The 143,522-nt window shown below is 53.4% G+C and overlaps 1 protein-coding gene across 1 annotated transcript; it reads left to right on the top strand.

Moving 5' to 3' along the window:
• The first annotated feature begins 50,477 nt into the window (after positions 1-50,477).
• LOC105703071 (insulin-like growth factor-binding protein complex acid labile subunit) lies at positions 50,478-142,135 on the top strand. Its single transcript, XM_012431164.2, has 3 exons — positions 50,478-50,952; positions 112,064-112,123; positions 140,333-142,135. Exons 1-3 carry the CDS (start codon positions 50,896-50,898, stop codon positions 141,902-141,904), a joined length of 1,689 nt encoding a protein of 562 aa, XP_012286587.1. The 5' UTR covers positions 50,478-50,895; the 3' UTR covers positions 141,905-142,135.
• The last annotated feature ends 1,387 nt before the right edge of the window (positions 142,136-143,522 follow it).

Here is a 143,522-nt window from a genome sequence, read left to right as displayed (position 1 = left end):
GAGCGGTGTCGAGTTGGGGGTAGGTATTGGATGACAGGGGTGGAGGTGTCTTTTTATTGTCCTTTTATTGGCCCCCCCTACCGTACCCTCCTTAAGGAGCTCATGGAAGACTATGACAACCTTCCCTAAAAATGTTCACAAATTATGGACTTAAAAAAATCTCCTTTTTCAGTATTTTCAAAAACCTAAAGATTTCGTATCAACGGGACTCTTTAAAATTTAAACATGTTCACTTTCTTTTTAAATAACATCAGCGGTGTTAAGGGTGGTCTAAATAAATCCCGGGTGCCCCAAAATCAAGGACAGGCAACAGTTGCGCGATTTGCAATTCAATCCCCCCCGGTACCACTTTTCGCAACCAAACACACATCAAACACACCGGCGCTTCGCAGTCGGGGGTGCATGGCGTCGCGACGCGCACATCCTGCAGCAAATATACATTCGATCGGTACCCTGCGATGGGCGCGAACCACCCCGGTGGCGTGTTTGATTTCGAAATGATTTAACATCTGCGATCGCCCCGCGCGAGATCGTTGAAAAAAATCACCTCGATTAGGTAGATCAAGGAACCGGATCAATTTCCGGCGTCAGTTGACAGTGTCTTTGGTATCGGGAATGTCTATCAAAACCGGAAACAGGACCGAAATCCGAATTCCTCTCTGCGGCAGAGACGCGAAACGGTTCTCCAAGATGGCGGCCGGCGGCATCCTGGAGAACGCGGCGCGAGGGATAATATTTACGCGTAGGCGTGCCACCGGAAGGATCGTTTTACCCGAGGGTTCGGTTTCAATTGTAACGGTGGATCGATCCCTGCTTGGTTTTAAATTCGGGATCTTCCAGGCACGGGCTGGGCCCGTCTTCGGCTTCCTCCCAAGGGTCGCCGTCAAAGCCGGCGAGGGAGCCTTTGTTTGCACCCACTTATTCCTCCGATTCGAATCCGGCTTGGATTCAATTCGAAGGAAATTCTCGAGCGATCGGTCAAATGGTCGCCGATGCACGAAGGGGAGGTCTGTACCCTGTCGGGCCCCTGTCGATCTCAGGGCCCGACACCTGGCCCAATCGAAGACGCACCAGGCGGGGCCCACCTCGAGTGAGCGCATCCTGTGCACCTTCTGTAGACCGCAGGGAAATATTCGTAATTTAATTCCTGGCGACTTCTCGTTAATTTTAATGGTGGACAAACGTGGATTACGATTTATTAGGGTTGGTTGAAATAATGGGGGGAGTAATTCGGGATGAAAACCGCGCTCCGATTGTGTGTACCCGGGCCCTTTTGTTGGGGCCTCAAGGCCGGCTTTCTGGTTTTCTTCGCGCACACTTTGGGGGCCCACCGAGACGCCCGGCCCCCGTCCATTGTTTGGGCCCGTTCATGGGGCCGATTCGAGCCCAATTCGAGAGAGATTCCCAAGCGATCGGTCAAACGTTCGCCGATGCACGGGGCCTTCTTCTCGCGCGGCGTTTATGGGTCCGCCAGCTGGCCCGGGCGTGCAAACAAGCATCGAAGTCCCTCGGACGGACCCAGGGAGATCAGAAGTCACTGGTTCGCCTTGCAGGAGCCGGGGTTCGGGCCTTGGGCCCCGGACCCACAATGAGCGGACCCCTCCGGTGCGTAGGGCCCCGAGATGAATACGTAGACGAGCCGACAATGAGGCCCGTCGGCACGGACGAGCGCTCGCAGGCGGAGGGCCGATTCTTCCACGATTTCGGTTATTTTGGGCCAGTGCCCGGCACGGGGGATCATAATGGACCCAGAGGGGCCCGACTCGGGCCCCAGACCGAGAAACTGCCACGGGGCGTAAGGTGGACCCGGGACCAGGTGCAGTTTCGGCTCGCCTTCCTTACCTGCAGCCCGTGTAATCACTTTCTGGGCCCGATGGCTATCGGGCCCCGCAAAAAGACCCTGCCGAATCGTCGGCCGAATTGCATCCCGCCATTACGGCTACCCCGGTAATTGGGGACCGCTCGAGGAAGATGGTCTAGGGCCCAGAAATTCATTCTTAAATCTCTAAGGCCCGCGATAACAATTTCGCCGTAAACAGCGGAATATCTCGCTAAATCCCGCGACTCGTTACGACATGGAATGACAGAGAAATACGAATACGCCGGCGATAAGTTACCGTTGACACGAGTTGTCGGGCGTCATCCGGGATCTCGGATAAAAAAAAATAATAAAACACCCTCGAGGACCCACCCCATTTTTTACCCGCAATATTTCGTTGTTTATTCAGCACGAAATGCAGAGTTATACGAGCCAGCCGACAATCCGAATTACGCCTCCATTAAACGGGAGAATTATTCCTATTTACGGGTAGGGCTGTCTTTTCGGGTAAATCCACCCTACCAGGACTACCCCCGAACAATCCTAGGCACAAAATTTATTAAGACAAAGTATTTTGCAAAATTGGATCTCTTCTTTCTAGAGACAAATTTGCAATTTCCCGTTGCTGTTTACCCTTTTGAACCCTCCGGGATTGGGGGGTGCCGAGAAACGTCCGCGGAAATTCGTGGAGGGGTGCCAATTACCCTACCAGGGGTCGACCATTGTCCTTTGTAAGGACCGCTAAATTGTTCTTCAAAAATGTCCGGTCGACTCCCCTTTCGGCCGACCCCCTGGACCAACCCTTCCAGGGACCACCCCTAACTGCGAGACCGGTGATTAAATTCCCAGAACCCGCGAAGGGGGTAAACGCCAGATATGTCCTTGCCGAAATGGACGACGAGTTCCACTCAATGAGCATTAAAAAATCCGGAAAAGGAATCGCCTTTCTGCCGAATATTTACAACCTGTACCGTGGTTTAATAAAAAGGGAGTAACTCAGTTAAAAATGGCCGGTTTCCACCCCCGCGAAATACCATCTGCATACCTTCGCGCGTCGTATATTCGCCTCGTGAGAGCCGCGGAAGGAACAATGCCTGTAATCACAGGATTTACAGGATCGCTAAAAGTACGCGCGGCGAAATCTGCAAATTTTCATTTTTCCTTCTTTCCCCCATTTTTTTTTCTCTATTTCTACGCGTTTCTTTCTCTTCCCCGCGATTCTACGATCCCGCGGCATACACTCGCTCGTCGGAATATTCATAAGGTGACTGTTTCAAAAGGTGTTTCGGAATTCCGTTCTCTCGCGAATTCCCCCTACACGGGGAGGCGAAAAGAGCTCGCAGGAATTTAACAAATGTCCCTTTACGTCCGACACGTGGGGATCTATTTCGGAAACCGTGCCAGAAAGAGAGCACCTCGAGGAAATTAAAGTGAAACCTCCTCGGAAAGTGAAACACCCTTTTAGTTCCGGTCGACATCCCGCCCTGCACGGATACATATTTCTTTATAAAATTCCCCGGAATTCGGGGGGGAATTTTGGTTTTCCTAGGAGATGGCGTTCGGTCGTTGTCCCTTTTTTGCATTTGCCGAAGCCAGACACCCCTTCGCGAAAGATGTCCTCCCGACGAAGGAAACGTCGACAGGACTCCGCGATCGAACGTGCCGAGAAATCCGAAGATCCGAACTTTACGATCCTGGAGGGTCCGCCGTGGAACCGGTGCTTCTGAAATATTCCCGGAAAACTTTCAATTTCCGGCCGCCGAGTCCGAGTCTTCGACTGCGGAGTGCATCTCTACATATGCACCCGCGATGCACTCGGACTGCAACGTGACGGGTGCCCGTTAGTCGGCCAATGTGGCGCCATCGGGAGAGATATAAAAATATGGAAATGTCAAACGAGGGGGGCAAGACGCGGGGAAATAATTTGGCAGAATTTCGGAAGTCGGTGGGGCAGGGGGAGGGGTGAAAGGGAAATTACTCGTTGCGTATCCATTTGCAAGTACAAGTCTCGCTAATGGCCGAGTCAAGGGTAATAAACTGATTTGCTCTTAATGTAAGGGAAATGCTCCCGTCTGACGTATGCACCTCTCTCCATATTGGGATGCACCTGCGCGCCTCGGCCGGAGATATTATTCAAATTCGCCGAAAACGAGGTCAGTGACGTATTGTGCGGCATTTTCGGGCGCGACCCGGAGCACCGGCTGCGCACCTCGTTACTCCGTTCACGCCTTATTAAGGTGAAATGCAATTTGCCCTGCGATTTTGACTTCGCCGGCCGCAATTTGCGGGCCCTTGATGCAAGGCCCGCCAAAGGAATTCCGCGAGAATTTTCTTCGAACGCCCGGGCCCCCCGAAATTCCTCGACGAATTTCTTTTTACTTTTTCTCCAGTTGCCCCATGAAACCGACTTTACAAAGAAAACGTTACAATTAAATTTAACCCCTCGTGACGACCGACTATCCGCAATTACCGAAGAATCGAAATTAGGGCCACTTTAGATCCCCCTTTTACTTTCCTTCAAGTGTTTCTAATTAAACGATGACTAATCCCGCCGAAAGTCTCGAATTCTAGCATCGACGATAGACGAAACGAAGTGATATTCGAGTAATTAAAAATTTCCGAATACTTTTAGACTTGGAAAAAATTTTTTTTTTTAGAGAGCCCTTGATTTGCAAGTCCATCTTGTGATCGATTTTGACGGCACAATTTGCATAGGGAAGTGCGACTCGATACTTTCTTCGCCGTCGCGCAGACGGAAATTCCATTTCGAAACGAACCCGAAGAATACCACCCTGGACCGGAAGGGGAAGGAAGGAGTTTGCAACTTTCCACTTTGCATCTTTTAATTCCGCTGCCCTCCTCAAGCCGGTTCCGGGCCGTCGCTGTCGTTGTGTAATTAAAAAATGTCGGGCGGCACGCGAGAGGCAACCGCAAAGTGCAAAGTACGGCCCGAGTTTGGAGGAAACTTCTTCTTCCTCTTCGGGCCGGGAATGCCGTCTAGAAACTTTGCCAAGGAGGGATCCCCGATACAGTTCGATTTTACGGGAAGTCGAGTCGAGTTAGGCGCCACTCCCGAAGTGGGATCGTTCCGGGCTCCCCTTTCGATGTATCGATATTTTCTGTGCCCTTTCAGGGATCACTTCCAGGATGGATCTCGTTTCGACGGGATCCTTAGAGATCCAGAGGGGCCGAATCTATTCCATCCTGAAAGTGGCTCCTCTCCTCGAAATTTAAAAAAAATATTTGCAGGCAGGGACCGATAGCGCTCCTTGCCCAATTTTTCCCATTTGAAAAAAGTGGGAACGGAGTGGAAAGAAAAACGAGGTGCACCAGTTTTGGGATGCAGCTCCCCGAAAGTATGAAAATACGGATTTAATCGCTCGGATTCTCGGTTTTCTAAAACGGGGCCCATTTCGCCCTCGCCATTAAGGTAAGGAGTAGTTCCTCCATTTCGGACGATTTTGGAAACTTCCCGGAGGAGCTTCTCCCCTTTGAGCACGATCGCGGCTGCAGTTCGATTTTCGGGAAAGTCGAGCCGAGTTAGGCGGCCCTTGCTGCACTTTGCGAGAAGTGGAATCGCCCTCCCCCGAACTTCCTCGGGCATTTCGATATATACGTGCAGGCGGGTATATATTTTCGGCTCTCTTCGCGTATCACTTTCGGGGGAATAAATTTGGCGGGCTCTTTTATTTGGCCGCCATCCTCGGGGTCGCGAGAGCGCGAGAGAGCTCGAGCAGACTGCACGAAACTTCGGGCCAACTTTCCCCGGGGCTTATTATTATTATTTCCCCCTTTTCCCCTTTTTTTCTCCTTCGACTCCGCGGTTGCGCTTTTTTATTTATTGCACCCACGGGGGGTAGCAGTCGCTCGATCACGACCGTAACACGAGGTGCCACGAGCTACCCTCCTCTACAAGAGAAACGTTCACCCCTTCTGAACTTCGCCGAATTCCCTATCCCCCAGATTCTTCCCCCGCGACCAGAAAAATCATCTCCCAATTATTTTTTCTTAATTCTTCATATTTTTTTTCCTACTTTTTCGCCAAGTCACCAACATCGAATCTCGGCGTGTTCGAGAAAAAAATAAAAAAAAGTAGAAATAGGGCGAAATAAAATGTCGGATAAAATCAAGGAAAGGGAGGGGATAAATACGGAAGTGAGAAATCAGAAGTGGATCTCAGAATTTTAGGGCCGGAGAAATATTTTGCAGCTCGACTGGAGCCGGAAAACGGGGCTCGGTTATTTATCGCCAGGAGAGAGGTCCTCGAAATCGCAAGGAGCGATCGGTCCACGAGGGTCCTTTTAGGATATCCTCCTCGATGGGCTTGAATGTTCCTTCTCGCGTGTCTCAAACAAAAGCCAAAAGAGCCCCGCTGGTTCCTTTCCACGGCGCGGCCCGACAATGGCTCACAATTTGTGATGCATTCACGGTCCGGCTTGCATTGTCGAGGCTCACGCCAGGACGAGGAACCTGGCCTATCGGCTCTCCTGCTCCTGCGGTTCCTTAATTCGTGGTTTACCTCCCGGGAATCATCGGACTTCCCTCTTGTCGAGGCAGCCCCGCAGGATCTTTGTGGCTTTCGACAAAGGGACGAAAACGCGGCTGGCTCCGATCTGCGAGAATGGATTTTATCTTTTGGCCAGGACCTTTTTGCCTCCTGTTTATATTCCCACTGGAATTTTTTTTTTTCCCTAGAATTCACGATAATTCCAGAGAACTTTACGGGCGACGGGGAAGAAATATTTTTGGAAGCAGGAGGTGCGAACAGGGAGAGGTCGGAGCAACTTCTCGCCAGGACGAAAGTCGCGAGCCCCAGTTCCTTGATACACAGGCGATAAGTTGCGCACTTTCGCGAGGACATGCGAAATCCATTGACATCTCGAACAACAGATGTAAATTATACCTGGATGCTCGCAAACAATTTCGGGAGTGATTCCGTATATCACTTTGATCGCGGTTTCGCGGGACAGCTGGGCCAAGGATCGCCTCGTGGATGTCCTCGGCGGGAATGATTTGAAGTGGCAAATTAATTCGCGGTTTAATGGTGATTTTGGAAATTGGTCCCTGCAGTCGTCGAAGGAGCTCGTCGAGATGGATTCGTCCCTGTCCCGAAAAGTTGGCGGCATTGTCCCGGACCATCGTGCGCTAATGCGATACGGCTTTCAAGGCTCTGACATCTGTCCCGGAGTCAGACGCTCTCGCAAACTTAGAACACGAAGTTTACACCAGATAATATTACTCGCGTCGTCTCGATGCTCGAGGCAATTAGGAAGCAGAGCTCCACGCATAAATGAGGTCGACGGAAAGTCTAATGGCAAAGAAAATGGCACTTTCCCGGCGCCCATTGCGCGACCCTGAACGAGAACGACGTCCAAACTTCTGGTTTAGATTTCAAAAATTAAGCCCTGCAAATTGGACCTTTATTTCAAAGGTCCCGGGGTAATTTGACAAATCGAGTCGGGTAGTCGACAGATTTTTCGTGCCATAAGACCCCTCGAGCATCGGACCGAGATGTGACCGGCATATTTGATCCGCCATGAAACAATCGGGAACGAGTCTCATGGCGCTCTCGGAAACACGTCCCCTCGGTGTTTAACACGAGAAATTGATTCCCACCCAGACGCGCCGAGTCAACGAAATTGATGAATTAGTATCTGCACTTCTACCCCACCACCCCCAGGGACTTTCGACCAAACACGACTCCACCCCACCGTGGGGCATGGGGACGAAGTGACAGGAGTACACGCGATTTAGGGGCTGACAAGTAATACGAAATAATCAATGACACGTACCGTGTCCGAAATATCGTTTCCCCTGATTACCTCTGTCGGAGGAATTCCTGAAAGCCACCCCCGAGTCCTGGAAGGTGGGCACCCCAGGAAGGACCATAGGAAACACGCCTTCCATAAAAATAATACAAGGTGGCAGATGTACCCCAAAATGGCTCCAAACAGTCCCTGGGTATGTCAGGCTCGTCTAAGGCTCATTTTCGAGCCCCGAAGAGGACCAAAGGCGTTGATCCGTTTCGGGGGTGACAAAAGGACGCGGAAAATCCGTGGCCAGTCCCTTTTCCAAAATCGCCCGAAATCTCGCCACGGACGGAAACCGTGTAATAGGAATCGTGTCCCGATCCCTGGACCAGGGATGGAAGTTTCGCTCTAAAGGAACCCCGCCATCGATACCCCAAACAGCTCAGGGGCGCGGGAAATGGCGGGAATAAATACCCACAGAAATCCCAAACTCACCCCCAAAAATATTTCCACTTCCCGATACTCTGAATCATCAAACGGCGATTTATTGTCTCGGGCCGCTTTCAGAAGTTTTGTCGCTTTTGGGTCATTTGAAAGTTTTTACCTTTAAAAAATTCACGTCAATTTAAATTTATAAATTGTCGGACCCTCTTGTCGAGGGTGGAAAGCTATTATTTTGCGACGTTTCATTTTTCTTGCGTACTGGGGTTATTTCGGGCTTCTCTCAGCGATCCTAATCGAGTCCAAATGACGCGTCCCGTGTTTTTGAAAAATTGCTGCATATATATTTCGCCTCTTCCGAAAGCTATTACTATTCATGAGGCCGTAACAACGTTAGCGACATACAGGGGATAAAACGCGGACGTTACAGATGCACCCCCGTGCTCGTGGGGGTAGGAAAATGTGCGACAGCCGTAAATAGCGAGTTTACATGCAATCGTCATCCAAATGATGAGCCCGTTACCCCGGGTCGTTATTTGTTTCGCTAACATTTTGCCAAAGCAATTGATACACCCTCGCTGCAAAACGCGCTTCGTTCCTGCCGGAAGGACGTAACGTCGTCGCCTTTTTTTTTTTCAGCTGCAAGTCGATGCAATTTATGCAAGTGCCGCTGTAAATTTTACAGCCCTGACCCTGGCTCTCCAACTTCGTTCCCGATCGATCGAAAAACTGCATCGGCAGTTTAACGTCGTTTGACGCATTTCTTGTAAACGTCGTTCGTCATTCTACCCGTCACCGTAACACGCGACGATAAACGCGGTTTACCCCCCTCTAATATTTGCAGAAAATTATTTCCCGCACTTCCTGGAGGCGATAAAGTGGTTAGAATTTTTTCACGCTTTTTTTTTACTTTAAGGATTTCGACTAAATCCGGGTAATCCTTGCAACTAATTTTCGCCGGAAGGGTAGGGACTCATTATTTATCTTGCGCCCGTTGGCAGTACGTTATAAAGATTTATGTGATGAGGGAATCAAGATTTACCATCGAGATTTATGTGATGAGAAAATCGCGTGCAGCAACCGAGGCTGTGGATTTTTCTGTTATTGGGATTTTCGAAGTCCGCGCGGACTCCGAAATTCTGAGATTCATTTTTCCATGTTTATCGTTTTATCTTACCACGGGTGAGTTTATTTCGATCGCGAAAGTCTTTACCGTATCCGATCATTTCTGTCAATTTTAATTTGTCAATTGGAATGGCTAAGGATTATCGATTCACGTCAGTCGCTGCACCTCGGGGATGAAAAATTCCGTCATTTCGTCGCCGGGTTTACCGCCTCGAACAAGCTGGGGGAACGACAAGCTTTAATAAGCTCCGACAGAATTTTCTCTTCCTTCACTTTCGCTTTCCTTGCGGGAAATATTTTTCCAAGGTTTACCATCGCTTCGGGAACGAAAGTACTTAAGTTCCGGCCTTTAGCCCTGAAGATTCGGCTCCGGAGTCTCTCTCGGTTGGAAAGTCACTCCACAAATCTGTCCAGGAGATCAACGCCAAAATTGAAAAAGGAATCCGAAAAGTCCATTTTCAGTCATTGCCTTACGAAGTCAATTTTTATTAAGATTTTGATCAGCGTCCCGTTTTTATCTCCTCTTCCAGGTTTGGGACGAGTCCGGGGAGGAGGACCAGGACCTCGATACGTCTTCAGGGCGACAAGCAGAATTTTCACTGGGCTCACTTTCACTCCCAGGGACCCGTCGAGCAATATTCTCCCGAGTTTACCGGCACTTCGGGGTGGAAAAGTGCTTAGGTGCTCGGCCTTTAGCCGTAAGTACTCGGGCCTCGCGTCTTTCATGGCCGGGGGGCGAAATCGCCCTTTGTAAGTTACGGTTTACAGAGGGCTTACACGTCGCCCCCGTAGGCATTGTGAGGCTCGGGTGTATCCTGTTTTCCCGTGCCTTTGCGGTCTTTCAAAATGTAAAAGCTCGCGAGACTACCCCGCCGTCCGGGGGTGTCCTCGTCCGGGTAACAAACTTCGAATTGCTCCTAGCCCGGTGGCGTAAATTCAAACGAATGGTCCTTTCGTCTCTTGGAAACGAGTTCGAACGTTCGTCCTTCTCCTTACCTCGAGGTTCTTGGCCTAGGAGAAATTCCAGGACATTTTCGAAGACGGACCCCGAAGAAAAAATGGGATGCTGGATCGAGGCCGGAATACATTTTTAATATCCTTCTAATCGTGGAAAAAAAAATAATTTTATCGTACCCTGTATATTTCTTTCTACGGGAATAATTTTCTCGAGATGACTCGAAATGTTTTATCGATTTTCTAAGGTTCGACGTGGTCTCTACTTAGGACGGGCGCCGCTTTTGATCCCTTTCTTCAAAGGGATTTTTAAAAGAGATTTTTTGCAGGGATTTCGGGTTTTGGGATCTCATAGAATAAATAAATGGGGTCTCATTCACCCCCTTCCATCTCAGGAAACCCATCGAAGCGGCGCCTCGTCTACAAACATGTCGACTTTGAATGCAATCCCGTTTGTCTTCTTTCGCACCGAAAGTTCACATCCGATTTCCGTGGCAAGTGAGTCGGATGAAGCGAAACACTTCCGGGGAATCCGGGCAAAGGATTTCGCTTCGCTTGCGAACGCAGCCACCGCTTTTAGAATATTCTACGAGAATCAAACGAGGAGAAGGGCCGAGGGGAAAAGGTGGAATAACGATTTGCCAGTCCTTTATCCGGCTCGCTTTGCTCGTTATCCGCGACCTTTCCTCGTCAGATTCGCCCGTCAAGAGACGCGTAAAAATTCCGACGTGCAAGATTTTTCCCTCGTATCGAGCTAAAGAAAATTCGGGAAAATAGGGGAAACCTCGAAGTAGAATTTTCACTTTTTGGGGGGACCGAAGACAAACGCGAACCGCGCATTCGTGGAAGGACCCTAATAAGGTTCTTGTTGCCGCTGAAGAGGGTAATTGGGAGCCCTTTATTTGTCACCCCTGTTGCATCCCCTCTGAATATCCCACCCAACCCCAGTTCCTCCAGTGCCTCGACCCATGATTCCCAATTTCAAAAAACAAAATGTCCCTCTGCCTTTCGGAACGAATTTTAATTGTTCTTCCAATTGAAATTAATATCATTTTAAATATGGTCGAATAGAATCCTTCTTTCACAGGTTCGCTAGATTTCTCGAAAATGATCAAAAGGACGGACTCCGTAGCTGCGTTATCTGGGGTAGGTGCAATAATCGTAAATCTCGAATGCTCTCCGATTCCCCGAAACGTCGTATTTTTCGCCAAGCAGGAGACAAAGATCAAGGGGCGCGCAATTACGGGGACTTGTATCGGCTGAATGGCCCCAATTTTCCTTGGTCCATTTGCCGCAGGAATTCCTCATAAGAACGTCCGAACTTCCCGGGGAAGTTGACCCATCTTAACTTTCCATCGAATGGCAATCGGGGGCTATTTCGGAGCGGGGACAATTCGAGCGGACTGGTCGCGGATTTACTACGAAACTCAGGCCGGAAAAATTGAAGAAAGAATAATAATTTCGACCAGGTGTCGAGGATCGACGAGGTGGCGACCGAGGTGCGCAATTACGCCCATCGGCCGCCGAATGTCCCGAATTTTGCACGGTCCGTTCGGCGACGGAATTCCTTTGTAAAAGTCCCGGGGGCGACATTGACCCGTCTTAACTTCGCGTCGATCGGCGACAATTTCCCCCGCGCCCTGAAACAAGAGCCGAGAGGGGAGAAACGGATCCGGCTTACCCGAAGAAGAAGGTGAGGAGCCCAAAACAGCCGGCACGGCTGCAGATCGTGGACCGTCCCCTGCCAGATCGTCCGCAGGATCTCCAAATCCCTCCTCAGGGTTCCAAAATGCTCCAAAAGAGCGAAAACAAATCATCTGCCGGATGAAAATCACAAAAAAAAAATCCTACCGTCTCAATAAAAAATCGCACTAATTTTAACGAACATAAATCCTTCCAAAATGAGCAGGGAAATTTGGCCACCTGGACAACTTTGCAATTATCACTCGCAGCGAAAATGTCCTTTTTTTCATGAAACGGTCACACCTACGTCAGGATAAAAAAATCATGGGGCGAGTTTCTCCGGCCTCTTGGTTTCTCCCGGGACGAGGTTCGACCAGGGAAGAGCCATTACCAAGTTTATTGGTCCGGAGAATGATATGCAAACTGCATTTCTTCGTCCAGGGGAGGTAAACCCCTGCCGTCCCTCGAGACCCGGGGAGCCCCGAAGAGTCGGGGAGCCTCCCGTTAACGAGGGCACCGAAAAAAGGCCGAAGAATAGTCCTTGGGGTTGGGCCATCCGCTCTTATCAATCTGGCCGAATGCGAGCGATACGGCGCATCCCCCATTATCGAGCCGCAGAGTTTCTGCTGGAGGCGGCCGACGAAAAGCCGCGACAACGGGTCTTGAGCATTTACGTAAGTGTCCATTAACGAGTGTACAATGAAGCCGGAGAACAATGGCGGACGGGAGCATCGGCGATGGGGTAGGTCCGGGAGCAGAAACCACCTTGGCCGATAGCCAATAGCCGGGAGCTCGGGGCTCGGGCTTTTAACTCGGGGGTGCTCTAACCACCCCCGAACGTGTATTAACGGCGAGTCAACGGCGCTTTAACGGCCGCGATACTTTCGAGCAGCGCCGAGGGCGTCGCGACGCCGCCGAGCTGAGCCAGCTTCCAATGGCCCGAGTTAATCCTTTCCTCCGGGACCGGGATTGAATTTAAATCGGGGCATTTCCGATTATTTCGGACCACAAAGGCGACATCCTTAGCCGAGGTTACTTACACCTGGAGCGAGTCTCCGATTTCTTATCTAGAAGAATGTGATTCTTAATTTTTTTCCGCCCCACGAGAACGTGGCCCAGGAAATTGACAAGGATCTCGGAGAGATTTCTCGCCGTGAGGCTCCCCCTTCTAATTTTGTTATTTCTCGATTTTTTTCACTTCCGAGTGATTTCGAGTCTTGGAACATTTTAGTTCGCTATCGGGTAGAGCCCCCTGACCCTGTTTCCGAATTTTGGGAGAGGATCTGGGAGAGGCTGCGAAACGGCGGGTCCAGCGTTAACGAGGACTCGCCGGGGTAACAAGGGGTGCAAGGGGGCACAAAAGGGAGCTTTTGCGGGGGTCGACGCATTCGACGCCGCCGGACGTACTTTGGGCTCGTTTAGGCGCGCTTTTCCGGCGCGGAAAAGCGCGACCGGGCGGAGGACCGGGCTAAGTAACGCCACGGGGAGGTCTGTAAAATGGAACGCGTCGGTGTGCTCAAGCCGAAAGCGAGCACCTTCCCTCCCTGGTGTTTTTACCCCTCGTGCCGGGTTTAATACGGGACAATGGGTCGTATGAATAAAATGTGCGAGCGCGAGAGCCACGAGGGTAAAAGCCTTTATGGCGAGTTCCGCGCCGGGCCGGGAGTTACGTCTAAAAAATGTATGGCTAATAATTTTCCTTTGCTCCGCGGCGTTTGCTGAACTTTCCCAGAATGCCGACCTTCGACTCACGGGGCTGAGCCACCCGGTGACTGTATCACTTATCGCGGATATTATCCGAGAAATCTACGCTGGCATGTAATCCGCGGCCGTGGAAGGTCGGCCAAAACCGGAGATTATTAATAACAATTATTAAACTTGCCATTAACGACCCGCAAAAAATACGGAGCCCTTATTTTGGACTTCATTTAATTGTTGGCAAATTTATGAGGAAACCTGTCTCGTTCATTTTTATATTATTTCGTTGTCGCAACGTAAGAACTACACGAATCGCAGAAAACTCCGCCATGTCTCCCCTGGTGGTCGGAGCCCCTCGCCCCATAAAAAAGGGGATAAAGGAGCTCACCCCGAGTCCTTTTTTTTTTTTTCTACAGCCGAAGTTTTCCATCCCTTCGCGAACTTTCCCGTTTCGGAGGATTTCAAGAGCCACGTCAGGTTAGGTCTTCGGGAGAATCCGACGCGTCTCGGTGGGCAATGAATATCCGACAAGTACCCGCCGTTTTAATCATAGCCGATCGCGGTATCCTTTATCGCTCGGCATCCAAAATCCCCCCTCGCGAGCTTAACTTCCTTGTCACTCCTCGAGTTTCCTATTTTGCATAGGGACACCTAAGGCGTTTCTCCGGGAGCATTTTAAATACCGCGAGGATTTATTAGCTTCGGCTCGCCACTATATCTCCCCGACGTGGAGTGTTTTATCCAGCTCCTTCCTTTTTTCTTTTATACCCTTTTTGTTCCTCCTGGCGGATAATGCAGCTGGAGAGATTTTGCCTAGGGAAGGATTTTGCCTAGTGTCGCGACCATTTGTTTGGCGATCGGACGCGGTAATTTAAAAAAATGCTAAATTACGGGCCCCCTGAAATTTACTCCCTGCTCGAATAATGGTTTCGAATCCTTTTTTCCCCCCCGACCCCCCGCGTCTCGTTTCGTATTTAATCTTTTGATATTACACCGGGCGTTCGCGGCGTGCTCTCCTGTAATTGCTTCTCAAACGCGAGTCCGCCCTTTACAGCGGCCCGGCAATTTCGCGTCCCATTTTTCGTTGAATAACCATTAATTGTCGGCGCTCCCGGGGCCCGCGCTATTAACGCAAAGGCGATTAGCCTTTGAAATTGGTTTTAAATAATAAATATCGACCGTGTATTGGAGATTCATCTCCGCGCTCGGAGGAGGACTTAATACGCGGCCGGCGCCTCCTTCTGCGACTAATGCAAATTAATGGTGCCCGATATTGTTTGGAAATCACTGAGGCTCCAGGATTATCCCTCTGTGGGGGATTTATCGGCTAAAAAAATCCCGGGGAAAAACGGAACCGCCAGGGGCGAGATATCCTTTACTCGACTCGCTCCAGAAATGTCCCTTAGAAAAATGATACGAAACTCCATGCTCGTGTCAACTCGGAATCGTGTTTAAAAAAAATCATGGCGAGGCGGGCAGTCGGTTCTGGACATCATCTCTGGACCTCCCAGCATCCTTAGAGGATTCTCGAGGAAAAATAGACCTCATCGATTTCTGGAGTCATCGGACGAGGAAATCCTCGACGTGGAGGATCTTCGAGTTCTAAACGATTCCGGACACGCGGTCCTGGAATGTGTAACGTAACGACTGGTCGATGACGCGATCGATCGATCTCTCGAGACCTCGGGTCCGGTCCTGGACTCAGGTTTCGAGACGACGGAAATTAATGGCGTCCTTGGTAGAATCGCGGTACAGGCCGAGAGGAGTCATTTGTATTCATAAGCGACGCCGGGCTAATGTTCGCATCCGACAACTCTTAATACCGCACCCCCGACTCGATAAGCTTCGCCCTGGGCGCAGGGGTGCGTGCCTACCCTCCGGATAAAACAAACGTGCATGGAATGACAACAATGTACAATATTAATAAGCCGACTCCCCAGGCGCAAAAGTCGGAGGGTGGCGGTAAGAAACACCGAGGGTGGCGTGTATGCTCGAGCACAAGTGCGTACGTGCAATTTGGTCTATTGACCGAGTCTGAATGGAAGTAAGATTTTGAGTGCAGTCAGGGGGTGCATCGAATTCCCGGGATTTTTTTATAGTGGACATTTTTTGAATAAATAGAACTGGCTTTTGGGATTTTAACGAGTCGAATTGTCCGGAAGAAAAAATGGGGGAGCCTCGAGATTATGTGAAATATGAAGTTCGCGACTCGATAATCTTAGGGGAGGTCGAGGGGTTGCCTCGGGATAAAGCAAACGTGTAAGAAATGATAAGGGTTTGCAATATTAATACGGCCCTCCCCGACACGCGAATGTCGAGGTGGTTGGGTGGGCACAAGGGGTGGTGTATGTGTCATCCAGTGGCTAAAAAATTCACAAGACGTACATACATCACCGTGACGCGTTTGGATAACTTCATGTCAGTTATAATCCTTCTTTGGAGCTCTTAAAAATTCGGGGAGACCTCTTATCGAATTTTCTTTGGAAGTAGGGTTTCCTTTTCAACTTGAGGTGTAACACCGGGGACACGTTGCTCTCATTTCAGGTCTGTAGAGGGTGATGATTCTCGACAATGACGCAGCGTGGAAATCGTTCAATTAACCGCCGACATGATGTCGAGGCTCGCTCCAGCATCTGCTGCAATAATGCAGAATTCCGGCGCACTCACTGCATCTATCATCTTTCTCGTTGGCACTGAGCGCCATTTTTGATTAATGGCCTGGCACTGATTACACCCGGTGGACAAACGAGTGACCAGGTCATCGCGTCATGCAACTGTTGCAGCAGCGAATTATTGAACATTTCCGCCGATTATTTTATACCAGGACCTCCTTGCGGGGTCGTCTCGAATATTTTTTAATCGCCCTCAACGATGCCGCTGTAAATTGCGTTTCGTCATCCGAAACACACCGAACGTGTACAACACCCCCGATGAGCATTGCACACCCTCGGTGAGTATTGTATAGGGGTAACAAACTTACAGAACTTCGAAAATGGAACATAGAAAATCGATCAGGAATTTAATGGAAGTTCCTAGTTGAGGGGCACCATATAGTCATCAGGTATTTCAGGGGGGCAGATAGTTACTTAAGCCTTGACAATGCAAATTCCCTCGGATTAATACACCATTCGCATTAAAGCGTGAACAATCATCGCTGAAGAGGATCCTCTCCCTAATTATTAATTTTCGGTCATATTTTCCCTCACGAGTATGGGGAAAATACTCATTAAAAAATCACAATCGTACGAATACCGTAACTCCTCCCCATAAATTGATAGTATCAGTCATAGGTGAGTCATTTGTATCACGGCGGAAAATCTTTAGCTGTTATTTCCCTCCCCCGAGGAAAAGATATTCATCTACGCGTGTATCCGTCTGAGCTCTGAATCAACCGGACAGATATTGGCTGTTCCGAGCAATATGTCCCCTTCCTCCCGCCGTGATTGGCCGATTGAATTCATTTCTGTAACGACCGAGGTCCCTATAAATATCCCACGGCATGAGTTTTTGTTTAGCCGGGAAGAAGAAAAAAGAGAAGAGGAAATACGGCTGCGCGTTACAGAGATTCGCCTGCATCAGCATCCGGCCTGTCGAGTACCAAAAGTCGTTTCCCCGGTTTTCCTTTCCCCTCGACTGATTAATTCCTTACAAATTCCCCACATCTTCAATTTCATTTTTCTCGAATCAGCTACATTGGCCTTGACCCAGCACTAGATGCGACCGTCGATTTTTCTTCTCTCTCCAATTAATTAATTTTTTTAATTTTCTACTTTTTTTCCTTTGTCCGTATTTTTCAGTTTTATCTCATATCGCAACTTTCATCAAAGTCGGGTCGTTAAAATCTGTTCACTTTTTCGGCGCACGGCCATTCGGCGGGCTTCACTTTTACAGCGTCGTGTACTCACAATCAGTCCGAAACGCCGGCACTCTCGGGGGAATTTTCGAAATTAACGCGAGCCACATTATTCGCGGAGGGTTGACGATAATTCGCGGGGGTCGGTCCGATATGTCCGGTTCGGCCGCGTTAGTCGCGATTTTACGATTACGATCGGGCGTAAAAAAAGAAATCCGACGAGTCGGGCCTTTGGCCGCCAAGTGAAATCATCGCTTCCGCTTTTACAGTGTAATTTCGAGTCGCTCTGCAATCGATGGCGTTACGTCGATATTGCACATAGGTTCTTCCAATGCGTTTGACGTACTAGCTCGTATGCGTGAGTACTCTGCCTCGATTTCGATCAAAGGCATCTAATATCCCGGATTTTGCCCCAAATCGAGGCAATCCCGGCGGATCTTCCGAAACCGAAACCGATTTTTGCAAACTGCGGATTTTCGAGACGCGTTCTCGTCCTCGTCGGAATTATGGAGAGAAATTCCAAGCTATCCAAAAAATCCTGCTCCATTCGGAATAAATCTCTCCGTTCTATAAACGTAACGAATCAATTTCCTAGCAATTTAAAATTCATCCAAAGGGCCAGTTTTTCCAGGGCGGTCGCAACGGTGTCGTTTTCAAACCGCTCATGCAGGAAGGGGTGAAATTTTGCGGAAACGTGTCATCACGCATGCCCGTTTTTACGATGCAATTCCAAGCCGCTGCAATCGGCCGCATTATCCGGATATTGCGCATTCGGAGGGGTGCATAGTGCGTGCAGGGACCATCCGGGGGGTAATTTCGGCCGCGGATCTATAATAGTGGAGTTTTTAGCCAAACATATATAATCGGACTCTCATTACCCCGGAAAATCGGTTGGTTCACGAACGGTTAATTTCCTAGGGCAAACTCGATGCTCCGATTCCGCACCATCGAATGGAGGGTAAAAAATACCCTTTTTTCGTGAAAACCCCCAAAATTCCTCCCGGGGTAATTCCCCCCAGAAGGCAGTATCCACTTGGGGGTAATAAATGGCCTCCCCGAAAACGCGGCATATTAGTTCCGGGGGTGGGAAAACTGCGGGGGTTGCAATATCTATCCGTCCGGCGTCTTTCAGCGGGAGTTGCGGATTTATCGGCGAAACGCAAAGGCGCCTTCGCGGGGGGGGCGAAGGTGTACCGCGATTTATCACTGCCGGGGGGCGTGAATAATTTACGCGGTCCTCGTAAAAACTATAATCCTCGGACGAAGGTTCCCGGGGGGTGGCAGCCCCCCTACCCTTCGGGAATGACAAACGAAGCGGCACTCTCGCGGATCCGACAATGCGCGACAATTCCGAAACGCGTTCGGCAATCTCGCATATCTCGGGAAGGATCCCCCCTTTTTTTCCGTTGTTCCATTCCTCCCCCTCCCCTGGGATAAACGACAAGAAAGGAAAGAAACTCGCGGGGGGTGCCGCGTAATTTTTTTTCCGCGATTCCGAGTCCAAAGGAAAGGGGCGAAAGTGCCTATCTCCTAATGCGTTGATAACCCGGACTCCAGGGGTGGTTTCCACGATATCGGGGACATTAAAGTCACATCAGAGGCCCGGAGAAATCATCCTTGCAGGGGGGTAGGTCTTACCCCTCTCCCCTCCGGTCCGAGCTCCTGAGGGATCGGACAAGGATCCCGATTATTTATGGTCGGATCTAGCTACCAAAGGGGTGCCCGCCACGTGGAAACGAAAAGTGATGAAGAAACCATTAAGGGAGTAATCGTGTCTCGTACTCACTTTCGCAATTCCAGAAAATTTACGCTACAAAGTTGTATAAAGTCCGACATGATCATATAATGCCACAAATTAGTGGTAGAAAATGGAAGAGTCATCCTGGACCAATTTGCAAGGGCGGGACGAAGTCAAAACGGAGGCTGAAGAGGAAGCCGAAGACTCCTCTGCCGATCAAATCTGACCGTATCGATCCGCTCTTCCGGGCATGACGAGACCTTAATGACGATCCGAATCTTCGCGGGGATGAGTGTGGCCTCCCTTTAACGAGGTATCCCGAAATTACTTTTTGGAGCGGGCTTAGGGACTCGGATGGGGTCTCAGAAACGGGAACGAGGACGGACGGGCGACGGCTCGATCACTCGTGAAATTGGCTTTGGCATTATCTGTGTCATTTGCCGTTAAGCACTCCTGACGGAGATATTGAAGATGAATGCGCCGTTTCATCTCGGAGGTGCGAAAGTCGAGACCAGCCTCCGGCCTGATGGAGTCTCTCGAAGTGGGGGGGGAAATCCGAAGGTACTCGAAGGACTCCTTGAACTGACAAAATTACCTACAGAATGATATACACCCGTACATACTATTTTTCTTATTTCTTGTAGTTCCTCTTATACGGCGTAACGGGTGAAGGAGCGTCCGGGAAACGCGAGTTTTCCACAGGGGGTGGAAAATTCCGAGGGCGGCCGGAAAGTTCCGAAAGAGCGGCGGGGAGAATTTTTGTTCGCAAACTCCGTCCGCGGACTTTATAAACAATTCGAGAAATGCGAAACGCCCGAGAACTCGTTGTCTTAAGGGATTCCTCGAACGGGGTATGTATCCGGCGCGGATTATGGCGGGAATGAGATTGCGCGAATATTTCCCAGCGAGGGGGGAGAAAAGAGGAAAACGGGAAGGAAGGAAGGGAAAAAGCGAGTCTCGCGCTCCACTTTTCCGCCGCTTTCGCGAGTTCCACCCCCAAAGCCGCCGCGTAAGGGATGAACGATCGTCCCTCCCTCGTGCCCAGAAGTGCATCGCGTTAATTAACGAAGGGGAGCGGTTGGGCATCTAAGTTTTAAGAAAACCTCGTTGCACCCCGAAATCGGAAAGTCGGCCATTCGAGGAAACGTACCGGGGAGCGATAATCGGTCGGTCATCCGGGAATGATCGATGGCCCATTAGGAATCCAGGAAGGTGGTTCACCCCCTATTTACCGGGGCGCGTAACGAGGCGTCTAATGAGGTTCATTCCCGCCGGGTGGTTTTTCAAAACGAGGGAAGAATGACGGTTTCGAGGGAGCGATGAATCGCCGCAACCTCCCGCGAAGAAGACAAACGAGGGAAAGGGGAGGGAAGAGTCAATTTAAAAGGGAAGTACCGGTCCTCAAGGAGTGGTCCCGGTGAAAAAAGGAGGAACGGGGGTGCGAAATTAATCCACCACGCGCGGGGGTGGCTCGCGGAATTCTCGACCCTGATAACGCGAAAGGAATATTTACACCTCCTCGTGGAAATGAAAGGGTACGTTGCGTCCGGGGTTTTCTTCACCTCGGTCAGGCTGCTGGAAAAACGACCCCACTTTTTCCACCTCTCGCGATTTTCCCGCCCTCGAAGTCTCCCAAGGGGTGGCTCTTTCACGCGGCTTAACCGCGCCTTGGGGCGGCTCGTCAAAGGGTTCCGCGTCAATTGCCTGGTTTCTCCGACCTCTGGAAAAATCCACCCCCGATGCGACTCCACCCCCGGGGATTCGCACTTTGGACATAAGATAACTTACCGGGGGAAAAAAAAAAACGAGATACGAGAAATGCTTCGGAGGTCCTCTCCGTAGTTCAGCTCTCGGGACCAGGTACCGGAAGTACTTTACGCCGTGCACCAGGAATCGCACTCGGCACCAAAGATCCCTCCCCCGCGATGTCCACGAGGCTGCAACACGGTCTCCCTCTTTGTCCCCTCTTCAGGATTCGCGGAGAATTTCGTGTTCTGTTCTTCGAGAACTTTTTCTCGCGTCCGCCGATTTTCCGACTCGCAGGGGAGAGGTGAGAGAAATGCCGAGATCTCGGAAGGGAGCGTGGAGTGTTTCGGAAACTTTTAGCGCCCGCCCCCTGAAATTATTTATGTTTTCCTTTTTAAACGCTAGTTTCCCCCGAAATATTGACTTACGGCTCTATTTTTCGGCCTGTAAATATTTTTCGCCGAGAAGAATGACCCGCGTCGACGGGACGCTTCCCTCCCGGAAAAAGCTCACATATCCGGGAAGCTCCGCCTCGGGAAGTTCGAAAGCGGCGACAAATAAACCCGGCTCGTCCTGGCGTTCTTCTCGGTATCGATTAAACTTGCAGGGGCCTGAATACGTTAAGAAACTTCGCGTCTCGGTAAACGGAGGATTCACTTAGGGTCCTCGCCGCGCGTTTCCTGTTATTCCTGCAAAGTGGCATTCCCCAACACTCGTTCCGCCCCCGAGGGATATGTTTCGGAAGAATGTCGCCCCGTCGTCTGCAAGCCGTGTTTTATGAGATTCCATGGCCGAGACCCCCAGCGAGGCTCAAAAAACGCCGGACAAAAACCCCGGTGAACCTGTAAAAAACGTCCGACGACGAAGCCCTTGATTTTTATTTACTCCCTTTATTTCCCCCGAGTCCCAGAAATTCGGCAGCGAATTTTCGGATTTTTCCTCGCCGAGCCACGAACCCCGACGTCGAGGCCGAAATTGCGCCCTCTTTACGGTTTCCTTCCTCCCTGAATTTTGTTTTCCCGCATTTTCCTTACCTTTTTGGAACCTTCAATCAACGTTCCGAATTTTTTATTCGACTTCGGTCGCGAGAGAGGTTGGCGAAAACGTGAGATTTTTCAGGGATTTTTCATTTTTTTTCCGTTTTTACTTTCATTTTTTTTTTTCATCAAATCCTGGATGTGATCGATCGCGGAGGAGTTTTAAGGGGCTTCTCGATGTCGGGGGGCGATGAACAACAATTTGTTTAAGGCCGACGTCGAAGCGAGTCTCGTCACTTCGAGCTGCAAAAGCGTACCCCCTCTCTTCTGCAAATTCATTAACGAATTTCCCTCGACTGCATTTGTGCGAATGCACCACCTTTGGTGCGAGTAGGTCACGAAGCAAATTAATGTGTAAACATGACTCGGCTGTGAGCACCGGGTTCGCGGAAATGAAATTTTACAATTTAGCCCGCCGACCCTTTTGATGCTTACCACTCGATTATTTAATTCCCGTAATGGGTAGGGGGGTTGTTTTCCATCCCCCGCCTCACACTTTTGATAAACCGATGATTCGGGTCGCCAACGCGACGGAAGAGACGAGCTCGGGATTTCGGGGCCGCCAGTAATTCGGGTCAAGTTGGAATTGAAGAAAATTCGAGGCCCTCCGTGACAGGTTGTTGAATATGGCGCGCGGAAAGGAATTGAAGAAGACGGGCAAGTCGCATCGGCCGCGGCGGAAACGGGTTAAGTGCCGTTAACCGTAACGCTGCAAAGGGGACGAGCGCCAATTTGCCAGTAAAATTCGCGGTACTCTTCGCGCCACCGTAGCGGAGTCGTTTCTCGGGAATTTAATTCGTTTCCTCGGCGATCGGGCCGATCGATGGCGGAATGCATCGCGGAAAACGACCCATATTCATGGAGAAGTTCCAGGCACGCGAAGACACCGCCTCGCAGGGCCTTAGTTTAGGCCTTAAAGGACGAAAAACGCCTAAGCCAAATTTTTTTTATTACATCCGACGTGCCGGGAATTAAAAATAAAATAATTGGAAAGAAAATTTCGACCGTCGGAAAGTTGCCAGGAATTAATCGGCGTAAGGTACGTCCGTACGATGCTGGGCTAAACTCAGGCCATGGGGACGTAGGCCGTGACGGATAGATCTCGGGCTTCGGGCTTGATTTTACGAAAGGGGGAATTTTTCCTGAAAAAGTCGATACCCCTCGGACCGAAAATCGTATTTGGCGGACCCTTAACGATCGCCGGAGGTGGACACCCTCCCCGGGGGCGGCGGAAACTCGGGGTAGGCGATAAGGGTGGAAGCGGATGGGGTGGAAGCGGTAGAGATGAAGGAGGACGAAGGCGCGGTAATCACACGCGCAATCTCGCACGGAATGTCCCGCATATACCCGTAAAGCGTTCCGCGCGGCAAGGGATGCAACCCCTCGGCGACACCCTCGCGGAATGGGCCGCCATTAGGAACGCGCAAAGATCAGAGACAAACTTATCAATCCCACGCAAGATATTACATCCGGCTGCGTTTCTCACTCGAGGAGTATTAAGCCGGAGTTAATATCACCCCTGAACACCGGCGCGCTCGGCGTTGATAACTCCGACTCCGCCAAAACCCAAATAATTCCAAAACGAATCTCTGTCTCGGTTCGGAAAGCGTCCAATTTCGTTTTTCTCCCGACCTCGCATCCTCATCAGCGATTCGGCGTTTGACCGCCGATGTGACCGTAATTCCGCAAAGGGGGCGCCCAATTTTGCGCACCCTCCGGGCGTGGAGGGCGAACTTTTGATCCGGTCGCCGAGGGGGCTGCTCGGCTAAAGTAACATCGCGTTTGAGAAAAGCGGGGAGCATTCGAATGGATAACTCCTGGCGGTGCCTTCCCGGTGAATTAGCAAGCGGAAGTGGCGGCCTTTGTGGAAGGTGTACGCCCGTAAACGGCAAACGCGTTGTTAACGGCGTTGAGCCCAACGGGCGCGGCCGTAGCCCGTTGTTGCCGCTCCTCGGCTGGCTGCCCTGGAAATCGACCTGCAGACGTAACAACCCTTCGAATTGCAACGATCCCCCTCTGTACCCCGACTCGGCACTAATCGGGTTCGGGGCCAATCATCCTCTGTGCCGTTAGCGCCGAATCTGCTCCTCGATTCGGCTCGAAAAATTCTTCTTCTCTTGATAGTGCTTATGAATGCGTAAAAAGGAAGGAATCGTAAAGGAATCGTAAGAAGAAAAAAAAGTAAAATTCAGCGAGATCCAATTAAAAGAATTAAATTGCTCGCTATTAAATTCGCGACCCCCTTGACGACGAGGGCGAGTAGAAAAATTCAGGCAGCGCGTGGGCCGCTCGCGCTGGACCGGTCCAGGGGTTGTTTCTGTTCGTCGTTAATAACGGAGCTGGTACCAGAGGGGGAATCTTAACGAGCGAGCTGGTCCCCCTCCTTTCCCGGGACGTTGCTTAAATAATAACGAAAAAAAGCCGCGAGCGTCGCAAACAACGGACTCTGATGGGTTTGCGTTAGGGCGCTCTCGAGATGGCGCATACCCGCTCGAGCTGCAGAATTTAAATGGCTCCTTTTTCCGCGAGGAACGTCATTAGTCCCGATCGATTTCAATTTACATCGTAAACAAACTGTTAGGCCATATTCCGCGTATAATAAAAGGGCAGCCGGCCCGAGGGACCGTTCGATTAAGCAGGATAACCCGGCCCAGGCCAATCGGGATCGGCCAATAATCGGAGCCGGCAAAGGCAAATACCTGGTTGACCGGTCAATTAAAAAGAACGATGGTTCGTTAAACGGAATTGCTCGGTCGGGTTTGGCCGTTTCCAGCGTTGGCCTCGCGAGGGTCGGGCCCAAGAGCGGAATTTCGGGGTGGAAATTGAGGTCGATATCGAGGTTGGAATTAGGACCGAAGTTGGGTCGATATCCGGTCTTCGAATTAGCCGATCGAGGTGTTCTGCTTTAATATTTTCTCCGGATTGAAAAATTCAAAATCCGGGTAAAAAATCCCCTTTCGAGGTCTCCGCGAGCCCGGAGTTTGATACTTTTCCGGGACATGGAAAGCCTCCCCTGAAAAGAGGTCCCACCCCCCGCGTCTTCATAAGGTCCCCCTCTCACTTATTGGTATTCCTCGAAAAAGAAGGAACCGGAATGACATATATTTCCCCGCTCTGCGAGCCATTGGGAAAGCTTTCCTTGGTCACCCCTCGAAGCGCTTTCCCTCGTCCCCCGAGAGCTTTCCTGCCACCCCCCTTTCTATATCCCCGTCAGGGTGAGGCCGCTTGAAAAATTCTTTCTCGAAGAATTCTCTACGACTTTGCCGACCCCTTTGGGACCGACTTTTTCTGTTTCGCGGCACCCCGAGGATGAAGGGTCTCTAATGAAAATCGTCATGAAGGGTGGCCCAAAAATCAAGCATCCCCTCGTATCCGCTTCCAAATAGAGAGTCGCGTCTTATTAACATGGATAATTACGCGGACGAACGTCTCCAGCAATGAGGTATTACCTGCCGAGTGCAAAACATCCCCTAAGCATTCCTTCTCGCAGGGGTGAGCACGCGAGATGCCCAAAGTGGCAACAGTCACTCCTCCCCCGAGTGCATCATTCCAAAACACAAATTCCCTCCACCCGCGGGGGGGAAGAAAGCGCGTCGCGGCGCTTTATGCCGGGCATAAAATCTGTTGCAATTACACCGACCCCCCGCAACGATCCCTTCCGGGGGTGGCAGCCGCGAGTGCTCGAATAATTCCCGGGAAACCTCCGCCGCGGAACTTTTCCGCTCCCCCCGCGAGGCCCGAGACGTTTTCGAGACTCCCATTTCCCGCCGAAGGGGCGGTTTCTAATGGAAAATCTCGCGAAGGAAAAAAAGGGGTGGAACCGCCGGCATTCACCAGCTGGTTCTTCTATCGGGGATATTATACGCGAACCTTTTATAAGGACGCTGCGTTAGCGGGGAAAGCTTTGAAGACTTTCTCTCCCTCCCCTCGGGGCCCCTTCCACCCCCTCGGTCATTCTCTCTCTCTTTCTCTCTCTTTCTCGAGAAATTAAATAGCCCACTCGGTCGGCATAATCGTTCCCTCTCTCTACGGCCAAGGCGGGAACTCAATATCCCCGGCGTCGGAAACTTCCGCCATATTGTGGCATTGTCTCGTGATTGGCTTATGAATGTCACCTCGAGGTCCCCATTCACTACCCTTTTCCGAGCGAGCCATTTTCCTCCCGGCCCGAGTCTCACCCCCCTCGAAATTCCGATGATCGTTTCACCTTTGGCTTGCCTTTCGAATTAATTAAACGCCTGCGTCCGATTCGTCGAGTTCGAAGGGATCGCTAACCATGGATCCCCTAATTTTGTAATCGTTTCTGGCCGGCTTAGGCATTCATGGATCGTGTTGAGAGAAATCGGGAAATTCGAGAAATGGGGAATTCGAAGAAGTTGGCGAGGCGTTGGTGGAAATAAGGGGTGGGTTTTTTTTTCCTTTCGAAAGCTTTTGGGGGTTGCTTCCTCTAGGCGCGGCTTCTCGGATCCCTCGGCTTTGGAATTCCGCCAATTGATCCGTCCTCGGTTTACCTTTCGAATTGATTAACTCGTATACGTAACGAGAGCGGGCTTTAGCCCTCGGCGAAGGGCCTCATCGATCAGCACCCCCAAAAGGCGAACTTGAGCCGTATCTCAGGCAATGAGCTCTCATCCCCTGCTTGAACTTTGAAACTGTTCAATAGGGGCTATTTCCGCCCCCAGACGGGAAGACTCTTTCGAGTTCGTTCTGGCTCGCCTGCTACCTCTGGAAGTCCAGGAACGTCGAAATCGAGCCCCCAGGAGTAGATAAAAAAATTCTGGAATTAATGTACTCGCTGTCCCTAAAGAGCCACCTGAAATGGGAATGAATCCAACCGCGAGAAAAACAATTAGGGAATAAAATTACAAGGATATCGGAAGGTTAGGAGAACGGCTTCGGTCAATTCATCCGCTCCGCGAGGGCGTACAGCGATTCACCTGTCGGCCAAGTATGTTCTTTGATTCGTCCCCAAGAGCAATTACTTTAGTCCTGGCCCACCTTTCAAACTAATTAACGCGAATGCCTAACAAGCCAGCTTTGGTCGGCAACATCCGAAAGGCCTCATCGACCAGCACCCCCTGAAGAGAGAGTTTGGCCGCGGCCGCGATCCCCCAAACCTGGAGTTCCTGCCCATTGAATTCGCGCAGCGGAAAAGGTCCAAGGAAAAACGCCCCCGAAAATGGGGTAGATCGAGGTCGAGATCATGCCCTGTGGCAAATATCGAGGAAAAATCACGAAAAATTTGGAAAACTCGTGAAGAAATCAACGCGCGACTTCGTCGCTGACGCGCAAGTCCCAGTTTGAGTTTTCATCCCCTTCGAGCAACCCCTAGGAAACGGAAGAGCGCGCAGCCACCCCCGAGCGTTCCACCCTTGGAGCGCCGCCAATTGTTTCGTCTGCAGTTTACCTTTCGAATTAATTACGGCGTATATGTAACGAAGTGCCGACGCGGAACTTTCGACCCTTAATTGGCGACGGGTTTTTGGGATCGATGAGGATCGAGGAAAATGGGGTGCTTCTAGGATCCAGGAGTCGCGGTCAATGGGGAGACTCACGCGAGGAGACTTTTCGCACCCCCCGAGTTGCAGTCCTCGTTTTCGTGGAACCCGTAAAGAGCGAGCGGCGGGGCGGAAAGTAAACCGGCGGTTTTCTTTCGGTATTGATTCTCCTTAACCGCCCCCAGGGCCCCATCGATCCGAGCACCCCCGAAAGCCACCCCCGGGCGCCGTCCCAAAGCCCAAAGCGTCACGCGTACGGGGAAGTCAAACGAACTGTGTCGTCATCGAGCTTTGCTCCAGGCCGAATGGAGAAAGGCTCGAAGGGGATGAAGGGAGTGCATCCACCAGGACGCTTGAAGAAAGAGAAGTCGAAGGGGGTGATAAAGCGAGGTGGAAGAACCCCGACTAAGCGACCGATGCGACGAAACCTAGCGCGTTTCATTTTCAGAGATCGATCCACGAATCCCAGATCGATCGATAACCAGGAAATATTCTCGATCGATTCGGTTCCGATTTTGTTATTTTTTTCGACGGTTTAGATATTCCAGGGGTGTTCGAAATCGACGTTTCCCTGGACGGGGAGGAGGCCGAGGACGCGACTCGTGCCCGAAATTCGGCGCGAAAAAAAAGGGGGAAAAATGTATATACCCCTCTGCGGTGTCGCGGTGGAATTTTTCTCCCTTCCGGCCCTCGGCGTTATTCTCGGCGGCCGCGGCAAATAAGGGGAGCACATATTTGTTCAGCCTAAAATCACTTTTGCAGCGCGCCGATTTAATTAAGCCGCTTCCCGTCTCGCGCGAATCTTTCGGCCCGGCGGCGAAGCGGATTTTTCCATTTTTCTTTGGTTCCTTCACGAGAAATTATCTCCTCTGATTTTTCCGGGCTGGAAAAAGGATTCTGCGGAATTTTTGGGCCTGCTTCCGCGATAAATCTCCCGATCAAGGGAACCTCTAGGGTGGTTTTTCCACCTTTTGCGGGGGTGGCTTCGACGGGCATTGCTCGCGACGAGACGGTCCGCGCTCGCGGCCGAATTTATGGCCGCCGAGCCGCAAGAAATCCGCGCTCTCGCGGCGCGGCTATTCTGTAGCGGAGTCGATTCGAAAGGCGGCGCGCTCTTAAGCGATTTTCTTGCAGCTGCTCCTTCGGGGCGGATTTTTCGACCCCGGGGTGGATACGAGCATCCCTCGAGAATTTCTACCCCGAGCTCGCGTCGAACCGAAACCCTCTCGAGAGGCTTCGAGCGGCGGAAATTAATGGATCCTCCTCGTGCACCCTTCGAGGGAGCATAATTTTCCTTCCCACCTCCGCATGGTCTAACGAGGTTACGAAGTCTTGTCCGACGCCCCAAACGCGTGGATACCCCGGGGAAAAAAAATTACTCCATTTTGCAACTTCCAGGAATTTTGCACGGTTTTTTTCATCTCTCACCTCGTGCAAAATTCCAGGGAAATGCCTACCCCACGCGGAAGATTTCCACTTTTCACCGCGAAGCGGAAATATCCGCGAATTTCAGAAAGTACCCCTTAGGTCGACAATCGAAGGGATGAACTTCGGGCTCATCCTTTCTCATCCCGTAATTCACGAAACGTCACGGAACCCCCGGGACCCCGTCGAGCCTCCGCGGGGTGGAACGACTTGGCATGAGCCGCGAAGAGGGCGGCTTTTAAAATCTATGAATAATAAGCGCAGCCTCTTACAAAGGAGCCGCAAATAGCAGATTCAATTTATGTGTAAATTTTCGCTTGGTTTTACGGTGCCCGGTCCGGTCCCGGTTTATTGGCGGGACATTTGGGGATCCCGCTGGAAGAGGCGACGACAGGGAGAACTTAATTCCTCCTTGCAGGAAGTCGGTTGCCATCGCCCTTAAAGGAAGTTTCCCGGAATCGAACGTTTCTATCATCGAAATTCAGCAACTCTAAAAGCGACTAAACGTAGAAAGTCCCCTAAAATATCCTGACAATTTTTTGTACACCTCTCAAAAAAATTCCTGCCGAGTCTTTTAATTCTTGGCGATGCGTTGCTTTTCGCCCTGGGTTCTCGAATTTCTAAATTCAAGAATTTTCGACGTTTAACCAGGAAACCACTGCGGGGGCGGAAGTGGGAGCGGGCCCCTTAAATATCGCCGACTTTTCTTCGGCGCGGAACCGCCCCCCGCGAAAGGGCCGAGCCTTTGTTCCCCGAGGCTCCATTGAATAATTAAACATTAATTAAAAGTCCTTTATTTGAGCCCGCGGGAAAATAATTCATTCGGATTGTGCTAGTTCCACGGCGCAGCGATTCTTTGTTCCAGTACGCACTCGTGATTCCTCTTTGTTCGGGGAAATTTGTACCCGGACGAAATGGGTAATTTTTATCGGGAAAGTTTCTGATGCCGAATCGATAGAAGAATTCAAACAGTAATCGGGAAGAAATTAATCCGAATGCGCGACTCCGTGGTCAGGGAGACATTTCCATATTTTAATGAAACTCCATAAAACTCGGAACTTCTGATGTTCGGATGATCTCCACTTAGAATAAAATCAAAATCGAGTACTTAGCTGGAGTCCCTTATTACGAGATTTTTAGTTTGAGGTGGAAGTCTCAGATTTTATTAGGGCAAGCATGTTTCTTTTTTAATTGCCAAACGACAACAAAGCCCACCGCAATTTCCGGCCTTAACGGTATCGGAAATGAAAGGCCTTAAAAAATAACCGGACAAGAGTGGAGGGAAAGGATGCTTTAAAACTCGGCGCATCCACTTTACGACACGGCTCATATTTCGGATGCATTGTTAAGGGAACATAAGACTTACCGCAAAGTGGATTTTTCAAGGGAGTTTTAAAGCAACTCTTCTCGCATACTCCGGCGGGTTAAGGTTTACAAGAAACCCGACAGCACCTTTTTTCGGCTCGAAATACCGACCCGACCTACCCCAACGAGCAGATGAATATTTTACCGATCGTTTTCGGAAACTGGAAAAGCGGCGTTTATTTATTTTTTTTTTCCCCCAAGCTCCGTCAAAATCTGCACTCGGGCGAACATCTGCAGCGCCGCTGATAAATCGCCGAGCACTCATCCGGACTGTCGATGACAACCGCCGCGGTCGAATAAATTTGCAATATCGAGTATCGGCCGGGGCTTTTCTCGAATTCCGGAAATCGAGCCGCAATTCCTACGATCGCCGGCTCGTAGGCTGCAAAATGCATAATGCGCCTGCAAATCGCGGCCCGCTGCACTCCTCTCGATGGAAATCGCATTTTGCCCGTCCGAACGGATCGAGAGGAAAAAAAAATATATGTATCCACGTCGGTTTGTCAAAAAGGCAATTTATCCCGGTATTAAATCAACTAGATCCCCGTTAATTTTCTGATAAAAAATATATGCATAACGGACACAGAGACGGCTGAAATGGCCCGAGAAAAATGGATCGGAAGGATCGGAATTTCACGGGGCGTTTCGCCTCCTCTCTCTCTCTCTTTCTAGGGCGATAAAAAATGATAATTCGGGAGATATATTAATTATGAGGGGGGGGGGGGGAGGCAAAAAATTGCCTCGTCGAATTAACATTCCGTGGGCGAGACCGCGGGTCGCTTAAAAAATAATCACACCATTCCTCCCGGCGTATCCTCGCGGTTTATCCCGGGGAGATTATTTTTTCCGTCCAAAATCACGGCCTGGGCGACTTTCATTTTTTTCCCCGAAATATCTCCCTCTGTGAATGGGGTAGAAAAAGTGCAGTGGGGTGGGTGGAGGGTATTGGGTCTCGTCGGTATTCCGGGGGCGAAGCCGGCCTCCGAATCGGAAGAGCAAAGACCGAGGGGTTATTGCGGCTCGGGGATCGATCGGAAAGGGAAAGGAAAATCTGCAACCCTGATGGACACTTCAGGAATAATACGCGAGGGTGGAGCCCCGGTATTCTAATGAGAAGAAAACAAAGTGGCCCGCAATAAAAGGTTCAAGGACGGCACCCTCGAGGAGGGGAATCTCGATGGGAGGATACCTTAAAGAGGGACTCGAGAAGTCCCTCCCGACTCCTGGGGAAACATTCCGACCGGTTGCGCCCGATGCATTATACAAGGCTCCTGGAAAGACTAAGCTCAGGGCATAAAGTGCAAGACGTGCAATCGTTAATCTTAAAGGTCCCGTATAAAACGCCACCCTTGTTTATGGGGCTTTTTGGGCTGAGTTGCCTCAAAGGGGAGAATTTTTCCTCCAAGGTGGACGACCGATTGCCCTCCGGTCCTTCTCGATCTCTGCGCCGCAATTTCCTGTATAAAACATGGTATGATATTACAAGCGACTTAAAGGGCAATTTCACCCCCTCGGGGTAGCCGCCCCCGGGTAACCGCACTTTCATAGCCCGGCATATCGGAAAAAATATTTCCCGTGAACGATTGCCCCATCTTATAACGAACAAGGGTGGAATTTAATTGCCCGGGAAAACGGAAAACAAATTCCACCCCCGTTCAGTTTGAACCACCGGACGGGACTTTCGAAACCTTGTGGACACTTTCGGCGTAATGTCCTGGGGGTGGGAAATCCTCGAGAAAATCCAGGTTTAAGGGAGAGTCGACGACAGCCATCCCAAACCCGGAAAAATTCACTGAAAAGTGGAATCAGCTGATCGCTCCCATACAAATTCTCCCGAATTAATAAAATATTTACGAAACTTTCAAGAATCACGAAAGCCTAGCGTAACGTGGAGTTTAGTTTGGGAAACCGCGAGAACGGTATGGCACCCTTTCTTACGGAGAAAAATATCGCGTTGCTCAAAGAGAGGACCCAGGGGAGAAAAGGGAAGAACAACCCACCCTGGGGGGAAGAACAATCCATCCCTCTATCTCGTCTCCTCAAATAGCCCAATTTCTCCTCGGTAGTCAGATTAGCCAGACATTCGGCAGATACCTCCTCACCCTCCCGTCCCCAGCCCGAGGGTTGTATCTCGCGTGTGCTCTTATCGAATCGATCCGACGTAATCTCCCTCCCTTAAGGGACCTCCGGCTTCTGGTGTTACTCGATGACACGTCGCGGGCAATAAAGTAACAGCCGCCCCCTCGAAAGGCGAGCAAGGGCCATTAAGAGGAAGTGCCAGGCAAGTATCCGGCCGCCTTTCGCTCATTTCTCTTCAGAGTCCTGGGGGGATCGCGGGGGAACCCGGGAGACCCACAGGGGCAAGAACCCCCGAAGATGCACGGGGGTGCAGCGGCAGGAAAGGGGGTGGTCGGCGTCTGGTGCACTCGCGCACTCGAGAATAAACTTACTGCCTCGGCCTGGATACGGTTCGGCACTAAAAGTGGAAAGTAGCCCCGCTAAGGGAGGAAATCCCGACCCTCGACTCGCAACCCCCGACTCGGGGGTTTACTATTTAATCAAACACTCTCGGAGTGCCGCGGGAATTTTTTTACGGACCACAGAAGCTATCGAGAGGTCCCCCTTCCAAGGGGCGGGGCACCCCTAAAGAAGGACCCGAGAAAGAATTACATATCAGAGAAATCCGTCAATGTTTCAGATCACCCTGAATTAAATCCGCGTTTCTTCCGCGACGTGAAATGCCGAGGTATTTTCCTACCCCCTGGAAAATGTTCCGATTCCCTCTCCCCTTCGAGTCCAGGACTCGCCAAGAACGATAGGGGACGTTTTGCGCCAAGTTACCCCGATACAAAGAGGAATCTCAGGGTAGCCCCTAATAGCCCAGGAACTTTCCTCAGGGGGTGCGCGCTAATTACGCAGGACGAAACGGCGCCGCCATTGTGCGCAAATTAGCGCTCCCGGAAAGAAAAGGAAAAGCTGGAAAATCTCGATTTACAGGGGAGACACCCGCGAGTCGGGGGATGTTTTCCATTTCCCCGATTTCCATCTTCTGTGGGGGTATTCCGGCCTCGTGGCTGGCTCGCCAGGACGCCGGGGGTGTCGGTCGGCTGATTATTTTCGGGCCAGGGGTTGCCCTCCTCGACGAAGTTCCTGGAGAGGATCAACACGAAGTTGCGGACCGGCTCGCACTTATGCACGACAGAAGTCCAGAGTGCGGGGCGCCCTGGGATGAATGCAAGTTTCATATCGGAGGAACCCCCGGCTAGGTACAATATTCCGGATCACTTGGTGCAGAATGTGCGAGGTAAGTTACCGGTACAAGGTACCGCGGTACCGGGGTGTAGGCCCTACTTTGGCGAACTTGCCTTAGAATGGAGTTACACGCCCAAGAAAGTACCAAGTTCGGCCTGTTGAGCTAACAAGTGGCCTACTCGCGGGGAGCACGGTCACCCGACCACCCCGGTGCACCTACAGAGGGCCTCTGCAAGTTCCCGGGTCTGGATGCTGTTACCCCTGCATCTTAATCCACCCAGGATAGGGAAACGTGTCTTCGAGGTTGGAGCTGCACCGATAAAAATCGACGAAAACTTGCATACATTTCTACATACCTCATAAATTAAAATTTACATTGAAAACCGGAAAATGGAAAAATTACAAATTAGAAAAAGCATAAATACGCGTAACATTGTATAGTTCCCGTATTAGGGTGTTGTAAATTTACATGGGCAAGTGATTTCCGCCTTGCTGAAATCGAGAAAAACCATGAAAGTGACTTTACGACGGAGGAAAGAGATGCCAGGATGCGAGTCCAGGGTTCTTTAATTACACATCGCGGGTGCCCGTGGTGAAAATTGTTGCACCCCTCCACGGGGGTGGGGGTTGCGGTGAGCCCGAAACGAGGAAAATATGGATCCGGCGTTTCCCGCCGTGGAAATTTCTCCCCCGGGTGCACCACGGAAAACGCACTCGATGAAACGCAGTCCGCGAGGCTGTCCCGAAGAAAGGGTTAGGTTCGCGCCGTGGAGCTTTCAGCCCCCTCCGTGTTGCGGGGGATGAAAGCTCGGCAGGATTCGCGCATTAATTTTATTTACCCTCGTCTGGGGTGGCGACTCTCCCGACGCGTTTCCCGACAGAGAGATCCTCCCTGGAAATCGCGGATTCTTGCTCCACCTCGGGAGATAACCCCGTAAATTTCGGATTTTTAATGATTTCCACCTGTCAATACGCAGAAAAAAATCCACCCGATTTTTTTACACATTCCACCGGATAATTAATTTTTTTCCCGTAATTCTATCGACTCCTTAGAATGACGGCAGGGGGGAAGTGGCCAAAAATCGGGGAATAATTATGCGTCTCCACTTTGGGTCGTCGATATCGCTTTAAATCACGCGAAATCGCATTCTTCCGGGGGGGCCGACAAATCGGACCATTTTGCCGTGAATTTCGGCCACAAAGAAAATTAACAGGCCCCCTGTTGGCTTAACGGGTTCGTCCATATTCATCGATATTTCCGTATATCGGTCAAATAATCGGGCGAATAAATTGGTCGGCTCGCGCCGTCCGGTCCGCCGGCCATCCGGACGAATAACTCAGTCTTATTAATGCGCTCTTATTTTACGGTGTTTCGTTATTTCCATCGGAGTAATGATTCACGAGTGCGTCGCGTCCGGTAATCCAACACGCGGGGGCAGACACGCATAGGAAACGCGCCTGCACGTCGGATCGGAGGAAAAGTTATGGGAGCGAGGATCTGCAGTTCTGCGCGACGCCGATTAGTCAAGTGACCGATGGTCCCCGTGAAAACCTGCGCCAGGTGTCGACATTAAAAGCGGCGAATAAAAAACCGACCCCCCGAGCATTAATTTTTTTCCGATTTTTGCGCATTCGAAATCAGAGAATTTTTGATAAGCCTCGACGAGGTGGATGTATCGTCGGGAATGAACTTCGTTGCAAGCGATCGAGGCTGCGTTGCGACTTCCGGATGTCCATGGGGGTCGAATCGAGTCCGTCGACCATCTCGTCACGTCTCGGGGAGGAATCGGAAATTTTGAATCCAGTATCCGGGGGGAGCCCTGGACCCCCTCCGCCCGGAAGATCGGCCCACGGACCTTCCTGATAGTGTTTCTCCGGGACGACCCTCTGGGGTCCCCCTAGAATTGATCACGTATGGGAGCGACTCGGAAAGTGTAATTCTCGAGCTCGTGAACGTCTACGAGAACGACGTGCCCCCGGCCCCTCCCAAGAAATTCTTTATCGCCATGGCGTCGTTGAGCATTATCTCTGCCGCAACTGCAGGCAAAATTCCGTTAATTAGGATCTCGTCCGTCCCTCGTTCGCACTCGTTGTCGTTTCCACCAACTTAGACCCGTATTCCTCCCCCTTCTGTTTGCAATTACCCCGCGGTAAGACCCGCATTCTCGTTGCAATTTTCGCCCGTCAAAGCAGGGTGCACCCGGCCCTTTAAATGGATAAACAGGAGATCAAAGGCGATTTTGCCGCTAGACATCTCGCCGGATAAATAAGTGAACTACCGGGTGATGGTCCACTTCGAGGGGTCAGGAGAGATATTCCGGGATCGGGGGGTGATAGCCCACTTCGAGGTGCATCCTATCTCGTATCTCCGGTGGTTGTTGCGTTTGCTCCCCGACCCTGTTACGTGCGATCGAGACCGAGTCGAGCAGTGCCATTTGTAATTCACAACGTACCAGGGATTCTCGTGCCGACGAGCGACCTGCTCGATATGCGTCGCGTAATTAAACTACAATTATGCACCGCCGGATGCGCGATGCACATAAAGATGCGCCGCGGGGTTGCAAGAAGCCGCCTCAGCCAGAGAGGATGGACGGGTACATGCAATTTCCCATGGGATTTATTTACGATTACTCCGGTCGGCATAACCTCACAAAAAGAGGAGACTTGCAATAATTGCATAATTGTGATTTAAAATGGTTCGGGGATCTCCCTTTCCTTCTTCGGGAAAATCGGTTTGCGGAGGAAAAATGGGAATTGTGGAAAAATTTAAAATGCCGTTGAGGTAGGTCGGGGGTGGGTCGTCAGGGCGCGAGCGGGGTGCACCCTTCCTGGGAAGAACCTCGAGGAACATATAATTTACACGGCATTGTGGGTGGCACTACGTTCGTACGTACCACGACAGTTGGGAATTTGCCAAACCGAGGCTATATTCCATGTTTATTATGTTACTTGTCGTTATATCGCGCGCCCCGCAAGTTCTGCCCGAACTGCGTATTCAACAAACGTACGATGAATATTTATAGCAGCGCGCGCGCGTTGGAGGGACGAAGGGAGAACGCGCAGCGAGGCCTGCGGTGGGAGAGAGACGAGTCGACCCGGCGTAGGGATGGAGAGGGACGAAGCGGAGAAGTACAAGGAAGAACACTTAATGATAACATAATTTGGAAAGCAGGGTCGACAAGTGGAGTGCCCCTGCAGTCCTCCGCTATTTCGTAAACCCCATACCATTAAGAAGTCAACGTACCGACAGGAAGTCCCATAGTCCCCGAAACACGAGTAAAAAATATTAACTTTCGACTTGAGAATTTTTCCAGGTCGTATCTCATCTCCTCATTCGAGCGATTTTTCAACGAATCGGGGGGTTGGTCCTCGCGTCGGAAACGTTCAACCCCCCACCACCCCCTGACTTCGACTCGCTCGCGCAGTTCGCCCCGTCCGAGGCGATCGACGTTTCTCAAACATTTCCCAAATCGGCGCTCGCCGAGCAAATCGACTCTGCGATTGAAATCCCGCGAGAACATATTTTCAAGTTTTTAAACCGCCCCCCGGAGACTTTCCCGAGTTTACGGGTGGGGCGGGTCGGGTCAACGTGGACCGGAGGACGATTAATAAAAGTTGCGGACTCGCGACCGAGTCGGAAATAATTCGGCAAGGGGATGCACGTCGGAAACCACCCTCGGGGCGTGGGTGGCGAATTGCAGACAGACGTGTCCGCACATCTCGACACCCTGACGAGGAGCGGAGGAGACGACGTTCTTGTTAGGGGTGGTGGCCCAGTTGCGCCTCGAACTCGGGCATACAAACGAGGCCCGGTTTGGGGGTAATAAAGGCACCCCCCAGCAATTCTCGAAAGCCCTTCGTGACCGGTACTTAAACTAGGTTTAGGGTCGAGAGCCGAACAAATTCTCGGCTCAGCATTCGGCAAACGGATACGCGGCCACGACCGGATCTTCGTTGGGGGCAAGTTTAAGCGCCCCTTGAAAAATTGGCCCGCGGTCGCCGTCCTCGCCCCCCTATTAATAGATGTTACTTAAGCGCTAACCTGGGGCATTAATTACGCCTTCGGTGCAGCTTCGGTGGGCACCACCCTCCCGGCCGCCACTTGAGAGCTTTAGCGAAGCTTCCACCTATCCCGACTCTGCCCTCTAATGCGTGGCTCCGTAAACTGCTCCTAATTAATAATTACCCCGTACTTAGGGCCTTTTTACCGCGCGCTTTTAAATATTTACGAGCCCCTCTCCGTGCGGAGCTGCACTTCGCTTCTCTAATCCTCCTCCTTATCTAAACACGGAACGTGTGCCTTGACACCTGCACAGGTACAGATTTTCCTGCCCTTTTTTACAGGCGGACGAGTGATAACGATGTTAATATCCAGGTATTCTACGGGGCATTTAGCAATTTTCTTGCGGTTCCTGGTCGACGTCAAGCGAGAGGTCCCGGAGATGGCCTCCGTCGAGCGGATGCTGGGTCCATGCGGTACCTCGACCGCGCTGCATCTCGATACTTGAGCGGATAATACCTGGCTCTCCCTCCAAAGGGACCATCCTGCGGTGAATAAGGTACACCCCGGAATTGTGGAAGTCCCGGATCCGATAGACTACAATTTCGAGGCACGACCGAGTCCGAGTGGATGCGAGACGGTTGAATACCGGAAATCGGATCGAACCAAGTGCTCTCTCGCCTACGTCGCATTTCGACGTGTTTTGTCTTAACGGCTGAATCGGCGAATGCACATTTTCGAGAAATTAGATAAATTATTTAAATTTGCTCGGATCTTGAAATTTCACAAAGTAAAGTGGGTTCTTCGAGGGACGGGGCGCGGCTCTCGAGACCGACACTAGGGATCAGGAAATATTTCTCCATGTAATTTTTAATCACTGCAAAATCGCAGGGTGGAGGGAGATCGGGTCGATTCGCAATTTCCAGGGTTTCGCGGATTTGCCCGTTCGTAGCTGGCGCGCACGTCGAGTTGGTCAATTCTCAATTTAATCGGGAGTTTTCCCCGGTCAGTTTGATTCGAGAGGGAGAGAGAGAAAGACAGGGAGAGAGAGCGAGAAAGGGAGAGGCCAACTTCCTCGAGACGAGTTGGTCGAAGTTTAATTCGGACGCGGATAAATAATCAACTCGACGAACTTAATTGCGTTCCGTCCAAGGGGCGGGAATGAGCCGTAGTCGATGCTCTCGTTACCGCACATTGTGCCAGGGCTATTCAACTTAAGGAAGTCTCAAAAGCCGGGCCCAGAGCCTGGATTAATTAAAAGGCGAACTTGGGAAACGTGACGTGCCAGCCGAGGATTCCGATCACTTTTTCGCGGACGCGTGCGAAGGAGGGAAGAAGAAAACATTTTAATAATTCCTTATCAATATTTTACATTCAATTAGTCGGCCTACCTTCATGAATTACGTCCACGACGCTTCCGATTGGTCGTGATGTATACCCCACTGAATTACTCCTAATTATCTCGAAAAACAGGAAACATTCATGACGAATAAAAATTCAACCACTCGGAAATATTTTCTATTCCGACCTGCCCGGTTTTCCGGGACATGAGGGTGTCCTCGGGAAATGCAAAATAACTGCGAATAATAATAAGTAATACTAATGAATTATTTTAATGTACCGAGGTACACATCCCCAGGTGCACGCGTAACAAATGCACCGCCGATCCGCCTTTTATCTCGTGCCCGGCAAATGGCACCTCGGAATGGTACAATAAATCTCGAAGTTGATAAACGAATGTGCGAGTGCCGCGTGGAAATGGTATTTTCCTACGGGGTTGAAGAAAAAGGCCCTTGGAAATAATTCATCCGCCCGGAAATCACGGGGCATCCGTGGAAGCAACAATTGCGGCAGGATTATCGCCTCGGAATGTTTTTTCCCAGTCGTCCAAGGACTTTAATTAAATCCTGAATGGAGTAATCGGACCAGGTGATTTTTCTCGAGGGTGGAAAAATCAGAGATAATTTTCCAGACGCGGCTAATTTCCCTGGCCAGTGGGTGTCCCGTTCAGAGGGAAACTTCCCACGGGCGGGCTACATTGCGCCATAAATGTCCTCGCAGTCGGGGCTCGTCACTGCCCTATCCGGGTGCATCCGTCGTCTGGATGTGCGTTTGTAATTTCGTACTTCGAAGTGCCCACGTCTATCCGTGCTTACACGAATTCACGCCCACGCGGGATGAGAGGAGGTCGAGCGACCGCGAGAGGCTGGGTTGGACCAAATCTCAAGAGTCGAGAAAATGAAGTCTCTCAAAAATTTCGTGATAATTCAAAACCGACGTCCCTTCCAATTTTCTCTCGCAAGGATCTGAACCAGAAAAATGTTGAAAATTATCCCGAGTCGCTCGGAGCTTTCCCCGAAATTCTGAGCAGCCGGACCGGCATCCCTGCAGCAAGGGGGATGAAACAACCCGAAACAAAGACCGGCGATATGTTTACCGCGTGGCAAGGACTGCATCCGCGCCTCCACCCACCCCGCGGGGGTCTTTACCGCAAAGTGGATACACGTTGTTTCCCCGGGAATGCAGTCGGATCTATCTCGCGGCAGACAATGAATCTCGCTTTTAAATGTCCCCCGATAGGGGGTGCAGAGCTTCCTCGGCGATCCACCGACGGGAGCGAGACATTCCCACGATTAAACCACGGTAGACACTTCGTGAAAGTGGTGGTGCACCTCAATTCGGGAATTTCTTCCGCGGGGAGGTGCCGAACGGAACGAGTTTTTCCACAAAGGGGAGGTAGAAAAGGGTTGCGCAGAAAATCTGAAAAGTCGGATAGACTTGCCCCCTTTTGGGGGGTGACTTTTACCTAGAATCCCCCAAAGTGCGGGAACGATCGAACGGCGGTTCTGGCCAAGGGGCGGCAGCAATTACTCGGCAAGACCCGACGCTCGCATTGATCTTATTGATTTCCTGTCGGCACGTAGAGTTAATTTCGAGCCGCTGAAGGATTACCGGGTCCATCCGGCGCAATTTATCCTTTCGCATTCCTCGGCATTAAAACGCAATGCCGGAGCCCCAAGAGGAGTCGGACTGATAGATGCACCTGCTGATTGACGGAGCTCTCTGTACAGCCTCCGGTTTACATCGGTCTGGACCAAATTAACCTAACGATGCGATTGATGTTGCTCTGGGTCTTAGTCGGTGCGTTTTCGGGGGTAGTCCGATAAAGGGAGCTGATATCGTTTCCCCGACCAGGGGCAACCCTTTCCTGTCCCTCCGCCCGAAACAAACTCGCTTGAGTTTTCGGCTAAAAATCGGAGAGAAAATCCCCCAAAAATTCCAAAGACTCCGGAAAAATGTGAAATAAATCCAGGCTTACTCCTCGAACTTTTCGAAAGGTATACGCCTGGTCTCGAGGATGTCCGGGCGAAGGGGCGAGCGTAAAAATCCAGAGGAAAGAGTCTTCGAAAGGACAGAGGGAGAGAGACCCCGGGGGCCATAAATACGTATTTCTAATATTAAAGGTGAGCCCCTCCCGAGGAAAATCACGTATGAAGTTCGCGTCGTCGGAGATATCCTCCAGGACGTGGATAAATGACGAAGTTTTCTCGTGGTTTCAAAGACCGAGTCCATCGTCCGGCACGTTTGGCCCATCGAGCCCCGTGAATTATGTTACGGCCGGGAAGAGCGATGGCAGTGGGGCACCCTCCTCGAAAGTCTCTTATCGGGATTATTAGGCCATCGATTTATTAGGTTAATTTCATAAAAGTACTCTTGGCTCTCCGAGTACCGCCGGTCCCCTAAAAAATATTCCCACCCCCGTCAGAGCCTGAATTTCAACCCCAACCTCCCTACCCGCGTTAAAAATATGAATAAATCGATTTACATTGATAATTATTATCTCTCCCCGGAAGCCGGATTTAATGAATCGTCATTTTGGGCGAGCTCGTGGCGATCTACCGATCGCTAAAATTCGCCTCGTCGATGACGCCGGGATGAAAAAGTCGACATAACATTTACGACGGGCTAGTAAAACGCTACTATTGTCGAGGTATTCGCAGGCTCCATTTTAAGTATCGTTTAACGTGGCTCGTAAATGTAACGCGCATTGATTGTGCGTAAATTCATTGCGCCCGATGCACCGGGTGCAGATGCACCTCTTGGGGAAAAATCGAGCGGAGGAACCATCCGAAATGGCCGATCGGATGACAAGTCCGCCGTTAAACGATAAGTATTTATTTACTCGCTCCGTTTTACAGCAGCCCGGAGGAGAGGGGTTGATTTAACGCCGGATGAAATCCGTGTAACCAAACACACCCCTAAATTGGACGGCGGAGGGCGGCCCGATCAAAAGGATATCCGGTCAAAGCGGCGTCTCAATATTTTCATATCGCGGAGAAAGGGGGTGGAAATCTTTCGAATTTCCGGGCAATTTCGCGACGCGCGATCGAGCTCGCCGGATAACGCGTTTTCAAAGGAAAAATGCGGGGGCCTTTGTTCGCCCGGAGGAACATCCGGAAAATTGCAACAGAGTCGGACCCGGGGTCGATCACTCCCCCTGTGGAGGGGTGAAAGGGGGTGCGTCCCTTTCCGGACAATTTTCAATGAACGAGTAATTAAACCATGCAACGTCACGTTGGATAATTCCTTTGAGTCGGGGGTTGCTTCTCCCATGGGAGCCCCGAAAAGGGGTGCGGCGATACACCTGCTGCAATTACCTATTGCGTTGCGGGGGCGGGGGTGCGTTCGGTGGAGGGTCTCCCTGGACGTCGCGTCGCGACTCTGTAACTCGAATTTTCGGATCGAGAACCTAGAGTCGAGATTTCCATTCATACACTTGGTTGCTCCGCGCCAATTTGACAATTCTTCCCTTTTTTTTTTCAAGGATTTTTCCGCACCTCGAAAGGGTGCAATCGTGAGGCGGGGGTGGGGCAATCACCCCGGGGAGGATTTTTACGAAGTGTCGCGAATAAGGTAGAGCGATATGCACCCGCTCGTGCAAATGTTGTAAAACGAGGAGGACGATGCACCTGTTCCAATTACACGGCGCGCGCGCGAGGGAACGGGGGGACGGGGGCGAAAACTGCAGTTACCGATGCGTTTCATTTGCCAAACTGTCGGACTCGCGGCATAACTCCAGAATGTAATTTTCGGTTTATGCCCTGAAAAATGAGCAGATAAATATCCTCTTAACAGACAGCCCCGCGATCCACGGGCATCGAGTAAAATCCCGCGGAAGCATTTAAATGAATTAGCCGCGGCTCGTGCATATTTCCGGCGAGCTGCAGTTTGACTTCGCGCGTGCTACGGCACCGGATGCACCTGCAATCGGAGGACGATTCGCGATTCGTAGGAGCCGGAGGTGCGCGATAAGGACTGATAACCACTCGCTTCAGGAACCCCGACCGACGGTGTGGGTTCGTCGTCCCTCCTTTAAAAATTTCGCAATAAATATCAACTCCCCGAAAAGGATGGGAGGACGGAGGAGGCGGACCTAATCAAAAATTGATCAAGTCGGTAGATCATCGTTACCGCGATACGTCCCGGCCGAGGACATAAATTCCGCCGAACTAAGGCCGGCTTTCTTTAATAATTCAACCGCGACGGAAATATTTAAGCAGTGCTCGAATCCAAAATTCCGCCCCTCCGGATTTTCGGGATTTCGCTTAGGAAAGAATTTTTTGTTCAATCGAGAAAATCCCTCCATAGAGTGCGGCCTGTTTTAAAAATTTCGTGGAGGCGAATTCGTCATTCCAGCTTAAATGGTGCTCTATTTAGACCCCCGTGAAATTCGGCTGGCCGCGCGTAAAAAGCGACGCGGCGCATTTATTTACTTATTATTCATTTATTCATTTATTTAACTTCCTCCGGGAGAGGGGGTCCGTATCTCTCCCGTGGTGCGAAAACGCAGTCCGATCGGCTTGCACTTACGGCCGCGTGCGCGAGCAGGGCCGAACGGTGCAACGAAGCCAGGCTCTGATATTTCCGCTGGAGATTTATCGCCGGGCGTCACCGGGATCGTTACGGCCCTCCCTTTCCGCTCGTAACGGCGACTCCCCTAACGGTCCCAACGGCGTTGTACCGCAAAATTCGAAGGCGAAGGTTAACGCCGCGGGCCCAAGAAACGCCGCATCCGAGCGATCGATCCGCTCTGGCCGGCGTTTCCTCGAGCGGCGAGCGTGGGCGTGGGTCCACGTACCAAGTGAAAGCAGGAGCTCTAAAGAACCGCCTTATAAGAAACCGCGCTCTAAAAAATCGCGTTATATGATATTGCGTTAAAATAAATACACGTTGTAAAAAACCGCGAATTAAAATGCACCGCGTTATTAGGGGACGCGGGAGAGTAAAACTTCGCTTTTCCGCCGACCTCGCGGACACTTCATCGTTCTCTTCCGTGCTCTTTGGGATTCGCGCTGGCTAGAGTATCGCGCTCGGGAAATCTCCGATCAATCTTCCCGGGTCGTCCCGAATCTGACGGCTGACTCCGGGAGGTTTCCATCGGCCGATGAGGTTCCCGGGAAATATTTTCCATCCGGCTTGCGTCGGGCAGAGGCGACCTCCCGCGAAGCTCCCTTTGACAAACCGCCGACTCGCGGAAACGCTGCCCGCTTTTTCTACTCGTTTCCTCTTTCCTTTTTACACCTTCCAAGTCTCCGGCGATTGGGACTAATGGTCGCCCCGCTCAACGGAATCCGTTTATCCGTGCACCTTCCGTGATAACGACTTTACTTGCAGTTATTCCTTATTTAGTTTCTTATTTATTGACGCGAGTTCCTTTTCGAGCGTCGGGAGGAAGAGCGGAAAGAAAACGTTCGAGATAACCGGGTTAGGGTTGGGCGGAGAGAAGAGGGATTCTTGGGGTGGTTTGAGATAAGGCAGGATAATTTGATAAGGGGTTTTCTCCCGCAACTCGGAACGTGTCACCGGGATTGCCGGCGGCTCTCGATACCGTGTAACCCGTTTGTTACCTGCACTGCGTATTTGCGTTAAACGCGACGACGGGGCGTGTAAAGTGCGTCGAACGCGGCAACATTCGGCAAACAAATTATTCAAATTCCGCTCGAAAATGCGGACAATTTATGATAAAACGATCCGTGTAACCAGGTCGAAATCCAGTCGAAAATCCGGGGGCGAAAACGGGGGACGCGAAGGGTCGCGTTGCAAATGTACACGACTAAATCCTATCGACGACTGGAGTTTTTTATGACACTCGATTGAGCACTTTCTTATGGGGAATCAACACGTAAATTGGGCGTGCCAGGGTGCCAAGCCTCGAAACGTTATATACACTTTGTATCTCCATTATTATGACGTCTGGAAAAGCGCCAAGGGGGTACAATGGTCCCCGTCTTTCCAAGCGCGCTCTTGATACAGGACCTCGTCCTTTTTCCCGAATTTCCCCCACGACCCTCCCGAGACTCGTGGGAGTGACATTTTCGAGAAAGAAAATTTTTTCTATCCCTTTCTTTTACCAATTTTTAAGGGGATTTTCTACTTATTGCCGAAAGGGTGCGGAACCCGCCACCGGGCTCGAGCACTTAGGAGTATTAATTGAGAAGTCCAATTGACGGCCGGATATTCGTCCCGGGGAGAAACGGGTAAGCCCATTGAAATGCCGGGGAGAGAACTCTTTTACTTCGCAACATGCAATCTTGGAGCGATCGGGAAAAGTTACCGGAAAACTAGTCGATATCGATGAAGGAGGACCGGCGAGGAAGTTCCACCTCCGCGAAAACTTCCGAAAGAGGTCAGCGCCGGAGTTTTGCATTATTAACAATGAAATTAGCCTTTGGCGGGCGTATTTACCCCGCTCCCGAGGGACTTCCAGGAACCTCTCGGGGACGGCAATAAATGGGTACGAGTCGTCGTCGCTTCCGGATTTTTTCACCGATTCCCGAAAAGAATTTTTCCGACTAGTGAAACTTAGTCCGGTAAAAATCGAAATGTCTCAAGTGCATATTTTTAATCAACGCGTAAATTGTCGGTACGCGAAATCGCGGAGACAAGACTTGCGGGTTCCGACCGAGTCTCTCGGAGGGTTGGACTCAAAACTGAAGATCGCCGTCAGATTTTCAATATCGAATTTGACCGAAAGCGTAACATGGTGATCTCGAAGGGTTATTGCACGAGCAGGCGGTCAGGTGGACGGAAACGCGATATTGGTATTTTCGTGTTCCTTCTTTCGCAGGCAGTTCCATAAAAATGTTATCCTCCACCTACTCAACATCCCCGTCCGAGCATTCCCTGAAAAAGGCCCCCCCCTGGGGGAAATTGAACCGCCCCCGGGAACTCGTCTCAACGTTGCCATCTTTGGGTGAGAAATGAACCCCGCCTCGAGAACGACCGCAACAATTTTTTCAAAATGTTCTTCGCTCTCCCGATAACATCGATTATTTATTTTTAAACGCGTCTGTCTCAAAAATTACCAAAAAAGAAACGTTGGAAAAATTTTTTCCCACTCCTCGTGACATCGCCAATCGTTATTTATTTTTAATTCGCCGCGAGAACGGTCTCGAAAATTCGCGGATAATTTTGTTTACGTTCATAATGAAATCGCCAATTAATCCGCGGACCCTCTGGCAGATCCTTGACTCTCTGACTGACGTTTATATAATTTATGAGTCGAGTCATCGAACTTCCGGCGCCGGGGAATCGATACAGCGGGGAAGCGGCACGGTCCCCCGCGTTATGGAACGGCACATTTAAATGAAGCATCACGCGTAATCATTGCCAAACTTGGAGTAAATACTGGGCTTATAAATATTCATAGGCCCGTAACGAATTCCAACGGGTTTGCCGTAGCGCGTTCTGCTCGGCAGCGTCGGCGCTGTTGCGGGTTGGATATTGAAAAAGGGAAAAAAGGGGTAAGTATCCGTTTTGGACGAGAGAGGACAATCGGATACCTGGATTTCGCGGGCTCGCGATCGAAACGGGACACACCGGAAGCGTAGCACGAATATTCATGAGGAGGACCTAATAACTCGAAGGCGACTCACCCGAACGTCCGGATAAAAAATCCCAACAAAATTTCAAGTCAAATATTTTTTTCACAAAGAAACACAACCAAGGAAAATACACCCAATCCCTGTTGCGATGTCTCGAGAATAAACGTTAATATAAAAAAAATCACGGCATTCAATCCTCGGTTATGAGAGGTCCTTGCATTTTTTGGGAATTTTTCGCACACCTTTCTTTCCCAATCAGCAAGTGCATTCCTCGGCTTAAGGACCACACGGTATCGAAAAGATATCGCCGGGCAATATTTAGTTAACACCCACTAACCGGTAGAAGTGGGCTGCCGTAGATGCACCTTAGCAGGGCACTATAGCACCAGACCGTAGGGTGCAATCTCCCGTTATGGCGCATTACGGCTTCCCGAGTACGATGATTGGCAGCGAATACCCGGCCGGGACTTCCTCTTGGTGAAGAGAAGCATATCGTAGTTATATTCCTTTTGGAGCAGCTATATTCCCTCCGGGACGAGCAATCGAGTCGCCGCCTAATGTCTCCGCGGTACGTAACCGCGGATCCCCTTCGACGTCGATAGACTCCGATCGGTATCGACCGGTACCTCGGATTTCCTCGTACTCCGTAAATCCGACGTACCCCCGATCGCCAATTAGCCTGATTTTCTGTGCAGCCGAAACCCAGATGGTCCAGCATCCAGTCGACCTCGCAAGACCGCCAATAATCCCAAAAATTTCCCCCCTTGAACCATCCATGAATTTCTGCATCTCTTTTTAAATCGGAAAAAAAAATGAATTCGACGACTTCGAAAGGTTCAAACTGGGATTTTCGGCCGCAAAACGGAAGCCTGGTTTATCGGTTGGGTTTACAAGGGAGGTTTCGGGACGAATTTAAGGGATCCAGGTGGGGAGCCGTGTTTGTCGGGGCGGGCGTTAAAACATCGGCTTTAAGCCCTCTCGGAGGCTCCACTCCAATTACGGCAACTTCGGGACGACTCCCTCGCCCCATACGTAAGGTCCTAACCAGGTTACAGCGACTCCTTTGTTTCCAGGATACTTTCTCCGAGCCGGCGTCCTCATCCGGCGTCGTGACGACGTCCTCTGTCCGCGGAATGCTAACGACACGCCGTAAGGGAGTCTGGGCTCCCGGAGGAGGACCTTTTGGTTCGGCCGGGGAAGTTTCCGGTTTACGTGCCAACTCGGGCAGCCTCTCGGCATTTAAGACGCCGCTAAGCAGAGTATCCCGGGGTTGCGTTTCATAAATTAAGAGCTACGCCCCTCGAGGGATCCCCCGCGAAGGCGCGAGCTGGAGAGCACTCCGGAGACGCGGGAGACGCGGGAGACGCGCGTCCGACCGGCGAGAGTTACGAGCGCGCCGGGAATACGATTGTTTCGCGATCGGATGAAACGACCTCGAAGGGTGCGATCGGATAAGGTCTGCGAGCGACCGGAAGGGTCGAAGGTAAAGTCCCGACGCGCCTTAAATCGGATTCACCCTGAGCGCGTCGGGTGTCACAAGGACCGCGTCGAGGACGGCCAATCAATCGGAACCGCTTTTAACCCTCCGGTCTCCCCCTGCGCAGAAACCTCCTTTCCGTCTGTAATCCAATTCTCCAGAAATATGCAATCACTTAAGAGCTCCTGCAGAATTGGCATCCTCTTCAAGGGTCTATCCGAGATGACACCTAATCACGGGTCGCAGGATGGAAGGAATGGGACACCTCGAAGAACCCCTCGGCGACTGTTCCAGGATTTAAAGGTCCCTCCAAACCCCAGGATTCTTAAGTGCATTTAGGGCGTACCGAGTGTTTGCTCGGTACATGTCAGTACCGGCGGGAGGACGTCCCGGTAATGGTGCGGAAGTTTAACGGGGGAGGAGAGGAGGGTCAATAAGTGATACCGAGGCAGAGAAGGAAAACGATTCATCCCCCGGCTTTCCAGGATTAACTTCGGTACCGAGTCCTGTCGACCTTCGATTTCGCTTATAAATTTCTGTTAAAAAAAAATTAAGGGCGACGGTCCAGAGGTCGTCCTCGCTGGCGATTGCAAACGCGTCCTGGGAGAAGAGAATTCCCTCGCATGTAACGATCAGTTTTTGGGGGTGGAGGGGCGTCGGACACGAGGAGAAAATTTGGCGATCCCGCCGCAATTCGTCGGTACGTACGAGTCGAGCTCGAAGGGGATGGGCGACCCATTTATTTTTATGGAACCGTTCGGGACGCACGGGCTCTCTTCGGGTCCTCCTTCTCCCGCAGGACGTGCCGCATAGAGCCGCGCTCCTTCCATTCTCTTGGCAGCATTCAAATATTCCCTCTACGAATCGAAAACGAGCCCCTCGCCGTTCGCCCCCTTTGATCCGATCGGTAAGCACCGACTCGCGGGAACGACCGGCCAAGTAGGCGTTTCGATTCAATTTCCCGACTTCGCGAATTGCCGCGATACTTGCGAGCCACTTTCCAGGAGTCGAGTGCCTGTCGGTCCGCGAGATGCCTTTGTCCACTCCTCCACTCCCAAGGGACGCTTTAAATTCTTAATCTCCGCTCTCCCTAAATTCTCAGTTAACCGAGAAAGTGTAAACAAAATCGGCAATATACAATGGAACGTTCGAAAAGAGTCGAAACGTTCTTAGCTTCAATTGAAATATTCTTGTTACACCCTTCTGTACATTTTGCCCGGGCGACGCGCGGGTGCAGAAATTGACAACGAACCTGGGAATATATTCAGTACCACCAGAACGCGTTTCGCCAGCGGTGGACCGCGGAGACCCGGGAGATGCGCTCGACGTACCGCGGATGGCTATCTATCGGCCGGGTGAGCTTTAACCTCGGAAGGGGAGCTGTAAAATCGAACGACTGATTTCAGGGCGGGATTGCGGAGATTAGCCGCGTGGCCGGCGGGAATGCCTACTGCGACGAATATCGTTATCGGAGGCTTACCGGGGGGCCGGAAGTAATTCGGCAGGAGGAGAAGAGGAAACGCAACGATTCCGTTTATGCTTCCCCCGTTGCAAGAGATTTGGATTCCCCCCATTGAAATTCTAGGACGCCTCGAAATACCCTGAAAGAACCCCCTCTAAAAATCGTGAATTTTTACAAATTCGAGGAGGCATCGATCGGTGGATTTTTTTATTTTTAAATATTTACTGGAATTCCTTTCAACGTGGGTACGGAAAAGGGTTAAGGTATTAAAAAATGGATGGCGCACCTATCGGGGGAATCGCGATGCGAGGGACCAGGAAAACTCGAGTTAATTTCCAAGTTCGGCGTTATCGGCTAAGGCGCACCGCGGCCAGAGTAGAGAAGGGGTTTCGGATGACTTTCCGAGGTGTTTAATTCGGGTGTCTGACTGTATACCGAAGTTTTAATCGAAACGTTTCGACGCGAGCAGTTCCCCGGGTTGGCCGGGATGTTTCCTCGTAAACGGCGAACCGTATTTCTCGTTAGACCGCCATTAGTCCGGGAAGCGCTCGAGTTAGTCGGATGTCGAGTGCGTGCACGGAGGTTAGGTGGACCGATCGAGGGGGAGAGGGTTTATCAAGGCCTGATAAACTTACCAATGAATCTTCCCCCGCAAAGGCGGGCCACGTCGCCGGTCGCAATTAGTCCCCGTTGACATCCTCGTCCCCGTTTGATCGACTGTGTGGGACGCGTGAAGAAAAATAAATAAAGTCACGCTATTCGCGTTGATCGATTTTCCGCAAACGCGAAGCGCCAGTCGATTCTTCCTAGGGGCACGCCCCGGAACGAGTCGATTTACGACTGGATTTCTCGGGCGGAATGCGCGAGTTCGGCGTTCAAGGGCACCCGCACTTCCCAGGGGCTTTAATTAAACGATAAAAACCGGAATGGCCGGAGGGAAAGGCCGGGAGCGCCGAAAATCCCCCGAAACGGCGGCAGGGAGCGACCCTCGAAAATCCGGCGCGCTCCCAGGGTACGCGGCGCCAAGGGCTCGCCTAAGACGGGCCGCGTCCCCGAGGGTCTCCCCGGACTCCCCCTTTCCTTTGAGGGCACGCAGCGGGAGGGTCCGCGACGAGGTCGGCCTCGCGTCTTCCCCCTCCGTCGGTCGAGAGAGGAGGGAGCGGGGCGCCGGCATCCCGAGATTCCCGTGGCGGCCGCGAGCGGCGCGACGTGCACGGGCTACGCCGCCAACGAGCGCCGCGCGCCCGCCAGTCCGCTGTGCGCCGCCCACCCGCGCGGTTCTTGCGCGCTGAATTCGTCGAGACGCGTGCCGACACGACCCGAGTGCCCGACGCGCAGTAACCGAGTCCTACCGAGTCCAGTCGAGCCGAGCCGAGCCGTGTGCCGCGACCCTCGGAGTGAAGTTCGTGCCGCGTGCCGTACCGGGCCTCTACCGTTCCTCCCATGACGCGCGGAGAGTCGGACGTGGTGGGCCAGATCGCCCGGTAGGGACTGCGGGGAGTGAGCCCGGGATTGCCGCGAGAGTGCGAGGGTCCTCGCGCGGCGCGAGGACCTCACATGACGGGAGTCCCCTCCCGGCGGCCGGTTAGGCCGACTGGCCGCCGGCCACTCCGACCTCTCGGACCCAGCCTGCCAGGCACCCAGGGACCCAGCCGCTGAAGCCGAGCACGACCCGATCGCCCCCGACATGGCGCGGCCCCGAGGGACCGACCGGACCCCCGGCCCTGCGTCATCGAGAGCCCAGGTACGTCTCGGATCCCCGGATCTCTGACTTAACCTCGAAATCGTCAAAACAACGATTAATTCCAATACACCCATAAAACTCCCTTGAACTAACCTTGAACATTCCAAAGCCGATACTCAACTCTCCGTATCTTACTTCGAAACGAAGAAATATAAATTACGCAACGCGAAAATACCCGGCATTCGCTTCCTGGCATAACTCGGCAATTGATTTTCAATTCATACGCAAATTCCCTGGTCACGGGGGAGGGGGCCGACGTCGAGATGCCGCGCCGGAATTTTCTGGAAAAATCAGACGAGGCTCCAGGAGGATAAATTAATATACGTGACTCGCGAAAGTTGGAGTTTGTACAGTAGTTTCGAGGAATTCGTTTAAGGATGCACAGAGTTTTTACGTCGGCGAGGCGAGATCTCCCCCCCCCCTCCCTCCTCCGCGAGAACCGTAAGCGAGAAGTGGTTCTCAGCGGCGCCTTTTCCGCCTGCGGACGACGAGCCGCCGCCGGCTCCTTTACGCGTACATGTCCGCAGTGCGTGACCCGTTTTCCCCGCCCTTGGGGCGCCACGTCGCGTGACGCACTCGCGGCGGCGGTGGACCCGGCGCGGATCCGCCGTCCGAGCCGCGTTTAAATTTAATCGGAGTGCCCAAGATCGTCGGGCGGAGAGTCGCCGGGTTCTCGGGATCCGGCCGCTCGCGTTTTCCGCGCGCCGCGAACCGGTTCCGCCGCGGCCGGGGCACGGAGTCGCGGTGATTTTTGCTCGAATTCGCGGCCGGATTACGCACCTAATGGCGCCGCGGCGGAACGGCCGCCTGGCACGGGCGTGACCCAGAAAAACATTCGCTCGCGTCGATCGAGCGTCGTCGTCGCGGCCGCGATAACGCCGTATCGGCCGCTCCCGAAATCCGACCGGCCACGGGGGCTCGACTCGTTCCGGAGCTTGCCGAGGAAAGGGGGTGCCTGTATTCTTTATATTAAAGAAAAAATCTATTTTCTCTTTTCTACTTTCAAGGCCTGGTCTGCGACGCTTTGGTGGAGGATGGGGAACGTCGTACACGGGCGACGGAAAGGGGCGGATTCCGCGCGCGGAATCGGCCGACCGCGAGTTCCCGTCACTGGATGGGGAGGAGGGTTTACGAGGGAATAGAAATTTCGAATGAATGGAATTTACGACGCCAGGTGGGCCTCGGCCCTGGGTCCTGGCATTCGTCACCGGAGGCGGTAAAGACCGCCGAATGATTTTTGGGACCGACGGGAATATCCTGGAGCGAATGTCCTTCCGGGGGACGAGGGAGAGGGATGGAACCTCGATCGGGGGTCGTTTCGCCGAATTACGCGGAATTTATGCACGCCTCGTGGACCAAGGAGCACGATTTCACGGATTTTTCCGACTTTTCCGATTTATCGGTCGCGTTTTCGCGAAATTTTTACGGGGAGTATTTATTTTCCCGGCGTTCGGTATTTGTATATTTTTCCGCTCATCTTTTTTTTTCCCCCCCTTGCCCTCCGTCGTAATTTTTTAAACGGTCCCGCGTCCTCTCTTTATGGGCCCGGCGATGCCACGCGAGATCGCGCCATTTCGCGTCGTGAAATTCGTCCGAGTTTATTTCTTTCCCCTGTTTTTTCGTTTTTTTTAATTTTTTTACCTTCGGCTCGGATTATCCCCGGGGTCGCGCGACGCGGCTCGATTCTCCCTCTTATTTCGGACGACACGGATTTCCGTTCTTCTTTTTTTTTGTGCTCCCTCCCTCTGTTTTTCTTTTTCCCTTCCTCTTCCTTTTTTCTATCCCCATCTCCGGGTACGCGGGAAAATCTCTTCGTCCGAAATCGAAACGCGGAGGCCGGGCGCGGAAAATTCGGAAGCTGGGCACGAACGTGAGAAAAGAAAACACCAGGGCGAGAGGGTGGGAAAAGCATGAAATAGAGTGAGAAAAAGGGGTGGAGGGGGACAAAAAGGGAAAGCCGATAACGACTCCAACTTTATCGAAAGTTGCATACGGGTCGCACTTTCGCGGTTTAACGCGCTTTTTTTACCTTCCCTCCCCTTCTTCCCCCGTTTTCTTCTTTTTATCCGTATCGTGGTTTAACCTCGTTACCCGAGGAAACCCGTAGACGCGTTTGGACGCCTTTCGAGATGCCTCTTGTCCCGAGGGGTGGAAACCTCCCCCTGGTCGTCCCTCTACTTCAGGTTCTGATAATTACACTGGTTGATTAAAGATAAAGGAAAAAATAAATGGACCTAGATCGGGGGCCCCCGCTCGGAGAAATCCCATAAAAAATCCGCGGTTTCGAGATTCTGTCCGGACTTTCCTCAGGGGTGAGATCCCGCGCTTAACGGGGTGGAGATTGGCCGACGTTAATTCGCGCCACGAATATATAATCGGGGGCGGCGAAGGGTGGGACTCTCATACCTTGGCGACGTTACCATGCGCGATAAGGGGGGTGTCGGAAAGTAACGAGGGGGGCGAAGTTACCCCGCGATATACACGCGCTCGTGCCGCTAATTGGCGGAGTCGTCGACGGGGCGCTCCCGTCTCCGTCTCTCTCGCCCTCCGACGCCCTCTCTCGCGGCGGCGTCGCGCGGGTTCCGCGCCGCGCGACGTCGCCGACGTCTCCGCGCCGTCAAAGAAGGCGGCGTTAACGCCTTAGCGCGGAACCTAATTTGCCACGGAGAATAATTCCGTCTCGTCACGCGGCGTCGCCTACCGAGAGCACCTGTACGCGCGTTTACGCGCGGGCACGCGTTCCCGAGAACTCCGCGGAATTCCGCGACGTCCCGAGGGTCGTTCGGGAGACGTCCGATCGAAGCTTTTCGATTTCATTTTTTTTTCTTTGATTTTTTCCAATGCTCCGAACGGGACGGATGGATGCTGTCGGATCGTCGGGTGAGTCGCGGCCTTGCACTTCCGGGATAATATTTATCGATATCTCCCTATCGGAATCGGCGCGGAATCGAATTCCCCCCGTTGCCCCCCGCTGTCCGGGAATTCGAGACTTCCTTTCTTTCTCCCTTTCTTCTCTATCCGTAAGAAAATCACGAGGTTTCCCTCGCGAGCACGCGATTTCCCGGGTTCTCGGGTAACGGGGACCTCTCCGGGTATCGGGTCACCGTCGAGGACGTCGACGTTGACTCCCGACTTCGACGGAGGTTATTTATTTGTTATTTTAAACATTTCTACCTCGGTATAGATCTTCTTTTTTTTTTTCAAGAGGATATGGGGTTATGATTTATATATTTTTTGTTACTCAAATGTAAACTATGTATACTTTTTTGTTATTCAAGTCCGACGTAGTATTCGAGGCGACAGGTGAGGCCGCTCGGTTGGGAACACCTCGTTAACGGTGGTCGAGGACGAGCCTTGTCTAAGGACATCCCTATCGTCGAACGGGCCGTTAAACGGCGAGTCTAGGTCCGTCTCCGTCGAATCCGCCGCGGCTACCGTACGTCCACGTACGTCGGACCGACGGTACGTCGTTATACGGTGCATGTGCCACGTGTACGTGCTCTCGATTACGCACGGTCGATCGGCCAATTACCGAGCCCCACGGACTCTCCGACCGGCGGTGTGATTCCGCGCAACGAGACCCGATATGTGCGCGAACGAGCGCACATAGACTCGTCCATGCATATATTCATAGTTATATGTACGTACGTACATATGTGGAATCTTCGGATGAGCGGAGGATTACCTCCTCGGCCGATCGTCCGCGGCAAAAATCGCTACGGATGTGCGTACCCCCCTCTCCCCGCCCCACGGGACGGTAATCGCGCAATCTGTATGAAAATTGTACGTTTCCCCCATTTTCCGCGTTTCTTTTCCCTATTTTTTTTTTATCATTACTCTTCGGCGTACCGCGCTCTCCGGCGACGAGCCCCGACCGTCGTTTTCAGGGCTGGCGGCGAATCCGCGACGGAAGATTGGAAAATCGCGGCGGGAAGCGCGGATTTCGCGAAATTTTCGCTCTCGATGACCCAGGCCTGCGATTAAAGGGTTGAAAGTTGGAAATGGAGGAAACGGAGGGCGTCGAGGCGACGCCGATTAACGGCGGTCGTCTTTATTCGCCGGGCCGCAGCGGCGGAAAACCGTTATCGGCACCGCGAGAACTAATATCGCCCCGTGGTCGGCCGTTCCGCGGGGAACATTCCGCGGGTCGCCGCGTACGTGGTTTTTTCTCTTTTTTTTTTTTCTTCCTTTTTCCCTTCGTTCTTGTAACGCGGGAATCCGCGCTTCTTTTCGACGTGAGAACGCGATCGAGCGGAATCCGCGCGACCGCAGGTCGGATTCTCTCCTCGCTTTTTTTCCTCTCGGCCGTCGACGGAAAAGGCGATCGTCTCGTTAAACGCATTCCGCGGTTCGGCAGAAGTCCTCCGGTTTGCTCCCCCTTCTCCGCTTACCGCCGTTTAACCCCCCTCCTTTCTCGGGGAGCGAAAATTTCACTTTTCTATTTTCTACCTGCGGCGGATCCGAAAATTTCTGCACCGAATCCTGGGGCGATTTCCGCCCTGCGCCCGCGTTTCCTCGAGTCCTGGTCCGGGGGGGACGCAGAGGTCCTGTTTCGTCCTGGTTCTAAACCAGTCCCGGGGGTCGTCCCCCTTTTTCTTCTTTTGCCTCGGGTACCGGAGGTGGACAGGCGGATAGGAAGAGGGGAGGTGGACGAGAGCCCCGAAGGGATGCGCAGGTTAAGGACCTCCCGAGGACAGGTTGAGGTTCCCCGAAGAAACCGCCGGGGAAAAATGCACGGAATTACCTGCGAGTCTCGTCTCGACTTTCGTGTCGACGCCTCGAAATTGGTCCGTTCGAAAATATGAAATTCGACGTCGGCATTAATCAGGGCGCGGCTTTATTTACCCGGCTCGTGCTAGTCATTTGGCTAAATGGGAGGCAGCCGCGCTCGCAGCGCGAGCCTCAATTTCCCGGGGAATAAGACGCCCAGAGGCCCGCGCCCGCGACGACGGGCGTCTCGGCGCGGCTCGGCGGAATAATTAGCCAGCTCGGCGAAACTAACGCGCCAGGATTGCAATTTTCCTCGGGTGCGGTGGCGGTGCCGTTCGTTACCTGGGGAGAACGTTCGAAGGCGTCGAATCAAACCTGCCCCACCTGGGGGTGGGTCCCGAATCGCAGATTTCCCGAGGACGAAAAACAACGTCTACGAGCGTTCCTAAATACCCAACCTGGGTTCTCCCGAGTTCATTTCACCGAATTCCCCGAAAGACGGGTACAAACGAAAATCAACGTGAATGTAATTTTAAGTAATAGCGTACAATTGTAATCGACTTGTAATTAACCTGAGAATAATAAATAAATAAACATAAATTCGAGACGGTCGGCGGGACGGAAAAAGGAGTACAAAAATGGGCGACGACAATGGGACGCGGTCTCGGAGGGCCGACGCGGGGTACGGGGGGAACGCCGAGTTCCTGCCCCCGCCGCGATTCGTTTCGCTCGTTTGTGCTCGGGCGTTCCTCCCCTGGGGGGAATTTGTCGTCGGCGAGACGCGGACGTCGCGCGAGACAAAAGCGCGCGGCCGCGGCGAGACGACGCGCGGATCGGATTCTCGCGGACGACAATGAGGCCAGGTGCAAAGTGTCGCGGTCACGGGGGGGAGAGGGAAATTCGCGGGAACCGCCGAGGAGACGCGGGTAACTCGATTCCGACCGGCCTCGCGAAAATGAATCCTCGAGGGGGGCCCCCCTCGTGGAGAGAGAAAAAGAGGGGTGCAGGGGGCGAAAGTAGCTTTCGACGGCGCGTGATCGAAGGAAAACCGAGAGGGAGAGGGAGAGAGACGGCGAGAAGAAATTGCCGCACTCGCCGTGCGGACGGACCGGAGGATGGCACGCGGGGGGTCTGCGGGCATGTGGGGAACACGTACGTGGGTACACGTGGAAACCCTAGGGGAAAGATCCCCCCACCCTGTTACAGGTGCCCGTAAGTCATGAGCAACGGGCTCGGACGGAAGAGAGCTTTTCGTCCTTTTTCTACGAGGAAGGTGGTTTATAGCGAAACGCTCGAATAGGGAGGGGGTATCGAGATTAAAATGATCTGGGGGTGGAAACTCTTGGGGGGAAATACGTTTAATCGGCTTGGAAAATTTCTGGGGCCTCGTGTCGAGGAACGACCCTTTCGACAAAGGGAGAACCGCTCGGTCGAGGGCAGCGGAAGGCGCAACGCCGGCGACCGGTGCATCCGGCCGCGCAAAAAGTTACGACCGGGAGGCGGCTCCCCTCCCACCCACGAAGATTGGATCGTATCGGTTATCTCGGAGGCGAAATCGATCGCGAGTTATCGGCCGCCGCCGCCCCCCTTAGGTGCCGGTTCCGCGGTTCCTCCCGTCCTCGGCTCGCGACGTAAATCGCCGCGTCGGAATTCCGCGTCCGGCTTGCCCCGCCTCCCCCGCTAGGCGCCGGGCCGGCCGCGCTTTTATTTTCCCGCTCCTCCCGTTTATTTCTCCACTCCATGTTTTAATGGTTCCCCTGTTCCTTAATGACCCTATTCCGGCGCCCCTCCGGCCCGGTAAATAGGTTCCCGAGGGAGCGCCGAGCTTGATAATCGACGCTCGATCCGCGCCGCCCGGCGTCGGCCCCGTTTGCGGTTTTCGACTCGGTTCCTCCATTTTCCTCTCTTTTCTCCTCCTCCTTTTCTTCCTCGACGAGCATCGACAAGGGTTTCGGTTTGCCTCGAGAAATCGGCCGACGTCGCGGCGTACCCCCTGGGGGAGGAATACTTATCGTATACAGAGAGGTCCCTTCCAGAAATTAATTTCCAGGTCTTCGCGAAATTTCCTTTCCGAATCTAATCGAGGAGACGTCGATGAAGAACTTAGGGCCTCGATTAACCCGATTTAATCGAGGATCCCGGAAACGGGGGGAAATCGATGAGACTCGCCCCCGGAATTTCGGGATCGGTCGCTTTCGGCTATCCGCGGCCAGGGGGGGACGTGCCCCACGGGATATATTTCACGGTGCATTCCCCGGTGCATCGGGCTCCTCGTTATTGCCGAAGAGATGCCTTCGAGATTGCTCCTCCCCTCGCCGGGCGCTCCGACGTTCCCGGGCGACGTTTTGATAAGGATTACCTTGATAATTTCGTCGGGGCGGGAGGGAGAGGGACGAAAACGAAAAAAAAAAAAATGAAGGGAAAAAAGAAGCCGTGAATCACGGAACGAGGCCGTGAGAAACGCCTGTCGACGATAGCCGTGTAAATTCTGTCCCTCTCTTTTTACAACCTTTTTTTTCCTCTCCCCCCTTATTCCTCTCTCGTCTTTCTTCCCTCGCGAGAAAGAAGAGAAGGGAAGGAGAGAGAGGGGGAGACGGATACGTCTCGCTTCCGCCGCAAGGCCGTCTCGTCGAGACGCTTGTGTATATACGCGTGTATATGTATTATATATATATATTCTCCTCCCTCTCGAGACTTCGCGTAAATCGTGGGGCTTAAAAGTCGCGGTGCGAATTACACGGGAACGCCGAGGGTTGGGGGGTTGGCGGTTCCCCCGGGACGCCCCCGAAAACTACTCGTCACCGAGTCTCCTGGAAATGGAGATTGTCCTCCCTTCGGTTGCCTGTAAATTTAATAAGGTCCCGGGTGATATAAATTTACGTCACCTCTCTTATTATCCCCCTAATGCGACCCCCGACCGCGCCCCCCTCGCCCCTCGAGAATGGAAAACGTATTCCCACCTGAGGAAGAACCCCCGCGACGCGGGGAACGGATCGACTCGCGACGAGACCGCGTCTCTTGACCTCTTTTTCCGTCTCTCCCCTTTTGCTGGAACATCGACCACGGCCACGAGGATTCCTCTCGGGGGGTGCGGGAATTACGCCGAGGTCTTTCTTGGCCTCCCGAGCGCGGTTTTCGCCCGAATAATGGGATACACGAGTCCCTCCCCCCGGGAGGGGCGGGACGGGTGAGGCATTTCGAGCATCTCTTCCGGGATCTTAGCGGCGGCCACAGGGAAACCATTTCCCGTGGGAATTGGCCGTCGACGTTCTCGCAAGCCGATTCCTGCCCCTTCTCCTGGAGGGGGCGAGGAGCGCAGAGGGGAAAATTAATAACCTTTTAAAGAAGGGGTGCTTCGGTTACGAGCCCATTTTTTTCCCGGATTCCTAACGAAGCCACTCGCCCTCGGCGCTCTCTCCCGCACCCTTTACCGGATCCTCCGGAACGGGGGGAGTAATTCCCCTAATCCCGGTCGAAGGCGCTCTCGATCAGCTGGGATACCTCGTTCTTGGTCTCTACTTATTTCGGGAATTTTTCTTGAGCGACTAAGGCTTGTTTGAGGGCTACGTGGGGTGTTTTGAGAGAGGGGCGGAAAATTGGATTGGTAATTCATGCACGGGAGGAAGGTAAGAATTAATACGGAACTTGATAAGGGCGCGCGCACTGCGCGATGATAGCGGGCGGCTGTCACTTGTACGCCTTATCGTGGTCGGATTTGGCCCAATCGATCATGCCCTGTCGGTCGACCCGATATTTTCCCGGCCTCCCAGCCAGTCGACGCGAAACCTGTCGGAGGGATGTCGGAAGAGCCCCCGCGATTGACTTCCGCGTGACACCTTATCAGGGTTATCACCCGTTGACGATTCGCGAGCGGATCGTCGAGGAGACTATTCGAACTCCTTCTCTCCTCCGGGATCGACGACATCGCTCGCGGGTTCCTCGATTTAATGAAATCATCCGAAATTCGGGGAGGATTAAATTTATGGCTCGGTCGGGGGAGGTTATCGGGGGTTGGAATTAATTGCCCCCGATCGGAATTCCGTCTTTGGGGTGGACGCGTGTCCCTATCGGTTAGGGATGGGAAAGTGATATTTTCACGTGGCGGCGGGACCGTCCCCTGGGAGGGGGTTGCGCCCGGGGGCTGTTTCGGCCACCCCCGGGGTCGAGGCCTCCGGGCCGTTTGGGGGACAAAACGGGCGCCGGGGCGGAAACGGCTCGGTGTAATCTGCCGTCGCAAAACCAACAGGCCAGTGGCCCGTGTGCGGCTCGTCTATCCGTCCGCCACCCCCACAACCCCCGACGGCCATCTGCATCGAGCGGGAATCCGAGCGATTCCTGCCCACCCCTGAATCTAACCTCTAAGACTTCCCTGAAATCCGAATTTTGCAAACACCCCCGTCTCCGAGACTCACCCCCCGAATCTTAAGAAACGAGAGGCGGACCGTTTCCAGGGCTCGTCGAGAGGGAACGGGGGTGGGTTTCGCCCCTTTCCATTTTTCTCGGGGGGTGGAGGAAACTCGAGTCGCCCGGTACGTCCAATTCGACACGTTCGCGGTGCGCATCTTGGATCGTTAGTGAGCGCGGTAAGGACGGGGGTTGTTTCCACCCCCGGGGTGCAAGTTCGGCCTCCTCTAAGGCGCGGTTTCCGTCTCATCGATCGGAAATCAATCGTTGGAGGGTATCGCCGGTCGAGTCGCGGATCCCTGGGTGGTGGTTTCGGGGAGGCGCTGAGCCCCCCGTTTCGGGGGGTGCATCTCCGAGTCGGGGATCGCGCCCCACCCGATTCGTCCTCCCTCGGCGTCGCCCTGGGGCATTAACTCCGACACCCTCGAGGTGACCCGCGAGGTCGACCCTGCAACCCTCTCTCCACTCACCCCCGGTGGCTATTACGTGGCCCAGAGTGGCGGGCGAGCCAATAATAAATGCCGCGAGTCGCGACGGTACGTGTTCCCCGGGGAGGGGGTGGCATTAATATTTCCCCCAGGTGGCGGACCCGGGACACTCGCTTTGAGGGCGGTAAACGCGGTAATAGGCCGAGAGGCATTACTTCCACGTGTGATTCCCCATTATCTTTCCCTTTGCCGGGCTCCGATTGATGTCGCCCCCCCCCCCCCGCCCCAGCCCACCCTGTGCCGCAACTCTCGCATGCAAATTGCCAGGATGGGGGTGACCACCCCCCATGAGGTGTAGGTGTCGCCTGGACTGTTTCGGACCTTTTTATGGAAATGCGTGTCACGCGTTAGCATACTCGCTCGTGCTCTTGTGAGCGTTTCGGCCTCGGGCCATCCCCACCGGGGGTCCAACATTTTCGGGGGGTCCAACAACTCGATAATCGCAACGAGTCTCTACTGCAAAGGTGACTCGTTCCTCTCGGCCGTATGCAAATGACCCCCCCGGATCGAGTGGGAGTCCCTCCATCGCGGTCGATTGCAAGAGTGGTTAACTCAGGTGGGGGGTAATGATCGCACTGGGGGGAGAAAAAATATCGGCCCCAGTATGGCAGGACCCTCTTTCATAAGATGCATTTAGGGGATCGATCGAGGGAGCTAGCTTTTCCCGCGGTGCCGATCGATCCCCCGGGATTATCGATAACCCCTCCGGGGGGAGGGGGTTCTGGCCGTTTCTCGCGTACTAACGACGGGTCCTCGCGGGGGCGCACTCGTAAAGCACGAAAAGTGATTGCCGCGATTTCCGCGGAATAGCCCGTCGTAGGAATCGGCCGACCTGCCCCCCTCCGACTCCCCCCTTTTTTACGGTCCGCCCGATAAAAGGGCCGGAACTTCCGAAATAAAGCTCGCACGTGCCGGCACTTGCGGCACCGGGAAAGGATTCCCCCGAATTCCCTAAGAGGCTTCAACTGAAATCCCGAGTGCCCCCCCCCCAAATAGGGGGACACTTGCTATTTTGACGAGGGGCTCATCTCCCGAATTGCCTCGACCCCTCCGATCGGAGATCGGCCTCATCTCCTGGAAATGCTCCCTTCGACCTCTCTCTACCGCTCGATGGGGGAAAAAAAAAAAAAATCGATAAGTTTTATCCCGATTTTTGACTTTTACATTTTGTGGGACCGGGGACTCGGGATTTGTGGCCAAATTTGTCACCTGAATTTTGGTTAGACATATCGAGGAGGCGCTGCATCGCGGATTCCGCGCGCGCTCGCGGCGAACTTCGATGCGCCCGGGTGCAAGTTTCGATGCGCTCGCACGCACAGGCCGACGCACGGGTCGATTTGGAAATTCGCGTAATCCCGTATTCGTAACACCGGCCCGAGTATGATTTAACACGTTCGCCGCGGGGTAAGCCACTCGGGATTTGCGCGGTCCTCCGGAATACGTAATGTCCGTTTCGGCAGGGGAGACGGCAATTTTTCGCCTTGACGCGCATCTGTTGAATTTCGAGCCTCCCGAGAACATTCCCGGATGAACCCATTTTTCACCGGCACCTTCTCAAACACTACTCCCCGGAAAAACAGGTTACTTCGAGAGGATCCGTCATTTCGGTGCTGAATAATTTTTCAAAAATCACTATACGAGAATACCCGGGTCGTAGTATAGGTTAGAAAACGTTTTCCACCCCGAAGCCTCGAATGCGCGGCCGACCCGCCATTTGAACTCGAAACCTCTGCACGGTGCACCTGGGGGAGGGTTGCACCTTTAGAAAGCACCCCACCTGCCGGGCTGCAGTTTAACCTCGGTAAAAATGCACATCCCCTCGCGTATCTCGTTATCCGCGTCTCGACTTGGATTCCCTTAACCGTCGGAACTATCCCCCCGAAGAGCCCCATTCCTCCGTTATCAGGTCAACCCTTTACTTGGCCGTTTCCTTCGCCGTTTTGCCAGAACTCGGGCTCGAGTTGCCTACGGGGCGGGAAAGTTTCGGAGGGCGATCCACCCCCGCGGAAAGGGCTCGCTCGTATATCCGCGTCGATACTCGCCGAGTAATAGGCGCGATAACGCATTATCACCGCGATTCCGCCCCCCGCGGTGTCTCCTGCTCCCTCTTTCTCTCCTCGGGGTTAGCGGCACCCCCGATGGCTCTGCCCATTGTTTGCGATATCGATCAGACCTCTCCGTTATATTCATAACCGGCGCGCGAAACTGTGCGGAACGCTCCTGGATCTGGGGTTAATAGAGCCCCGCGTTATCGCCCATAAAAGGACTTTTCCGCCCTTTCAAGACCCCCCGCTCTCCCCGCGATAATACGTCGCGCTGATACCGCGGCGCGCTTCTCCTTCGTTGTTATTTTTTTTTCACCCCCGTTTTTCGAGATCGGCGAAACTCACGCGGGAAAAAATTCTAGGTTATTCCTCGGGGAATGACCGGAATTTTTCAAATCGCTAGAACGAGAGACAGAGAAGTGTATTTCTCTCTCTATTTTTACCTTTCTCTAAGGGACTGTAAGAGGGAAAACACCCGAACGAGGGCAGGGGGATACAGGGGTGTACGCGTTACGGGGTGTCGCGTTACGTACTCGTTTCCTCGAGTGCGGGATAAGCGGGAGGATGAAAGGGAGGCGGTTTCCCCGCTCTCCTTCTCTACGGAGAAAGAGAGGCAATTTTCGCGAAAGCGAAAGGGGGCCAAGTTACGAGATAATCGATCCTCGATTGCCCCTTCGGGAGACCCGATCCCGAGGGAATCCCCCGTTTAGAGGTTATTCTAAAATCTCCTTTAAAGGTCGCGTCGAAAATTCCCCTTTCCCCATTTCCTTTCTCTTTTTCCATATTTTTTATTTTTCCTTGCGTTAATCGTGAATTTCTTTTGCACCTTCTGACTCGCGGAAACGCACCTCCGTGTCCGGATTCTGGGGATTCGATCTCGATCGCGAACATCGGCCCGATGACCCTTTCTTCGAAGTCATCGATGCGCCTCCTCTTGCTCTCTTGAATCCCGTTCCGGAGTATTTCATTACCCGGGTCTCTCGTCTTTCGACGGTAAGGCACCTCCGGACTCTTCGAGCTGTTTAAGTGCGTCGCCTTTCAAAAGGGAGAAGAGAGAGCGAAAAAGGATCTGAAAGGAAAAGACCGCCGGGCGACACTTTCTCCGGCTTTCATTAGAGCGCCGATAACGAGGGCCGCATCGATCGCGATCGCTGCACCGATGCACCGATGCACCCAGTGCATCCGGGGCATCCGGGGCATCCAACGAGGATGCGTGTCCAATTACGGGGCGCCTAGGAGCCCCTCGACCCTTGGGGACTTTCTTTATCAATTCCGACTTTTCCCCTCGCCTACTCCGAATTTCCATTTTATTTTTCTTTCATTTTTCTAAAAATATTCCTAGAAAAATCCTTTTTCCCGTCATTCCGCTCGCGGGCGCATCCGGGACGCGTAATTTCCTGCCCGGACAAAGGGACCTCGCGACTTATCCCGTCGTTATAACGGGCCGCGATGACGGTCGTTAACGAGGCGACGCGCCCCGATGATTGGCGTCGATATATCATCCGTCTACGCCGACGGATTCGTCGAGTCCTCCCCCGATGTGGATATCTCCCGGGGCCGATGACAATCCTGTGAAGAGCTGCATCCGAGGGAGGACCATCGACGCTACTTCCGGAGGGAGGAAAAAAAATCCGTCGCGGATTCCGCGCGTGCGTCACTCGCGACGATTATTTACGATTTATTACGATACTTATTTACGATTTCTTTGTGATTATCCAACATTTATCAGGAGGTATGTGCGCCGGCGTATTAAAGTTTCGAAATTCAGCTATTTTCTTTGCGACGCGAATGAATGTTTTTATCGTTTTCATTTTCATTTCTTTTTTTTTTTTTTTATTGGAGTCGGGGAGGGTTTGAATGCTAGGGAAGGTTATTAACGCGATGAATTCAGGGGTTGCACTCCAAGGAACGATGGGAGGGGACCTCGGCGCTGGCGACCGTATTGGCCGGTGGATATTATTCCGGGGGGTAGGTCGGCATAATTGCCGGGAAGCGTGACGCTTTAAGGTTTTAATAAATCATCCCTCCAGGAGGGGGGTGGCTCGGACGCGGCCGAACTCGGAGACAAATGGCGGCGCGCAAGGAATAAGACGGACGATCGTCTCCCGCGGTGGCGGCTCCGTTTCTCGGGGTCTTCATCCCCCTCCGAGTCGAGATGGGGTGGGAGGGACGAGGAAGGAGGGCCCGGGATGACGAAGAGGGCGCCAGCTTTGCGATCTCTTCCCAAATCGATCCTCCGAGCGCCTCGACTCTTTGTGCGCGAGAGACTCGCGCGAGATAACAACTCGGGCCCTTATCAGGGCTCGAGTTGGAGTTCGAGAACTCCAGGGAACACGATTTCCCCGGGATTTCTAGGGCACGGGAGATCTTCGTCGCTTGTTACAGGGTGAGTCCGATTTTTTCGGATTTTTTCAGATATTTCAGATTTTTTTTTTTTTTTGACACGACGACTTTTGGAAAAATCACGAAGGGGCTCTCGAGACGCCGAAAGTCTTGAAGAGGGTGCGAGGATCTCGAGGATCCCGAAGTGGGAATCCGGAAAACGTGGATATTCCTCGGGGATTTTTTTTTTTAACCGGTGGCCGGGTTCGACCCGACGAGAGACGTCCTCGGAAAGGCGAGATATCGGGACTCCTCGTTTTATCCATCCCTCCCGCCCGCCTCTTCTCCTTTGAATCCTCGAGGTTTCGAGATCCCCCCCAAGCTTTATCGGAGGAACGTTTTCGGAAGTTCGGGATCGACTTAACCCCGGGCGGTCAACTTCGGTCCGCCCCGATGGCGGCTCGAACGACCGAAGTCCCATTAAAGCCTGAATAGGCGAACCAGAGTCGAGCGGGCAAGTTTTAAGCCCCGGGCGACACTTTATCCGCGCCTCCCCCTCACGGAGGCCTTAAGCCCTCGTCGAGGAGAGAACAGCCTCGCTCGAGAAAACGCATCTACCCCCCGTACCCCGATATCTCATCCCGCAAACATCCCTCCAAAAATTGCCGAGATTCGAGTCTGCCGCGAAAACTGCACCCCTTCGATAACAGAAAAAAAATTAAGAAACTCGTAAGATAAGAAGTAACGTCGAAAATTCGAGCGACGATTCCAAAGGGAGGAATCGGAGCTCGCTCTGACAACGGTAACGACGTAACACGGAGACAAATGACGGAAGAGCACAATGCGAACCGCGACACAATTCCGTCACGGCTTCGCCGCGAGGTCGGTCGAGGTCGCCCTGGGGGAGGGCAGGGGTCTTTGTCCTTTCCCGTGATTTTTCGCCCCTTGCCTTTTCCTGCCCGTATTTTCATCGCGACCGGGTCCTAACGAGTCCTCGTCGCCTTGGCTACGTTTCCACGCGGCGGTTCCTCCAGGGGTGCATCCTCTCCTCGCGAGGGCGCATTTTCCGAGCCGAACCTCCCCTAACGATCTTCCGCCCGCGTTTCGACGCTTTCCGCGCGGCCCTCCACCTGGATCGAGGGTCCCGAGGCGAGTCGTTAATTTTCCGGATAATTTTAGAAAATCACCGGGGATGGATTCTATCCGGGGAAAAATATTCGCGGAGGGGGGGATTTTTGTTTGGATTTTTTCTTTTCATTTTTAGGGAGCCGCGTATCGTGGCCGACCACTGGGTCGCTCGGCCGGTGGGCAGTGCATCCCCCCCGAGTTCGACGGGGGTGGAAGAAGTTCGACCACCCCTGACCCTCCACCCCCGTCTTGTGCCCGGAAGGTGGAAAGGTGGAAAGTTTCGAATTACCCCGCCACGGTCCCGGGTCAAGTTCAACGCGGATGAAAACGCCCTTGCCGTCGGTCGGCCGGGTGAACGCGCGCGTCCAACGAGTCACGCGCAATCGAGCGATCGTGCACTTTGCCTCGCGCACAAAGGCTCGCTCGGTGCACGCCGATTAGGCCGACTGAATGCCGCATAGAAATAGAGATATATACGCGGATGGCCGAGTGCGTGGCCCTGCGTCGTCTCGCCGGTTTACCCCGCCCCTCCCGCCCCATTTTTTAACCATTGTGTGAGGACAGGGCACGGCGGAATTCGGTCCCTCCGAATCGAATTGTCACGCTGCTCGCACTTTACTATTTAATTCGGACGATATACCCCGAGAGAGGTTTTCCGATTTCCGGGTATCGGGCATTTTGAGACCTGGGGATTTTGTATTTTTTTTGTTTCTTCCTTTTTTTAACGAGAGGGAGAGGGGACCGCGGGATTGGAAATTTTCGAGAGGTCCGCAGAACTATGAACCGATACGCGGACGAGATGCATCCGAATCAGTCGCCCCCATTCCTTGAGCAAATTCACGGTTTCCGGGTAAACTCGCATTGACCTCTGACCCCGATAACGCTTCCCGCGGAGTCGACCGCTCCCGAAACGTTTACCTAGCCTGGAGCTCCAGGGTCTCAGTTTTCTGGAAGCTCGAGGCCCGGAAACCCGGCGGAAAATGCGCCGATTCCGTGGTTCAATCGAGGGAACCAGGCTACGTTCGATATCCAGCCGATAAGTCGTTCGCCGATCAGCTGATCGTCCTTATCCATAAAATTTCAGGAAATTTTTGTATATGAAATTTTTCTACAGGATTTCAAGAGTACTTAGTTTAAAATTCCGCTGTCCTTGTTCCAACGATCACGGTAAATTGGATGGAGGGTAATTTTTCTCTGTTCGAGGGATTACCTCGGACCCTCGGTAATACCTGGGAGGTCGCGCGATACGCGGACAATGATAAGGCGACATACGCCCCGATGCGCGGGGCGCGGGCGCATATTTCAACCGGGGGTGTGACGAGGGAACTTTAGAATGCGAACCATAAACGGTAAAAAATGGTTCCGCCCGTTTGCCCGTACAATAAAATATACATAAAGGCAACTACATTCGCGCGGTTTCTTTGGCTTTATGGCGCAGTTTGTCTAGAACGGGACCGAGGCGAGTCCGGAACGTTAAGCATGGCGACGTGAAAAATGTCACCCTTCCACCACCCGCCCCCTCGGTAAGATACCGGAAAGGAACTCGGCGGTCGCGTCGTTAAAAGTTTGCCGCCTGATTCGACCAATTTATGCGCCTTTAAGGTCGCGCCTCTCTCTCTTCCTCCTTCTCGAGATCGACGTCGTGGTCGAGAGGGGGCGCGGAGGGAATCGATTTTCTTCGTTCATTTTCAATCCCTTTTTTATCCGGTTTCGACCTTTCGGTCCAAAGTGCAGATACACACGGAGGTGTGAACAAAATGCGCGAGCTCGTTTGGAGGAAATCGAGGGGTGAGGGGATTAAAGGCCGAAGAGGACGGCCTCCAAATTTAATGCGCGACCTCGACCTCCCCTGTTTAAGCCGGCGTTATCCTCGACACGGTCGGGCTCGGTCGGGCGGCGAGGAAAACACCGGCCGAAAAGATAAAGCCACCCCCGGGGGCTCGGAAACTCGTAGGGGGTCGGGCACCTCCAAGAGGGGGCACGACGAAGCTAAATGTGCCGAAGGAGAGGGATGAAGTTTCGCTTTTCGGCCCTGCTAACCGCCGTTGCGAGCGGCTGGGGTAAAGAAGGGGTTGAAGTTTCCGAAGAGCGACCTTGAAGGGGATGGGAGTCTCTGAAGAGCGCCTGATAAGGGGTCGGCTCGATCTAGGGGGCAGGTCGCGGCTCCCGATTCGCCAGCTCGCACCCCCCGGGGGCCCTATCTTCGGTTTCCCCTGTTTCTCTCGTTTCCCCCATTCCATTTCCATTTCTTGCATCCACCCTCTGGCGGGGGAATGGGGGAGGGCGAAGTTGGCCGCCGGGGTGTCGCTCGAGATCCCCGGATGACGCGGTGCGTATTAATGTCCCGAGCTGCCGCGCAAAACGAATGATTTGTTGGGGCGGCTTACGCTCCCCGCGGATGCCGGCGCGGGTGCGTTAATTAATTTAATCTCAGGAATTTAACGAGGGCGCGCGTTTGGAGAATAAATATTCCCCCGGTTGCGGATACTCCATGGGGTCGGCAGGAGTGCCACTCCCCTGGAATCGACCGCTTATCGGCGCCGGTCTTATATGGCGGTGTTGAGGAAAATCCTTGATATGGGAGTGGCCTCCGAGATTTCGAACCATTTTTCCGACCGGGGAAAAAAATCAAAGAGGAAAATTTCGGCGCACGGCGGTGGTCGAGAAGAATGGCGCTGGGGCAGGGGCGCCACCCCCTGGGGGGGCTGCGCCCGTTCATCCCTCGGGGAAGCGTTATTCGCCGCCTGTAAAGTTCGCCGTAAAAGCTGGAAACGTCTTCCGGTCGCTCTCGGATGCTCGCACTTCGAGGTTGGAGCGAAAATCGTTCTCGGGCGCTCGCCGAGGGTGCGTCGGGGATGAGGCCGCGCTCAACCCTTTGGCGGAGGATTCGAGCCCGCTCGTGTTCCTCGTAAATATGATTCCACGGAGAGCCCGGGAAGGGCGTCCCTTTTTATTAGGTCGACCGGGGTGTGTCGGAGGGTTCCCTCCCCCGTAACCCATCCCCGCCTGCCTCTCGCGACGGACTCGCTTAACGTTTCCCTCTCCTCTATTTTTTTTCCATATTTTTTTTCACTTCTTTTTATTTTTTCCTATCAAACGGAACGGCCCTCTTATACGACTTTATGTAACCCGTCTCACCCTGACGGAGCACCCCGAGACGTCGATAACGTATCAGCGCCCCGTTAAGGGTTGCTTAATTCGACGTTCCTCGACATCCCTTTTCTCGTCGTTCCCCTCTGCTCGAGACTCTTACTTATTTATTAAGAGATTAGCCCCACGACCCCCGTGACCCACCCTCCGGCCCCGTATAAGCCCCACCCCCCCGGAAAACCTCCCTTTCGTGGATCCGCGCCGGCAGATGGCGCTAACTTTAACGTCGGGCTTTTTACAGGGCACTCGGCGGAAATTCAATCGAGGCAATCTTCACTTTCGCGTTTCGTTTCGTCCCTTATCCCGGAGTTCCGTCTCGAATCAAGGAGAAACGATCTTCCCTTGCGATCCACCCCTTCCCCCGCCCCCGAGGTTCGACCAGTCGCTTCGAGAGAGAGGGAGGGAGGCAAAGAAACGGGGGGGAGAGAGACCGAATGGTCTCTCGGAATGACGTTTTAGGGTCCCTGTGTATATATGTACGTGTATACCTATATACAGGAAGGGGTGTACACGGTTCAATATACCGCCACTCGGCTCGAAGGAGAGAGCTAGACGGAGAGGGGAAAAAGGAAGAGAGAAAGAGGTTCGTACGAACGTCTAATCGATCGCTACTATACCGATTACAATCGGACGCATCCCCGTGGCGAGCGGAGGGCGGAAGGGTGGGGGAGGTCGGGGGGCCCGTAAAAAACCGAACGTGGAGAGAAAACGAAGAGCTCCGGCTGCGAGAGCGCGTGCACCCCTCTAACCCAAGTTTTACGGCCTCTCTCGGAGGCTGCGTCGTAAAAGCGGGAGAAAAAAAAATATATATATACATGTATACACATGTAAGAAAAAAAGAAAATTCTACGTTAATCCGAGCAGAGACTACCCTACGGAATTTTCAGGCCCAAAGACGAGGAAGAAATTCGGGATAGAATGTGGAATTCCTGAAATTCCTAAAAATTTCTTAATTCTACGCCAGGCAATGATCGATCACTTGTCTCGATTGGCCGGATCGGTCCGATTACGAGCTCGACGAAATCGAAGTCGCCGATAAGAGTTGTCCGATGATCGAGGGTTGGGGGGTGAAGGACGGACTCGAAAGAGGTTTCCTTTCGGAGTCGGCCGATGGGGGTGGCTCTCGAAAATCGAGGATTCGGTGGCCCCCCGCTCCTTCTCGGTGTCCGAGGGGTGGAATCGACGGTGCCGATACTATCGATTACGATCGACCTCTCGGACTCGCCCCCGGCTTCTCTCGAGACGCTTAGTCCCGTAAAACGGGAGGCAGAGGGAAAACGGGGAATTATAGGTCCGGGAGAGCGGATATCGCGCTTCGGGGGGTGAGTTTTTTTTTACGACCTCCCCTGCCGGAAGTTGGCCCGAGTCATTCCTGACAAGCGGGCGCATCATCTTTGAGGGTTTTTACGCTTTTTACGAGGGTCGCACGTATCATCCCTCCCGCGGTATAAAATAAAATACCCCGGCAAGTGGAGAAACGCGGCGCTCGGGAGGATGACTCCCCTCAACGGGGATGGGGGCCGCGACTTTGATGATAACCGGGCAGATACGCTAACGCACCCCTTATTTTTTTACCCTCGTACACTTCTATGTGAAAATACATTTTTATAGTTACACACACCGGTGTATTTAATTATTTATATGCGCATACGTATACACGAACTCGAAGATCCTCTGCAAATTTTCGACGACAAGTCGGAGACGGTCCATCGTAGAGTCCAACCTTTTCTATCAGGTGTATAACCGATGCAACGCGCGGATGCACCCCCAGAGTCGGAGAAGGGGGGCGCTGATGAACCGGCCATTGTTGTCCGCGAAAGTTTATTCGCGAGAACGGATGCCTCGTTTGCTGACCCGGAAGAGGAGCCTCGAGGAATCGACTCGAGACGTCTCTTTCGGCCCGGAGGAAGAAAGGGGAGAAAAAAACGAACGAGGTGCATCGTCGAAGAGGGGGACTCCGATAATCCTGCCTGGCCGGATATCGCTTCCGGGGGAGGTGCTAAATAAGATATCCAGGATGCCGAAAAAGTGCCGCCTCGGGGAGCTGATATCTGGTCGCGCCTCGTTAGAGCTTCCGGGAGTTTTGTCGGATCTCTTCGAGGGGCCTCGGTCGTATTTCGAGATGCATCCCGGCCGATGCACCGAAATGCACGCCCGGCCTCTCTCTCACTCTCCGTGAGTCATACGCTATATCCGAGGTAGGCGCACGTGGCACGGATCCGGAATGTCTAAGGCACTTATTATAGACTGCCGGCAATTACAGGCCCAAAAGCGGAAATTCGGGAGAAATCGTCCGACCCCTGCCAACGGACCCGATCTCTCGCCTTCCATTTCGAGTTCTTCCCTTTCTTCTTTTTTCTTTCGGTCTTCGCGTGTCACCGTTCGTTTTCGATTTTTCAAGGGAGGCGAGCGCTTGGCGAGGTTTAATCGATCGCCCTCGTGCTCTCGGTGTCCCTTTCGACGGCCATTCATCGACCCCATCCCCTTTCGGCATTACTCGCCGGAAATTTCCTCGAAATCGTTTTTAAATCCTCCACCGGCCCCTTCGCCGTCCGACCCTCGACCCCTTTCTGCACTTTTGCTCGCGCACGGGGTGGACCCACCCCCTCGGCGACTGCTGGCGACTGCGAGTCCTCCGGAAATTCACCACGCACCTCTGGACCCCGTGCAGGACGCGGGACGCCATCCGTCCACCCATGGATTTGTACAAAAGAAAAAAGTGCACAAAAAGCACGAAAATAGTCAAACTCGTTGAAATAATAAAAGTTATGCAGATGCGTCTTGTGCCCTCAAACCCCAAGACAGGGAGGGGGAAGCCGATGGCTAACCGAATGTGCCAGATAGAGCGGAAGAAGTTGGTCCCGAATGATCGAAATGGCGGTCACGTAGCTCCGGAAACAGCTGCCGAGGGTGAAAAGCAAATTTCAACGGAGTCGCCCTCGGACTATTTCGGGGCTGCGAGACCTATCATTGACCGGTCTCGCATGACCAGGGGCCGTCTAACGAGGACGACGACTGCATCGGCGACCCGGCCGATTATCGTCACGCACGGCCTTCTTCGCGAGTCGCCGATACGAGAGGGGGTGGCCATTTGCCAGGGGCGCCGCCACCCCCGGGCTCGAGAGACGGATCGGCGAGGCGATTTAATCGGCCGGGATTGCGAGCATTCCGCCATCCCCGCACCCCAGCAACGATTTCGGCGACCTCGCGAAAGAAACGGGACAAAAAAAATTGCATTTCCCGGAGGGACCTCGAATTAGAAATGGTGGAGGCGCGAGAGGCGACTCGCGACTCTAGGAATTTATTTTTATTTTCCGATGGAAAGAAAAAGAAGCTGATCTCAGGGTGGACGGACATTTTCGCGAGAGGCTGCCGTGGCGAAATTGGCAAGTTCCCCCTCCCCTCTTCTTTCGGCTCGTCTTCGGGACGCCGCTTATCCGGCGGTCGATCGCGCCCGGAAAACCAATTTTCAACCCGGCCCGGAAGCGCGATTACCTCGAGGCCTGTCATTGACAGTTCCCACGTGGAGCACGAGAGGGAATAATTACGTAAATAAGAGGAAAAAGAGGAGAGCCCGTCTTGGCGAGGGGTGGGGTTGACGAAACGGGGCGGCCGTTTGCCGGAGTGCTCCAGTTTCCGGACTCCGGCATCGAGAAAACCGACGGGGGAGGGAGGCTTAATCGATCGCTGCTGCTCGAAATGTCTCGGCCCTGTTCGTCCCTCTCGATTTTGGCGACTGTCAAACGCGGCCGGTCCGATGCCGGTCCGATGCCGGTCGGTCGTAGATCGCGCAGACGACTCCGCCAGATGGTTTCGCAACTGGCTTCTCCCCTTGGGTAACGTGCTCCAAGTTTTGGTAAATAAACACCCTCCATATAACGCCTCTAATTGTCATGGGTATTTTCGCGGCCTCCACCCCCACCCTGTCAATAACGCCACCTCGCGACGTGCAAATTACCGCCCTACCCATTTTCCAGAACCCTTCACCATTCCGAAACTGGAGAAACTCCGAGGTCCCTCCACCCCCTCGAATGGGTGGAAAATTATTCCCCTCCCGCCGGAGTTTACCTCTTCCTGTAAAAATCGTCCGACGTGGAAATATTGATTTTTCCGGGATTTTTCGGAGTTTTCGAGGGGATCTATTCTTTTTTCTCTCTTTCTTTCCGGTTTTTTTTTTTGAGAGTGAGAAGGGTCAGGGTAACTAATTCCTCGAGCGACCCGATTAATTCGAACCCGGGTGATGAGCCCGAATTTGCACCCGCTTCATGTCAGAAATAATTGCCCGAAGGAACAATTTGGACGCGCCGGACCCGGAACGCGCACGTACGCGGAAACAAAACGGCCATCAGCCAACTCAATTGTCAAAACAAGCCGGCTGATTATCGGTGATTGCCGGCAGGGGGTGTACTCGTGTACGGACACGGGGGTGGGGGGTGTCCGCTCGAAAAATTTCGATATTTTCCTTCGACAGGCCGCGACTCGAATTCCGCCGCGTGCGCTCCGGGAGAACTAATAACCGCGGAAAATTGTGCGGTTAGGGTGAAAACCGATACCAAGAGGGAAAAAGAGCCGGAGAGAGAAATAGAGAAAGTGGAAACCGCGGAGGCTCGTGGAAACGACGAAACGACTCCGACCCTTCTTTCTCCCGTTTTCCCCATAAGAAATGGAAAGAAAAATCCAGTCGCCCAGGGAATTCGGGGGACCGTCTCCAGTCCGGAAAAAAACTGCCCCCTGTCACCCCCCGAGTGTGGAAAAAAAATGACCCCGGGATCCATTTAGTACCAGAAAGGGGAAAAAAAATAAAAATCGAAGAGAGACAAACGATGCGCAGGGGAGAAGCCGCTGCGGGCGACGTCGAGGGTCCAGAAGTAGGCTTCGGAAAATTCCCACCCCCAGGGACGTCGACCCCTTTTTCTTGGGGAACTAGTTCCTTACGAGGTGCTAAAGGCACCCTCCTCCTCTTACTCGGGGGAGATCGGTAAATTCGAACGCACCGGGCCCAGGATTCCGGAGGGACGATAATAACGATAAATAAGGGGCAAATCTTTGGGGGCGGTTTTCTCCTTCGCCCTTTTGCCGAGTCGCCTCTTTTCCTGGGCAAGTTGGCGCGATTAATCCGGGTTTGCGGAAATAATTTACAGGAATTCCCGTCTATCGGCCCGGACCCGCCGATAAATTCGGCAATCATCGGCGCCGGGCGTCGAATGTGGGTTAAATTCGCATCTGTGTGGTGACTAATGGCAGATATGCGGAATTACGGCGAACTACGCCGAAGAATAGCAGTATCGATTACGCGCCGGGATTACTGTCATCGGCCGGGCTTAAACGCTAAGCTATTTGGGACAGAACTAACGAGTCGACAACCAAGTCTCCGACAGATGATAATCCCGGTCCGCGGGTCGCGAGCAAAAGTGGCCCTGCGCTGATTTATTCGCCCGGGGCCGAATCATTAGCCGGATTATTACCGGGCCGATCCAATTAACCGGCGCACACGACTGGATTTCCCGCGCCCCTGTAATCCGTAATTACGCACTTAGGTAAATTCGTCCAAAATTTCGACGCCGATCGCGCCGCGACTCTTTACCCTCTCTTCTCCTGCACTTACTCATCGGAGATAACTCTCTCGATACGCCTTATCGCTCCGAATTTTTCGTCGTCCCTGGCGAGGCGGATCTCGAGACAAAGCAGAGACAAGATCGCCCACCGGCACTGATTCACCTCGCGAAACAGGAACTGCAGGCGGAAAATTCACCTGGGATGAGTAAGTCCGCAGTTGACAAATGGCCGAGATTGCCGAGAAGTCGCGGATTCCTCGGAGCCGAGTCGGACGATGAACGCCAATGACTAATTTCCCTGGAAGATTGATTCAATTCCTACTTTCGCATCGTTCAAAAGACGTGTAGGATCGAATCTGATTTTTCAAAAAATTCTTTTGAGTGGAGAATTTTTTTTTTTCATTTTTTTTTGTCCTGTAGATTTTGGAAACGAACTCTACGGCGTCCTTGTCAGGGAAATTACCTCGATAGTTAGGTGTCGGTAATCCAAACGGCGGAGTAGTTAACGAGCCCCTCGAGGAGGCGTCTAATTAAATGCACGCCGTTTCGGCGGGATTTTAATCGGGAGTGATAATAAAACCGGCGCCGGGCGTCGCGGGGGGCCTCTTCGAGGCGTTGATCGCGTCGTCAAACCCGCGACGTCATGAGTTTTAAATCCACGTCAAGGAGTGATGAGCTCGACAAATCTTGGCTTCCTCCAGCCGGGGGGTCTGCTCTCCCCGTGCCCCTCTCCTCACGCGGGGTAAATTTAACGCACATTTAACACTCGGCCCCGGCGCTCTTCAACGCCGTAATCAGCATTTGAAGAGGGTCGGACTTCTGAATATCTAAAGGCGTTATTAGAGCTCCATTTAACTTTAAACCTAAAGCAACCGGTGCCCTCTCCGGACGTTATTCACGATTCGCGGTCGCGAGAGTCCTTTTGTCGGGACGATCGAAATCTTGGGAAGTGATTTTCAGACTTCGAGGCGTCGCACGAAGGGGAGGAAAATTATTAGAAATTTATAAAAAAAAAATATCACAGGGTTCCCCGCGACGTGGCTCGGGATTTCGTTACAAGGCATAGCGCCTCGGGATTAAAATTAATCGAGATTTTAATTAATTTTCGACATCTCGCCAAGTTCGAGCGACGCCGAGACGCGCTCGAGGAAAGTTTCGCAAGGCTCCTTCTCGCGAGATTCCCTGTCCCGGCAATTTTTCCCCACCCCTCTCGCCGCTGCCATAATTTACGACCGCGCGGAAGATTTTTAATGAAACCGGAAGAGCGGCGATTCGCTTCCGCTCGGGAGGCCCTGGTAAGCCTATCCTGCTCTTCCAGGCACTTAATCACGACTCCCCGACCTCGGTGTCCCGAGGAAACGCCGCGTTCCATCGTCTCACGCACCGTACGGTAACCCGTCATTAAAGTAATGACTGCGATTTGTAGCATCGGCGGTCGGCATTGTTCGCGACCCTCTTAAAGAATCCCCCCTGCCCCCTGTCATCTCCTCTCTTTCTCGCCGTTTACTTCTCCATTTATTACCTGTTCCCTTTACCGGCGTCGCGGTTCGCTCCGTCGCTTTCTCAGAGAAAATTCGAGATTTCTCCTAACTCGGGCGATCCATCGCCATCGACTCGTCGTTCATTACCTCGAATAGAGTTAATGGATCCGCGGCGGAAAATGGCGGATTTTATATTTTATTATTTTTTTTTTTATACGATTTTTTTACCGCATCGCGCTTATCACGAGGCGCGGTCGAAAGGACCCTATGGATGCGTTTAGAAAATTGAACGCTCCTCCCCTCGAAAAATTTTCCTGGATTTTTGTTCCTCAATTATCACCGGGCCAGCGGTACTTCTTGCGGGGAAACCGCGGGGATTTTTTTCGTCCGGCGGATTTTTCCCCCGGTTAACCGCGCACGAAGAAACCCGATAGGGTGGAGAGTCGATCCGGTTTCGCGAGGCTGGAAAATCCTCTTCCCTCGACACGGTGCGTCGGAGGCTCGCGAGAGGATTTTCATTTTGTCCCGTTTTCTCGTCCCTCCTTTCATCAACGCGGAAAAATGGAGTTCCTCTCCTCTTGGTTCGCCGGTAATTGCCGGGGATTGAAAATGTTGCAAAAGGGGATTGAAAATGTTGCAAAGGGGGTGGGAGGGCGGTTTTTCGCCGTCTTTGCAGGGCGGCGATTAAATTTGACGACCTGTTGCGTCGCCGGGCACCGGGACACACCGACTTTTGTCCGACTTTTCGCCCTCTCGCGCATTATGCTCCGCGAGCCCCCCGGATTGGCTGATTACCGAGGGCCGGGTCGATCGAAGGCATTTAATCGACCCCGTAATTCGCCGCGACGTATCGATCGACCGGGGATTAATTATTCAATCGGACCACTTTGACGGTCCGGCGAGCAACAATTGCTCGGCCCTCCGGGTTCCCTCCCGGTGCGCCACCAAATACGGCCTTTGTTGTCCGTCCAAACGTTTATTTACCCCCGTAAACGCGGATCGCGTCCGTGTTCTTCCCCAAGCCGGATTTCTTAAATCCCGAAAAAAATTCCCTCGGGAAGGGGTGGCACTTTTTCCTCGATTTTCCATCTTTCTTCCTCTCGCCCTCGACGCTTTCTCACGCCGCGCATTCTACCGCGTCATTCCCGACAAATCCGTGTATCGGCGGGTTTTAAACGCGGACGCGGAAACGCGCCGGCAGAATGGGCGGCATTGTGTGTCCGCAGTTGGCACGCGAAACGCCCGGGCTTTGCCGCACGAGTTGCGGGAAAACCGCGCAGGGATACCGGAAAGTCGGGGCACAAAGTCGCGATTCAAGCCGCGAGGGCAAATATTCACTCGAGGCGAGGATACAAAATCTATCTTTCCGCCGGCGAGAGGAAAATTGAACGGCGCCCCTCGCGGAGTATTCGCGGGCTCTGCGCCTCCTCGGGATGGGGGCGCCTTAAGACCTAGAAGTAACGATGTCCCTTTACTCCGGACCGACTCTGGGACCCCTTTTAGATATTTCGTGAAATTCACCCTCTTCGCGTTTGATGCAAAAAAAAAAAGTATCATCCGATCGCGTGAAACGTCGAAGGGGAGAAATCCACCCCTGGAGTTCGGGAAATTCTGGGAGGTCGCGCGATGGTCCTTGGTACCAGCGATAACGCGAAATTTCCGGGGCGAGTTTCACGGTGAAAGGGGTCGCCTTGTTCGGGGGTGGCTCGAAATTCTCGACCCCTTTATCAGGATCACCGAGTTAAAGCATCGCGCGAGCGTGCAGCGAGAAAAGCCAGTCCAAGTCGCGGGGTGCAAATCCGGCCGCTTTAGGGGCGCGAGCTCGCGAATGGCCCCGCCACCCTGAGGGCGGCCACCCCCGCGGGGAATAATAGACGTTTACGGTCCGCTCCCGTGAACGCGCGTCCTTTTAGCTGGAATTCCCCGATCCTCTCTTCTCTCGCGACCTACATCGCCGGATTCCGCATCCTTTATCGTCCTCGTATGGCGCTAACGAGCCCGAAGAAACGCACCCCACGAGGCGAGGGGTGGATGGAGTGCCCCCCCTAGATAACCGGTGCCCGGAATGAGTCCTCGGAATGACAACCTCTACGGACAGGTGATAGGTAGCACAGGTAGGGCAGGTAGAGAGAAGGACCTCTAAGGACGGATCTCATGAAAATCCTCCCCTTTGATCTCCCTTGGCCGGACGAAATGATATTTTAATTTACCTTTTCCTTCTTTTAAGTTTTTCCCTGTAAATCGAGCAAGCGCCAGAGTCTTCCCAGGGATAGCAGCGCCGACCTTTCCCGGTTGCACTCGAATTGCAGTTAATTCGAGTTAATTTAAGTCGATTTAACCCCCGTCCCTAGGATGGCGTCGAAAGGAAAGCAGGGGGCAATCGCATTAGCGGAGGTGCTTTTGAAAAAATGTAAGCAAGGAAAGGGAGGGTCAGAAAGAGAGGTCGTCCTTCTAGGGATTTCTCGGGCACCCACCCCCCACCCTGATTAAGGGGTGGCGGCGTATCGGCGCGGTCGGGGCTCAAAGGGGCGATATTTCAAGATCCCATCTACGGGTCCTTAATCCGAGACATTTCAATTACGCGTCAACGGTTATCGCCTCGAAGAGGTGGAGGGCGATCAAGACGCTGGGGGCTGATTTCTTCCATTAGGGCGGGGCGGGATCCGCCGTGAGAGATTCTATCTGCTAATTACGGCTTAACAGGGACCATTAACGTGCCTGTGCCGAAGATGCGCCCCGAGAAAAAGGGGGACCCGGGGTCTAACGTGGAATCGTCGCCCGAATCGAGGCGACCGGGGGTGCAACCTAGAGGATGCACCTGACGACTGCATCTCGACTCGTCGCTGGTCCCCCAGGTCGAGAAACACCCTCCTCAAAGTCTTCCAAGGTCCACGAAATTATTTTCATATTTAAAAAAAAATCACAAGAGAAGGGTGGGGGTGGCGTCCACCCTAGTCCCCTTAAACATTGAATCCCCATGGACGCGGCAGCGTCCAGAAGTGCGGAAAGACCGAGTCTGGTGGGGGCTGGGAATTGATCGGATCGGGACGCGCCGATGCATCGGCAGGGGGAGAGGAGAGGGGGAACGTGCACCTGTCGGGTGCACGGCGGTCCACGACCGGCCATTGGCGGCCCCCGAATTACCGTCCGTTCCCGAATCCGTTCGGGGGATAGATATATGTATGTGCATATACGTGAACACCCTCGCCTCTCCATGTATATAAAATTTAATACATATATATATTCTCGGCCACGACGCGGAAATTCGTCGCGAATGACGGATTTCGCCCCGTCACGGCCGGTCGGCGTCGAAAATGGCGGCGGAGAAAAAAACCGGGAGAGACCCCGGACCCGCTAATATTCCCACGGGACCCCTCGCCAACTCGGATTTCCAATATCCACGGCCTTTTCCTCCCGGTCTCTCTCGGTTTACCTGTCGCGCCTCTCCCTCCCCGGCCCCTCTTCGTCCCTTTCCCTCTCGACGATGCACCGCGCTCCGGTGCATTTCCTTGGGTGCCACGAAGGCGCAGGTACCCGTTTCCTCATACCTGTTTCAGGGGGACCTGGGGGGCGGAACGGATCGGCTCCGGTTTCCGGTGGACGATTTCAAGGCGAGAGCCGACTCTTTGTCCTTGCCCGCGGTGAATCTTTATTCCGGCCGATTCCGACGCTGCCGAATATTCCCACGGTGGCCATGGACAAGTTTCTCGAATCCGGGCGACCTGCCTGAAAATCTCGGAAGAAATTTCTTGAGAGTCGGCCAAAATTCGGCCTAGAGCTCGCCGTCACGTTGAATATTTTTTACAAAATTCATTTTGGCCTTGGCAAATTTTTCCTCAATTTGCGGAAGCCATGGGAAATAGAAGTTTCCGGGGAAACGCGAGAGAAGATGCCCTGGGTAGGTTCGGCGGCAACGTCCTCGGCGGAGGAAAGCACCCCCGAGGGGGGCTCCTCTCGGCAGTTACTTACCCACGAAGTTATCACCGGTTGGGTCATCCGGGTGCCAGGGAGGGATGGGAGGGGGTCGTGAATCATCGGGTAGCGTATCGGCTCCTGCGAGTTCTCGCCCCCTTTGCCCCCCAACCCCCCCTTGTACCCTGGATGTACGTTCTCGCAGGGGCTCACCCGCGCTTCCGTCCTCCTCCAGGGGTGTTCCTGGTTTATGGCCGACTCGCTGTTTACCCTCTGACGACTGGCCTCGACGTCGGGGACGTAACGCGGAAGACGGATGGACCGGACCCCTCGCGACCTTCGGGGTGGGGCGAAATTGCAATATTAATCCTCACCTCCGGGTAATCAACGTTTAATGACGAGGAATGACGTGGGAATTTTCCTGGGCACGTACGATATCACCATCTGGATTTTTTTTAATAGCATCCACCCCCCTTGACGCCTCCTGCGGGAACCGTCAGGTGCAGCGCCTAACCTGCATTCGCTGCTCGCACGTGCGTTGTGCGCACCCAAACAAGGGGTGCCCCCAAAAAGCCACCCCTTGCGACTTCCGACGCGTGACGTTCCGTCATCCCTTCCGGACTTTTCCCTGCCGAAAAAAACCGCAAACCAGGACCACCCTCCGCGAGGGCCCGCAAGAGTTAATCCTCCGTGCGTGTCAAACGCCGTCCCCGATTTCCACCCTCTTCTCGGGTACACCCCCGAATGCCCTCTCTTGCGCGAGGGTGTGGCAGGAGTCAGCGAGAGGTAGCGACGTCGGAAGCAGCGGCGATGCACTCTGCACTCTGCACCCTCCGAGGGCATCGGGTGGATCTGGGAGGGTGCGAGGTTTGTCGGAGCAGTGCCAAGGTGGAGGCTCGCGTACACACCCCATGGTACCTACGTGCACCTGTGTGTGCATACGTACCAGCACATGGCTCCAACGTGCACACGCGAGGGCGTCTTCACCGAGAATCAACCCCCCTTCTCACCCCCGAAATTATCGAGTGGAAAGTCTCTGCCCCTTCCTATGACGTCGTGCATTTAAAAAGGATAGTTAAGTGCAGCCTCCTCCACGAAAGGACGGGGTGCTCTCTCTTGCTCCAAAGTTCGAGTCCTGTCGCTTCCTTTTTTACAGGGACGGGGGCGGTAATTATGGAGCCTCGCCGCCGAGCTTCCCACGGTATACCGTAATTTACGGCAACCCGGGATGTCACCTCTTCGGCGAGAATATATCCCGGTGGCTCGGTGCTTCATTGGGCGGCGTCCACTCGGATCGCGTTTCCGGGAAAGAGGAAAAATCCGGCGGAAAGTGGGGTGAAAACCTCCCTTTTTTTTCGAGGAAATTGGAAACGAGTATTCCTAATTTTCCCGTGCCAAGGGTATTTGTTGCTTGGGGTGGGGAACCGAATCCCTCTCCTTCCTGAAGACACCGTTTGCGGGAGGGGGGAAAACTTCGTTAGCTCGAGGGAGGAGAGGGCGATGCATTTTCGGGCCTCACATCGACAGATGCACGAATATCCGGCTTTCCACGTAATTTTCGAAGATGGGCGGGTAGATGGGACCGACAGATGGCGAGTTTCCGCCCCCCCCCGGGTTAGGGATGTTTCGTGACTAGGAATTATTTCCACCCTATTCTCTTAACCGGATTTCTCGCCCCTTTCGAAATTCCTCCCGGTTGCATGAAAAGTGGAAAAATGAAAATCCTGGAGGGGTCGATTTCGAATTTTCGACGAACTTTTCGTCGAGGCGGTTCGGCAGATGGCGGGCCCCCTACCGAATAGACCCACCCCTCGCAGACCCTTAACGAGAGGGGTCGCAAGTGGTCCGCGTCGCTCAAAGATGGTAATGGGATACCGGGTGCGGGGGTGCGGGACACGCTTTGATACGTTTCCATTTGTTAATGCGTTAATGCCTAATGACGGGGGGCACGCGCTCCCGCGTGGCCGGGAAGGGTGGCGGGTCGAGGGGCGATATTTACCCCCGACTCGCGACTTCCGCAGCGAGAGCGATTTGTCTCGGGTGATATCGATCCGTGCTTCGCGCCAGAATGAATGGCCTCTTCGGGGCGTAACGAAAAAAAAGGAAATTCGACCCTTCTTCGAGTTCCCCAAAACTCGATTTCCGAGGAGTTCGAAGAGGTCCCTCGATCGATCCTCGATGCTGGAATCGGCACCCCGGAGAAGGGGCGCTCCACCCCTTTGACTCCCCGCCATCCTACTTAGCGTTTGTCTTTCGACGTATTAATTTCGCGGGACCTCCTCCAGGGTGAGTTATCACGAAAGTGCGGGCTCGAATGGAAAAAACAAGGAAACGGAACGGGGGTTGATTTATCAGGGAAGCAATCTATTTTCTTCATTAATCTACTTCCGTAGGGTGCGCGGTTTCGGTTGTTCCGAGGGAGGGATCAACCAGAGGGTGAAATTGAAGCTCAAATTCGAGGAGCGAGGATACTTGTCGGTACTTTTCCTTACGTCACGGTACCCACGTACCGTATACACCACTTACAATTTTTTCTCCCCTCGGTGAAATTTCCGAAGATCGTGAAATTACCGAGTACACTAAAAATTGGTAAAATTTTGAAACGGTACTTAAAGGGCACCGGCTGAAATTTATTTATCCACATATCCGCGGTCCACGAAGAGCCTCTTCGACGCCCCCTTCCAGGGAAAGGAGAAAGGGAAGCTCGGAATTCTCTAGCGCCGAATTATACGGGATATTGAAAAATGGGTTTTCGGTCGTTTTCGAGATATCGCCCACGTGGTGCACGCGACTCGGAGAAATCGAGTTTCGACTTTGGGAGCGCCTCTTCGACATTCCTTCCCGATGGTCCGCTCTTAATTCCCCGCTCCCCGGGTTCCTCAGGGCGCGGCAATTGCCGAAGAATCCCGTTTGGATTTGTTTCTTTTTTTTATTTTTCCTGAGCGATGCATCGGAGAAAGTCCCCGCCGCGCCCTCGAGACCCCTCCGGACCCCGTTTGCCGTCTTCCCGGGACTCGGGTGTCGATCCCTAAGGTCGTCGCTTTCCCTGGTACACGGGCGACAAAAACCGCCCCGTGGAAACACTCGTTAAGCTTTCGACACACCGCTACATCCCGAGGGAAAGCTCCGTGCTCGATCATCCTGACTGACTGCACCTGACGAGCGAGTCGACTCATAAACCCTACGCGATCACCGACAAAAAGTCGTAATTTCCTCCGAAAGTCCCATGCTTGACCCAACCCGGTATCCTGCAATCACCAAACCTACAAATCCCTAAGAAAATTCCCTCCAAGTAATTACACTTACAATTAATACGTATTTTAACCTCTAAATTTTTTTTGCTTTCAGGTGAGCCGAAAAATTCCGCCGATGACTGGCGTCCTTTTCCGGGTAATTATTAGTATCTTTCTTGAATTCCAAGCGGCGCCCTTTTTACGCGTTAAATTGTAACACGATTTACCCGGTTATCTCCAATATTTTGTCTTTTGCTCCCGATAGGCAATTGGGGGTGGCCTCGATTCTTCGGGGGTTAGTTACCCTTCTCTCGCTCCATCGGCCTCGGGTGTGCCTCTCCCTTCCCCAGCCTTCTGCCGATGGCTGCCGGCCCCGCCGCCCATTCTGATTAGTGACAAATAATACCCGTAACAATAGCTACCGTTCGTAGGAGCGGAGGCGGCCAGCAGTCGCGCGTGCCTCCGCCAGATGGCGGCCGCGCCGACGCGCGTGCTGCGGGTGACCGCGCGCTGCAGCCTCGCAGCGTCGCCGCGCGCTGCCGGCTGCGCCTCCGGGCGCGCAGTCGGGGCGCGACCGCGCGCGTGCACGCACGTGCGGGGCTTTTGTCCGCCGCGCGATCAATCCGTCCATCTGGTCGGGCGAGCGCATCCTCGCACACTGCACACATGTCGGCTCCCAGCTCCCACCACCCTTCGATTTTTTGTATCCTTTTAATTCCCTTTCTCATCCCCTTTCAGGAATTATCTCCGTGGCGAAATCGGCGCCGGGAGTTATTTAAATCCCCCTCTCCCGAAGGACCAAAAAATCCTCGGAGACCCTTTATAACACCTTTATTACGATGAATTATGTCAAACGCGTTGGAGGATTTTTTCCCCATATCTGGAAGGGAGAAATCACGAAGGCGCGGGATCGCGGCCTTATCCAGGACTCCCCTTTCCGCTCGGTCGCGGGAGATTTTCCAAAGGACCTCGTGCAGGAGGGAGAGACCGTACGAGGAACACCCCTGGGTTAGCCCGCGGGCTCTTTCCAGCATCGATTTCGGCTGTTCCCCCTTCCCCCCGGCACCCCGTCGGGTTCTCTTCGTTTCCTCCCGGCATCCTCTTTCTCGCCCTCCTACCCCCTGCCTTCGCTCTGTCTCTCTCTCTCCCGTTATCTCCGCAGCCTTCGATCCCTCCGTAAGTTGCGGTCCAGGCCCGGACCGCGCGTCTCGCCGCGAAGATAGAGACCCGGGATATAAAGTCGGGGAGAAGTATTAAGATCGAGAAGTATTAGGAGGCCGAGCAAGTTTCCTAATGCCTTCCTGGCTCACGTCAAAGCCGATAACGTCCTCTCGCTCCCTGGTCCCCTTTTACGTCTCTTTCTCCTCCTGCGCGAATCCTGCCATGCTTTCTTCCTCCGAAAAATCGAGCTCTCCTTCTTTCTTGAAAATCTACGCCGTGGATTAAATTAAAATATCGATCCCCGGTACTGGATATTTAACGTTTGCGATGTTTAGGATTTTTGTGGAATTTCTTGATAATTTCGCGTTGGGGGGCGGTGGATGTTTTTCGGGGTCGGAAATTTCGGAATTTTCCCGTTTCCGGGTTCGAGACGAGTTTTGGAGTCTTTCTTTTGCACCGGGCGGAATGGAGAGTACACTCGGTATTTAACGAGTGGTTCCGTCGAGGGAACGCCACTGGGGAAAATTGAATTCCCAGGGAAAACCGGGATTGGTCCCACCCCTCGACCCCGGGTCTCGGACTTGACCTCCCGCGCGACAACCCCTGCTCTTTTTTTTGCCAGCCAAGTTTCGCGAGGGGCGTCACTCTCGCGAAACCGGCGACGGGATTCCGGAGTCTCGGGAACTTCTGTTTAACGGTTCCCCTAACTTTGTCTTCTTCGTTGTTTGTCGAGGGATGAAGAACCGGAGCGGTTCCGGGGGGCGCGCCATTCTCCGGTTTCCGAAGTCCGAAAGAACTCGGTCCGCCGATTTTGCTCGGTTTTATTTAAGACGAATCATCGAGTGAAATAAAAATGAAAAACGCGCCGATGTCTCGGGGAAGGGCGAAAGGACGTTTTCCAGCTTTTCGCAGCCCTCCTCGGGACGAAGAACGCCGCCCGGAAATTGAAGCCACTCCACGCGCGCTGCTCCTGAAATAATTGCCCGCAGGAACCGGCTCTCCCGGGGGAACGCGACTCCGAGGCGCGGAGGTCCGATGTTCGATTTAACCGCGAGGAAGTGCCAGCTCGACTTCCATCCCGAGGAAAGTTACGGCCAACTAATATAAGTTACCCCCGGAAGACCGGTCCCTCGGCGAGAGGCGCGATGCCGCCCCTTGGGCCGAACTCTCCTGTCGGACGCGACGATTTAATCCACACTCTTTCTCCCCCTTTAGACAACAATTTCCCCCATTTTTTATACGCGACTCGGCCTCCCCTTTGGAGCTCTCTTCTCTTTCTCTCTCCTCTGCGGGTAGAGCTACGCGTTCCGTCTCCCTTCCAGAGGAGCGGCTCTCTTGGATCCTAGGTCGTCCCAGGAGTCGCGACTCGAGGAACCAGTTCCCGAGATCGGGGATCTCTTTCCCCGGCTCGGCCGGTCGGGCCGGTTTTTGCCCGACTTTTTGCCCGGCCGGCTCGACCGCGTTCGCGCGCGAAAGGAGATCGCGATATCCCGCGTCTAATATTTCCAGGCCAACACGCGCCTCTCGGCTACCGTCCCCGAAATGTGCTCGAAATATGTTCGAAACGTTATCCCGGGGTTGGGGGCGGCTGCCGGGTCGGCGTCTTACGAAACAGCTGTTGTCAAAACAGCTGTTGACAACTGATTATTGCGGGCCACAGGCTGCGAACGGCGAGTGCATCGCGTTGTGCATCGCGTTATGCATCGCAGCTCGTGCATAAGTCGGCACCGGCCCCACCCCCCGAAACCCGAGTGCACCCCCTCTCTCGCCACGTACACCCTGGGGAGATGCCCTCCCTCCGCGGCCTGCCCATCTGCCTGCGAAACTACCCCTTCCTGCCGGCGAACCCTGGCACCCCTTTAAAGAATTTCAAAAAAAACTCTTCATCGGGAGAAATTCTTAAATCCCCTCGGTGCATCTCCTCCGGCCAATCTCTGTCCACTTTTTCCGAAATATCCGGATTTTTTCTCGTTTTCTTTCAGCCTCCGGATCGTATCGCGAAAGTGCATCGCGAGAGCCTTGGACGTGCAGAGATCAGGGGGGAAAAAAATAAGTGGAGGTGTAAATCTCGAGGTCGGACTCTTCGCGGGCTCTTTGACGAGGACGGTTTCTTTGTGCCCGCCGCGGACGAGGACGTGCGTTTTTGCCGGCAATGCGTTCCGCAATACCTGCCGGAAAGGGGGGGAGGGCGGGGGAAGAAACAGGAATTGCCCCGTTAAAGCTCGCGATATTAATGGTCGTAAATCTTGCTCCAAGGCTTGGGCTTCATCGGCCACTGGCGGAAAACCGAATGGAAGGCCGAGGGGAAATTTTATCCCGGAGGTGGAAATGATCGCGGATTTCTTTCTTTGGAGGGAAGAAATCCGAGGGATTCTTTTTCTCTCCCTATTTTATTTATTTATTTTTTTTCTCTTGAGACACGGCGAAGAGAACTTCCGGCAACTCTCGGGGTGACTTTAATCCGCGGATAAGTTCGACAGGTAGGGTGTACCGGTCGGATAACGAGGAAGTGCATCGGGCTCATTATGCATTCCGCTGGAAGCCTTATTAACCGCCGGGCGGAATTCTCCGGCGATAATTTATGCCGCGGGGGCGCAACTTGCGCTGTTGATCTTTTGAATCTTAAGCGCACGACTCTGAATAATCGAACGAGGTGTCCGGGGGATAAGAGGAAGGTCCCGAAGGTGCGATCCCCGAAGGTGGAATTCGAGGCGAAACCTCGGGATTATTTATACCGCAATATTCCCGACTCGCCCCTTCGACTCCGAAATTTCGGGCGCGTAGGCTAATGCATCACCGTCCGCTAAAAATATTCCACGCGAAAGGGGTGCTACCCCCTCGGTCTGGCAAAAAGCGCCGGAATTCCGACGCAAAACGCGGCCCGGTCGACGCGGAATGCCGAATAAATCTTGAGATCGCTTCGGGACCTTGGACGACGTCTCTTTGCTCGATTTGTCGCGACTCCCGATTAAAACCCCCCGAAATAAATCCAGACCTTTAAATATACGTGATCGATCGTTTAAAAAAATGTATTTTCTTTAAATATGGCTATGCGCTTTTTTTTCCTTCGAGGAAAGGGATGCACTTTTTCGTATGCGGCGTACGTACACGGGGCTACCCCGGGGTGCAACAGTCCGCCGGCTGTTGACTGTTACACCCCCCCGGAAAATCGTTGTCCAAGATAACCGCGTAATCACGGCCGTGTAATCGCGAGTAATGGGCCGATGTAACGACCTCCTGGCAGTCGCGCCGCACTCGCGCTGTAATGCACGCCGAAAGTAACGCGCCGTTGCCCCACCCCCCGTCGAGTGCGCGAAGATAATTAATTGCACTCGAAAAGAACGGGGCTGCACCCGGAGGGTGCACTCCACCCCTTGGCGTTCGCCCATTAGGCACGTCACGATCTAGGAAATCATTTGACACAGCACGAGGTCTCGTTAGTCGTTTAACACCTAACGAACGACGACCCCTAACGTCTAATGAACCGGCGGACGGAAGATTACAAGGAAAAGGATATTAAAATATGATGCTTACTCCATTATATCTTCCAAATGAAAACGTCCACCACGATGCATGAAATCACGAGATGCGATCCAAGTCGGCGCAGTGATTAAAAAATCGGCACTATTTTCCTCGGTTAGCGATAAAACCTCCAACAAAGTCACCCCCTGCAAACACGGCAGTGCACCCAGATGCGGTCCAATCGGGCCGGCTCGTTCTCGATTCGTTCTCCGATCGGTAATTTACATTCGATCTCCAATGATTTACATTCCATTCCAGTCGACAATGCCGGGGAGACTCGACGAGCATTGACGAGTCCCCGGTATCCTCGTTACATCTAATTACGTTCCCTCGGACCTGCAGGGACAAAGGTCGGCGTGGGAATCGAGGGGAAAAATCGAATCGGCGCCGCGACGGACAGCGTCACCCCTGCACGTTGCACTTGCACCCTGCACCCTCCCAAGGAGGCGATTCCGCGGTTTCGCCCAAGGGACCCCGGGTTTGACGAGTTCTTTACACATCGGCGAGACCGCCGCGTAATTACGCGGCGGGTACACCTTTGATAGTCCCGCGTCCCACGGTGGCGGCGCAATTACCGGTGCAGCAAGGTGCAGGCCGCAAACGGCCAAGGCGGCGCCGACTTTGCGAGGAAAAACACTTAAAAACACTTTTGGAGGCCTTAAGGGGACCTCGAGGTCCGTCGAGGGACGTTCTACATTTTACTCGAAAATTGGAGCAAGGAGAAAAATCGGGGCGATCGGTGATAAGGTTGCGTCTACTATCACGATAGTCGGAATCGGTACCCGAGGGACCTCTCGCGCAACATTTGGCGAAGGTTCTGAAGGAGTTTTTGAAAATCGACGAGACTCGTCCAGGTGCGGTCGGATGCATCGTAGGGTGCACGGGCCTGCACCGAGCCTGGAAGGGCGTCGAGTGTCGCACCTTCCCGGTCGAGATAATCGCCGGGCATGAATTAGGCATCGCGAACAGTTGTGCCGACTCAGGAGCACCCGATGTCGAAGGACTTTCGGGAGGCCCGAAACGACTCGTAAATCCACCCATAAATAATTCGAGCCCCGCCGGATCACGTACTCGGGCGCGACCCTTCCGTGTGCGTGTCCCGCACATGGCGCGTCCACCCGGGGTCGATGAATCTGCCGGACTGCAGCTGCACTTTGTGCAACTTTTACTCCCGACCGAAGTCACGGCCGGATTTTAACGGCCTCGGAACGATTTCGTTAACCTGCCAATCCCCGGGGAAATTGGGCCCGATTTCGATTCCGCGTCTCCCGAATCCCTTCAGCCTCCAACCTTGATCCTTTGCCCTTAACGGTCTAGATATCCGTCCATCGAACGCTGCGACGATTTAAATAACCCCCAGGAAATGAATCCGCGTGATTTTGAATTATTAGAAATTATTAGGAATTTTTTTAAGACGCTCGATTTCAACGGACGGCGAGTTCACGCCGTTCGAAGCCACCGATAAGGGCGAGATACGTGCCTTTCTCCGGAAGTTTCACTTCTTCCTCCGTTTCCCGTATTTCGCCTCGAAACCGGAGTGGGTCTGCGACGAGGATTGAAATAAAAACGGGAAAAAAACTCGAGGTACGAGAGCCAGCCGGAACGCGTGCGCGGATAATGCCTTACAGTCGATGGCGAACCCGTCGAACTGCATTCCGCTTTGTAAACTCTTCCCGGAGTCGGCAAAGCAAACCGGGTTTTAACCGGGTTTTAACCGGGTCCGGGCAGATCGCATTAGCCCGACAATCGCGCGGCAAAATTGGTCCCGATTGATTGCGGCTTCATTTGCAAAGAATTCGCGCCCCCCGACGTCGGCGTAACGGGGATTTAATTAATCGCGGCTTTGAGCGGCGTCGACGTAACAACGTCGGCCGGCGGAATCAGAAAATCAAATCGCAGTCGGGCCGGTTCGCTCCAAATTCCAGATGGGTTTGAAAACCAGTTAGTTATCGCGCCCCGATAAGTCGGTGATAAGGACGCCGATCGACCATCGATTTTATCGGCGATTTCGCGGAGCTTCGTCAATGCCTCTCTCTCGTTTAACGATTCCTCGGTTCCGTTATCGCCTCCGCGATACGCGCCGACAGGCTTATCGGAGTGGCGAATTCTCTAAAATCCGGATCAACCGGTCTCTGATAACGATAGGCGCGACAGACGTTTCCCGTTTAACGGCGCCGTCGACTTCCCTTTCACCGGCCCGTCGAGGCTCGACTCGGTTAACCCGCGTCTACGAAATTAACCTTAAAATGTACGTCGACTCCGGCGTCGCTTCGAACGGACTCGCCGTTAAATCGCGCCGTTAAACGACCGCGGTCTCGCTCGACCGCTTCCTCGTCCATCAAGGGGGTCACGACGGAGTCGACTTTTCGTTACCCGGAACCAACCTCTTCATGGTCACGTCCACTAATTTCAGTCTTGGCCCCGCAAGGTCGACTCGCCTCTAAATCCTCGAGGCGTCAACCCCAAGGATGCCGGACAGAAACAAAGAGCGAAGAAGTTCTTAAAACAAAAAAAAAATTTATAAAAACCTTCCGAGGTCGATATAAATCGTTAGAAAAATTCATCCACGTTTCTGCAATATTCCCAATGTCGGCATATACTGTATCACATTTCCCAAATTATCCATGCGTGGGCAATCGATCGAGCGGTCGCTTGACAAGGCTGTCGGTTTAACTTTTGATTTCGTCGTCAGAAATCGGCCTCTTCAGGGTGGGCCATTCGAGGGGCGCCGTCAATGCTACGAGTCAACGTGAACCGGGATCGGAACGTCGAGTCGTGGCCCTTTGACGGCGGAACAGGGGCGATCGCCCCCCGCACAGGAGGGCACCCGGACGCGCATCCGAAGCTGCGAATGGACGGCGTCGCTCGGCGTTAAAGGCGATTACCGAAATGTCGCTAATGCGATTTACCGCGGCGAGTCGATCGACAATACGCTCGCTCGCGCGTAACTAACCGTTCTAATGCTCCCGACTCTCCCTCGGGAGTCCGCCCCCCTCAACCATTACCCGCCTTCTTTCCATTGGCTCCCGTTTTCTCAGCCCGAGTCGCGACGCTGAGCGACGCCCTTTCCGGAGCACCGTGACGCGACGTCCACGATGGAGGACTCGTGGGGGGTGTATACGGGGTGGGGGCGACAAGGGGTGCCTCAAAAGACCCGATCAAAATTTCAGGTCACTTTGGAGGAGAGCAGCTTCTCTGGCGTCGACTTTGGGAGTCTGGGGAGGAGGGGTGGCCGAAGGGTAGATGGGGTGACGCGTATGGTTCCCGGTAAAATCATAGTTTCGGGTTAAGAAAGGGACGCTCTCAGGGGGATGATGGAAAACTGAGCTCGTCGCTATATTTCCGATTTCTTGTTTTATTAGGAGACCTCGAAGGGAGGTTTTTCAATTCCTCCGGAAGTTCATTTCCCCGCGTACTTCCACGAGGAGGGTGTCGGGCACACGCACGTCGGCCGCACGCGGGAGCGGTGCATGCGTCGAGACGCGCGTGCAGCCCTCCGTCTCCCCGTGATATCTCCTTGATTTACGACTCCACGTCACTCCCCGCCTCCTAGGGAGGAAATCGGTTTTTCGAAAGCCACGGGAGCGCCCCTTCTGCCATGGGGTGCGTAAGACGTCCGTCGAATCCGGGAATTTCTGCCGGGGACTCGCCACCCCCTGGTCGCTCCCACGGAATGGGGCGATTTCTGGGGACGTCTCGAAAAAGAACTTATCTCCTCTCGGAATTGATGCCCCTGGAATTCCCTCTCCTTGAAAAAACGAATCGAAAGAAAAATTATGAAGAGCGATTTAAAAAAAAAAAACATAAAAAAAGGAAGGAAGGAAATTAAGAAGCATCGCCGATTAATTTCCCCGCGAGAGAGTAATCGACTCGCGCGATGCTCCGTCGCCTCGAGTATCTCCCCGAGATTGGCCGATTACCTTTTCCCACTTTCCCCCTTTTTCCCCTTTTTTTAGAAGCGGAAACCCCGCATCGCCCGCGAGACTCGCTCCGGGGAGGAATTTGTCGAGCGACGGGCCATCAATTTTTTTTCAAACCAGGGGATCGTCGGCTTTGAGCTCGTCGAACGATCCTGCACCCGGCTCTCCCCTTAACGAAGAGCTCCTTAATATTCCCCATGTCGGGTCCTTAATTCTCGACCACCTCCTCCCGTGTAGGACTCTCCTTAAAGATCTTTCCATCGCGCCACCGGTCCAAAAAATAAAATACGATGTAATAAAAAAAAAATATAAGAAATCACCGTGTCCTCATCTATCTTCAAATGATTCCCATAAATTTTCCGCACGCGTTCGAGGAGCAAGGAGCGAGCTCGAGGGAAGATCCTTTAATCAGAGGATCGTTTAATTCGGACCCGACCCGAGGGGGGTCCTCGGCTTAACGGAGAGCCCCTTAATATCCCTCTTATCAGGACGCGGGGGGTGATCTCCCCAAAAGTGGCCGTCTTCGGGGGCGCTCGAGAAGCCCGCCACCTCCGACTCTCCAAATCCCTGAGACTCGCGTATCGACGGATATCGACCCGGGAACGATGACGGGGTCGACGTCGTCGACGACGCCGTCGACGGAGTTATGCTCCCGGTACGTAAACCCGCCCCGAGGCCAGCTTCGTAACGTCGTGCGCCGGTCGCATTCCGGGCGGGCCGTCACCGACATTATGGCCGCCGAAAGGCGAACCACCGCGTCCATGTATATATACTCGAGTACATGACACATAATATATATTGTTCGGGGGCTTTCCAAACCTCAGGAGCCGGCAGGACTCCGTTACAGCCCGCAATCAAGGCGAATCGTGCCGGAGCGTTGCTGGTCCCGATAAGAAGGGATATCCTGACGGCGCTGCGAAGACCTTTGATAAGGACTCGCACGGGGGAATCCTCCAAAAAACGTCGACGAGGGGTGAAATAATCCGCGATGCGTTTTTCCCATTAAAAAAAAAGTATACACGAGAATGTGGGAAATTTAGGGAATTTCTGTTACGAGCGTTAGGGCGAGAGAAATTATTCGAGTGATGGGGTGGACGGGGGCACTCCTGCAGGGGCGGGGGCCACACCCTCTCCCCTGGGGTGGCGCCTTATCTCGGCCTCGTTGGCTTAGCCTCATTACGCGTTATTCCTCGCGTGCCTCCGGCCAGTCTCGTCGGAACGCTCGTATCAACCCCCCGCGATCTCTTCGGCCTCTCTTTCGGCTCGCGCGTCGCGGCGTCGCGGCGCACCCTGGCCCCTCGAATCGATATTAAACGTCGCGCCCACCCTCGACCCGGGCTCCTCTCGCTCCTGACGAGCCCGACTTCCGGGCCTTCCAAATTTTTCTCAACCCCTTCTCCGGGGTACAAAGTCGGGGGGGCGAGAAGGCGCGCTCGCGGAGGAGGTTGTCTTTCGCGGGATTTATCGCGCCATTTGCGCTTATGGAGGGACGCTCGAAATATGGGGTTTCCTTTGATGGGTCCGGGGGAAGGGGGCGGAATCCACCCCCCGAAAATCGTCGCATCGATCCGGCCGCCGCCGGGCTCGGTTTGACCCTCGTATGATAATACGGCAGGTAATTTCCGGGCGTCGATACAAAACCGGGATGGAATTGGACGGGAGAGGAGCCGCCCTCGGGAGTAATGGGAAAAACGTTAACCCTTCGCCCATATCCGCTCTGGATTCATTGGATCCGGCGCCGGCTCGTTGCGGCCGAAAATCGGACTCGGCCCGATAAATCCCGGTCCCGGTCTCTCGTCCCTTCGGGATAACGCGCCGTGTCCTGCCTCCGGAGGGGACAAAGACGGAGGGGGCGCGCCGGGACGCTTTTTGCCCCCGCCGCCAATTATCGGCGCACCCGGGGGTAAAACCGAAAACTCCTCCGGGAACCCGCGTCCTGATGGATAAGCCCCCGGTCGCTCCACCTGCGCTCCCTGGTCAGCCCTGAATTACGTCTCTTCTTTGGAACAAGGAAAAAATGTCAGAACGTATCCTTTGTAAATTTTCGAGGTAACCCAGATGACGGAGCATCGACTCGGGACGAATTCTTCGGACGATTTAATTTTTATCCCCGCAGCCAAGTCGGCAAAGTCTCTCTTCCCGTGATACGCGCCCGATGCGGCGCCCGACAAAGAGCGAGGGGATGCAACGGCCCCTGTCGGACAATTTCGACACGCGACGAACGTCGAGGAGCGGAAATGACGTAGTCAATCCTTTAGGCGGATTGACTGGGGGCCCCTGCTTTTGATCCCCGCCGAGCATTTGTCTTTCTCGAATGGAATCCGCTACAGCACGTCGAGCCTTTCTCTTTCTTCTTCCCCCTCGCGTCGAGGCCGAGTCGTGCCGACACATAAAGAGAGACGGAAAGAATGGCTACCCTTCTTTTAACAAAATAAAAAAAAAAAACCCTCGAGGCCCCTAATAATAATTTCCAACGGGCATTTTTTAGGTTGATAAGTGAAAAATTGAATGTACTAATTAAAAATACGGTAACGCGACGAAAAAGGTAAATTCTCTCCTCTCTTTGGAATTTTTATTTGTTTTTTTTTGGTTTCCAGAAAGAAAAAAAATTTTCGCTCTCCTTTTGGCTCCCGTATTTCCGTCTCTCTCGATCCGGCCGTATGACGTTTCGATATCGATCGTTGCCGAAGAATTAGTACTCGTTTACTCCAGTCGAGGGTGCTCCACCGGATCTATCGAGCGCAGGGAGTTTTTTGTGCACCCGTGTGCATACGAATATATACAATAAATAAGCACCTAGGTAAACGAGTACATAAGTCCGAACGAGAGGAGTGCACCAGAGCGCCGGAATATCAACGCCTTATGTACCTACGCGCCCTCGTTATCGAGTTTACTCCATTCTCCATTTTCTCTCCTTTCTTCCCCTTTTCTCCTCCCTGGAAATCATTTCTCGCGCTTTAAGGCGCGCGTCTTGCATCGACGGCCAAAACGGAGAATTATGCAGTAATTTTATGCACGCGACATCGGGGAAATTGCGCGGAAATTTTTATTGCCATCTCGAGGGTCTCTCTCGCCTTATCGGCGACGATTGCCGATAACGAGGGGTCGCCGATTGCCGTCATATTTCGCGAAATCCTTCGAGCTGCACCGTTTTATAGACCCTGAGGAAAAGGGGGGGATCGAGCGGGGCATAAAACACTTTATGCAGAGGGTTACCCCGGCATAATGAGCCGTGTCACGATTACCCGGGAAAAACTCGTTAATTAACGCTGTACCCGAAGCGGCCTGCGTCCCCGAAAAAGGGAGAAGAACAAAAGAAAAGACGCCGGGACAACGGATGAAAAAATTTTCCCGGTTCCTCCGCGGCGCTTCAATTAACTCGTCATCCCCCGCGCAACTCCGCCGAGTAATTACGCGTGGGCATTTTCATTTTGTTATTTACATTTTATTTTATTATCGTTCCCTCCTTTTTTCCCTTCCCTCCCTTTTCCGCCCGGCGACTGAGTACACACATTTCTCGCGGACGCCCGCGTTGCGGGGGGTCTGGGGGAGTTGCGATAAAATATAAAAAACGCGGCGGGAAACGCTAGCGTCATTTTTGGAAGCGTTTTAACAAACTCGGCCAGGACGAGCCGTGAAAATGCAAAGCATTTCGTGTTTACCCGGGCATTTCATTCCGTGCGGGGACAATTTTCAATTTCTTTTTCCTTTTTTCAGCCGACCTTCGTTTTCAGGGAGGATAGTTTTTTCTCAGTCAACCTTTGGTTGTTTTCAGGGAGGATTTTTCTAGTCAAGCTTTGGTCGTTTTCGGGGCTATTCCCGGGAAGCCGGGAAACAGCGGGGGGTCCCTCGGGAGGGATCAGGACTCCCGATCTAGATCTAACGGGGCGGATCTCGTTTCGCTATTTCTCCGGACTCGTTAAGGCCCCGGGGAGTCGAATCTCGAGTCGAATCTCGAGTCGAGTATCTCTCGAGGTATCTCGGAGTTGCTCCGGTAACTCGAGGGCCCGGGAGAGCCCGAAAACAGTTCGAAAATAGTGATCCACGACGAACGGCGGCAAGAACAAAGGAAAAGGGAGAAAAGGAGATCCGACACTTGGCCAGGAACGGGAGGGGGGACGTTCCAATTACCACGGAGGGATGTGGATACATCCAGGAGGGTCGGTCCTCCCAGAATGAGGTTCCCGTTCGGAGCTCTCCTCCCGGTCCTTACCCTTGCCGGAACATCGCCCCTTTTTTATTTTCATTTGCCCCCTCCGCTTTTTATTTTCATTTACTACGTCTCCATCCCGCCTAATCGGACGACTCGCGACCGAGTATCGTCCCGTCCCCCTGTTATCAGTCCCAGGGTGTTTACAAAATAGCCAAGGGGTGGAGGAAAGGGTGAAAAGAAACGGAGCAATTAGCAGAAGGCGATGCAAATTCGAGGCCAGTTGGAAAACGAGCGACATTCAGTCGGGGTTTCCATGGGAGTTTCCATGGGGTTTCTCAAAGCTGACTCCGCCACTCTCCGGGCTCACGGCCGAGAAAATGAGAAGGCCGTGCGCTATCTCCGGATTTATGCGCCCCGGGAGGAGGACGAGCGAGGGAGGGAAAATAAAAATGGGAAAGTAAAAAAGAGGGGGAGGAAAAATTAGCGAGCACGGAGGCGGAAGACCGGCAAAGCGAGGGGGAGAAGGGAGGAGAGGAGGGAGCCCTACAATTAGGCGGAAGACACACGGATCCTGGAGGCAGATCTTGGCAGTAAACTCCGGGCATTCGTCTCCCGGGTTTCTTCCCGGTCCCTGGGGATGTAAAGCGCCGCGCGCCCATTGGGGCGGCAACCCTTTCGCGGGTCTCTCTTTTTCCGTCCTCCTTCTCGCCCACCCCCGTCGGTATTTACGCGGCGCGCACAGCCGCCGGTACGTATTTCTAGTGGCGTGCCTGCCGGAGGGAAAAACGAAGGGAAAGACCCGGGAGGCGTAAATAACGGCCCCACGTGTCCAGGAACGGCCCGGACGCGCTGAGATGCGCCGAGATGCCCCAGGATGCCCCGCGACGTAATGTACCCCGGGCATCCGAACTTGCACTCTCGGGGAGGCACCGGTACTCGCATGAATGCACGGTTTTATAAATAAGGCACCCCCTCCCCCTCCTCCTTCTCCTCCTCTTCGCCTCCATTTCGCCCCCCGCGAAGGCGAGTCGAGTTATCGGACCCGTAACTCCGCCGAGTTACGGACGGCCCGCGCTTCGCCTTCGCCACTTTTCCCCCCTCGTGCTAACTTTTTGTTTGTCGACCCCCCTCCCCTTGGTTTTGGTGCTCCGCGAATATGGGAACCCCGATGAATCCCGCGGGAGTGGAGGGAAGATGAGAATACTGCTGATTTTTGGATGGATTCTTTTTTTACTTTTTTTTTTTGAAGGCTCTTCAATTTGGTCGTCCTCGGAGTGCTCCTCTTGTTCGTTCAATTTGTACACGAAGAGCGTGTCCGATGTGGCCATCGAACGTCTTGACGTCTGAATGCGAGTCGGTGGAGGCAATTAAGCCTTTGGGAATATCGGTCAGATTTAATCGGGCCGTCGTGCATCTCGAGGGCATCGCCGGCTGCATTTTAAGCGGCACGAGATGCTCCCAGATCCGTGCACGTTGCGGGGAATAGAGACTCCTCTGATTTTAGCCCCTGTTATCGGCTCGCTTCTCTTTCGGATGTCTAGATGCTCTCGTCTGAAACTGACGGCTCGGCGCCCAGAGACGAAGAAGATGAAACGATCGGACGGGATCGTGGCTCTATCCGGTTATTTAATTATTTCGTGCTTCTCTTATTTTTCATCTTCTGGTTTCCTTTCCCCAGGGCTCTCTCTCGCTCCCTTTCTCTCTTGTTTTCCGACCCAACAGCGAGGCGACACGCGAGACGGAGTTATCGGGGACGTAACTCATCCCCCGAGTTGGTCCATTCGCAGCATCCCTCCAGCGCCTCTCGCCACTTCCCCGAAATGTACCCGCTAACTTTTTTATTTATCGACCTCCTTACGCGACGGGAAACCGCCCTCCATTGTATCGCCTCGGTCCAAGGATCCCTGCAATCCCAGCCTCCGGGACCCCATCTTTTCTCCCTTTCTTCTCTTCTGTAAAGTCTGCGAGAGGTTACTTTTCCATCCCGTCTTTCGGAAAAAATTATCATTTGTCATCCACGCCGGGATCGATCGTCCCAGTTATTTATTTAGAATTTTTTCTTCTCTTCCCCCGACGCGCGAGCCTCGTCCCACGGGAAGGAGGCGAGGATTAATCCTCGAAGACGCGAGAAACGAGAGGAGCAGCTCCGGAGCGAACGACGGAGACGCTTAACGAGCCAGAAGCGAGTGCCTCGGTGCACTCGCACACGTATGGCGGTGCACGTACCGATGCACCGAGTACGTGCACTCGGGCACTCGGCGGGAAACACCGGGAGGGAGAGGTCGCCATGCGGAGATAATCGAGGCGCGAACGAGAGAGCGACTTACTTCCGAAATAACGAGTCCATTGAAAAGCGGCCTCTCGGTGCGAGAGAGCTCGAGCGATCCATCCCCGCGATATTAAACGCTCCCTAATAAAGCATCTTGCCTTGATGCAGCCGAGACTCGACGCAATTCCCGGACTCCATTGTGGGTCCGAAAATAGAGCGCGTATTATTGAATTTTTATTTTAAGACGGGTCATTTGTGCGGGGAATAAATTTAGAGATTTTTGAAAATTAAGTGACAACGTAGGAAGGGGTTTCAGGTGGAACTTTTTTTTTTCTCTGCACTTGCTTAGAGGAGTTGATTCACTTTTTCCTCGCGAAGTCGAGTCGGAGATCCGTTTTAGAGGAGCTGGACCGGTCGGGCTTATCACTCGCCCTCGGAGGATTAATTCGCCCCTTATCCGCGGTCCTCTTCTGCAGTTGGGGAGGCTCTCCCGGGGGGATTGCAGCCGGTCCGAGAGGGCATTAATAAACCGACCCCGAGACTCTCTTTCAACCCCCAAGTCGTTCCCCACCTTGGACCGTACCGAGGAATTAATTGCTCAGGGCTGTTAGCGTCTCGCGGTAATTGCTGCCCTCTTATTAGTGCGGATGCAGCGGACCGGGCGAATGCAACTGCGAAGGGTGCACCGGGCGGCTATTTCGACGCATCCCCGCTGAGGGTGCAACCACTTATTCGGCGGTGGGGTAGAAACTCCCCGAAACTCCCGAGGACACGACGCTCCCCCTTTTCCGGTCCAGGGGACCAAGACTCGACCAAAACCTCCGGAAAAAGTTTCCCCCATCTCCCTCTACGTTTTTATTCTTCCTTTTCACCTCCACCTCTCGTGCATCGAAATCCTCCGATTACCTGCGGAAACTCGTGACGCCCGAAATCCGCGTTCCCGATAACCGAAAATTAATCGGTTTAAATCATGATTTTAATTTCCGATATAAATTCCACCCTCCGCATTAATCAGCGATCTGGACCCGATATACGGGGACAGCCTGCTCGGCATCTTTCCGCGAAATCACGGGATTTATCGTTTATCCGAAATATGATTTTCGTGAGCGAGATAGCGCGGGGGGGAAAAATTAATTCGAGTCCAGAGGTTCTCGTTTCGGATACAGGGGGTCGCGACGATAGGAACGGGCGATAAGAACCGGTGAGTCGCGACTCCACGAGCGCCGTTAAACGGCCTGTAAAAAGCGCCGGTTAACGGCGCTCTCCTTCGAACGGTCGTTAAGACGACTTTCCGAGAACCTAATCGCGACTCCTTCCAAGGTGGGATTTTTCTCCGAACATTTTCCGACGCCTACAAGGAGATGGAAAAATACCTTGAAATCGTTTACAAGAACGGAAAGACGCAGTTAGAGGCAGTTTACGGGGCGCTAAATCGGGGGCGCGAGTTTAATTCCGGAAGAGCGATCGGGGGTCGATAAGACGCGATCAGGGTCGCAATCGGTGTTATCAATCGAGCCCACTTTTGACGGGACCGGGCCAACCCTTTGACCGGGGCAAGTGCAGGCAAATGGTTCCGGTGGCCGTTTCGAGGGAGGGTTGCGGCCTCCCAGATATCAATCCGCGGGCGTTATCGACCCTCACCCTCGGGGTGGCGAGGCGTCAACTTGAAACTATCGGATTAATCCCTGCGCAAGGCAGGGCGCGACAAGTGCGACAGTTTGAAGGTGCGGGGTGGAATCCACCCCGGGGGCGTTGCGACGTCCGCCGGACGTCGCTCACCCCTTCCGTACCTGTGTGTACCCCGGGTACCCGCGCGGGGGGTGCACCAACACCCTCTCCGTGCATTGCAGCTCTCGAATTCCCAGAAGCTACGTCCAAGGGGTTGCCACCCCCTGTGCGATCGGGTTGACGAAACGTGCCGATAAGGCATTCCGCGGTTTCTCGGGCGACTCGACCCCCGTAGACGAATCTCCAGAGGGGGGATTCACGAAGCCACTTCTCCAGTTATAGGGGTAGTTTCTGAAATAACTTGTAAAAAAAATTCCAAAGAATTCGAAATCTCCTCGATTACCCATTTCCTGGTTCCTAGGGGGCTCGGGAGTGGAACGAAGGGGGGTGAAATCCCGGCGACAAGATGGCCGTCGGAAGACCGGCGGCGAAGGGGGTGAAAACGACTCCCTAAGAGGCCGGGGGGTTGAATCGCCGGGGGAGAGCCGATGTCAATTCTGCATTTCATCGTAAACGCCTCGGCGATCGGACTTCCGATGCGGAAATTCATTTCCACTTTTCCCGGGGCAAGGGTGAGGGGGGAGACGCCGGGGGTACTACTACCCCCGGCGACTCTTATTGGATCGGCCTTTCTCGGCCCCATTTTCTGTCCTCGGCTCGCAACGTTTTATCGAAAGTTTAAATTATCCGTCTACGGTGGATAAGTCGAGGGGCCCCTCCACCCCCTGGCGTCTTGGGGGGCAGAAGAAGAGGCGCGTCAACGACGCCGGGCGTCGTTCCTCCGGGAATTCCATGTCCCGCGACCTGGAAAGACGTCCCCCCTAGGGGTTTCTCCGTTAAAGGGTCCTCTCACGGAATTCACCTGTTTAGGGGTGATTGCGATCCTGACCTACCTCCACCAAGCCCCTGTGGCCCTTCTCGCTATCGCCAGGCAACCCAGGAAAAGGAACCCCTCTCACTACGGAACGAATTTACCTCCACTTGAAATCAAGTTGCGGAATTACCATCCCCCTCGAATCCATCGATTTCCACGGCTGACGAACCGCGATCTTATCGGTGAAAATCGATAAATCGATAAAAATTCGAGTTTAAGTTTCCTCGCGTCCCGTCCCCTTCAGGGTGCGGATCCTTGATGGCGGGGCTTAAACCCGGAAAAGGAATCCCGGCATTAAAACTTCCTCCCGCGGGAATCATCCCGAGGGTTAATTGCGAATCGCGTGTAACGACACGCGGACCGGAGGTGTCGCCCCCCAGCGAGAAAGTGTCGGCCCCCAAGGGGGGTAAACCGAGATGGAATTACGGATGGCTCGATGGCCCGTAAAGAGGGTTAATTGCCGCGCGAAAACTGTTACGGTTAATCCCGGACCTCACTTTCCGGCCTTTTCCACCCGCCCCGAAGAATCCCCATAAAAGGGTAGGAATCACCGCAGCCCCGTTAAAAGGGCCGTAAAAGAAAATATCTCCTTACCACCAATTTTTCACAATTCTATCCTCTCTTCGCGATTGCTCCTAAGTACCCCTCGGGAAAAAATTAAATTTTTAACCCTACATTACGATCCTTCGATCGTCTCGCCTCTGTATTACGTACCATGCTTTTTTAAGGATTCCACTTTTCAATTAATTCCAGTTAAAACGCGAGGGGCACGTTTTCGGGCACCGGATCGCCCGATAGTACCCCAGAGGACGCACTCATCAGAAAACCAGGCATCGCGGTTTTTAATCTCGTTAATGTCCCGCGAAATTAACGAAAAGTGCACTCGCGGTTCGGCCGCGCGGAGGGCGGCTCGATATCGGCCGGGTCGGCCCTCCGCGCAAATACAAACGGCAATCGATACTTTTTATCCAATTACCCGGTTTTTTTCCCCGTTTTCTGCTCATCCGAAACGAAGGATGTCGAGGCCGGTCTTTCGAGGCCGACGGAATTTTTTCCACCGCCATGACAGTCGAAACGGTGAGTAAAATTGGCCCCCCTGACCCCGGAGGAGGGACGATCGAATTTTAAGAAATTACGCCGTTTTTCCTCGATACCTCGTAATCGGGACCTATTCTTTCGGGGAATGATCGTAATTCTATTTACGGTCCCACTTATCGATCCGTCGATTTCGTTAAAAGAACGCGGAATAAAATTGCCGAATTAATTGGCATCCCCTTCCGAGTCCTTGGTGATCGAGTCGCGTTTCGGTTTCCGCGTCGGCTAGGTGCCGATTTTTTTCCGCTTTCCAAACCATCGGTCATCCCTCTCCCCGCGTCCGGAATTGACGTCGTTGACGGGCCGGGCCGAGGTAAAAATTGATTTAACGATTGTCACGCGAGACTGGAATTTTTTCGGGCGAAACCGCTGTCAATCCGGCCGGTCACTGTTCCCGTCGACTCGCGGCCTGTTATTAAGCTCCGTCATGTCAAAGGCCCGCGGTATATCGGGCCGCGCGCCCCCCAATAAAAGTCCCGGGGGTTCATTTTGGGAATTCAATTAGAGAAGGTTTTCCAAGAGGCGGGCAATCGCCGACGCGAAATATCGCTCCGCGAATCTGCTCTGCGCATCCGCGCCCTCTATATCGATTCCCTAACGAAAATGGACGGTGACAACACTCTTTTATACAACGCCACTATGAATAAATCAAATCGAAAGTACTCGCTGTCGTCTCTATGCGCGGGTACTTGTAAATTGCGCCGAAATAGGCACCTCGGTGCTGGATTGCCGGCACGGAGAAAAAAAGTATAAATAAAAAGGATTTATCAAAATTCCGAATCCCCGAAAAAGCGACCGCTTAACATTTTTGCCGGGGTCATCAGGAGGGAGATACTAATTACGAAACGGTGGAGTTTTCCGAGGAGGATTCGCATTTTTCATGATTTATTTATTTATTTTCCCAGAAGGACGTTCGGCGCCATCCTTTCTCGATTCCTTATTCCCAACTTCTTCCCCTCTAGACGTCTCCACTTTTCCGCGATTCCGCGGATGCGGACACCATTCCGCATTGTACGGAAGCGTCTACGATCTCCGGTTCGGCGGGCGGCACCTCGCATGGAAAATTCCAATACCCCTTGAATTATTTCCCCCTCGAAACTCAGGGGGAGGTCTCGAGGATCGAAACTCGAAATTCGAGACGCATAATCGAATTCACCGATAAGAAGGTCACCGCGGAATTTTCGGCCGATTAGCATAGCCGAGTGGAGAAAAAGGATTGCCTCGACCTCGAAGAATCGATTTATCGGTCCGCCCTCCGGGTGAAATGTTTATATTGAGTTGTAATTCGTCACGGCTTTCCACTTTGCATATCGTCGACCCTCTTGCTGCATTCGACCTCGTCTCCTCCCCTCTTCGTGTTTGTCCGCTCGCTTCGGGGATTTTATTATTTCACCTCACCCCCACTCGGGGGGCGAATTCGTTTATACACCCCGGTAATGTGAGCCGGTAAATGCCACTCTCTGGAAAATGCCCTTGCTCATTTTATTCCCCCCGAAGAAGGTGCACTCGCGATCCTGAGTGCTCCCGAGGAAGGAGGCCCTCGGCTGACCCCTTTCGATTTTTATCACCATTTTTATCGCACCCGATCGACTCCGATCCCGTTGAAAAAAATCGCTCGGTCCTTAAATTAAAGGTGGAAAAATTAAAATATGGATGGCATTGATTTTAAGGATTTATTCCAAATTTAAAATGGATGCAAGTCGCTTCCTGCTTCGATGGGCGACACATCGGACGGAACATCTCCGCAGCATCCCTCGAACTACCGCCGCGCCTCTCTCGGTCCGACCATATTTCTATCCTCCCCCCAGCTTTTCGCATCCGGGCTTGTATACGCGGAAATATTAAATGCATCCACGGGAGACCCGGAATCCTCTCCTCTCTTCTCGCCTCGTTCGGAAACCGAGTCCCCTCCGTTTTTCGGAGAGCGACCCGTGATAAGGGGCCGCGATAACGGCGCGATGCACTCCGTAGAGTGTAAAGTGGTCCAGGAAATGGGGCGAGTCGTATTAAGGTGACGGGGGATTTAACGCGAGACCGAGGCGAGAAATCGCGCGAAAATCGCGGGGAAAAAGAAATTCCGAATTTCACCAACGATCAGAGATTCGATAGATCGATAACGAGGGAAAAATACCTGGGCAAAAATAATTTCTCCTTGATTTTCGCTCACTAAGGTTAAGAATTTAATTTTTTAACGTCTTTCGTTAAAGTCCCTGTCGGGAGGAAACGTCGATTTCGGACGTCGGGGCAAATAGGATCGTCCTCGTCCTTCCAGGGGGAAAGATTCGATCGAAAAGTTGGTTTCGGGGGTCCTGGAGCTCCCCAGGGATCCGGGAAGTCTCCGATGGGTCGACTCGCGAATACGTCGGGAGCATACGTCCGCGAGAATTACCCGTTTTCCCGGGAACTTGGCCGAAGTTCTGGGAAAACGTCGGTTTCCGGGGACGCTTCTAGCTCATTGTCCTGGCCACTACGCGGAGCCGTTAAACCTCGGAAAGGTCCGAAGGACTTTGGCTCACCCGAGACCTCCCGGAGATCCTGGATTAGGTCGGCGAGTTCCCGTCCTCCGAAGCGGCCGAGAAGTTCCTCGCAACGTGCAGACCTGGAACCGGATTCTGGAATTTATAAGGATTTTTTTCGAATTTCATTCGCGGACGAAACATTTTCCATTACCGCGAAGTCGCGTCATTGATCAACATTTTAAAGTCGTATACGAAACCGTCAATTTCGCATGCGAAAGTTGTACAGTCGAGAATCGAGTCTTTGCCCCAAAGTGCCTCCAGCTCGGTTCCGAGGATCGATATCAATTTTTCCCATTTTTCCCCGAATTTCCATCTCGAGCAAGACCGAGTGATTTGGCGCGAAGGGTCCTTCGAGGGTCGGCGGAGAGCCGTATAGAGTCAGGATCGAGGAAGAAAGGAGGATAAGCGAGGATATCTTCGGCATCGGCGATATCGACCGTCGACCACTTGGCATTCATTTCGGGAGATACGACTCCTGGAGGACCGCGGCCGGAAGTCCTCGAATCGAGGTCAGAACTCTAAACTGCGGCCCGACGCCGTTCCCGTCTCTTTTCTCTCCCTTCCCACCAGGAATCACCCGATGACGAAAAGTTCCGGATGGAATTCCGGGCGAGCTCTTCCGGCTTCCGGTCTTATGCAGGGGCGGTACGTCAGGAACTTTGACGGCGTCTCATCTCCTAAGTGAACCCCCCTAGGGGATCATCGACGTGGGAGACGAAGCACTCGAATCCTTTCCTCGACCTGCTTTAACGATACCGTAACCACACCCCGAAGAGATGCGAAATCGCCATCCCGAAGGCTACCTCGAAGAGTGCCCTGAAACTCCCCCTGAAAATTTTTTTTTTTCTTCCACTCCGATTTTATACCAAGTGGAGGGAAAAATGCCGGGACGAAAACGCGGCGCGATTTATATCTCGAAACCGGAGGAAAACGAGAATCTCCGCGAAATGTGCAGCGATCGCGAGTGCAATGGTAATTGCAAGCGAGATCGCCGGCGCAACCACTCTCGAGGCACTCCTCGCAATCCTCGCTGCCGTTTCTTGCGGCACCGAGCGGTACCCGAGCTGAAATACGGATAAGTAGCTGCACGATGATTACGTTTACCGTTACGAGGCGAGCGCACCTTACCTACGTACCTACCGAAGGTGTGTAGGTTGGGATCCTTACAAGGCGCCGAACGACTCTACGGATTCCGCCGCTTCTTCAAGGATGAAGCACGGGAAGATGCAAGGAGGTTGTAGATGGATACAGGTGGAGAAGGATGGAGGAAAGTACAGACGGGGACTGAATGGTACATAATGGTACCGAAAAGTGCACCGAGGTCCCGTGTCTAAAAATGTCCTTGCAGTCCTGGTGAAGGCAGACCTCGTAACTTTGACATTTCTCCCCGACTCCTTCGGGATAAGATCTGGAGCACGTGTGCAAAATAGAAGGTTAAGATGAGTATATCAAGAAGGATAGGAGCTGTAGTTGTTTATATTTTTTATTTATTTATTTTATTTTATTTTATTTTTTTTTTGCACTAGAGGTAGGGGATGGCTTCGATAGGGATACAGATAGGAAGGCAGGAATGTGGAGCAACCTTTTCCCGCCGTTATCCCCATTTAAGTCTTTCCAGTTGCGTTTAAGTGATTCAATCCGGAGGCATTCAAACCCTGGAAGCAAGTTGAATTTGAATATCCAGTTAGCATTGTTCCGCCTTGGTTGCCTCGCTTTAATTGACTCCGCCCCGTAACTGCGGAAATTAAGTTGTCATTAAGAGTTAACAGTTTCGAAAATACTTGAATCGTTAGTGGCTCTATTTTAGTCTCGGACTCGTTCCCCGGAGAACAATGTCCGGACTCCCTGCTGCTGTAAAACGGTAGTCGGAATCCCAAAAAGGCACAAAAAAATATACAAGTCTCTTCCTCGTCGCAAACATCTCGAAATAGGGTAAATCGTTAGAGACTGAGCATTGCTTCGTTATCCACCCGGCACGTTCGACTTTTCCCGAATTTTTCCTCTTTTTTTATCGGCTTACCCGAAACATTTTATATTTTTTCCGGAAGAGCTGAGCGAGATGTCCGGATCGTTTTCCCGAACTTTAAAAAAAATCTATCGCCCAATCGAGTTTGGATTCCCTCCTCGCGGCATTTCCATCCCTTATCAAAACTCATCCCCATTCGGAAGCACCTCGTTCCCGAGGGGAGTTCTCTTCTCGAAGGGAACTCCAACTTTCCGGAAGCGGCGGGACCAGATTCGCAGCATCCGATCTCCGATCTTCCGTTTCCTCGCCGAGGGAGCGGAGGAGGAGTGGAAGAAGAACTTCTGCCGGGTTGCAGAGGAGCGATTAGGGGATGAAAAAAGAGAAGAGCGATCCGTTTCATTTCGGGCCCCGGATCGGTCGTCGGGGAGGAAATGCGATTTGGCCCCGCTCTCGCTCGTACAGGCTCGTTACGTCTCTCGGTTGCGAAATGCAATCTCGGGTCTTGCACCTTGGGTGCACCTCGGCTGCATCGCCGACGTCTTCGGGGATGCAGCAGGCAGAGTCTCCGTTTAAGGAGCGGGCACCTCGGCCCAAGGAGCAACAAATTTCCCCCGTTTACCGGCATTTCCCGGCTTCTCCGTTTCCGCACCCCATTTCCACCTGTCCAAAGTAAAGGAGACACCGCGTTCACCTGCGACCTCTGGCCCAATTACCCCGTTAAAAAATGTTTTTTTTTCATCCCTTCCCTCAAACCGCCTTTCCAAAATTCTGAGATCCGCATTTCCGGCGGATTTTCTCCGTATTCCCTTTATTCCTTTCCAAGGTTGGAAGGAAAGGTCTTTCCCGGGGCACCGAAATCCGGGGTGGGGATGCATGTAAGGGGTCGAAGAGGGTGGCGAAAAGGCACCTTTTCCGGGCCATTTGACGTCCGTCCGCGGACTCTCGCGCAAGGTGTCGATCGTATAACGCCCCTTCGTCCCTCCCCTCACCTTCCCCGAGTCCACCCCCTCGTATATCCAAACGCGTATATTCCGCCCCCGTCGCGTTTTCCACCCATTTCCCGACCGGGCGCGGGTTTGCGGCCGGGACATGACGCATTATCGGGGTCCGGCGGGGCCGGGCAGAGAGGAAATTAAAAATTGACGCGGCCCGGAAGGGCGTTTGCAGAAACTCCGGAGGACGGGGAGGGTCCTTGTCCGAAGGCGCCATCTTGGCTCGTCTCGACCCGGTTCTTCGAGTTTTTCCTCCTTTCTCGCGAGCCACTCCATTCCTCTTTCCCCTGATGGCCGACTTCGCGAATTCGCGACGCCTACAACGTTTTCCCTGTTGAAACCGAAAATGTTAACCCTACTTTTTTTTATTTCGTTTAAAATTATTAGATCGTTTTCTGGGTTTTATTCCAAGTCTAGGATCTTGGCGAACGAACTTTAGTACCCCGTGGCACCGAAATTTAATCGAACCCGATAGACGAAGAGGGGTGCGCGCGACGGGGGTCCGTGGGGGATCGCGGGGTGCAGCGTGCCTTTTCCGGGCCATTTGATGCCCACTCGCGCACTTTAGTAGCGTCGTTCGTAAAGCCGTTCGAGGGACGTATACGCGAAACTCATTCTCTAGCGAGACGAGAACTCTGGAATTACAAATATCTCGAGATCGGTCGCGCCAGGTTGGGGATAAAAAATGACCCATCCCCGTTATCAGGGGCCTCTCGATCCGACCACTTGGCTCCCGAAGAATGAGAAGATAATTCCTCTCGTTTCCAAACGGCGTCCTTATCGTCCCGTTGTCTCCTTCGATTCTTTCGATTCTCTGGATTCCCTCGATTCCCTCGATCGACCACCGATTTCCCAAAGGATAGGAAACAAAACCAGCGACCGAGCCGGGCGACAAAGAGCGTCTCGCCGAAGGTCCGGCTCCTCCTTTTTGTCCTTCCCCTCTTTGTCGACCTCGTCCACGGGAAGAAGAGGACGAAGCTGGCGAAAAGGGAAGCATCGATCCGCGATCCTCCGAGCGTTTGTCGTATTATCCTTCCCCGGGAAGTTTGTCGAGCTCCGTTTGTCCGGCCGTCGAACTTTGCGCTGCGAATGCACTTGGCGCGGGGTGCAGCCTGCGCCCTGCAGCCGAGTGCATCCCGGAGGCGCATTACTTCCCGCGAGACGGATACTCACCTTTGAAGGAATCCATTTTTTCTATTGAATTTATATTTTTAATTTCTTTTCTTCACTTTTCCTCCGACGAGGGAGACTACCGAAACGGCTCCGCTCGGAGCAAGCCCGGAAAGAATGGGCCGCGAGTTCGAGATTAACGAATGGGATTTCTCCCTCGGACGAGTCGAAAACTCGTAATGAGGGGTTTTTGAAAAAATAATTATCACCTCGGTCCCAACGCCCCCGGGGAGGTTCCGTGCCGCGGGTGTTCCCTGAATTCCGCGAGATATCCCGGAGCCGACGAGGAGCTCGAATATAAATGTCGGTTCTGGGACGCGCCAGCTTATGTTCCCACTTGAGTATTCAAAACGGCATTACCCCCAAAAAGGGTATAGATGAATTTGACTTCATCGACGTCGATTAAATTTCTTAGCGCCTTTCATATCCTCTTAATGGGCGCGGCCACCCGCGATGCCCCGCGGAGTGCGAGCACCTATTGTCCGATTTGCCGAGGCGCGTAAACGCATTTGTGACGAATCGGTGGACCGTGTTCACGGTGTGTTCTGTCCCGGCTCGCGGGGGGCGAATTCGGCTCTCTTTACGGGGCTCAAAGGGTTCGGGTACTGCTCTGCCGGGCGCGGCTTTGGGTGGCGCAGTCAAATCGGCGCTTCTTCACGGTCAATTTGAGTGTCACCGTTGTCGAGGGGAATAACACGTTGAATAAAACACGACGCATTGTTTGGCCAATCGGCGGAAAACCGATTTCCGCTCGCCGGCCGGGCTCGGTTTCTGGACCAGGGCTCGAAATTTCAAAAACTTACAGAGGACCCTCCTGCCGATCGCTAAAATATTTTTATCAACCGACTCGATTTAACTTTTCGACCCTAACGATTGCCATTATACGGACATAAAATCGCTGTAATCAGTCTCTCCCTTATCTCTCCCTTATCCGAGGACGATGTCAAGGGAGTGACGGGTTTGAAGATTTTAACCTTGCAAGGGGGTGTTACTTTTAACGGATCCAACGCCTGTATCCGTCTATTGTGTACACACGGGGTGGCCGGATTCCGCGTCGTTACTTGCTTTATGAGACCATAACGGTTCGAGGCGTGCGCTCTATAAGAGATCCCCCGTAACGGGGGTGTTCTTCTAAACCGACATTTACGACGGCAGATTCTTACGCTAACCAAGTCAAATACATAAAACGCGACCGCGGGAGCGGCTTAACGGGGAGTCCCTGCCAGATTTAACGTCCGTTTATCGACTCCGACTTCGTTAAGGCGGCCTTAACGGATCCCGCGCGGCGGAATCTCGATTTCGTTAAGGCCTCTTCGACAGGGAGCAGGTCTCGTGACGAGCCGAACCCCTGGGGGATCAGGTCGTTAACGAAGAGGCGAGAAATTCCGAGACGGAGCCAAAAAGTTGCGGATCTCGGCGACGAGCTTCGCCAACAAACCGGAAATTGCTCGCGGCACTCGGGAACCGCTTACCGGAAATTCGGCGTTAAGCCCCAAAATAATTCCCGATAATTGCGCGCGACATAAGTTTCCGTAAAAGAAAAAGGAGAGCATCCGAGCATCTTCCCGGGGAGTTCAGCGAGGGGGAGAATTTTTACTCCGGGAGGGTAATAAGGGCGGAAATAAATAGAGAAGTAATGTATCCGAGTTCCTTCCGAAAGTGGATTTTTCATGGATTTCGCCCGAGGAGTTATGAAATCTCGGGCCCGAGGAAATATCGAATCGGCGGCGATCGGGGGAAAGTCGCGGGAAAAAGGGGGTGCACATAACGGGGGTAACATCGATCGCCTCCCACCCACCCCCGGGTAAGCGTTTAATGCCGCGTCGGTCCCGTGGTTTCAGCCGCGGTAAATATCTCTCAAAGTCAAACTAGATGGCAAAGCCGATACCGAGAAGAACGACCGAGTGATCCCTCACAGGCCGGATATATCTAGCTACTAAACGAAAAATCGATGCCGCGACCTGCCCCAACACGGCCGCCGTTGCCCCGATGCACCGATGCACTCCGGCTCTATGTACCGAGGCCCCGAGTACATGTACCGGACCTTCTTCTCCGCCCGCGAGAAGATTTACCAGGGTTTAAGACCCCCGACGTCGCCTCTCCGGTGCATCCCGTGGAAGCACCCCGATGCACTCGCGCCGACAAATGCACTCCCGGCGATGCGCCTCGCCGCAGAGCGCCCGTAATTAAAATCCTCTATTCCGCTTCCAAACTCGACGAAGATAAGGGACTCAAGGTGCAAATCCTCGACGTCGACGGCCGGGATTTTACCGCGCACCGGCCGTCATAAATGCACCACGGAGATAAGATGCGATCGTAATTGCTGGTCGCGTCGGCCGGTTAACGAAAGGCTCGTAAATTACCGGGGAATTTACCGCTCGGTTCGGGGAAGCTATTAGAATCGGCCGCAATGGCGGAATTTATTCCGCGAGGGTCTCGTAACGAGACGACTCGTGCTCGATAAATAGGAAGTCATTTCCAGGGCTTATCAGCGGTTGGGAAAAATCTGGAAACAAAGTTGCACGGGGTTTCTTCGACGTCGCTCTTCGTTTTCGGGCTCATGTCCGCGTTCGTTCTATCTCTCTCTCTCTCCTGTTCAGGTGGGGCCCGAAACTATTTTATTGCTCCGGCCACATTCTCGACACGCATGGCAATGCGTCTTCCGCATAATGCGCGGCCGGTTCGTGTGCGGCGGCGAGCATGTGCAGGGGTGCCCTCGCGGCCGAGTGCAGCGGTGCAGCGGTGCACCGGTGCACTTGCTGCGGCGAGTGCGCGCATGTGGCCTCGTAACTGGAATTGCGCCCGACGTAAGGAAGGCGCGGGGGGAACAAAATGAAGGAACTATCGGATCGCGGCGATGCCATAACCTTTATGGCGTCTGCCGTGGACACGTACCGCCCAAAGTAGTATCTACGTTCTCGGTTTTTACTGTTATTCTTGCCGAGCGTGGCCCAGAGGCTGTATAGAGGGAGGATTTACTGCGCGCCCCCCGGGACCCCCTCCCCGAGTTTCCCACCTTTCCCACTTTTTACCGGGACGTCTCCCTTCCTCCGGGACGCTCCTCGGGAGAATCCTCAACGAGCCGAGCCCATGTCCCGAAGAAAACGCGAAAGATCCTCTTTTGATGCACTCGAATTTCAAGAATTTATCCCCCCGATGACTCCCCGTAAAAATGGCGCCTCCAAAATTCGTCATATATGCTTGAAACTATTATATCTCTTTTTTCGAGATATCCCTCGTCCTCTCGAGGATAAACCAACGTCATCGAATAATATGAATATGTATATATTTATTTAAATTTGGTTTTCTTGCAGAGCTGCTGCCTTCGCCGGTGCCACCCGCAGCGTCCTGATAGCGCGAGCACGACTTATCGGGTGAGTTTCCCTTTTTTCGGAGCGAATGGATTTCTCGGAAAGTCTTAGTCGAGGATCCCGGGGATGGATCTCGCCATTAAGGAGAGGTCGAGGGCGTGATAACGCGAGCTCGTCTTTTCGGTTTTTTCACTTTTTTTTTTTTGCGCCGGGAGAAGTTATCTCGTGAGATACATTTTTTTTCTGGAAAGGGTGGATATTCTTGGAAAACCTCGAGAATGGTTCTCGCGATTAAGGCCCGGACGTGGGACGATTTTCCCCCTGGAGACGCCTCCACCCTTGCTTGCTCAACCACCCCCGGCTCTAGCCCTGGCGAGCACTCAATTACCTAATTACGATGCCAATTACGACGTTGTAATTCCATTCGGCGCGTTAGGCGGCCAATAAGGTTCGTTAAGCGGCCGCCTCCTTAGCCGGCGATAAACCTTTTGCCTCCCTTAAAGCCGAGCCGAGGGTGAACCCGAAGCGATGTTTTAATTACGAAGATGGCGCCGCGACTTCTGTCGGGGAAAGGAGCCGCGATGCGCTTCCGCGAAACTGCACTTGCGAGGGTGCACGCTAGGGTGCATACCAAAGCGGGGGACTTACCTCCGGATTGGGGGTGGCTACGCGAGGGGGTGAATTTCACGCGCTATCGGGTGAAATCAAAACTGGAATTTATCAACCGTGACTACCTTGTAGGTTTATTGGTTCAACGTAGTTACTCGAGTCTGATTTGAGTATTTAATCATTTGTTATTCATTATTTCACTTTTTTTATGTACGGTTTATTATTCACCACGATGCGCATTCCATACCGTACCATTCGATGGGTCGGTTTTCTTGGGTTCCTGGACCTGCCAGCATCGCCGTCCTCCGAGGACGTCGCGACCGGTTCCGGGTAGACGCGTCCAGGAGGAAAAGAAAATGAAAAAGGAGCACAGGAGCCGACAGCGCGAGACAGGACGACGAGGTCCTCGCGACTTCTGCCTCGCCGACCGATCCGATTAATCTCGGCGTTTAGACGCGAGACGGCAGGAAAAATGGAGAAATGGAATCGTCCTCCTCGAGATTCGAAAAGAACCTTCCCAGGCACTCCCGGGAGCAACCCCTCTTCCTTTATTTCCCGCGAATTTTCCTCCCGTTCCAGGCAAAATGGCCCTTCCGACGCGGCGATCGAGATTCGATCCCGAAACCTCTTTAGGACTCCTGGGAATAATTGCGACCCATCCTTCACCCGATTCCCAGGACCGACGTTAATCTCCTTTTTACCGCGCCGCGCGAGTAATTGATTCGGGTAATTTCGCCTTTTTTTCGGGCCGACGAGGGGAGGGAAGAGGGAGACGCGTCCTCGAAGCCGAAGGATATCCTCCCAGGACTAATCTTCCGTAGAAGGGGATGTCCTTTCACTCTCCGATGCCTTCTTTCGACACTCGGTCTTTCCTGGGCGCCGAAGCGCTTCTTATCCTTTGTTAATCCTTTATCAATTTCTAACAGTTCTTTATCCTTCGATTTGGATCCACGGTATTTCGCGTATTTTCGTTTCGACCCAGTTGCGGCGGAAAGAAATCCGATTTGCGGCAAGGAACTTATTCCGTTCTCCAGTTTGCGGATCTCCGGGCCGATTAGTCCTTTCGCGCTGGAAGAACCTTCCGGTGCCGCGTCGCGGTTATCGACGACTGCATTTGCGCTGATAACTATAGATCCCTCGCTGCGCCGATAATCCGGTCCATCGGTCGGTCCTGCTTGTGACGTGATGTATCTACATTTAATACGAGACGGGGGGGATTGGGGAAGGGATCGGTCCCGATTTTGGACCGATACCCAATGACAGCGGGGGTGGATTTTGATTAACGGCGCCCGCGCGGGACGTTCGATCGCCGCGATTTGTCCGGACATGGCCCCCGGAAATTTTTCCAAAATCCCAAAGTTTTGAAAAACGCTTTTCAAACCCCATCCAAAAATCCCCTCTTCTGGTTGCCTTTCCCCCTGACCCTAAATTCACCGAGCAGAAATATTTCCAGATATTTCTCCCCTGAAATTTCCTACTTCACCGAAAAGTTGAACTCCAGAAGTCACCATAAAAAAACCACTCCGAATCAAAACCCTCTTTTCACCTTTCCCCCTGCTTGCCGCCGATCGGCTTTGGGCATTTTTCCCGGATTTCAGCTATCCATTAAAAATCCGAAAAGCCCCGAAAAACCAGGGCGAATTAAGGTCCCCTTCGTGGGGGCTCTTAAATCTCGCAAACAATTCGAACAAGCGCCCTGATAACCCGGTGCATCGGCCCTCTCTGCTCGTGACGTGGTACATATCCTCCTCCGCATATATATACGTCTAACGATCGGTGCCCGATTGTTCCGATTTCGGCCGACAGCCAATGACATCGGGCAGGGGTTTGATTAATGGCGACCGCGCCCTTACGGGGCGGCTGTGCACGCAGGGGGTGACGCAGCCCCATGGATCCGCTTCGTGGCCGTGACTCGCTTTTCTCCCCTTGCGGCTTCCCTCGTCCTGTCCACGCTTTTTACCCAGGATATAACCTTACCAGATATAACGTCGTCTCTGATGAATTACGGGGGGTCGAGGAGGTGCGTGCAGACTTGGCGTGTCCGACCGGTAACTCACTCCGAGTCTCGCCCCGTGGAGATAGGCAGGGACTGATAAGATGACCCGTCGACGTGGGGCCCCCCTGTATTTTTTATATCTATTTTTTTTTTAAACCTTTTTCTTCGTACATATCTCGCGACACGAAGTCTGACGGCTCGCTCTTGGGGATAAAAATCGAGGGGCATTTTAGGCGCCATGATTTAATCTTCTTGAAATTTAATTATTCTACGGGGGTCTTTCCGGTGGTTTTCGAAATTACGGTCGAGGGATTAACACGCGGCGTGTCGCGGGCCACGTTAAGCCGTGCGTCGGGGCAACGCGCACGCATCGCCAGTCCCTTTGCGTTTTCCGCCTTCCAGGGTGGAACCGCAGCGTGGAACTCGGGGATTAATGGGGCCCACTGTACCGCACTCTAGCTGGTCGCGCACGTCGCGGGATATTATACACATCGTGGAATATCGCGCGGTATATAACAGTATATATGTACCAGGGGTATGTACGACCTACGTATACATCGCACGGTCACCGCGGAGTCGTGAAACTTCCCGGCGACGATAAACCTGACGGCCCTCGGCCCGACCGCGGGTAATTCGAGGCGATACACGTCGGATGCAACAACGAGCCCCTTTAGTCGTGCCCGACTTTCATCGTCCCTCCGACGGGCCCTAACGTCGGACTCTTTGTCCCAGGTCCTATGCAAATGGCACCCTCGAATCGCCGAAATGACCCGACGACTCGTCCACGTCGTCTGCTCCTCCATGAATTTTTTCCCCAATTTTCCCCTCTCGCTTTCACGAGAAATACCATTATTGCCGGGCAGGATCAAGGTCGCTTTCACGAGGGGTGGATTTCCGGCGCACCCCCAACGTCGGGGATCAATCCAGCGATCCTCGTTATCCGACCCAAATGGCACCCTCGAATCGCCACGACGACGTCGTTTATTCCTCCGGGAATTTTCCTTTTGTAATCTCCTCCTCTGGTGGTAAATATTATTATTAACCGGCGGGACCATCGGGGGCGAATTTGCCCCCGAATCGAGCGGTCCGGTCCCATCTGCATATCTTGTCATTTCAGCCGGTCGCTAATGTAATCCTCGATTGCGATTCCTAGAGGACTCGGGCCTCGTCAGGACGCGCGTCCCTCGGCGACGACGTCCCCGATTCGCCCTCGATTCACCCCCGATCCACCTCCGACGACGTCCCCGGGCGTCGCCGGTAATTGCGCGCGATTACCCGACCATGACCTACGTCGTGTACTCGAAATAATTCCGGGGAAATGCCTCCTAGAGAGGTACAGCTCGTGATACTTGAAATTAATTTTTTTTGTTGGGAATTTTAGTTACCGATTACAGGGGGGATTTGTTTGAATGTTTCGTTACGCTTCTTTTTTCCCACGAGCTTATCGCAGAGCGCCTTCGCTTTGGATTACGGCCTGACCTTTATCCGCCCAGATCGATAGGTTTTCAATTAAGGGTTAAGTTCCCCAAAATGATTAATTACTTTCACGTAGAGTAATTAGTCCCGGGTTCAATCTAGGTTGACTCACCTAAAGGGATTTCGCCCTCCGAGCCTCCCAAATTGCTCGACTCTGCGTGCTTCTCTTTGCATAGCCTTCCTCCTCCTGAAACGGCAGATATGGAAAGGGATGATGAGCCCTATTAATCTTTTTAATTGTTCCCCGTCAACGTTTTTCATTTACGGGGGAAATTCATTACTCGATCGTGCTCGGAACGATTTTTTGGGCCAAATTTTTTCAGACAAATGCGAAAATCAGGATTTGCCCGGTATCGGGACTGAGTTTCCGTGCATAGCGCGAAACAATTGCTGGGGTAAATGGCGAAAGGGGTAAACGGGGGCAAATCCGACGAGATCGACGAAACGTCAAAACAAGGGACTACTCGAACAATTATCAGAGCTCCTTTCGGCTCTTCTGTCGAGTGCGCCGGATTTTTCGGGCGGCGTTTCGTTGTTTATGGAAGTGAAACGATGATCAGCGACTGCCGCTTTTTTCCGGAAAATCCCAGGGACCCCGATTGCTTTTTTTTTTTTTTTTTAATCATCCCAAATACTCGCGTCCACGCGGGCTCGGCTCCCGATAGACGCCTCCTGTCTGCAATAGGATTTCCCAATTTTTCTCGTTCACTTCCGAAAAATGCAGGAAATTCGAGAGAAAAAAAAGTAACGCTGGAATTGTAGAAAAATCGGAATTTCGTGGGGGGAATTCCCCGATATTTCTTTTTGTCGATAAGAACAGCGCGCGATTTCGTATCGATTGACATTGAACTTAACGTGCGCTCGCGACTTGTCAATGTCTTCTTCTCGATCACGGGCGTTCGTTAAACTTTCCTCGCGTTTTATCAAGCTATCAAGATTAATTGTTAAATAAACATTTTATTCACCGTTTACATTTCCCACCCGGCAGCTGCTCTTTTTTACATCGTGCTCTTAATCCGAACACATCGATACTTTTATCTTTATCCACGTGTGTCGTTTCCTCTCTCCTGGAAAATCAACGGGTCCCGTTTAAGGGTGAAACATCGAAGATGATTAATCATTCCGACAGGGCGGAATCAACCCCCGTCCCGAGGCGGATCGACTCTCCCGATGGGATTTTGCCTTCCAGGTCCCTGCACCCCCGGTTTCATCCCCTTTCCGCGCAATCGTGTTTCCCACATGGAGGGTACCGGGGGTAAGAAGGAAAACGCCGTAATTCCCGGCCGTCACGTTCTCCCAAAACGGCGGGGAAGGTTCCGCCGGGAGAGCGGACGAAGTTTGGAATTCCGGCGGGGTGCGGATTTCGAAATTTTCGGGACCCTCCCCGAGTTGCCGAAATTCGGGAAACTCGGCGGGATTACACGGGGCCGTTTACAGGACGCGTTAAAAGGATCGACTCCCGAGACTCCTCCGATAACACGGATCCCGTGCATTTTTACTTTACGTCTCGGTTCTCCGATTTCACGCCTAGACTTTTTCCCGCCATGGTAGGCGCGAGTTTTTCCGATTTTCAGGGGAAAAAACGGGAAAGACGGAGTCCGTCTACTCGGAATCGACTTTCGAGAGGGCCCCTCGGAATCTCGAGTCCCTGGAGAGCACGTCGAGCCGTGTTTGCGCAGACATTACATACGCAGGGTCATGTCAATTTTAAAACGTGAGAAACGAGTCGTGCCTCGCGGGAATCCGAGTCAATCGTGAGTCACTCGAGAGTCTCGACGAACGTCGAGAGATCGTCGTTTAATATTTCCAAATGCAAGACGTCACCTCCCGTCCCGTTCGAAGTCTCTCTTAAACCGTTCCAACCTCTCCTGGAAGCCCTCGTAATCGAAATTGATCGATAAAATTTGAAAATGATGGTGAAAAATATTTATTAAAAAAACCGTGCGTTTAAAAAAGAAAAATTCATCGTTCTCACAAGTCCCCCAGAGGAACGTCGTCAACCTCTCGGAGATTTAACCGGGGGCCAAATGTTTATGAACGTATCACTCGTGACATCGTCTACCCTATCGGCACCGGGGGTAGAATTTCGCTTCGAGCCCCGTTTCCACGTAGCCTGATAGCGTTATCGGCGCGGCGATACGCGGCGTCGCGGCTCGCATGTCGGGCCGGATAAACGCGCCTCGAGAAGGGGCTGGAGGGTAATGGAGGCGATATTTACGCGCAAATACAGATGAGAAAGGATAAACGGACCCGGCGTGTGACCAGAGACTACGCCTTTGCGACCGGCGGTAGGCGCAACAGCCCGGGGCTTCCTTTCCGGGGAATTTTCATCGGGCGAGCACAAAGGGCCCTTTTTTGCCGACCTGATGGAGGGTCCTCGTATTTATCCTCGCCCCTCCAATCTCCTTGTCTTCGGCTCGCTCGTTTTCAATGGAACTTTCGGCGACGCGTCTCGCGGTTTCCATATTTTAAGGGAAGGAAATTACCGCGGGAGGTTACGCAGGAGTTACCCCGGTACCCATGCTCTCGTTCTCCGAACTGGAGATTTTTTTCTACCGATTAATTCCTTTTCCATTTTTATTTTAATATATTTTTTTTTTTTTTTTCGGGGAGACCTTTTGCAGCGAATTTCCTTGCGGGGGCTTGCAGGATCGCGCCGCATTCATCCCTCGCGCGTTCTCCAATTACGAGCGTGGATTAAAATCCGTTCCTTCGCATTCTTCGAAAACTCCGGCCTAACGATCGTCGAGTTCGCCGGCGCGTCTCGTTCGTTTCCGCGTCGAGATTCGCGGATGGGAATCCGCGGTGCGTGGTGATTCGAGAGGGGGAATTTCCTTTCTTCCGCGGAAGGGAAGAGGCTGGGCGGTTCCGCGGAAATCAAGGCGAAAATCGTTATCCGTGGTTCGGAAAAACTAATTTTCTTTCCTGGAAGGTTTAATTTTAAGAGAGCGCCGGACTATTGTCCGTAGGAACGAAAGGAGTGCCGGAACCTTCCGACCGTGTATGTCTATGTTTCTTGCCCAAGAACCAGGAAGGCCCCTTATTTGGGCGGAACAAATTGGAGACCATCGGGCCGAGACGCTTTCGGGCCTGCGGAGAACGGGTCGCGCCTCCACTCGCGGGGCCATCCTCTAATTACGCGGGGACCGGGATACGGCCTTCCAGGGGAGCGAAACGGGCCTCGGGATGCGCTCAATTAGAGCCAGGTGAAAACTTATGCATCGGCCGCATCCGAAATGAAGGCTTTCACGACAACCCGAGCTCGTGGTCGTCCGGCGAAACTCGAAATACCGCATTCTGACACCGGCCTGCCGCCGTTGCAGCAGGTGCAGGTGCAGCTCCTCGCGATGCACCGGTCGTTCCTTCTCCGGGGTTCCCTCCCAGAAATTCCCGAAAATTGTTCGACCCATTTTTTTTCCTCCTTCCGTCGCTAGTAATATTTTTCGTCCACACCTTTTTCTCGAGAGAAATCACCCCAATTTCCGTTTCACGGTTAAATCCGGCGGCTGCGGTCGCCTCTCGGGATTTTTATCATTTCTAGCCCGACCGCAGTCGTAGACGGACCCGTTTAATCGAGCCAACGCATTCCTGGGGTCCTTTTTTTGGGGGAACTCGAAGGCCCCCTTAATGGGGTCCGCCGGGACCAAAATGGCCGCCCGGGCGGTCCGCGTTTCGAGACCGGCCGTTCCGTGCCGTGCTCAAGGTTAGCCGACACCCGCCGTCTTCCCCTCGCGGCACGCAACGGCCCCCTTTCTTATCGTTTCTCCCGTTAAACGATCTCCACGCGAGCTTGGCACCGCCGTCGGCGACGCCGGCTCCCACGCGACACCACCGCCGCGTTTATACGAAACTTTAACCCCGAGGCCACTCCGATGGGGTTGAAAACACGCACGTCCACCTCCTCCTCCACCTTTTTCACGAAAAAAAAAACAAAAACTATGGAAATTCGCTTCGCCCAAAAAACCGAGCTCGGAATTGGAAAAATCCGTTTCTCCGTTAAAATGCGCCATTTTAACCCCCCCTTTCGACTTACTCCCTCACACCCTGGTGATCACTCCTTAGAAGTGGTTTTGCTCAAGGCAGGTCGGAGAAGTTGACTCGGGACTCTTTCAGAAACTTTCCCAGAAAAACCGTTTGGTTTTCCTGGGAGTATTCCCCGGTGTTTCCGCGACGGATAAAATGGATTTGTACGGGTTGCTGCGTTCTCCCGGACAAGGGATTTTTTTTTACCGAATATTTTGTAATTCCTCTCCATGAAACGGTATTTTTTTTATTTACTCTTCCATTAAAACGCGTGAGGCTCAGAAATAACGTTTTCGAGGTTCCGAAAAATTCTGGGAAATTTGCTTTCTATTTATGGACCAATTTTTTTTTTTTTGTGGAGGAAATCGGGGCAAGGTTCCGATACTCTCCGATAAACGTGGCCGGGGTCTTTGCGGGGGGGAATCGATTTCGGAGGTGCGCTTCCTCTTCTTGCCAGAAAGTGCAGTTTTTCGAGGACGAGATTCCTTTGGCAAAGGGTTCTCTCGAGGCATCTGGAGGAACCACCTAAATTTCCCTCACACATGTTTCGCGGTTTCGCGTTTGGATGAGTTGACTCGCGGCCAAAGTTTGGTTCCGTCGTGTCTCTCGTCCCGGAGCCGTGTACCTACGTGCCATGTATCGGACATGTACGGACTGCTAATGCTTCGCGTTAAGACTGCGAATTTTCGGGAGGAAAAATACAACGGAAGCAAAAGAAACGCGATATGCGGTTTTCCACCCACTGGGGAGGAAGAAAAATAAAAGGGCCGGGGGAAATAAAAATCGCGCATAGGATTTTCGAAACGTCCGCGGCGTAATTAACTTTTTAACGAGGTCGGCCAATCGATGGCTGCATTAGATAATTCACCCGGCGGTCGCAAAGGTGTTTTGCGGGCGGTCGACCGCAAAACGGCCGTCCAAATTAGAAGCGAATTCAGAACAATCGGGTTATCCGTGGGCCGAAATGACGCGGAATGCGCCGGAATTCCGCGATCTGGATTCCATTTGCAGGCCGGACAATTGGATACGCCGATTCAAGTTTCGATGATGGCATGCGCACCCTGTAAGTGCAACTGCAGCGAGCCACTTTGCCGGCCGGTAATGCGCGCACGTACCTGCCATAACGTACATGTAACGGGTACCTACAGTACACCGCGATAAGTGCGACAGATAGGAACGCCCCGTGACGTTCGAAATACGAGCCGTGCGGATGATTCCCCTGTATCGACGTTGAAAACAATGCAAAAATTGGAAAAATATCGAAACTACCCCGTTCCGTTCCCATTGGCGCGTTCCTCGAGTTCGGAATTATCGGAGCAACGCGAATCGACGAAGAGGAGCACTCTGGATGCGACACGTAGATGTCCCGTCATTTGCATGGCGCAATCTCCTTTGACGTCGCGCGGACCCCGGATGTCACGTATGACACATAGATGCGTCCTCTCCCGGGTCCCCGGCGTTATGCGCCGTTATTTAAAACAAGATTTCGTGGAATTTTCAATCCACTCCGCGCGGGGCGAATAGTGGAACTCGCGGAGTTCGAGGTACTCCGCGAGCCGGGGATCGCCGGGCCCGTTTAACGGCGATAAATCGTAAAAATCAATCGTCGGGGGAGAAGGGAAGGGAGTCGGGTCCCGATCCCTGGGCACGCCGACGAGGATATATTGTCTTAATACTCGGGGGGGCCTCGGGGGCGGCGCCTCGTTATGGCGCACGCACGCCTTTCCCTCCGGCTCGGTTTCCCCCTCGAAGTTCCGGCCGTTAATTGGCGAGCCGGCGCTCGCTCCCGCACGAACGAAAACTTGGAAAAAGCACCGCGAGTCCGCCGGAGGAACTCGCGCCGGAAAAGGGGACGTACGGCCGGGGTAAATATTGATTCAACTTAAAATACAAGCTGACGCCCCTCGGCTGACCCGACGTCGTTCCACCGTTTCGCCGATTGCCCTCTCGCGGTCCGAGTCGCGGCCTCCCCCTTCAAAGGGCCCGAACCCCGGTTAACCGCTTTTTCCAAGGTTCACCCTTTGGCCCCTGAACCTACTCGCCGTTTCCCCGTTTCTTTCTTCGCTTACCCGGAGCACCTCGTCCGACGTGGTTAAACTACGGCTTCCCTGAGTACGCGGCGGAAAATTAACGGAAACTTGCGAGCAGGGCTGAGTTTCGACGTACTCGATTTTCTCCGTCCAACGGTGGCCGTGTATTCGCTCGTTAAAAATTTTAATCGTTAAGGCGGGGAAGATTCGTCTCTCTCCGTCTGTGGAGAGTTTCTTTTTTATCGCACCAACTCGCGGAGTCAATTTAAGATCGAGGAGGGGAGGGGAGCGCCGTTGCAACGGCGCAACGAATTCGCGGATAATCCCGTTCGGAGCGACTTAACATCGTCGGAGTTCAAAGGAGCCGGCGCCTTTTCATCCCGCTTTTCTCCTGTTTTTCGTTTCTAATTTCCCGGACCCCTCGCCTCCCTCCCCCGTGGGGGTAAGTCACCCCTGCCTGGCTCGGCGAACCGTTAAGGCTGAATCACTCCGCAGATGTAAAAGTAACGCGGGATCGTTGGGGGAATTCTAATGAATTCTTGCCGCACTTTTTGCCCCCTCGCTGTTTGCCCTCTGCCGAGCGGGGAAAAAAGGAAATCCGATTCCCTGTTTATATCGCGGTTCGTGTTTGCGTATTTCTTGCGGCTCCCCGTCGTAAATTTGTCAGAATTATGGTAACGACGCCGCGGTTCCACCGGGGAGGATTAACGGGGAAGAAGGGATTACCTAAGAATTCCGCCCTGCGGCAGGACCTTGCATTTCTGCATTGACAATTGTCTCATAGCCGCCATTATTTTCCCGTCCCATTTTTATCCTTTAGGTAGCATTTGGTATCGTCGATATCTCCTGGGAACTCCTCCAAAATAATCATCCCTCGTTTTTCCCCGTTAATCCTGGATGGGAACCTGGACAGGGGCTCTCGAAATGGCCAGGCCAGCTTGGTTAAGTAATCGCGATACAATCGGATTCCAATTTCTCGCGGATTATGGAGAGTTACCCCTCTCCTCCAAACTCCTCGAGGCGTTATCCGGGGTTTTCGCGCGATACCAACGCCGAGCGCGAAATTCGAGATCTCAGGCTCCGAATTACACGGGGGAGCGTAATTTATCGTCGGCAACGACGCCGAGGGGGTGGCCGAGCACCTAAGTCCGGGTCTCGGGAGCAAGCCTCGATATTCCGATAACCGATCTGCGATTCAACCCTTAACGAGGCTCTCCGTCATGCGGCGTGTCTCCTGGAAAAAAGGGGGAAAAAGAACTCCACACGCGCCCCTCGTTAAGGGACGCCCGCCCGGCCGGAAATCCGGCGTCAAGGAGTGGCGGAATTATTTCGGGGAAAAATCCCGAGAGCCGCGGATTCACCCCTATCGGGGGGTGTTACCGCGAAAGAGTCCGATACACCCCGATAACCGATCTTCGACGCCTCCCTTAACGAGGCTCTTCGTTATCCCGCGAATCCCCTCGCAAAAAGAGGGGCTTTTAATAGCTGGGCGGAAAAACATCCCTCAATGGCGGGCGAATTCTTGCGCCCCCACGAGATGGAAAATTGGGGAAACCTAATTTTTGAAGAATTTCTAGAGAACTGGGAATTATAAAGAAAACTCCTGCACCCTTGAGACGGGAAAAAGCGGTGATTTTTACAAGGCGGGAGGTTATTAATAACCGATCTCCGATTTTAGGGTAACGAGGCTCTTCGTTATCGCGTCGAGTCATCCGTTCCCGAAAGCGGCTCGTTAAACGGGGGCGGGATTTACGCGCTAAGGAGAAATTATCATCATGAATTGTTACCCCTTCCCGCGATAACCTTGAACCGCGGAAAAGCCCCCGGAAGCGTTTCCTCCGGCCACGGAACGAGGAAAGTGACGTACGTCCGTATAAACGGAATTACGAGGAGCCGCGTACCTTCCACCTCCCCCGCGATATGTTTCCCGCCCGGGCGAACGTAAATACTAATTTGCCCGAATTTACGGACTATTACTTGCACGGTTATCCCCCGAAATGGCCCGACGTTCCGTCCAATCCGGGACGCTCGTAGACTCGGGGCCGCAAAGTATACTTGACCCAGAGAACCGTAAAACGAGCCTTTTGTAGACGTTTCAAATCTCTCGTAAATAAAGGAGCGGTAACTCCTGGTGTCGAACGAGTCGACGATAGCGGGCGGAAAAGCGCCCTGGCCGGAAAAGTGTCGCAACCCCTGACTCGAGAACTCGGTCCATCCGCTCCAAATAATTGCAACCGATTCGTCGAAACCGCCGAAATGCCTTGGGACCATTTTTTTATTCCCACTCTACGAGCTTTTTCTCCTTGGCTGACGAAAAAAGAAAAACATTCGGAAGTGATTCTCAATTTAGGAAATGGCAATTGGTGGACGCATCGCACTTTTTCCGGATAAATTCGAGAATGCCGGGAATGTGCCCGTGAGATTTGCGGGAAATTGATACCGTTCCCTACCGTGGGTGGAATTTGAAATTTTGACTGATCAACCCTCGGAACATACCTCGGGCACGTAACTCCGGCAGAAATATTAAGATATGTTGCCCGGGTGGGCGAACAAGTCCGCCCTGGGCGGGCGCGAAGTGGGTGCACCTAATGGCCCGTGGAATTCATGAGGCCGCCCGCTAGTTTTAAAAGGAAGAAATTAATCCAAGTTAAAGTTACATAACGATGAAACACGAGTACTCCCGAGGCGCGTGCTCCCCCCTCGAGAGCAAGGGGGTGGATTGCACCCCGACGCGTCGCCGGATATTAAAGGCATCCCGACAGGATCGCCATGGATGAAAGGTGCGTCGTTAAGCGGAAGGGAGGCTGCCAGAAGACGCGACGAAGTGCACCTCTCAAAATGCATCTATGCACGCCTGCAGCGCCGAGTCTTGACCGGCGATTACGCTCAGAATGCAATCTCTCGATGATCGCTGGCGGGCGTAATTCCGCCCGCAGGCGGAATTTCGAGTGACCAGGGGATGATATAAGGGGGAATATCGAGCGACTAGGGGGCGAGAGAAATCTTGGGGCAACTCAGGCATCCTTACAAATCCCCGGAAAATTTCTCCGGTCTCCGGACATTTTTGAAGCCGTGGCCCGAATGTTTCGAGGAGGTGAAAACCGAAAGTACTCCGGACAAAGTGGAGTCCCGGGGATTTCTTCCAGAAACGCCGCCAGCCCTGAGAAGAACCGATGGACCGGCTGGGGAATTTTGAATACGAAGTGGCGAGCACTCGAGGAGCTGTCATTTTACCGTCTTTCCAGAAGACGCCCAAGGAATTGCGAATGCACCGCCCGGGAGTGAGACTGCTACAAGATTCATATCGGCGAAGCGGGCGGCGCGAGATCCGAAAAATATTTCCCACCAGAGGCACCGTCGGCGAAACCGAGTCCCAAAAATTCCCAGGTGTACTTAAGACAACCCCGTACCTTCCACAATTTTTAAAAACCACGAGTCTACGAAATTCAAGGTTGAGAAAAAATGCCGAAAGTGAGCCCTGCGAGTCGCGGCCACCCTCTCCGGAGTTCCCTTCCCGCTTCTTTACGTCCCTGTAAGAGAGGGCGAGGGGTCGGGGGTGGGGTAACGTGATTTGCCGATGGGAAACCGATCGATCCCGTGAAACATCAAAGCCGACAGGAGCCCTTGGACGTTTCGGCGGTCAAAGCCAGGAGGAAGCAATTGGGGAGAAAATGGGCGAAAAAAATCCGAGGTCCCTCTCGTTATCCGCTAATCTCTGATCTCCATTGACACCGGGCTGTCGACGCGTCGATCCCTCGGATCGGAGCCCGAGGGAAATGAGGGAAACCGGGAGGGTCTCCGAGAAAATCCCCGATTTTTCCTCCGAGACCCCTCCCCCGGTCCCGATGAAACGTCGGGAAAAAGGAGACCCGGAATCGGCTGATTACTCGGCCACAGGAGACGAAATAAATGCCCGCGGGAGTAACGAGGATTCGCGGGGGGTGGGGACGACTTATTGCCCTTTTTCCACGTGGATTATCCCGTCGGTTCGATTCGAGGGCGGCGATCTCTCTCTCCGCGAATATTCGCGCGGAAACCGAGGCAAGATTTTCTTCCGGACGTCAAATTCGGACAATTGATTCGATTCGACTCATCGTTGCGCCATTCCCTTGTATCCTCGATATTTACACCCCCCGCAGCCCGGGGCGGGAAAATCGATCGGCGGAATTTGCATTTTGTTTTTTTTCCGCGCCTGCCAGCACGCGTAACGCGCCGCGATTAGCCCGGTAAAAAAAAAGAGAGACAGAGTGAACAAAAAAAAATCAGGAAAAATGTGCCAAGCCGGCCCTTTTGCAAATTCATAAAGTTTCCTGTCGCGCCGAGGAATTACAGGGTAGACATGGGTATTCCGCGGAGTGGATTTCGATAAAAGAAAAAGTACTCGGAAATAGCGGAGAGACGTCTCGCGGGTAAATCACGCGACGCGGCCCTGCGCGGTTTTTGGACCTCCCCATTAAGCCCAAAGCGGCCTTTTTGAGCGCGAACGGGGGAAAAGAGCGTCCGTAAAGGTAGAAAAAAAAAAATGGGGAAAATCCAAAAAATGCCTAACTGCGACACAACGGCTGCCCGGGCGAGAATAAAGGGACTGCTAACTGCGGTCGTTATGTGGCGTCGCGGCGCCGGTCGTTGCGTGGGAAACGCCCGGGACGATCGGGGGAAAAAATAATTCGGAGGGGTTTCCCGGCCCACCGGACACGTGATAATTAACGGGGTGATATTTCCTTATCGCGGAAGGCCCGCGGAAAATCATTGCGGGGTAAAATCACCGAAACCGCGGAAGTTTCATGATTGCCTGCCCGAATCAATAGGGATGAGTTAGCGGTCGTCATGAAATTTTGCGGAAAATCGGGGACAAAATCGAGTCGGCGCGAATCTCGTCGACGCGAACCTTCCAGGGATGACGTCATAATTAAAATCCACCCCTTGTGCGGCGGAGGGGGTCGCGGTCGCGGGTCAGGGGTAGTCTGGGGTTAAAAAAGTCTGCCGGTGGCGGAACTCCGGAGAGAAGGAGCAAGATAGCGCGCTGCAGACGCGGAAGAGAGGGAGGGAGAGGGCCTCGGTCTTAAGGGAAATTATACGATGAGCTTTCCGGATTACGTACCCCTTGCTACCCCCTCACCCTATTTCGCCGCAATAACTTCCATCCACCTCCCTTCTCGGCGACGGCACCATCGCGCACTCGATGTGTTCGAGTATACACCCGGGGATTTTATGGTCGTCGGAGACCTGGGGGAACGACGGGGCGAAAAGGGTCGGAGGTCAAGCGAGCAACGCTGAGCCCTTAAAACTTGCTTATTCGCTCGAGGAAAAACGGAAAATGGGAAAAAATCCATTCCCTGACCCCTGGAATTCCTCCGAAGCGGGTGAGATCTTTTTCCCACCCCATCCCAAGATTTGGAATAAAATGAAAACGATCCCTGTAACAAATGTTCAGGAACTCTTTTTTTGAACCGAAAGCATGAATTGGATTCTCCGAGGCACCGATTACCTGGAATTAGAAATTAAGCACGCCCCTAAGTGCAGACTGAAACTTTTTCCTTCGCCCCGGATCCCCGGCCCCCTTAAATAAATCCACCCTACAGGTGGTCGAACGCTGCCATCGGGTAATTTCAATTAACGCGCGCTTCCACCCGGTCCAATTTGTCCAGAAAGTGAATTCATCCGAAGGTAATGCCGTTTCCGACTGACGCTTCCTGCGACTCGAGCCGGCCGAGTCCTCGTGATGTATCTCTTCGGCTTTATGGGCTGATAATAAAGGTGTCAAGCCTAAGAGCGCTCCTCAAGGTGGGATCCGTGGTCGAATTTTTCTTTCTCTGGATGAGCCTCGTCATACGACATCGGGGATGAATTTACTGATAAATTATTCATGAACCCTTAAATAAAAATACTTTGAAGTAATTTATAATTATCAAAAAAAAAATATTTTCCCACGTTTTATCGCGTCTTATCGCTTCGTCTGGCTCGATTGACGTTATTGCGCCGACACGTGACATAATCGCGACTCGACCGCGAGATTTCTACACCGGCCGGTCGGGTATCCATCTGCAAGGCAAAGTCGTCCGAAAGTGGCTCTTATCACTATAGACACGGCGACAGGATGGAATTACTCCGCTCCTGATATACTTGGTGCACTATTTGTAATCCAACCCGGGGACGGTCCCACCCCCTATCCTCGCGGTTAATGTTGCTCTAATGTTATACAACATAACACTCTCCGAACTTTTGCATTATCGCGAGCGGTACATGACGCGCCCCCCCCGCGAAGTGGAGGCGCCTTCCCCAATTTCGGTGGGGCTCGTCGCTGTTGGTTCAACAAAGTGCCCCGAATGCCTTTCGATATTCCGGAAGTCGACCCGAATTTCCGGAAAAATATCGGCCGTTATCGATCCGAATAAGAGGGGAAAAAAATTAGGAACTAATTTCTTGCCGGAATATTTTTGAAGGGCGTTATCGCGAGTCTTATCGCAAAGTTCTACCATAAATATACGCAGATATGACCCGATGGTGGGTTCTATGAGGTGCATGCCGCATGAATGCGAAGGTCCCATGCATTAGGACTGGTTCTGCTGGTTTTGCCTGACGACCGGGTTGATAAAGTAAGCCATAAATACGCGGTGTAATGACCGTAATGCCTACATGGCCTCGCCGAGTAATTGGACCTTCTTGCCGCGGCTTAAAGGGCGGCCGGGCTAAATAAATGCCGATGAATAAATCCCCCTGGATTCTTTCGCGATCGTTTCTTTCTCGTTAAATCGACCACTTCAAACGGGGAATACTCTATCGGTCTCGTGAAATACGTAGTAATTCTTCTTTACGGTATATACCAAGAAAAATAGCGAAAACGCGATGCTGGAGTCAGAAACGCATGATTCCGCGGAACGGGAGTAATTACACCTGTTGGATGATAAAAATCACGCTCGAGTATTTCCGCGGCCTCGCAAACAGCGGTTTGAAATTACAGTCGTGTCGATGCATCGAGGGAAAATGCAGTTAACGAGTGCATCGGGCTTGGATGCAGTCTTGGAGAGCGCGAGGCTGATTACTCGGCGTAATCGGGACGCAAATTTTTTTCCGCCAAAGAGCCGCGCCGCATTATTTAGCTCTCGAAGCGTTTCGAGAAGCGAGCGAGATCGGGCGGAAGTCTGGGCCGCAAAAGCGAGAAAACGCACTCCGGAGGAACACGTTCTCCGCGTACCTGCACGTGTACGCGCGAGTACACGGACCTACGTGCGCGGGTAACGAGGATACAGAGGCGAGCCGAGCGGCAAATCCATGTACAAGTACACCTCGCGGACGTGCCGCGTCAAAAGAAAATTCATTTTGTGTCTTGACCCCGGCCCGAAAGTCGACTCTCCTTTTGAAACCCAGGTAAAAATAATATACCGTCGGCATTGCCATTTTAGCACGATTCAATAAAATCGATTGTTAATTGATTACTATTTTATTCCGCAAGAAAGAAAAATTTTTTGTTCTTATACTCCTCCTAAATGATGGACTTGTAAAAATACCAGAGGATAGAAATCCGTTCCCTGTGGGGGTAAGAAAATTCCAAAGAGGGTTCTCGATAGGTATTAAAAATACTGGAAATACTGGACACATGGAGAGAGTAAAAAATATGAGAAAAGAATAGTTACACGGATAAATTAGAGGGAGGTATATTTTTTTAGTCGTTCAGGGGAGGATGTAAAAAACGCGTCCTCTGGGAGAGACGCGCAACGAGAAGTCTCCGACTCGTCAGCTCAGGAAGAGCCACGCGTTCGCGCCCCCGGATCCCTTTCCACCCCCGGGCCGTAACGAGACCGGGGGAGACACCCCCGGATCCTTCTCAACCCTTCCCGGCCCGCCGGGGAACAACTTTAATTACGTGACTCTATTATCGCGGGTGCGCCCCGCTCGGCCCGGGTGCACCCTCGAGTCGCGCTATCGAGCCGACCGCCGCGACGCACGTAGGCGTCGGCCCAAAGCGCGACCGTCCGGGAATCTTTAATCGCATTACGGACGCCGGACTGATTGGGATCTGAATATTCCAGCCCCGCTGTGTCCACTCGTTACGGGAGGCGAGGCGTAATCTCCCGCGGGACCGCCGGGACGCCGTCGACGGGCGTCGATGGAGGACCCGTGGACCCGCCCACGTCCTGCGAAGGATTTCGGGAATTCCATCTTTTTTTCAGAAATTTAGGGAACCTGTACGAAATGAGACGTCGCGATGCCTCCTTTCGCCTCTCGATGAATTTCTCCAAAATTGGGTTTTTTGAGAAAAATCAAAGGGCGTCCTCGAGGCGTCGTGACATCTCAATTTTTAAAGACGTCCCAGGAAGGGATTTCAGGAATTTTAATTTTTACGTTAATTTATGGACCACGCGCAGACGATACCTTATCAGGGCTTCGAGATCCGTCTCATCTTCCGTCTTGCGGATGCTGACGGGCGCGATGAGATCCCCGAGATCAAAGGCGGAGTTTAAGTCTTGCTCGAGGGTGCCCGGAATAAATGGAGCACCGTGACGGCGCACTTGCTCCCGCGAACGTATGTGCTCTAATTGCGCGCCGGGCTGGCGCAATATGTGGAAGTCGTTTAGCCCCGTTGTTTCGCCGTTAGCTCCGGGTGATAATTAGCCGGATTATGCGGATAACGATTGCCGGTGGCTACCGGGTCCCGGGGTGTAAGAACGCATCGGGAACCTGACGACCCGTAATTATTTCCCCTAACCCCCGAGCGTCTCTGGCGCCGCCATATTGAATTACCGGTCGCGAGATGATCGCTTCCGGAGAAAAGCGAGGGGGTAATTAAAAATCCGAGAATATCACCGATCAAGGTACCTTATTAAATTTTGCCTTTGATATCGGCGACGTCATCCCCTTTTATCAATCTCTTCCAGTCACGGGTACAAGCTGTAATCTCGATTATGAATAACCATTTTTTTGGGGGATCTCCTAGACGCCTCGACGCGCCTTGCGGGGCGATCGGATTTCGCCGCTTTGTCAAGGAATCCGGAATACCTATCCCCGATTTGGACGTAATCCTCGGACCGAAGTTACGGGCGTAAATTAAATTGAACTCGAGTATTCCGGTCTGGTGTGTCTACTCGATAGGAGTTACCGAGAGAGCTCGAGAGCACCGCACACCGGATTACTCTCCGGTGCACAACGAGCGCCGACGTCGGCGCCGTCTCCGACGCCTCCGCCTTCCCCATTCGGATCTTCCCCGGCATCCCGGTCCAGAATCCGCGCCCGATGTCTTGGCGCTTCCCTGGGATCTCGAGGAGTCGATACGCCATCTCGAGACCCTCCAATCTCCGAATTGAACGACCAACGCATCCGTGGATCTCGAAATCGCGGTTGAGAAATTCGGCGTCGTCCACGAGACGAGTCCCGTCATTAAATTCCCAATCCCCAAAAATCCCAGCCATTAAACTCCCGGATTCTTCCTGGAACTCGGTCATAGCTGGGTTGGCAGGTCCAGGAACGGGGAATTTTTTACCGTACACGTGGATCGAGACGAAAGACGAGATCTGCTGGACCACCTCATTGGATGCGGATCTTACCTGTGGACCCCTTCTAGGAAGCGACGTAAAAAGATCACACGAACAGGATCGAATCATCCGGCCAATATGGATATCTCCTGTCTGGGCATGACTCAGGGTCATTATTCAGCCCACGGACCAGCATGGGTCCGTCAACTGGAAGATTGGATCCCGGGGTCTGGACCCCACCTCGATCATCCAGCCTTCCTTTCCAAGCCCGACGTCGGTCTTAATTCTCGCGTCTGAACGATGCCTGGTCCGGCTCTTAATTACCCATGGTCATTATCGACCGAGGTTTTTCGATAACGATTGAGACGTCTATCTGGTCCCTGGTCGATCCGGGGTCCGGTGCGGCATCTTTCCAGATTCTCTATCCGGTACTCTATCCGGTACCCATTGCGGTATCGATAACCCTTGCGGTACCGGATGCGGTCCAGAAGGAGCCGGAGACATCGACCGCGTCTCGGGGCGTCGTCGCGGCGTCTCGACCCCTTTTCCTTAGAAATTTTCGCGGGTTCCATGCAGGCTGCCTCCGGATGGAGGCTGACGGCACTTCGTACCGCACGTGCGCTCAACTACTTAATAATGTACCAGTCAGCCAACCGCTATGTCAGCCGAGCCATTATGCTCTCCCGAAGGCCGGGGGCGAGCCCCCCACCCCCAGCACGCGAGCTCGTTCCCCGGGCGCGTTGTAATGCAAGATTCGTAAACAGACGCAGGCGGCGAGGAGGAAAGGGAGACGAATGGACCAAGAGAGAGGAGGTCGACGAGGCAGCAAATAATTCGATCGCCGAGTCACCTGGACGCGTTTCCGCCGACGTCGACATCCGCGAGATGAGACGTTAGGACTGTCAAATTTTGCCACCAAGACGTTTTGTCATTATTCGTCGCTCGAATGCCTCCGACCCTAGCCTCGAAAAGAAACGTTCCTCCCCGGGTTGGCCACAAATCGGGCGACCCCGGGACTTTATCTCGATTGGTTCCCGCGCCGGTCTTTATCGGGATACTTTGGTCCCCTGGATCAGCCGGGACCAGGGTTCCGACGAGATTTGCGTGCCACTAGATTACCTACTATCGCCGTTCCCCAAAGTGGGTCGCGGCCATATCGGGACCACATACCGCCGTCGGAACGAGGAGTCCCGGGTCCCGGGGGACGACGTCGCAAGATACCCCAGTCGAGGCGTCACCACCCTCGACTCTGGCCGTCGCCTTCGGCCCGATAGAGGAGGCGATCGGGATCGATTTAGGATTTCAATTTCCTCTCCCGCAACGGGAACCGCCCCAAGGGCGATCGATCGCGTTCTCCCTTTGCTCGACCTCTTCTCTTTCCTTCGCGCCACCCTGGACGTAATTGGTCCTCCGGCCAGGCGCGGAATTCCGCGCCGGGAACGCGAGCTCCCGCGGAGACGGCGAAGTTCCCTCTCGGGAAAGTATCCCCCTAACTGCCGACCAAGTCAAATAATTGGCCGCGGTCGCTTTTAACTTTCCGCGAAGACGGAACCGCGGAAACTCAGCCCTGAAGAGGCCGCCCTAATTTAATCCCCGCGGCTCCAGGATGCGCCGAATTTTATTCGAGAGGGTTCCGGAAACAAGGACGAGGTCCAGAAGGAACGCCTACGTCCACCCCGATTTATCGTCCTTTTTTCCGCCCCCTAACTTCGAGGAAAATTGGCTCCCGTGCAGGAATTCCTCCCCAAGGATCCGCGACGAAGACGAGCCCGCGATCATCCTCCGGCCGGGGTGAGATATGCCGAGATTAAATATTCATTCGGGCTACCGCGACGCTCCCGTCGAAAGTAATGCCTTTGGCCCTTCGCCAGAAAGGCCGAGCTCCCCTCCGAGGACGACTCTCCTGGTCGAGGACCCCTCTTTGGTCCTTTTTAACGCGGGCCCCGTCTCCGCTGGGGGTCGTCGAGGGGTACCTGTTGAACGGGGGCTGTCGACGATTTTTGGCATCCATTTCCTCCTCAGGGTAAGGGAAGATGAATTTTTGAAAAAAAAAATAATAATAACGAGATCGCCCTGGGATCGCAACGAGGGGTTGCGACCCCTGCCCAGGTGGCGGCGAGCTTTTTGCGACGCGGCCGCGGTCGTCCCTCCGTTTCTTCTTCTTCTTCTTCTTCTTCCAGGCAATCGGATTAACAGCGGAAACGGGGCAAAAGGCGGTCCCTGGGGAGAGCCCCTAACCGAGTCCCCTTATTGTTCCGCCGAGGCGGCGGATTAAGGCGCGGATTCCGCGGTTTTGCGCGCCGCGTAATTGTCCCGTTTCCCGCTTCCGGCACGGGAAGCTCCGCTTTTGTCGAGCCCCCCGCCGGGGGTGCAAAATCCTCGCCACGTCGTTTATAGTCCGATAATCTCGTTATCGGGATTATCAGTCGGCGGACGTCGATCGGGTCTCGAGCGGCGGCGAGGCGCGGAATCCCCGCTCGCCTCGCTCCAAATTTCATTTCGCCCTGTTAAAATGGAAAAAATATAGAAACCTCCCTCTAATTCTCTTTACTAACTTCCTAATATTTCACCACTTTCGCTTTTGCACGCGAAGTACCGAAACACCTTCGTCCCTCGTTAATTCCAAACAAAAATACCAAAAATACATTTTTTTTTTAATATTGAAATTTCACAAAGAAGAAACCTGAATTAGACGTTACTCGGAGCGCGCGACTCTTGAAGTGCGGCCTGGCCGCACAAAGTCAAAGCAGGGTGGCGGCCGGACTCGCGGCCGTCAAAGCGCGGAATGCCTCTTACCGCGGATTCCGCTTTTAAAAGGACGCGCTCGTTTGAGCCCGCGGATCGACCGATAGGCCGAGCTTTTTGCGCGAGTCTCGAATGTCGCCGGCGAGGACTCGCGCGAGCGTTATCACTCGCGAGCGACGCTTTGTCACGAGAGGTGGGGGATGAAAAACGGAGATGACTGTCACTCGCACAAGTTTTTATCGAAGCTTTGTCTCGGGCTTTGTCTCGAAGCTTTGCCGCCCGGGAATTCCGCGGGGCGCGACTATCTCTTCCCGGGGGCGGAAACTTTCCGCAATCGGGACGAAAGGGAATCCCGCCTGGGAGTCGGGATGGAGATTCCGGGAGGAAAGGGGGAGGGGGGCTTATTTCGACCCCCCTCCTGGCGACACGAAAAGCATGACGAACGGCCGCATTGATAACGCTCGGCTTTGCGAGTTCCTCGCCCTCCGGCGAGAAGGGGTGAAAGGAGGCGCCTTATCGCTTATCACTGATAAGCCTTGATATCCGTTCCGCAGTCCTCGGACTCGAAATCCCCGGAAATTCGGGATGCCGCCGGTGATAAGAGCACCGGGTCGAGTTTTCGCGGGTTTTTCGGGTGCATGGCAAACGGAAGGGGTGGGGGAGGACCGCGCCCCCTCGTCGCGGAATCCGCGTGGAAAGCCACGGCGGGAGGGTCGTCCCGTCCGCGTCGACGTTTTTCCGGCCGACGTCCGTCCGGAATTCCGCGTAAACGGGCGAAATGGAATCCATCCCCCGCGTCGGACTCTTTGCCGGCCGCAAAGCGGCCGCACCCACCCCGCTCCGGGCTGGACGTCCGGCCTTTATTTCTCTCCCGCTGAGCACTCGTTCCCGAGGGAAGAGTCCCGTCGGGATGCCGCCAGCGAGCCTGACTTTCTTCCGCGGTTTCACCCCGAAGAGGTAGACGAGGAAAAAGTAAGGGGTGCTGCCGCGTCGGTCGCGCTAACTCACCCCTAGTAACGGGGGCGAGTCGACGACCTCGTCTCTCCACTTACTAGAAACGGGGAATCCGCGGAAATTTTCTTATTTTGGTATTTTATCCTATACCTGTCGAGATGATCGGTTGAAAGAAAAATTGTCAAGTCCAGTGTTTTGCTAATAATTTCTCGAAAGGATAATAAAATAGAGGTTAGGGGGTGAATTTTCGGAGCGACCCCAAAAGAGCCCTCCAGGGACGCTGGGATTTTTTCTTCGAGATCCTTCCACCCCTTCGGAAGTTGAAGAGGAAGTAGAAGGGAGTCCTCGAGGAAGGGCCCGGCGTCGCGGCGAGGTCGGCAAAAAGCTCGGCTGCCAACTTGAAAAATATTACGCGCCGGGTGGTGCGACGATTTGTCAGGAGTGACAAGAGCGAGAGAGAGGGCCAGTTAAAGTTTCGCGCTTCGTGGGAAACCTCGCAAGAGAGGGCCGAAGCTGGAAGAAAAGAAGAGCGATCAAGGAGGACTCGATACGCCCGTCGGGAATCGAATCGCGCTTCTTTTTCCTCCTCCGAAAACGCATCCGATGCGACCCCGGTCGATCGGCGAGCTTTTTAACCCCAACTTTGGGGAGAAAATTATTCTACCTCCTTAAAAAGCCACGGGTTAAATTACGAGCTTAATCGAGATCCCCTAGACCTCGAGTCTCCGATTTTCAAAAAATTCCCCCTCGCCGCAAGAGCCTCAAGGGAAATCCGCGATTTTTCCTCCGCGCGGAAACGCGAAGGGTCACGTCGGGTTTCATTCCACGAAGGGCCCGCTCAAAAGCGCGGTTGAAAGGGGTTGCCGTACCATCGGAGGGTGAGGGCCGACGAGACGCGGAAATAACGCAGCGAGACGGGATACAGGGAATTATTTAGCCCGGGGATTATTTATTGTCGAGGATTACGCCCGGTTAACCGATTTTCATGAAAATTTCAGTCGCTCCCAGGATTCCACCCTCGCCCCCGGAATTCCCGCGCAGCTTCCCTCCACCGTGTCCAATCTCCATCCTGCGCACATCTAACGTACGGCTCGCGTCTCGAAAAACGCGCGGCTTCTATCGGATTTTAATAACGCAAGTTTAACATCCGCCAAGAAAGCAACAAAGCTGAGATATCTAACACTCCCCCAACGTTACCCCACGGCAAGCCGGGAGCGAAATGGTCCGCCATCTTGGTTTCATATTTCGAATTTCCAACCCCCTGACCGCATAAATGCGTAGATAATTCCGGTATTTCGCGATGAATCTCCAGCTCCGAATTTACGAAATCATATCATTTGTAAGCAGTAATTAGTCGGCGATAGCTCCGACGTACCTGTTCCACTGGACGAGGGGAGAAGCAGGGAGAGGGAGCACGACGTTATCATCCAGGCCGTGATTAGTGTCCACGATAAGTGGAGACACATTCGACCGACATCGCGCCATGCTCTGGTTTAATTTAGTACCGTCCATAAAGTACACGGGAAGACACCTTTCGGGCGATTCGCCATCTTGTAATTCCTGCGATAACGCGCCATGGCGGGTTATCGTTAAACGAGCCTTTGTAACCGACCGCTGGATGGATTCTTTGAGACTCTTCCACCGTCGTCCTCGTAAAGGACTCGGAATCGCGAAAGTCGAGGCGGGGGTGGGCGCGATACGCGCCCGATAAAAATGGAGAGCCCAGGAAATTGATAACGATTCCGGGGATGACCCGGGAAAAAGACTCGGGAGTTCCCGGGTCGTTAATAACGTATTTTGCGAGGGGGGTGCGCTTTCGGGAGCGTCGATCCGGCCAGTTGTAGAACGAGCCTTTAACGGGCGGGATTTCAGCGGAAGCAGCGGCGGCCAAGGCTTTATCCTTCCTGAATAAAACATTATGAAAATGATTGCCGGGGACTTCTGTCGCAACGCCGGCGAATCGATCCGCAGGAAGGAGGGGAAGGGAAGAAGCCGAGGCCCGGCGAAACGGAAAGGGGAATAAACGGCCGATCCGCGCCGGATTACGCGGACTCCCGATCGCGAGACGGAGTCCGACCGAGCGCGTCGACTGTCGCACGGCGCGCGGCGCGTTCGAAGCGACCGCTATATCGAAACAAACTTTCGAGACGATTATCCGACCCCGCGATTATTATCGCAATATCCCCAGAATCCTCCTCCCGGAGACCGTAATCGGAGCCGCGCTCCGTCACGTCCGGATAAATATAACCCGTTCCCTGTACCGCGGTGACATCACCTTATCGGCGCGCGCTATCACCGACACGTGCGAGGGCACTCCTCTGAAAGGCGCCTTTCTTTCGAACATCGCCGCGTCTATCCTCGATAATCCGCCCCCGAATCCGCGGAGTCTGGAAACTAAACGCGGATAAAAAAAGAGGTCTCTCCCCCCCGTCCACCTGGGGAAGAATTCAAAAGTCGGGGAAAAAATCCTAAGATTGAAAAAAAAAATAAGGAGCTCGCCCCAGTGCTCCGTTCCCATTTTTCACCGGACTTTTCATCCCTCGATTGAACGACGACTTGGGTGTTATAATAAATCGCGGGAAAAAGGGTCTAACGAGGGACGTCGACTCTTGCCTCGGCCGCCGCGAGATGAATATCCGCGGGCGCGATTTTCGTAAATAGTACGCGGCACGGTCTGGCCTTCGTTAAATTGTCGCTGAATCAGGAGCGGAAAGCCGTAATTCCCGGGATGTAGTCGGCGAACCGGGTCAGGCGCATAGTCTCGCGAGGAATTCCGGTATTACGGATGCTGTAATCCCGCTCTAATGACATACTGTTTTTAGCGCGACGCCCCGACGCCCCGACGCCCCGCGGGGGTGCGGCCTGTCAAACGCGCGTGCCGGCGATCACGGGCCGAAATCCTCGGAATTCGGCGCCGACTACGTGTCGCGGGGAAAATTAATCAACGATCGCGATCGACCGGAATACCGCCTCTCCGGTCGCCGGCGGAGAGATTCCCGCGGGGAACCACGGCCGTGCGTTATCAGCCGCGGAGAGGGGGCGTCCACGGGGGGGTCGAAATCGAGGTACTCCAGACATCGGGACGAGGAGCGACGATTTTACCCCGTTCTACCCATCTCGCTCGAGGAGCTCGAATCCCGGAGAGTGTCGTCGCAATTTCCGCATTCCGCGTCCGAGCCGACGCCGATCCGCGTGCCGGCGCTGATTGCGCCCCGCGAGATCCACCGGACGGCTCTCCTGCGCTCGTTAAATCGCGAATTAACGGAAACCCCGGGCTGATATACCGCGGATAAATATTTCGTTATCGCGTTGACGCGTCCCGCAACGAGAATTTCGGAGCGCGGCTCGTTTCGGGCGTAAATCTCGGCCTTTTAACGGGGGGATTGCGATCTCGGGGGCGCTGGATCGTCTAACTAAATTTACCTGACGGATTAGTTAATTACCGCGGCCCAATCGGAGCAAGCAGTTATCGGAAATAGATAGCCATTAAAGGCAATTGACTACCTTCCGGTAACCTTATCCGAGGTGGACTCGCTCTAAAACCGGGAGATCCGACCTGTGGATTAGCTCGCCCCTTGGATTTATTTCATCCAGGGCCAGGCACCTTAAAACCTGGCGATCCCCGAAGAGAGGTCCTCGTTGATTATTTAATTATTAAAAATCGAATCCGGCCAATCTCGACCGGGGGAGAATCCAGGCTCGACTTCCGGGCTAACCGGAGCTCGACTCTCGTCGTCGGACTTTAATCGTTTCTCCTCGGGCTTCCAATAATTCATGAGCCTCCCCTCGTAGCTTGTCAACGATTACGATTATTGACTTTCAGAAGTGACGGTCGTTATTGCGCATTAAATGCAGAGAAGCGACGCCGTCCGTTCAATTGGTCGGATCGCGTTTCTTTCCCGGCGCCGCGCTCCGTTCTTGATAATACACCCGGGCTTCCCGGGATTAATCTCGTCCGCCTTAAAAACCGGGACCACGGGACTGGATTTCATTGTCTCGGGCAATAAATCCTCCGCATTTATTTCAGTGGCTGCACCCTCGCCTCCGGGAAACGCACGAGGGTCGAAGGAGGCAATGAAATCTAACGCCGCGTCGTTACCTCGACAAGATGGCTCGCGAACCACGAGCCAACGCGTTCCTTATTCACCGGGGAAAAATACAGAGGCGGTATATTCCCTTTTTTTTTAACCCAAAAAGGCTGGGAAGTATCCAAATAACCTCCCGGTAATTATCTCACGAGTTGGTATTATCTGGGGAACTCGTTCCGCGCGTCATGCCAAAGGACCGACGAAACGGATCGCTGCTCGCACTTCGCATAAAGAAGTGGCTTTACGGGACATGACGATACCTTCGTTGCCGTCGTAAATCAATAAGCCGTGACATCGCGTGTCCGTCGGAATGGACCGTGTCACCGCAAGCGGTAATACGTGTCCGAAAACGCGCGCGCGACCCGTCGAAGCGGACGAGCTACATGACGGGAATACTCGTCGCTGGACCGGGAGGAAAGTCTTCGGCGAGATCAACCGGACGTCCCCGCGCGGACAAATCGAGCGGCTATTGCGGAAAAATCAAAACTCGACTAAACCGTAACTATTTCGTCAGGGACCATTAGCTCGGCTCCCGCTTTCCTCGTTTTCGATTTGAAAAAAATTTCTTACCCAACTCGATGTACCCGATAAGAGCTATCTGCCAAAGCGTCGAGGACGAATCGCTTTTGAGAAAGTTTCGGGCCACTTCTCTGCAATTCATGCAACGAGTTTCGAGTAGACCGCGAACAATTTTCGTCCTGCGATAGAATTTATGCATTCGAATGCATTTTTAATGCCTCGCGTGTGCGAACTTCGGGAGTGGCTTCTTCTCGCCGGGGTGTGGCGGAAGTTGCGGTAGTTCGTCGCCCAGCAGGGCGGCATCGCCTTCCTCTTTCAGAAATTCTAGGAACTAACCTCAATTTTTTCATTTCCGTTCGCAGATATCCCGGCGCGAGGTGGGCGTCTTCCGGTTCCTGGCGGTGGTGCTGCTGTTCGGCGCGGTGGCGGTGAGCCAGGGCAGGGAGTTCTGTCCGAACGGGTGTACCTGCGACGACGACACCCTGGTGGTCTCCTGCGTGGGCGCGAACCTGGACGTGATCCCGATCGCGCTGAACCCCAGCATCCAGCGGATAGTCCTAAAGGAGAACCGGATAAAGAACGTGGACGCGGCGGCGTTCCAGTTCTACGGCGACCTGAGGAACGTGGACCTGTCCAGCAACCACCTGCTGACGATCCCGAACGGGAGCTTCGAGGCGCAGAAGCAGCTAGTGGAGCTGCACCTGAAACACAACAAGATCTCGGCGTTGTCGGAGCGCACCTTCCAGGGTCTGAAGTCCTTGACGGTGCTGATCCTGCGAGACAACTACCTGGAGACGCTGCAGGACGGGCTGTTCGGCTCGCTGACGAAGTTGGAGGAGCTGGACCTGGGGCAGAACCGGATTTCAAAAATCGAGGCGGGCGCCTTCCGGAAGCTGGCCGCCCTGCGGGTGCTGTACCTGGACGACAACCAGCTCCGGGCGGTGCCGTCCCCGGCGCTGGCGCCGCTGACCGCCCTGGCGGAGCTGCACATCGGCTGGAACGCGTTCTCCACGCTGCCGGACGACGCCTTCAAGGGCCTGGAGCGGTTGGCGGTGCTGGACGCGATGGGCGCGGGCCTGAACAACGTGAGCGACGGCGCGTTCCGGGGGCTCGGCGCGCTGCGCACCCTGAAACTGGGAGGCAACAAGCTGAGGGAGGTGCCGACTCGGCAGCTGGCGGTGCTGTCACGGCTGGAGGAGCTCACCCTGGGCCAGAACGCCTTCCCGGTGCTGCGCTCGGGCGCCTTCCAGGGCCTGTCCAACCTAAAGAAGCTCGACGTCTCCGGCGCGAAGCTGCTGACGACCGTGGAGCGCGGCGCCTTCTCCGACAACGCCAACCTAGAGACACTGGTCCTGAACAGCAACAAGCGACTCTCGGTGCTGGAGGACGGGGCGTTGGCGGGGCTGCCGAATCTGCGGCACCTGATGCTGCGGGACAACGCGTTCACCACGTTCTCCGAGTCCCTGGTGGCGTGGGGCGAGCTGCGACGGCTGGACCTGAGCGAGAACCCGGTGGCGTGCGACTGCGGCCTCCTGTGGCTGGCGGAGGTGCTGGCGCCTCGGAACGCCAGCCCGGTGGTGTGCGCGCAGCCGGCGGAGTCGCGGGGCCGCGCCCTGCGCGGCATGAGCGCCGACGAATTGGGCTGCGCCTTCTCCGACCCCCGGAAGCAGGCGCTCCTGGCGACGCTGTGCGCCACCGGCCTGGCCCTCCTGACCGGTCTCGCCCTGGTGCTCTACTACCGCTGCCGGCGGCGCGTGCGCGACGCCCTCAAGGACTACAAGTGGAAGAACCGGGCCATCTCCAGGAAGGAGCACGAGTACCAGAAGACGTTCTCGGACGAGGAGTACATAGTGCGGGCGGCGCACGCGCAGCACCAGCACCAGCAGGCCCAGGTCGCGGCGGGCATTAAGCCGATCCCCGTGACGGAGCTGTAGCTAGAACTTCGGGCGGCGAGCCCCGGGACCGGCGGCGTCTGGTTCCTGCCCCACGGCGGGACCACCCCCGCGGACGGCTTCACCTACATCGACGGGGAGACGGCGCGGCGGATGCGCCGCCCGGGGACGCTGCCCGGCCCCAGGGGGGGCGCCGGCAACGGCGCCGCGCCCTCCAGGGGGCACCACCCCGACCACTCGCTGCGGCGCACCCCTCAGTCCCCCGCGCAGCCCCCNCCCACCACTACCACCACTACCGGGACCGCGCCCGCGACCGCGACGTCCCCAAACCCCCCCCGAGACCCGACAAGCTCCGCGACGCCCTTGACCAGGACCTCCGGGACAACCGGGATCGCAACGGCATCGGCACCTACCGCGCGTAATCCGGGACCCGGGGCCCCGAGGCGCCAGCGCCCCCGGACGTCCTCCGGAACGAGCCTCACCGGGTCCCCGGAGAGTCCCCCAGGAGCCTCGACCGCCGCCCAAGACTGACCGGCTCCCGCTTAGCCGGGAGCTTTTACCCCCTCTGACGGATCGAGTCGAGCCCGATCAGGTCGAGGACTCTTTCGGGGAGCCCCGACCGGCCCCGGAGAACGATGGACGCCCGAGGACCCGCCGATCCTGGCCCGGCCCCCGTCTTCCGGAAGACCGATCGTTGCGTTCCCGACGTCTCGGCGTTGTACCGGAGACTCGAGGTCGAGGCTCCGATCGCGGAGTGAGCGCCGATCGAGCCCGACGGACTCCCTCGAGGGCTTCTTCGGGGACACGGCGCCTCGGAAGAGGCAAACGTCGTCGACGAATCCGCGCGACTCGAGTGGACCTTCGTCGGCGTCCGATGGCGACTTTGTAATAAACGATTTCTGCGCCTGGACGCGTCCTCGTCCGCAACGAGCGGATCCTGGCAAGGACTCGTCCCGAGACCTTCGGGAACGCCCAAGTTCGATAGACCGGATCCCGGATGTCGGCGATTTCCCGATTTTGGGTGCACCTCGAACTTCGAGTTCTCCCGAAAATTGCGAGTTCTCCGGGTTCCGGGGAAAGACGCGACCCTCGCAGAGGACCCCGAGGACTCGGCCTGGGCGGGGTCGGCTCGTCCTGGATGCTGCCTCCAGCCAGCGGCGAGGCCGCCCGTTCATTCTAAATGTTCTAAATTATTTTCGACAAAGACAACCCCAAGACTCCTCGAGACGTCGTCGCGTAGTCGTTAGTTAAGCTAGAGAATTAAACGGCCCCTCGCCGTTTAATCGCCCGAGAGCGAAACGCCGAGGCAAGCGCGAGGCGGTCGTTCCAGCTCGCTCGACTATTCTGGATTAACCTCGTCTAAGGTTTCTCTTAGTATTAAAGGGAGTGACCCTTTCGAGGGCCTCTTCGTGTACAGATTACGCTGATTACGCTCTGTCCCTAGATCGGCGTCTTCGGGCACGCGCTGCCGATTAACGCTATAAACGGCACTATCGATCGGAGTCGGATGAATTTTAAAAAATTCCTCTTTCCTCTAAAATTCTCTAAAATTCTTTCTTAATACCCCGCATCGATCGTCCATCCCGATGAGCAAAATCGATCTCGATCTCCTCGGCCTTGCAAAAAGTGCATTGCCCTTTTCGCGATCCGGATCGCGAGG

Source organism: Orussus abietinus, unplaced genomic scaffold (genome assembly GCF_000612105.2).
Source record: "Orussus abietinus isolate OABI.00-Male unplaced genomic scaffold, Oabi_2.0 scaffold65, whole genome shotgun sequence".
Lineage (NCBI taxonomy): Eukaryota > Metazoa > Arthropoda > Insecta > Hymenoptera > Orussidae > Orussus > Orussus abietinus.
Note: the sequence above shows the minus strand (reverse complement) of the source record. Positions and strands in the feature narration are given on the sequence as shown.

What these genes read in the sequence shown, in the direction of transcription:
- LOC105703071 (XM_012431164.2), top strand. Translation starts at nt 50,896, where the DNA reads ATGGCGCGGCCCCGAGGGACCGACCGGACCCCCGGCCCTGCGTCATCG. An exon ending in CTGCGTCATCGAGAGCCCAG is followed by an intron (nt 50,953 to 112,063) that starts GTACGTCTCGGA and finishes GTTTTCTTGCAG; the next exon opens with AGCTGCTGCCTTCGCCGGTG. An exon ending in GCGCGAGCACGACTTATCGG is followed by an intron (nt 112,124 to 140,332) that starts GTGAGTTTCCCT and finishes TTCCGTTCGCAG; the next exon opens with ATATCCCGGCGCGAGGTGGG.